The following is a 141,818-nucleotide window of genomic DNA, read 5'->3' on the forward strand; positions in this document are numbered from 1 at the left end:
TGGATATTTTACAGGCATTCATCCTAATAAAGATGCACAAATTTACCCATAAACAAGCTGTTATCCATGTTTCGGCTCAGATCTCTTTGTCTGCTCTGTGTGTGAAAAATGTACATAAACGAGTTAGTTTCTCTAGTTCAGTGATTTTCAACCACTGGCGGCACACTAGTGTCGAGATCGTCCTGTGTTCCGTGGGGAATTATCCGATTTTACTTAATTGGTCCAACAATTTTTTTTTATTGAGTTACTGCAAATAGTAACTCATTGCCATTGTTGCGCATCTGTGCCTGCAATGTGATGACTGGCAGATAAATTAAATACTGTTCTGTGTCAGTAGGTGGGAGTATAGCGCAATAATGACCTCGTTGATTTAAGACAATAGAATTACTGCCACCTGTGGCAGTGACAAGATGTAAGCAGTAGGGCCGAGATCATCGATGTAAGCCTGCAACAGTGATATGAAAAATGCAGATTCTGATCTTATTAGGCTACAATGTGTCATTTTGTAACATTTTTGGTTGGTGGTGTGCCGCAGGATTTTTTTTTATGTAAAAAATGTGCCGTGGCTCAAAAAAGGTTGAAAAACACTGCTCTAGTTGATGGATCAGATTGTACACCTGATGTTATGCAAGCACTTTGTCCTGAAAAGTGGTTGACCCCAGACCTTTGACCTGTTGCCTTGGTTGGATGGTCTTTGAGGGATGCTTCTTGTTCCATGAGTCTGCCAGGTACAATGAGAAGCCCACAATGACGGCTGATCTTTCTGTTGTTACCTGGGACACACAAAATAAGTAATTTACATGTCAATCAATTAAATGGGCCTTCAATATGCAAGTAGCCTACTCTGCACCATTTTTACAGTCACGTATTAACATTGCTCTGTATTCCCTGCTTTCCTAGTAGGCTACCCAACTGCTTCCTCCGCTGCTTCTACGGCACCCCAGCATTTCCGGTATAGCATAATAAAAGTCAAACCATAGACTGTATTAACCCAAAGATCCATCTATGACTATATCTATTTAAACCGTCTCTTATAGAGCTCAACAGTGACCGGCCACTTTTTTAACGGCTCTGGTTCCTGAAGTGTTTTTCCACATTCAATTGTTTCATTGACGCTTTGAAAATTGCTTATATATAGAGTTTTAAGTCTGGAACCAAGCCAACCAGCTCTGAGATGAATCCCAGGTAGCAAACAGACGTTGGGCCAAAGTTGGGCCACCGTCTGCTGTTGTGTTGGGCCAATGTTGGGTGCTGACGTTGGCCCAACGTAATTTGGTTGGGCCAACCATGTCATTAGACGGCCAGCAGACCTTCTGCCAACCTAAAAAAATACCTTACCAACTTAAAAACCAACTTAAAAACCACTAAAACGTTGGGTCAACCATTTCTTTCTATCTTCTAACAAATATAAAAATATAGCCTATTTTAACCATCTGCCAACTTCATAAATAGTAAACCAACCTTTTGCAAACTTAAACTTAAATAGGCTTTACCAACCTTATCCTCAAATTTTAAGATTATGACATGGCCTATTCATTGTTGAATTGCATTAAGAGACGGCACAACAGACAAACTGAATTGGTTATAAAAATGAACCTATTTATTGGTAACAAAATGAACTTTTTTACTGCAATTTAATGCAGTTAACAACGTGATGTGGTGCTGTTATTACTAACTAGAGCAGATAATAAATAAATAACACTCAGAAAACTTACTAAAGAAGTCCAACTGTAGGCGTTACTTACAGGGGGGAGGAGGGGTTGCAACCCCCCAAAAAACCCAGAACTCCAGCTAAACAGTCACGTCTTGACATGTATTTTGCACCGCCTGCCACAAGCTCTTTGTCTGCAACACGACAAGAGGCCATAACGGAGAAATTCATTTTGTTCATTTGTAAGGACATGAGACCAATCAGTGTCGTGGATGGGGCAGGCTTCAGGAAGTTCTGTCAAGCACTGGAACCGAGGTACCGTATCCCTATGCTACAACTGAATAGATATGCATGAATAAAGGTTGAATGCACTGCTTCCACTGGTTTGATTATTTACCGTTTCATGTCAAGGAAAAGCTCCATGTTTACCACAGCACAGCTCGCTCGGAGCGTTCAATGTCGGTTCTATATAGGCTACTGTGAAACTTCAATTAATGTTAATAATATTTGTTTCAATCACTGAATGAAGCCTGCTATATTTAGGACAATAGTCACGACCTTAAATTGCTTGCACAAAACTCTTGATCAGCACTCAAAATGTGTTTATTGTTGTTCATTTTAAACCGTTATGCGCACTGCCGCACATTGCACAGAGAGCGTGAGGGCGAGAGAAAGAAAGTGCTCGAGTGAGCAAGCGAACAAGCGTGAGGTCTGCGGTCTTGGCCATCATTTGATTTACTTGTTTTTGTGTAGGTAATACGTTGTCAAATATGTTTAAACTTAAATAGACTACCTATACAAGTAGTTATGTCTCTTTGTATTAATTTGTCCTGTTATTGACGTAATGCGCGTCATTGACAAAATGCACGTCATTGACAAAATGCGCATGCGCAACCAGATTCGAATAGTTCGAATATTATGTTTTTTTTTAGAGGGAATATTCGAACGTCATTTTTGAGCAATTTTGACAGCCCTAGTGTGTGGCTCTGATGATGAAGACGGAGCGGAGGAGGAGAAGCAGCAGCATATTCTCCTGTAAAAAAACAACAAACATAATGGAACTTTTTAGAACATTTAAGACGTGTCGTTATATTTAATTACACAACCCAAAACAGAAAAAGTTGGGGTGTTGTGTAAAATACAAAAACAGCAAACAGAAAAACAGAATGTGATCATTTGCGAAAAGGACATAGTCAACATATCAAATGTTGAGAATTACACATTTTACTATTTCATGGTACATTTTGATTTTGATGCCAGCAAGACATTTCAAAAAAAGTTGGGACATGTTGGGGTAGCAATTTTTTTATACATCTTCATGTAGTGAAGATAAGGCTGTAGGCATAGTGAAGATGAAATACACCTCTGTTTAATGGTGGGTTAGACAGAGGAAGAAAAAACAAGCATTGGAAGACACTTACATTCACTTTCACAGCTGCTGGAATCTGCAGGAGGGGGAGGCATCTGCTTTTCTGTGTTAAAGAAAACAATATAAGTAGTAATTATCAAAATGTAAATTAATTTAAACTACAAACACTTGCAAAGGTATTTAATCAGCCTTGAAAAACATCACCATTACTTGTTAAAGGCCTTGTGTACCTTTTTTTTCTTCCTTCATGTTGGTCTCTACTATACTTCAGCCAGGTTTTTATTTTTTCCTCGGCTTCCACCACTTTTGCTCCCTGTTTGTTGGCTGCATCTGTCAGCATGAAATTAAAGAAAATTAACCAGAGAAAGGGTTAGCCGACAGATCATCTGAGGTGTATTTTGTGGAGTTCTGTATCATTAGTCGATTAGCTGGCATTCTTCCATTGACTTGATTGTATTTCATTCAATGACACATTCTGTGAGACTGTAAGGGGTTGTTTCCCTTTGTTGCTATTTGTAAGTTATATCTAAGTTTTGAATGTTTTTAAAAACATATCACCTATGACAACTTTTGCCAGCAAGAGTGTAGAAAAGGGGCTCTTCTGTCCTCTCCCTTGCCAATTAAAATTGTTGGCCAACTCACTGGTTATTATTTCCCTCATGATTCTGTGGACAATGTCTTTGGCAGATGTTCCACCCAAGCTGGATCTTACCAGCTTAGACAAGATATCTTAATCTTGTCTATGAAAATAAATGATGTGTTAAGCAGCAGTAAATCAGGTCAAGGTCTCTACATATGTTGGTATTATTTTAAGTGAAGTTACAGAACATCATTAAAATTTACCAGAGAAGGTTGTGTGTCTGTGTTTGACAGCCTATCCTCCAGATTTTTTATGCCCGCCATGCTCCTTAATGGAAACTGAAACTCCTCATTTACAACTTCAGCTGCATTCTGTCTTCACATAATGGGCTGAAGGAGGAGCGTATTCTGCCTGACTTGACCCTTTATCTCTTCCAGCATCTGGTAGAGCCGGAGTTCTCTTTCTGAATCAGACAAACATAAGATGCAACATTTATGCATTATAACTACACAGAATTAAACGTATAAAGAGAGTGACTGCATCTCTTCTTTTGTTGTCTTTATCATAACATAACTTTTCCAGCCTTTTGTTGAATCCATCCCAGCTTTTTTTTTTGAGACGTGTCGCTGCCATTTAAATTAAATTAAAATTTTCAACATTTGATATGTTGTCTATGTCCTTTTTGCAGGTAAATATGGGTTTACAAGATTTGGAAATTATTATTTTCAATAAACTTTTACATTTTACATTTTTTTTTTTAATTGTAGTTGTAAATCAAAGCACATTAGATATTAAGGCTAATTGTTAAAAGCAGGGCTTAAAGGTTTATCATTTGAAAATAGTAATACTAAAAACTCCAAGTAAACTATTGTAAAAGGTTTGGAATAGTTCTACGTACCATCTTGTCTTGGTTCGGGGACTGTCACAGCAGGTGTTGATGGTGTGAATGGTGGTATGGCTGGCAAGGTCAGGCTTTTGGCGCCATTACTGCAGAATTTTTTTTTTTTTGGTCTTTCCATTGTCTCTGGAACATTGTCTCTGGAACAGTAAGAAACAGAATCAGTACAATGTACACAATACATTGCCAAACATCACAACATACTTCCATCCAGAGTTTCGCTGCAATCTTATACAACAGGAAAGTGACCATTGTTCAAAGTCCCTTCCAACATATCGTCCCCTTGGAATTATTATTCGATCTACATTCTGAGTAGTTCTGACATATTGAGCTTCGAAGTCTTAGAATTATAAGCGGAGCAAACCTCTTAAGATATAATGTCCAAAAATGCATACAACTACAAGAAACGCCTCACCTCAGCTTCTTAAGGTGTCACAGAATAAGAATATGTCAATAACTCAATGATGACAGAAATGTCAGATAGAACCTTATACTGTAATTCCCCAACTATTAGCTGCAGTTTATACATTGATTTTGCTAAATTTCTTCAGCTATGAGGTTAATACACGAGGTCAGTTAATATGGTATTAATATGTTTTTTTTTTAACTTGCATAAAACACTGTCCTGTGGCTTATACACAATGCGGCTAATACACAGGAAATTACTGTAATTCTAAGGGGACGATATTCCAAAGTCTTTCATTTGGATTTAAGGAATCTGTGGTTACCAAACATGTGGGGAAATGATTCCTCAAGGCTTAGTGGTGCAAGTTACATTGACCACTGTATGTTTTGGTCTGTACCTGCGTGGAGCCTGCTTGCCTGCACTGGAGGTCTTCCGGAGGCTGTATCAGATGTAAACCCATTTACATATTTTGACGATGGTCTGTTGGACACATTAAGTGTAATAAATTTTTAAAAGGGCAGTGAACACTAGTTGCAAATAAGCAGTAGTAATGTATACTATAGTCAGCATATAACATTTGATCGGGGCAAAATTACATTTTGAAAACGGCAAAAAAGGCAAAGGTACAAGACCGTGTACACAAGCTAACTTCAATCAATGGTAGAAGCTCGCTTCGCTCTAGCCATTCGCGGTTTCGTGTTCTCTTATACATGGATTTCTCGGCAACGTCATCACTGCTTGCGCACGCAACCGGGGGGCAGAAAGAAGACGTGTTTCGTGTAGCTAGTAGTAGTAGCAGCATAGCGTTAGTCAAAATGCCAAGGAGTTGTTGCCTGGTAAATTGTACAAACAGAGCCAGTGATGGGTGCCTGATGTTTAACATACCTAGGGGGAAGCATGGTTTTGGCAAAAACCGGCGGAGGTTATGGCTTCAAGCCATAAGAAGGGCAGATTGGGATCATAAGCAAGAGGCTCCCATTGTATCAATCAGAAAAGTTGCAGCTTGTTCAGTTGTTCAGCTAAGTGATATCTACCTGTCAGGGCTGTAGTACTCGAGTCCGGAGTTAAAGGTCCGTACTCGAGATAAGTTTAGACTGCTAGCTAAAGCTACGCCGATGTTTTGCTAACGTTAGCGCAACAGCGTTAGCCTAGCCTGCTAGCTAGGTAAATATTACGACTGCCTTCGTAGTTTCTTCTATCTGCGTCCACGTTGTCAACATAAGACCTGTGGCATTAGTGCTCCTTTTGTACCATAATGTTATTGAATAAAATATTAAGCTTCGCTCCTACGAGATGGGTGGGTTTTTATTACGTTACACACAAAGCTAACTGGCTATAGTTAGCCTATATGCTAGCGGACATTAGCTAACGTTGCCGAGACAGCTGCAGTAGAGTTTCGGCGAGCTAACCACGACAGTGTTGTCGCCCTCTCGCCCACAATCAACCTCTGCTGCTAAAAACAGTCAACCTGCAGTGATGTTTTGAAATGGAGACACATATCGTACCTTTTCCCGGAAATCCTGGCCATTATTTTAACGCATAAACAAACCATAGGGGTACACTCAGGGGTAACCCTGCTGCTAACATTGGCTATTACATTAGCCTAAAATGATAATTGTAGCCACACATATATATCACAGTAACACTGCAAAATTAAAGACAGACAAACAGATCCAACTAAAATCACGTTTTATTGAGTCAGCAGTTAGCTATATACAAACAATAAGGAAAGCTTAGGTTTGTTGCAGTAGTGGACCAGCTCACCAGTCTGGCTTTCTGCCCCTGGTATGCGCACGCACCCTGTAATGTTTGTAAACAGGAAACCAGTCTATACGTTTCTATGGTAACAGCGAGTTGGACCAATCAGAGACGTTGCTGTTACGCTTAGGATTGTGGATAATGTAGTTTTTCTCCATAAATCGCGGATTTTTCTTCTTTTCATGTTTCTTCAAGGTTGATTTCATACAGACTTCTAGCTTCTACAGGAGCAGAAACTTTCGTTTCACAACCACGTAGCTCGTGGTCAGTCTACCTCGGTTGTTTTGGACATTATGGCTGAAAATCTAAATCCTTATGGAGAAAATCAATGGGATTTTAGATGTGCAGTCTCCTGTGTGACCAGAAGGCGACAGCAGTCTTTCTGAGCGCTCCCCCGCTTTAAAAAAAAAAAAAAAAAAAAAAAAAAAACGTTCACCATACCGAGAGAAGAAGAACCGTTCACAACTGGGCCACGTTCAGCCCCGACAAAACGTTGCATCACGTTTTTTCTTAACTGAAACGGGGGCACTCTGCCTTTTTATTACTACGGGTTTACAGACACGTCTCTGCTGATTGGGTATCACCATAGACTGGTGTCACCTGTGACACAGCCGATAAACGAAAGACACACTCACCCAACTTGAGGAAACATACCTCAAAGCCGTTGCACACCGTAGCAAAACGATGCAAACCGTTTTGAGATTGAACGTGCCCCTAAAGTCACCTACCGAAATGTCTTCCGTGTCAGAACAGCATCCGAGCTGACATCGTTCTCTAAATAAGCTACATCCATGGCTGACATGGCCACTCTACACTATCTAAACGCTTTCATTTCTGAGCGGCTGACAGCGGCGGCTGTGGAGATTTTTGGGGCGGTGGAGAAAACGTTGACAGAGTACCAGGGAGAAATCAGCCGATCCAAGCAGGAGATAGATCACCTGAAAACACTGGTGCTCTGGCCTCAAGTCAAATTACATAGATCAGGTAGGTGGATTAAAAAAAGATGCAATGTCTTCATGTCACATTTTAGATTTCAATGTGAATTTAAAGTAAGTGTTGTTTATTTTTATCTCTAGTCTCGTCCCTACATGCACTCTCATGTCATTCAGCAGCTCATCAGGTCAGTGCTCTCTGCTGTGATAAGGAGGCTCCTCCTGAGTGCTGCCCCCCAGATGTGAGCCTGAGCACCCTGCATATTAAAGATGAGCAAGACAAGGGGGCTGATCAGCAAGGACTGCCCTGTAGGCAGCAGGGCGTTAACACTGTGTCTCCTCAGTTTGTGAAAAGAGAAGATCTCGAGGAGCCGCCCTCAGACTTCTGCAGAACATTGGCTGTTGAGCAGACAGCAGATATTAAAGCCGAGCCTGATGGCGACGAGTTAATAACATCTCCATCAACCAGTGAGGCTGAGATCCCCTGTGGGATAAATCCAGAGTCGTCTGGACTTCAGCTAGAAGCCTTGAAAGGTGAGGAGAGGACATCCAACACAGGCTAGGAAAATTAGAGCAAAAATGTATTATTTATGTATTATTATACACTAAAAATGCTCTATATTAAGACATTTTGATGGGGTTTGTCGGGTAAGTCGCACGTCCATTTGACAATGCAAAAAGTAAAACTGCATTACAATAAGAAATATTTTCATAATGAAATTATTATTTGATATTCATGTTATCTGTCAGTTGATGTTTACACTGCATGCCATCAACAGCAAGGTGAAAGAAATTCCCAAATGCAACACTGGATGTTCATCTTTACTTAGGTTTGAACATGCTGATAACACTTACAAAAGGTGAAAGGAGTTATATATGTAGGCATGTTTTTGTGTTCGACAAAAGGTATCTCGCAAAATTTAGTACATTTCAACACCTCTGTCCTTGTAGATCCGCTTGAGATCACTCATCATGGGCGGGATGGGCTTGATGGGCAGCAGTACGCTGAACAAGACTGGAGCCCCAATCAGGACCACAAGGACTCTGATCCCCCTCAGATAAAAGAGGAAAAGTTTCCATCAGATAGTCCTCAGGAAGTTACTGACCACTACTATGAACTCCCTCTTCAGTCAGAGAGCAGTTATGATGAGCCTAATTCTCCAAGCCCCAGCCACGGTCAGACTCGGAACAACAAAACATTTTACACAGCGGAGAAAAAGAGAAGAGCTGTTGAAGGAGAAGGCTGCAAACTGTCCGTACTGACAGTTCCTCAGCCCTCCTACTACTTCAATTTAGACAATACTTCTCAACGTGAATACGGAGAGAATACAGAAGGTGTGGTGAATGGAGAATGGATTAAGAACTTCACACCAACAGGAACGAGGCAAAAGAAAAAACACAACTCCAACTTGCGCAGTAGGAAAAGAGACAGTATTGGAGTGAAAGAAGACATGAATGATCTGACCAGGGAGAGAAGACATACTTGTCCCATCTGTGCCAAACGTTTTAAGGAATCGGGCCATTTGAGGGATCATGTGAGAATCCACACAGGAGAGAAGCCGTTCCAGTGTAAGGAATGTGGCATGAACTTTAGACAGAGTGGAACTTTGACTTTGCACATGAGAATCCACACGGGGGAACGGCCATACCAGTGCAGCGACTGTGGTCGGCGCTTCAATCGAAAAGGCGACATGAAGACTCACAGGATGACGCACACGGGGGAAAGACCCCATCTGTGCGTGTTGTGTGGGAAAAGCTTTAAAAGGAAGAGCAACTTAAACACACATCTAAAGATCCATTCAGAGGACAAAATGGATTACACTCAACCGTTGTGATAGTTTAAATACTGTTTGAATCATTCAGATAGTAACCATCAGGAAAACATGGATTGTCAGAGACTTTAATATAGACTGTATAATATAAGATCATTTTTATCATCCTAGCGGCAAAATTTTTTATATGTTACGTTGATGGGCCTCTACAAATTTAACATTAAATACATTTAAGACAATGTAAATATTAGTTTTGCACTTTCATTTTCTCACTTGGTCTAGACATGCTAATTATTGAAGCTAGGCTCTATTCATTAGGATGTGTTTTGTTTTTATTTCAAGTGAGGATGATGGTTGGCTTCATGTTATTGACAGGATGTATAAAACGGCTACAGGCCAAGTGATAAAACAAAAAAAACAAAAAAATTTAACCATCATTTATTCAGGGAAGGTTCACTGAGAGGCAGCTTCTCTTTTGCAGCAATGCCCTGATCACATTCACACAATTGCACACATTCATACCTGGAAGCTGCCCAGTACAACCACAGTCTGATCTATCTGCTGGCCACTGAGCAGCTCCAATGGAGCGGTTGGAGGTTAAGGGCCTTGCTCAAGGGCACCTCAGTGGTGGTAATGAGGAAGGGACAAGCGCTGCTCTTTCACTTTCCCCACCCAGATTTTATCCTGTCGGTCTGGGGATTGAACAGACGACCTCCCGGTCACAAGCGTGCGTCTTGCAACATTCAAGTTAGAATATAACAAGTATAATAAGTACAGTAAATGTCCAACAATCAATGAGGGGTTCTTGTTTATGTTAAAGCTTTAGTGCATAACTTTTTGATATTAATGAACGTCCATTACATTCAAGCCATTGCCAAATGAGTTGCTACAAAGCTAATTAAGACTATCAGCTCCACACAACTCTCTCTGTATTTCTCAGTATGGCTATGTTCAGAAGATTGTGTCGTCCGGCGACTTTCCTGCGCAGAAACTCGAGTGAAGATAATTACCTCTTCTGAAGAGTCCATCATGTGTTTTTTATCCTCCGTGGACAAACTACGCACTATAGCTTTAAGAGAAATCTTAAATCTGCACTTGAATATTTTTCTATTCACAATAAAAAAATATGGTACGTAATGTGAAAGTGTTGCTCGCTATCAACAAAACACAGACCAGTCTGGCTATGGAGTTTCCTTCAGGTCTCGGTGTATTTAATGGGGACGTGCTTTTTGTGATTTTTCTTCAACTTATACAGTGTTATGGTGTCAGACATGCATGTTAAACTTTGTCAAAGTTCCAAAGCTTGAGGGGAACGCTGAGAGAACCAGCTCCCAGACTGCTCTGTACGGTTTGTTTGGAATTTGTTCTTTACTTCAGAACATAAACTTCAAACTCTCCAGGATCAATTCTCACTTATTGAGTTTGGGCCAGTTAGCAATGTTGAGAATTGTCAGTTTTAGTTGCCTATTAAGTGGCACATGTGGGAGGGACCCCTCATTAGCTTATTGAAAATATTGAGTAGGCTGTGATAGTGTTTAACTTGCTGAAACGAGTCTGAGAAATTACCTTGATGTTTGGGATTATTATGGGCTCTTTATGATCATTTATGTTTCTTAATAGGCAGACTTAAACCCAATACTGTGATGATAATCTTAATTTGCCCAACAATCTTCTTTTCAACAAAGAATGTAGCTACAGAACAAGTGAAGTTAAATGTATTTATAGAACACATTTATAAACACCTGTGCTTTAAAATGCAACAAAATAATTTAAATTAAAAGTTGACTGTAGCAAACAAATGTTTATTTTAATAATTTTATCGTTAACACACCGGATATTAAAAATAATTTTGACAAGAAATAATATGTTTAATGCTGTCGTCATCCTCTTCTTTCACCAGCGAAATTCTGGAGAGGTATGTATTTTTATTTTCTTACCCATTTAATTTGTGTTAACTAGAATGGGTAAACCCAGCCCGATCTGCTGGTGGTTTGATTTCTCCCTGCAGCTCAGGCTGGAAACCTGTACGTTTATCTATCCTGCTTCTGTTACAATTTTGCGGGGACCAATCACAAACTGGCTTATCCACCTGGCACGCTATTGGCGGGTTTAACATGGTGACAATAGAGAAGCGACCAAGCAGCTTCTTGTTTACATTCAACATAGCGGCCACCAAAGCGCAGCAACCCGTTGATGCCGCTGTCGCTGCTACATCACCCGGATCGTTGGTCTGATTGGTTGAAGGACTATCCAATTGCGTACAGAGTCTTTTGAACTATGCCCGTTGATCACGCCTCTTGTGGAGTAGAAAATACAGAGCAGAGTCCCCAGACTAATGTTCAATCTTAAAAGATTGAGCTTGGTCTGGTGATAGCCAGACTACCATTTAACTCCACCTGCTGTTAAATAACAAACAAAAAGATCTGGTGGTTCATGCCGTCCTGTATGTCCCTTACCGGCTAACGTATTTCAAGATGGCGCATTAATATGGAGCGTCTACCCCAGTTCATGTGAATGCAAATGTAAAATTTCAAGCCAAAAGGAATACTTGGAATTGATGGTGGTGGTAAATATTCATGAAAAAGGACAAGTTTGTGACCGGGCAACACAGATTTTGATTTATAATAAACAACTAAACACGTTACACACTGGACCTTTAAGTCTTTTCCATTTTACAACAAACTATGTTACTTAACCATTATTTTGAACACTCAGGTGTGCTGATGGTGGTAGATGCCATATATCTGGGTCATACAGGTAGGTGAGGGTAGATTTTCTAGTTGAAAATGTGTGTAAGTCTTTGTGTTTTCTAAAGTTAGATGAGTGGAAAATGGTTTGTTCAAGAGTCTGTTATTTGTTTATGGTAGAAACTAGCAGTGAAATTATAAATGTCTAAATGGTAACATAATTGAGAGATAATTGAAGCAATTAAGAGTTGTTTGGTCTAGTGGGAGGGGCTTAGCATATATAAGCCTCTGGCCACTTGGGGCTCAGTCTGAGGGTGGCTACAAACCAGACAGGTGATGTGAAACTTTGAGAAGCTTTGCTAGTGAAAACCTTGTGTAAAAAGATGTTTTTTTTTGTTTCTTATGTTTTTGCTGTGGACGTCCTGCATTGTTAAACCACTTTTTTGTAAATAAAAGCACCTTCACGTTTTACAACTCAAGCCATCGTGTTATCAACTTTTTTGTTCAGATTCCCAACGCTTTCTTTAACACTATTGTGTATTGGTTAAACATTAATACATTAACCTATAGTATTTCTAAGGTAACATTAGATTAGTGGTAACCATATTTTGTTTGTTAGTTTTGTCTCGAATCATTTACAGTTTGTAGTGTATTTGTCACAGCCGTGTGTGTGTGTGTGTGTGTGTGTGTGTGTGTGTGTGTGTGTGTGTGTGTGTGTGTGTGTGTGTGTGTGTGTGTGTGTGTGTGTGTGAGCAGGGGCGTGGCTCTACAGTAATTACCAGGCAGACCTGACTTCCATTTACCATCAAGCTCAGGATAAGAAACCCGGCTCTCCACTCACTCATCGCCAGATTGTTTTCCGCTCTCCATGTGGTAACTCTTCAGGCTTAAGACGCCAGTGAAGAATCTGACTTTGACCCGTTGTTGCCTAACTTGTGAGTCTGCTGAAAATATCCTCACCTGTGTCTCGTCCGCCTCCAGCAACTGCCTAGGCTGAGCCTGCCGTCCTGCTGATCCTCTGCCATTGCCTGCCACAAACTCACCACCACCAGACACCATCTGCTTTCACCAGGATTGCCACTTCACCACCTTGTTTTACTCTCTTACTTAATAAAACCACTAACTCCAATCCATTGAGTCTGAATCTGCTTCTAGGGTCCAAACTAGGAGCAAATCGTAACAGTATTAGACCCATAATTTGTTTTTAGTATTTTTTTTTAAAGTAACAATTACAGTAGGGTTTGTTATCTATTTTATCTTTTTTTATTTTTTATTTTATTTTTTTTTTAAATGTCTAAAGCTGCACACAGCAAGAGAAACAAAAGCGACTCCGGAACACCGAGGTTGTGTGAGAAACGAAAGCCAGGAAAACGAAAGTTAAGTTTTGATTTCTCATTGATTCTGACTGCAGCCCGACTCCGGCACACCGAGGTTGTGTGACAGTGGCAGAAGTTGAATTGTCATTTAGCATTTTTTTATTTCCTTTTCACAGGAGACAAGAGTCATCATGAACACTCTGAACCAACAGTATGAGGAGAAGGTGCGTCCCTGCATCGACCTCATTGACTCTCTTCGCTCTCTGGGTGTAGAGAAGGACTTGGCGCTGCCAGCTATCGCCGTGATTGGAGATCAAAGCTCGGGGAAGAGCTCCGTGTTGGAGGCGCTGTCAGGGGTGGCTCTGCCAAGAGGAAGTGGTAAGTTAGTAAAAAAGTCTTTGCTTTTATCCTAATGGCTAAAACATACGACATTCCTCAACACTAGCGGTCCGTCCATTCACAAATGGGATGAAAAAAATATATATATATATATTTTTTTATATTTATATATATATATATATATATATATATATATATATATATATATATATACACACACACACACACACACACCCACACACCGTATATTGCTTGGATGCTCTGTAGTGTGAAATCATGAAAGGGTGGTCTGAGAACCCTGAAAACCCGACTACAACAACAAGGATGAAAAACATAAAGTATTGCCTGTAACTACAGTAGGCCTAATACATATTTATTCAAAGGCCCAATAATCTATTCATTAATAATTGAATTATTTTAATACTATAATAGGCTATACATATTTTAATAATTGTAATTATTAATTCATTCATTAAATTGTTCCTTTTGACACACCTGAGTCAAAACTTTATCTGTGCTAAGATATTTTTTAATCATTTGATTACAACTTGTAATTTTGTGCTATCTGAGACATCTTTCATCATTTCTCCAGTAGCCTACACTGGATTCAACTTGGACTCTTCCTCTCTTTTTCCACTCTTGTAATTCAGGCATTGTGACAAGATGTCCTCTCGAACTGAAGATGAAGAGAAAGAAAGAAGGAGAGGAGTGGTACGGAAAGATAAGCTACAAGGACTGTGAGGAAGAGATAGAAGACCCTGCAGATGTGGAGAAAAAGATTCGAGAAGGTACAGTATACAACATTCTCCAATGTCAAGATCAAAAGCCAACTATTGGAGGAGGTTAAAGGGAGTTGTATTTGCTTTTCAGTGATCAGCACTACCATCCTCTGTAATCATTTTACATCATGTCTTCTCTCTCCAGCTCAGGATGAAATGGCCGGGGCCGGGGCGGGGATCAGTGATGACCTCATCAGTCTGGAGATCGCCTCTCCTGATGTTCCAGACCTGACGCTCATTGACCTGCCCGGCATCGCCAGGGTGGCTGTAAAGGGACAACCAGAGAACATTGGAGAGCAGGTATGCCTAAGTAAAATATCTTGAGTATTGGACGCGTTGCGATGGAAACTGGTACAGTCATCGTCCTCAAAGGATGAATCGTAATGACTTTAGTGACCCCTTCAACCTTGAACAAGTAACCTGGTTACTGTCCACTTGTTCAACATGTCAGTTCATGCCCCAGGAACAGAAGACTTACTTCCCTTGAAATTTGCTGTGGATATTAATGCAACTTAAATGATTCTCATTCAAATAAAAAGTCATCATCCTCATCAGTTGATGACCCACATTGAAAACATGGAAATAAAGAAGCAAGAAAAAATGCAAGGTTATACATATTGTATTTCATTATCGCATAACCCTGTTTGACTGATTAGCTTACATACTTGTTTGTATTTTCCAGCATTGTTTTAACAGATGACTGATAACTGATAAAGTAGCATCTAAGACCGGCTTTGCTTTCACTCTGTGGAAAAATACTACACAGTGGATGTGTTGGTCATGAACAGGGCTTCTTCTTTTTTGTAAATGTAACCTGTAACTCTACAAAGTTGCCCTTGGAAGATATGCTGGGTTAGGTCACCACTGTGTAAGCTAATTAGTCGGATGTTGCTTAAATGGCACATTTGTGTATATATTTGTTTCCCCAGAGCATTGTGTTTTGTGCGATTTACTGTAGGTTACATGACTGGCCACCGTAGCTTGATGTGGGGTTGCGTCTCCCCAAAAGTTTATTTTGTTTAAACTTTTCGCCACAGGGCTGCTGTGTATTTTTCCGGTTTCCCCTGCGTTCCCCAAAGCCACAGCCTAAATGCCGTACCCACATCCAAATGAATGGGAGGACTGACATTTTTGCCACAACTCCTGATTTGGTTTGAATGCATTACATCAGAGCAGAGAAAAACATTTTTATTAATTTCTTACACTTTTAATATTGCATTTTTGGCATTCAGAAAGTCTAAATACAATAGAACCCACCCTTCATATATGCTATATTGCTCTTATTACAGCTCCATGCACACTACTTCAACACGTGGACAAATCCAAAGCTTGACAGGCCTAATACACCTAGGTTGTTTCTCTCCATTTTTCATCCATCCAACAATTTTGCGTGTCATGCTTATTTCAGCCTCGCTGGACAGTAGTGATTTTTAGTCTTGTTATAATGTATTTGTTCATTATTTGATTGTAACAATCCCAAACACTGTGGTTACTTTGCTAGTACAGATTGAAAGTTGATATTTATACGTCATGTTATATGAATAAATTCTTTCAGATAAAGAGACTGATCCAGAAGTTCATCAAAAGACAAGAAACCATCAGCTTGGTGGTTGTTCCATGCAACGTGGACATAGCAACCACAGAGGCTTTGAAGATGGCAAAGGAGGTGGATCCTGATGGGGAGAGGACTCTGGGTAAATAGAGCTGATTTTTAAGAAAAGTCACCTGGCTCTTTAGTAACACAAAACTTGAATGTACTTCTGTAGTTCTAAGTGGACTCTCTCTTTTCAGGTATCTTGACCAAGCCTGACCTGGTGGACAAAGGCACAGAAGAGACAGTAGTTGCAACTGTCCATAATGAGGTCATCCCCCTGAAGAAGGGCTACATGATCGTCCGGTGCAGGGGTCAGAAGGATATCACAGACAAGCTGTCCCTGACTGAAGCAATAGAAAGAGAGAAAGCCTTCTTTAAAAACCATGTGCAATTCCAGTAAGTTTTTATGTTAATTTTATACAAACAATGATTTGCAGTTTTAGCGGTTGTGCAGCATGTACTCTGTAACGTTTATTTGTGCTGTAGGATCCTCTACGATGAAGGCTGTGCCACTGTTCCTAAACTGGCAGAAAAGCTCACCCTTGAGCTGGTGCATCATATCCAGGTAAATACTTCTTAGTGCTTCCCACTATTGGTCCACCACAGATGACTTTGCCCACTTCAGTTGTTAAAGGTTTGACCCATGTGTGATTTGCAGAGATCGCTGCCTCAACTGGAAGAGCAGATAGAAAAGAAACTAACAAAGACTCAGGCACAGCTCAAAAAATATGGCAACGGACCCCCACCTGACGCAACTGAGAGACTCGGTTTCCTCATTGATGTGAGTTTACGAGCTGATACAGATCACAGCACCTCGATTTGAGCTTCTTTAAAAAAACTAATTTGCCCTCTTTTCTGAACCTGTTATATTTTAGAGAGTGACAGCATTTACACATGATGCTATCAGCCTCGCCGCAGGAGAGGAACTCAAATTTGGAGGCAGCCCTAATATATTTGCCATACTCAGAAAAGAGTTTGCAGTATGGAAAGATGTCATAGAGCGCTCTGGAACAACATGTAGGTGCATTAACAACTTGGTTATTACATCACTTGGAAACAGTTTTCATGCCAAAAAACTGTAATGTAAACTGAGTAAGATAGTACAATATTGTCAATATGTTTTGCTTTAGACTGCTGTATTGACTATTGTACTAACCAAGTGTCGACCTTCTTTATGTCGAATTCCCCACACACACACACACACACACACACAAATTCATCCCTATTGCAGTCAACTGGAATATTGAGAGAGAGGTGGTTCAGTATGAACGAAAGTACCGTGGAAGAGAGCTGCCGGGGTTCATCAACTACAAGACCTTTGAGGGCATGGTCAAGGAGCAGATTAAACAGCTGGAAGGGCCTGCTGTCCTGAAACTCAAGGAAGTGGCAGGCATGTCTTATCATGATGCTACAATGATTGCAGGCCATCTAAATATGCAAGACATTTGAGTTATTAGATCTTGTATTGTCTAATTTGTATTTTCTCTTTTAGAAATTGTGAAGAAAGAGTTGTTTGAGTTGGCACAGAGCAGCCTTGTTGGACTTCCTTACCTCATCAAAACAGCTCAGGTGTCATTTTCATTGCCCATTGCTACATACATTGTGTACATATGACTGAACATTGTTGAATATTTACTGACAACAGTTTGTCCTTTAGATGAAGATTGAAGCCATCAGAAAGGAGAGGGAGACTGCAGCAGAGTCCATGCTGAGGACTCAGTTTAAGATGGAGTTGATTGTTTACACTCAGGACAGCACATACAGCAAGAAGTTGGGGAAGCGGAAGAGGGAAGATGAACAGCTGTCTGTGACTGTCTTCAATGGTGTAACAGTGAAGCCGAGCACCAGCAGCACTGACAGTGGGGCCACCCTGAAGGAGATGATTAAACACCTGAAATCCTATTACCAAGTAAGTGAAATTTACATGTTGTGCATTTTATTTTTGTGTCTCACAGCATTTAATACATCACACACTTTTTAGATGCCATATAAAGGAAAGAAAGAAAACATTTATTTTAATCTTCCATTGCATAGACAATCTTCTGTATTCTTCTTTGAAGGTGGCATTCAACTATATTTCATTATCAGACTAAGTCAGCTACATGGTTGAAATTGTATTTAATTGGCAGCTAGATAACACGTATTCAGTATGCAAACAAATTTATATTTACCAGTATAGGCCAATATTTTAGCCATCATTTTATTTTCATTAAATTCATTTAACTTCCATGTTTGTGTCTAACATACATTCAACACAAACGGCTCTGTTGTACTTAAAATAGCAATAGTATGCTTTTTTTATTTTCTCATGTTGGCACAAGGTGGTGGTTACTGTATGCTTTTTATTTTTTTTAATCTGAGCTCATTTCACATTAAACAGCAACTTTGCGCACTAATTACTATTTATACCCTGACTTTATAGACAGTTGTAGCAAAAGTTGCCCTCCAAATATTTTTAAAATTCCCTACACCGACTGTATGTAATAGGAGTATAAATGGCAGTAGAAAACAATTGAATACAGAATAGTAAGCAGAGTAGATCATTTCTAACAACTTCCAGTATAAACCATGTCCAACTACTGTATAATCCAAACACAGATATTTTTTGTGACGAACAGATACAGATAGTAGCTTTGTGTTACAGCCCTTTCTCCTCTCCAAAACACAGATTGCTGGCCAGCGTCTGGCTGACCAGATCCCCCTGGTGATCCGCTACCAGATGTTGCAGGAGTCTGCCATCCAGCTGCAGAGGGAGATGCTGCAGATGCTTCAGGACAAGGAGAAAACCGAGACCCTGCTTCAAGAGGACTCTGGCATAAAAGCCAAGAGAATCCACCTTCAGAATCGCCTCAAGCGCCTGTCAAAGGCACGCATGCTGTTGACCGACTTCAGTATGAACATATACAACTTCAACACAACTCATTGCAGTCCTTGAAACCAGATTACTAATAGAAGAAGTTGCTGAATTATCGCATTCTTTAAAAAATTCCGTTGCAGATTTTTTTTCATGTTTTTGACATTAGTCATTTATTTTATTAAGTAGGGCTGTCAAACGATAATCTTTTTCTTAATCGCTGAATTTCTATAGTTAATCGCATGTTTTATCACATGATTTAAAATTCTATTATTTTGCATTTCAGAACTGTTTAAGTACATATTAACAATGGAAAGCAATTATTACCAGTGTATCTTGATTTGGAATCAAATGAATGCAAAGAAAGTGACTTTATGAAGTTGACTTTAAGATTTGTATTTGTTTATTTATTTACTGTAAACAAAAGAAAATGTGTGAATCTAGTCACACATTTGTTACTGCACAATATAGTGTGCATGTCTGTCTCTGGAAAGCATATCTTTATTTTCAAGGCAGAAACATGAATGGCAATTGGTGGTAAATGTAGCTTTATAGGCAAGTTGTCATAGAAAGAAATTCTGTATAGCTAGTCATTAACCTGTGTTTAATCATCAATGACAGGAATATGACACTTACATTTTGCTCATCTATGTATCAAATTGATTTTACTACAGTTGCAGGACCATAACAACTTATGAATGCACCATGAAAAAGCCCAGACTCGCAAGACTCGCATGCCCGATGTGAATCAGTTTTCGGTCACAGCCAAAGTCCCAAGTCAGTCGGAGATTTAGCACATCTTTGAACTCTGACAGTGACATGCACCAGTGACATTGACTTGACCAATGTACCTATCTGTTCCACTTCACACAAGCTTTTGTGATATCGTTTTAATAACATTCTGTAAGAGCCACATACAGCTATTAAATTGTTTTGTGGTTTTAACTTTGAAAAGTATTGTGGAGTTTTATGTAACATAAAACCTATGTCTTTTGAATCTTTGTACCTTTTTATAACAATCCAACAAGCACGCACACTTGACGCAGCAATTGGCAAGGTGTGTGGAAATAAGTATGCATGATATGAGTCTCTCTTTCAAGCTCTCCTTTGCAATTTCCTACTACTTCCTTACCTTTTTATTTCATTTTGTGTGATGCTGCTTTATGTTTCGCCATGTGTTCAAGTGTGACCATGGGGCAAGTGGTGTGATTATATTTGTTTCATTGATTTTGCCTTTATCAATCAACATTTGGAAGATGTAATAGTAATTCAGCTTTAAACCCAAACTATTAATGTTCAGTCCAAGTATAAAACTTTTTGCAATTTTGTTAACTTGATTTCTTCATTTCGTCATTCATTCACACGTAATTTAGGCATTGTGACAAGATGTCCTCTTGAACTGAAGATGACCCCATCACAGGTCATTCAAAAAGTAGGTAGTGAAATGATGGATTGTAGATATTTTGAATTTGAAGGCACCTGAAATGGAGTATTTCCAAATGTTATGCTTCCCTCCTTTTCAGAAGGTAATATTAGAAAAGTACGATTTAGTAAACGTTTTATTCCATTTTGCATATTGGATAACTGCACTTTGCAGATGAGAACTTGATACAGTTAGAATAATGTTAAAATGTCAGTATCCAACTATATCCACAAGCTACAATAATATATTCTGCAGACACATTAATGACTTAATGTGATACAAATAAATAGACCAAAAGCACATAGGCTCTCTGCTCACTGATGAGTCACCACCCCATTATTTTTATATGAAAGGGGATAGCATGAATTCCTGAATTAAGACATCTTATGTGTTTGTACAATTTTAAACACACAAATGCCAGGGAAACAAAACCTACCCTACGAGTCAGCTCTTAATTTTCTATCACCCGGATTCTGGGTTCAATGATTTGATTCTGGGAATATAGGCCATAAAAATTCTCTTTACAGTTTTTATTTTTACAAAAGTCTTCATGATGAACCCTCTAACAGTATGAGGAGAATGGGACTCATTGGCTCTCTGGATAAAACAGTGAGACATTTACAACTGTATATTTGATAGTGAGACATTATTTTTTGTTTAACTTTATTTATAGCCACACCCATCTGCTCTCTAATGCCTGTGTGTGTCTAAAAAATGTCTAAAGAGGGAGATGCTGCAGATGCTTCAGGATAAAGAGAATTTGGAGTTTTTGCTAAAGGAGGATTGTGACATCGGTAGCCAGAGGGCTGCTTTGCAGAGTTGCCTTAAACGCCTCATGAAGGCCCGCAGATACCTGGTGGAGTTCTAGAGGAGGCCTTCAAGGCCTAACAGCAGGATTTTTGTTTTTCAACTTGTCACATACATTTATGGTTGGAGAGTGGGTATATTATTTGTCACGTTGGGTGTTGAGTTTAGATTTATATTTACAAGTTCAGAGTATGATAAACATGGCATCATAACAGAACATGATCCTTAAACTTAAAGTTACTAATAGTTACTATAAAAATGTTTTTGTTTAAGCCCATAAACCTCATAATTCATCTTGACAAGGATGGGAATCAGAAACATAGCGCCAACATGGTGATGCTCAGTCTTAGATATGAAGCTCAGCGCAAACTCTTTCAGGAAGACTTATACTTACTGCAATCACCACTATCTCTCCCTAAATCTATTCAGCCATTAAGAGGTGTTCACTCTTCAGTAAACCAATCAGAAATGACCACGAAATTCATGATCCAATCACAGCATGACATCCTGCTTTAAATGTCTCTCTCCTTGCTATCAGCTGTCTTCTCAGGCAAACGTGCAACCCTCCTCCTCCCCTTCCACCTCCGGGCGTCGTCAACCACTGCAACCTGAGTCCCTTTCTGGCAGACAGCTCCTTCGTTCGGCCTCCAGGTTTCCTCTCCGCCATCACCAGTGTCTAGGCTCCATCGGGGGGGAATATGTCTGTTTCTCTACCCCTTTAAATATTTTTAATGATGGAGTCTTATCCCCAAAGACTCATATTATGCTTATTTACAATATATATTTGCATATCTGCAACGAAGTCTCTCCTGATTGAAATGGTGAGAACCAGAATTTAACAATTTCCGTATCGCTAATTCATGAGTTTTTCTTAATGTATGAACTACTGCATATAGTACAAGCACATACTGTACATGTACACTACCGGTCAAAAGTTTGGGGTCACTTAGAAATTTCCATTCCACTCCATTATAGACAGAATACCAGCTAAAATCAGTTGCATTGTTTTTTTAACAAGCAGCAGCAGTTTTCAGATTAAATTATGTGTTTACATAATTGCAAAAGGGTTCTCCAATGTTTTCTCAGTTAGCCTTTTAAAATGATATCAGATTAGTAAACAGAATGGGCCTTTGGAACATTGGATGAATGGTTGCTGATAATGGGCAATGTAGATATTGCATTAAAGATCAGCCACTTCTTTCTACAACAGTCGAGAACCATTTTGCAATTATGTAAACACATAATTTAATCTGAAAACTGCTGCTCTGGTTAAAAAAACAATGCAACTGATCTTAGCTGGTATTCTGTCTATAATGAAGTGGAATGGAAATTTCTAAGTGACCCCAAACTTTTGACCAGTAGTGTATATGAACTACTGCATATACATGTATGCATATACAGGCACCATTTCATGAAATGGCCTGAACCTGTATCTTAACATTTAGACAATCGGAGCATGGTGTCTAAGAGTGATTGCAATCATAATGATTGTTACATTATCTAGCGTTCTCTCTGTGTTTGTTTAAAAGACACCAAGAACAATAGACTTGCAAATAATATTTAAACAAGGTGTGCTTGTTATAAGAGCAACATTGGCTTGATGATGAAGTAAGGACATGTATGGTCCTGGTCCTTCCTTGTTTACTGCAAAAGAAAAAACAAAACAAAAAATTAATTAGGAAAACTATTATTCCTATTGTCAGCAATTAATATGTTAGTGTCATCACAGTCAGGATGAATTAAAATGAACATTGTGGTTTTCATTCAGTTTGATTCCTAAAGACCTATCTGGCCAGTATGTGTGGATTAACCGTACTTGTGGCCAGATTAGAGGCCATGTTTTGTGTTGCAGCTCTGTTGGGTTGCACCACATCACTTTAAAGCTAACCTGCTCGAGGCCAGGGCAGGAAGCAGCACTGGCAAGTAGAATAAAGCATAAAATGGAAGAACTCAAAAGTATAAGTAGCTCAAAATTGTAAGAACGTGAGTAAATGTACAGTTACTTTCAACCATTGATGCCAGGTCAAAAGAGCAATTGAAAACCCTTTAAAAATCATTATGTACATGTATAGTCCAAAACTACGATACTTGGCTTCCATGTATCGATACAGTATTGCAACGAAAAATATCGCAATCCTATGCTATATCGCTCTCCCCAGGTGGCACAGTGGTTAGCAATTGTCACACAGCAAGAAGGTGTGTGGACATCTCTGTCCGTCAGTGTTATAAGCATAATAACACAACAGCTCCATTCAGAACTAACCACTCATTTACATACTCAAATACCACCAAGTAGTAAGTCGGGTCTTGTTTATTGTTTTGAGTTTCAACAGCTGGTCCTGAGGTTCATCTGCAGAAGTTTTAGTGGCCCATTGTTATATTTGTGAAGCAACTTTCATCTTTTTTGAGGACTGTACTGTAAAAAGAAATTGTGGGAGTCCCCACAAGTCAGGGGTTGCTGCTGATGTGGACATGTGACAACCAGCAGCTTACACAGTTTTCACTGAAATGAGAGCAGCCATTGCTGCAGGGATGATTGTTTTATTGGCACATTTTTGGTTAGTTTCTGATAGATGAGCTCATAGACTTTCTTTTGCAATGATAGTTGCAAAGTTGCAAAATGATACTTGTTGATCAGCTGTGCTTGCCATTATGCCTCATTAAAAAGGTATTATCCAAGAATGTGATACATAATATGACCATCCTGCATCAGAGCTTAATATACACAGGTGGCACTAGGGGTGGAAATAACCTGAAGCCCCAAGGTATGATATTATCCCGATACTTCTGTCACAATACGATATTATTGTGATTTTAAACATATTGCGATATTCGGCGATATATTGCAATTTCTAACTTTAAATGTCCCCAAAGGAAAATGTTATACATCTCACTTCAATGAGTCCATCTATTGGACTGAAAAAGCAATTGATTTTATTATTCTTGTACCAAAAAGTTAAATGCTCATGTGTAATTTATTTAATAAAAAAGCAATACTTGGCATCCGTGTATCGATACAGTCTTGCCACGAAAAATATCACAATACTATTGATTTTTTTCCCCATCCCTAGGTGATACAATGGTTAGCACTTGTCACACAGCAAGAAGGTATGTGGAGTTTAGATATGTTCTCATGCATAAATGATGGAATGATTTTAAACAACATTTGTAGGGTGTGCAAACTGTGTTCTTGAGGCTGGAGTCAAGGGTTCATTGCCAACTGAGCAAAGGCCTGAAGGCTCCAGGTTTACCATGTGGTAATTAGTTTGTGGTAATTTAATGAATTTAAAATGTGTTTAATGCTGTATGCTGATTTTTTTTTTACCCCAGTCCAGCCCTGCCTACTGCTAATCAGCTTTCCTCCTCCCATTCATGTCGTAGCATAAAATCAAATAAAAGAGGTTATGTTGATATGTTTTTCCTCGGAAGATGACTGTATAGACTACGTTCGGTATCCGCTCCGTTAGTGTTTGTCCCTGTGTGACAGCAACAACAAAAAAGAAAGTCAGGAAACGAAATCTAACTTTTTAATTTCCTTTGAGGGTTGCATTGCTGAACCTATCCGCAGTTGGCATCTGTCACGTCACACTTTTGGCATCCGAGCATCTGTGGCTCTGCACAGGCAAAACTAATTTCAGTGAACAGGACTTTTTTTCTATCGGTTTTATTCCTTTTTTAAACACAGTTTCTTTCCAGATAACAGCATGAACACTCTGAATCAACAATATGACGAGAAGGTGCGTCCCTGCATCGACCTCATTGACTCTCTTCGCTCTCTGGGTGTAGAGAAGGACTTGGCGCTGCCAGCTATCGCCGTGATTGGAGATCAAAGCTCGGGGAAGAGCTCCGTGTTGGAGGCGCTGTCAGGGGTGGCTCTGCCTAGAGGAAGTGGTAAGTTACAGTCACTGAGACAAAAAAATCTATCCATCCATCCATAATTATGATAATGATCGTATCATTGACAAAATTAAAATATTATACGTGTGTTTCCTAATGTTACACAAGTAGGCCTAATGGGATAATTAAGGTTCATAAGTGCCATTGGTCGAATTATGAAAGTGAGACCACCACAGTATCAGATAATATTTAAAGCTGCAGTCTGATTTTTGGCCATGGAGCAGAAGAATCACAAGCTAAAAAACACGACTCCATTATCAACTGGGAGGCGGAAATCTCAAAACCTGCATGGCTGGTTTTACAGCAGTTGTGTAAAGGAGGGCAGCATGCCAACTTGTAGGCTACAACAAAAACTGTCCGTCAAAAAAGTTGACGTTGGTGTTTGACTTCTCTACCATATTTATTATGCCTGGTACATGTTTTGAAGATTAATAAGATTTATCCAACTTTATAAAGATGGTCTCAAGTGTTTTCTAAGAGCGCCAACTGCTTTTCATAATTTCAACAAGCACACTGGATTTCACTTTTTCCCCTCATCATAATTCACTCTTCATTAATTCAGGCATTGTGACAAGATGTCCTCTCGAACTGAAGATGACGAGAAAGAGAGACGAAAAGATGCGATATGGAAAGAAGTGGTACGGAAAGATAAGCTACCAGGACTGTGAGGAAGAGATAGAAGACCCTACAGATGTGGAGAAAAAGATCAGAGAAGGTACAGTATTCGACATTGTTAAATTTCACCATCAAAAGGCAAGTATTGGAGCTACTGATTTTTTTTTTTTTAGGTTTTAGTGATCAGCACTTCCATCCTGTAATCATTAAAAATCACGTCTTCTCTCTCCAGCTCAGAATAAAATGGCCGGGGTCGGGGTGGGGATCAGTGATGACCTCATCAGTCTGGAGATCTGCTCTCCTGATGTTCCAGACCTGACGCTCATTGACCTGCCCGGCATCGCCAGGGTGGCTGTAAAGGGACAACCAGAGAACATTGGAGACCAGGTATGCTTGTGTTTTTTTAAAGGCAGTGTTTATGAAATGGCCGCAGGTCGGGCTCGGACCCTGGGCCTCTGCTTCAAGGAATAAACCTGTAACTGGGCCCCCAGGTGTGCTTGTTCAGTTTTCTTATGGACATTGTCTTTGGAAGAAAGTTGTTCCAAGGAAAAATATTGACAGTGTGGATTATCCAGATATAACCAGTGTAGAAATCTACCGAAAAAAGGAAGGACCAGGGCCCTATTTCACCTACCCCTACACAACATCTCATTAATGACTTCCCATATTGACATTTCCACTAGCAAGACCCTCAGTCCAAATAGCAAAGCAAATTAGACTGCCATGAAATGGGGACCGCTAGCAAAGCTATAGACTTTTAGTTGTGTAATATTCCCTCATTATGTGATAAGAACTGACTTGGGCACAATAGTGATTTGGTAGTTGTACAGCTTATAACTTGATGTATGATATGAATAAATTCTTTCAGATAAAGAGACTGATCCAGAAGTTCATCAAAAGACCAGAAACCATCAGCTTGGTGGTTGTTCCATGCAACGTGGACATAGCAACCACAGAGGCTTTGAAGATGGCACAGGAGGTGGATCCTGATGGGGAGAGGACTCTGGGTAAATTGAGCTTGTAGAGGCTAAGCCCAAGCATTAAGCCCCTGAGGTGCTGTACCAATGGTAGAATAATTGACAGACTTTTTAAGTCGTATTTGCAGTTGAAATCATTGGTTTCATTTATTTCCATCAAATATTTGTGTGTGTGTGTGTGTGTGTGTGTGTGTGTGTGTGTGTGTGTGTGTGTGTGTGTGTGTGTGTGTGTGTGTGTGTGTGTGTGTGTGTGTGTGTGTGTGTTATTGGCTCTTACAGAGCTAATTTTGAGAAAGCACCACCCCCTTAGGTATCTCTCTCTCTCTTTTAGTTATCTTGACCAAGCCTGACCTGGTGGACAAAGGCACAGAAGAGACACTGGTTGATATTGTCCATAATGAGGTCATCCCCCTGAAGAAGGGCTACATGATCGTCCGGTGCAGGGGTCAGAAGGACATCACAGACAAGGTGTCTCTGACTGAAGCAATAGAAAGAGAGAAAGCCTTCTTCAACGATCATGTGCATTTCCAGTAAGTTTATTCTTTTTGAGTAATTATACAAATTATAGCGTTTGACAACTTGTGCAGCATGTACTCTGTCACTTTTTATTCTTGCTGTAGGACACTCTATGATGAAGGCCATGCCACTGTTCCTAAACTGGCAGAAAAACTCACACTTACGCTGGTGCATCACATTAAGGTGAATTTGTCTTATTGCTTCATCCTAAAAATTCACTGTATAAATTATGACTAGTCATCTTATGTATCTAGTCCATTCCTTCAACCGCCTCTCTTTTCCCCTATGCCCATGCGTTATCATTCTTCATCCAACTACCATATGCCTTCAGACTTTACCTCATCTGGCCTGCTGTAACCCCTTTCCCTCTAGAACCACTCAGCTGACCTTCCCACTCACTCACTCACTCACTCACACACTCACTCACTCACTCACTCACCTGTTTCCCATGTCCCCTAATCAGCCCAGTAGTACATATAGCAGTTATTTTTTATCAGGACCAGTTTGTCAAAGTTGCAATGTCGCTTTCTTGCTTTGTGTTATTGCTTTCAAGCTTCTGTTACCTGTAACCTGTATCTGTACCTGCCTACCTGCAGCTGCCTGTAAGCATAAATACCCTCGCTTTGACAATAAATCATTAATAAAATCACTTATTGATGGGCAGATCGACTATTGTCACAGAATCGGTTACTTCAAATTGATACCTGTAAATGTATTGAACCGTTTGAGATTTGATACTTTTTGCAAATATGGCGTCAGTTTCTCTTTGACGCAGTCCATTATAGTATGTCAGCCTCTACAACACAGCTGTTGGCCGTGTTCTGGAGTGTCACATCCCCCGCGAAATGACTCTTATCATTATCAGAATTTGATCAATTCGTTCCGATAACATTTGCAAAGTCTAGAAGAGCCGCGTGATTAAATCATGGGTGAGGCTATTTGCACCCCTGGTACAATAAGCAGTGTATGCTATTTGTACCCTGGTGCAATTAGAAATGAATGCTATTCGTACCCCGCCGGTGCACACAGCAATGTGTTCTATTAATAACCCGTTGGTACAAATATCAAAGTATGCTATTTGCACCCCTGTGCATTTACAGTACCTTGGCATATATTTGCACACAGTTATCCGTACTACTCGTGTATTACACCTTTTTGGAATATTATCGCCCTGACATTCTTACCCTAACCATAACCAATCCCACTCCTCTTGCCTAACCTAACCAACCCAACCAGAGCAGGCATATTCATGAGTCTTCCCCTACCACCCTGCAAAAAAATGTTCGCGTTCGCGGGCCCTGACTTGCGCAATTGCATGCAAATTATCCAATCCAAAATGAAGAAAACACGATCACTTCCCTGGGGAATCAAACTCCAGGGTCCCAGACCAAAGCTCAGTGTTCTAACCACTCACCTAGCAGTTCTTACAGAATGTTATACAACTGTTTACCACTTGGTGTCTTCAAGCCTCGGTTGCTAGGTAACCATACTGTATACAAAAAAATAGGTACTAGCTAATAAACTAACGGTTGTATGCTTTCACTGAAGACAGAAAGCGCAACTGTAGTATCAATTTTCCGCTAGAAATTCAATTGTTATAAACTTTAGAGACAAAACTTTCCTAATATGCCAGTTTCTGCAGTCATGGAAGATGAACGTCCGCCATGATTTCGGTGCACGCGAGCAACGTGTTTTTGTTGTTACGTCACAGGGTGTGAATAGCTCAGCTGTGTGGCCGAGGCTATTCGTACCTGGGGTGCAAATAGACACTACGTTAAATCATTTAATCCGCTTCAAGTTAGCAGAGTGCTAAACCGGAAGTAGCCGGCTCGGCCAGCGGTGGTCATCACATTTTTGGCTTCATATGAATGAACGGGGCTTTGTCTCGAATGCTGTATCCAGCTTTTTTCATACATCCATGGGTTTGACAGGACAGTACATATCAGATACTAAAAAGAGTCGTTCAAAAACATTTGTTCTTTCATTTTTGCCCATCATTAATACCACTCTGCATGCATTTTCTGCGTTTGGGTCCAATCCTGCATATGCTAGTCATGAAACTTTAGGTGTTAGGACAGAAACATGGTCTGCACAATTACGCGAATGCAGACACTATTAGAGCTATGCAAGACAAACATCGTGTTCTGGACTGTGTCACCTAAAAATCGTAACACAACACAAGTGCGAGCTGCACTTTGAGTGTGCATGCTAGACGCGCTATAGCATGAAATAGAGACAAGAGAAAGCCGCCCCCTTATGTTTGGGTACACTTCCGCTCAAAATGCCACGGCTGACCAGTTAGATGAAGCTCTATCTGAACATGTCTGTATGCAAAAGCATATTTATGACACTTCGTCACCTCTTTATTCAGACACACATCCCATCGTCTGTTTTCTTTTTTTTTTCTTCCATCCGTGCAGAAAGCACAGCAGGACACGTTCCTCCACAGACGACATGTTTGTTTACTACTGTGTAGGGCTGCACAATATGAGGAAAATGTCAAATTGCGATTATTTTGACTGATGTTGTGATTGCGATATCATTCACGATATTGGAGGGAATGTTCAATTTTTTGGATCATCATTACCAATTTTATTGAAACACAAATAAAAATGTACTATAGTCATGTAGTGTGATTTTTGCGACAATCTGTACCAAACAAAGATGTTTTCCTTTAGTCTGTAGGATAGGATTTGTAGGCCCGGGACGTCTCTGCAGCCCCACAATACTTCATTCAGAATGGTTAGACACATATTTAGCCTTTAACAAATTTTGCGCCCCCCCCCTCCTGCAATTTGGATATTGCACTAGTCCATATTGCGATTTCGATAAAATTGCGATAAATTGTGCAGCCCTACTACTGTGGTCATGGAAACGCGCTGATTAGCTCTATCTTAGCTCTATATTGCCCTCTTGAGGACTTACGTTTGTTACTTACACCGGTGCGTAAGAGCACACGTTCAGTATGTTCACCAGGGACCCGTGTCCGTACCAGAGAGGCCAAGTATTTGTGTACTTGCATTGACCATGTTTCTGCCCTTCAACGTTTGACCCATGTGTGATTTGCAGAGATCTCTGCCTCAATTGGAAGAGCAGATAGAGGAGAAGCTAGAACAGACTCAAGCAGAGCTGGAGAGATACGGCACTGGACCCCCAACGGATGACACTGAGAGACGTGCCCTCTTTATTTATGTGAGCTTCCTCACTCTACCTAACATTTACCATGTATGAATATCAATGTTTATATTAAATATATGTTGTGTGTGTGCTGCAGAAAGTGACAGCCTTCACTCAGGATGCCATCAGTCTGACTACAGGAGAGGAAATCAAGTGTGGAGACCAGCTCAGAAGAGAGTTTGGGAAGTGGAATGCCCACCTGGACCACTCAGGAAAAAACTGTGAGTGTATCATTTTGATCTGGTCTACAGATGTCCATCAGCAGGACTCTGAAAATATAGGTTTATGTGTTGCAGTGAACAAGAGGATTGAGAGAGAGGTGGAGGAATATGAAGAGAAGTACCGTGGAAGAGAACTGCCAGGCTTCATCAACTACAAGACCTTTGAGGTCATGGTGAAGGAGCGGATCAAACACCTGGAAGAACCCGCTGTCTTGAGACTTAAGGACATAGGAGGTATATGATTCAATATATGATACATTTAAATGTTTTTATTTATTAATCAAGTTTTATTTTCTTACCGTACAGCTGAAGTGCTTGGTGGAGATCAAGCTGCTGCATCCTTTTGTACTTCCATTTCCTCCAGATGTTGTTAGAAAGGTGTTCATACAGCTGGCCCACAGTAGCTTCATTGGATTTCCTAAACTCATTAACACAGCCGAGGTAGTACTCTTTAATGAGTTTGATATTGATTTTGTAATGATTTGATTGTCATCAGTATTTTTGGCTCTCACAATTTAATTTGCATTGTGTTTTGGCAGTGTTCAGACTGACCAGAATCTTATTTTCTAGGCAAGGATCAAATCCATAATGCAACAAAAAGAGTCCATTGCTCAATCCATGCTGAGAACCCAGTTCAAGATGGAGTTGCTCGTTTCCTCTCAGGACAGGACATACAGCAGCTGCAACAGTTTGAGTGACCGAATTAGAGAGGAGGAAGAGAAGGAAGACAAATGCAAAGGCACAAACTTTCATAAAGAAAGCAGTATTGTGCACAGCATGGATAATCATGCAACACTTCAGGAGCTGATGTTGCACATTAAATCATACTACAAAGTAAGTTTTAATGTAGAGGGATAATTCATGATCAAAAGTAATGACAGCAAGGTTTAGACAGAGGGTATGTGTTTTTAATAACTGGCCTCGTCAGTCCAACTCTTCTTTTTTTTTCCTTCTTCAGATTCTCAGCCAGCATCTGGCTCATCAGATCCCCCTGGTGATCCGCTACCACATCTTGCAGGAGTCTGCCATCCAGCTGCAGAGTGAGATGTTGCAGATGCTTCAGGATAAACCGAAATTGGAGTTGTTGCTGAGTGAGGATTATGACATTGGCAGGAAGAGGGAGGCTTTACAGAGTCGCCTCAAACACCTCATGAAGGCCCGCACATACCTGGTGGAGTTCTAGAGGAGGTCATGCCCAACAGCATGATTTTGTTTTTCAGCTTGTCACATACATTTATGGTTGGGCAGTAGGTATATTATTTGTCACATTGGGTATTAAGTGTAGAATCGTCATTTTCTATACAACTCGTCATATTAGAACATGCTCTGAAAACCAAAAGTTATTAATGCACCATTTCATGATTTGGCCTGAACACGTAACTTAACATTTAGACGATCAGAGCATGGTGTCTAAGAGTGAGTGCATTATGATTGTGTTAGATTTATCTAGCATTCTCTCTGTTGTTGTGATGCTTCAAATCGATTATGTTGACACCAAAAATTAAGAGAGAGTTGCAAATACTATTTAAACAAGCTGTGTCTTGATAAGAATAGAGTACCTTTATTTGATATAGCAACTTTCACAGACAGTCACATAGTGTTTCATATGATACGATTGTAAAATAACAATGATAAAATAACAACGGAATAAAAATTAAAAAGACTTATAAACAAGTTAGTCTTAAGCCGTTTTTTAAAAGCATCAACAGAGATCACAAACCGTAAAAGAATAGGAAGGGCATTCCACAGAGTCGGAGCCACCACTTTAATGGAACGATCACCTGGTAATCCCTGGTCAGAAGACCTGAGTGACCTATTGGTAATGTAAGAATGTAATGATGAAGAAATAGCAAAAGAAAACATGCAGTCATAATTCTTTATTATATACTTTTGTTCTCTTGCGAAAGAATTCAAAAACTTATTTCCTCCAATTATTTGTTGGTGTTATTACAGTTGACATCAATTAAAATGACCATTGGGATTAACCATACTGGTGCCCACATCAGAGACCATGGGGCCTTTCCCAATTCCAAAATTTGTACCAGAGATAATATATTTATAGTTATATCCCGGCCCATCCACAGAAAGATTTGGATTAAAAGGGGGTGGGTGGGGTGCCCGGATAGCTCAGTTGGTAGAGCGGGCGCCCATATATAGAGGTTTAGTCCTCGACGCAGCGGGCCCGGGTTCGACTCCGACCTGCGGCCCTTTGCTGCATGTCATTCCCTCTCTCTCCCCCCTTTCATTTCTTCAGCTGTCCTGTCAATAAAGGCCTAAAAATGCCCAAAAAAAAAAAAAAAAAAGCGGGTGGATGAAATAATACAATAATGAGGAAAATATTATTAACATTCTCTAATATGTGAACATAGCAGAGCTGCTGTCGGACAGACAGCTTCATTTTTAGGGGGGCCCCAGAGAGACGCTTGAGAAACAGCAGCTTCACTTTATGATTATTTCAGATGCTAAAGGTTTAGTTCTGTTTCCTCTGTCAATTGACAAACATCATTTTATAACTACAGTTAGTATTGCCGCTTAAATGTCACACTGGGTGTATGAAAACATTTATTTAGCCTACTGAAAGCAGCCTCTCTAATCATGAAAGTAAATGAAAACACTCTACAATATATTATTTAAAAAGCAATGTTGCCTACAGCAATTGGTACAGGGGCAGTTAAATGTTAATGTGTGTCTCTAAAACGGAGAAACAAAAAGTCAGAGGGCCTCTGGACACAGAGCTGGACTCTAACAAATACATGTTTATGTTCAGGAACAAAAGGTTCCAATTTCTAAAAAAGCCTACTTTGTAATTGCCCTTTTGCCTGATTAAAAAGATGATTATCCAGGAATGTGATGCATTATATGACCATGCATCAGAGCTTAATATACACAGGTGGCACAGTGGTTAGCACTTGTCACACAGCAAGAATATGTGTGAAGTTTAGATATGTTGCCATGCATAAATGATGGAATGATTTGAGAAAAAAAAAACATTTTATGGTGTGCAAACTGTGTTCCTAAGGCTGGAACTAAGGCATGATTACAAAATGATGGTCCCCGGGCTCTAGACCCTCAAAGGGGCCCAAAGTATTGTGGTATTTTAATAAATGCTAATTTTTATCATGTGCTTGGGTGATGCACATAAGCACATGGGACTGCAGATGAAAATAGCTTTAAGATAACTTAACAACAACAACACATGCAATTACGGCTGGGCAACATATCAATATTATATCGACATTGATATATGTCATAGATACTTAGTCATTATATCCACATTATTGGTGATTGCCTGAATGCTGATTTAGCAGCATTCACAGTATTTTTCAATTTTTATTTTACATTAAAGTCAATGGAGCAATCTGCAAATCCTCTTCAGACTTATTTCCTTTTGAAATGCTACTCCTCCTACATACTTTCACCTACAGACAACATTCAAACTTTAAACTGTTCACAAAACCTTTAGCTATTACAGTTTTTTTCAGATTCATGATATACAGTTTTTGTGGTATCACTGTTTAAGCATTACTTAGAGTGGGTAATGACATCACTAGAGTGGGAAGCCTTGAAAAATAGTCTTAAAACCTCTATAACTTGCTCTCACGCCTACAACATTTACTTGTCATAGATACTTTATACATCAAAATGTAGCTATTATTGTCCTTTTTCAGCCAATGCGCTCATTTAAGCAATAAAAAAAAACTAAAAAACTTTTTTAAAACTGATATGTAATTTTTAACTGTATCTACACAAATAACATGTCTACAGCTTTAACAAAGTCTTAGGAAGTTTCAGGAATACAGTTTTTACGGTTGACTGGGAAGCACGAAAACCAGCAGTGTGCTGCCAATCATTCTGAGATTCTGAGAGCTGAAATGTGCTATATAAATGAAGTTACCTTAAAGGTGTAGTAAGTGATGTTAATCCAATAAACATTGTCAAAATATCTCCTCACGGTCCCCTAGCTCTGTTTTCTGTGTGCGTTAAAAAAAAAACAAAAAAAAAACGGTGTTAATACACAGCCCTGGCTGTGTAAATGGAAAACAAACAAACAAAGGAGTGCAAGAGCCACAAAACATTGTTCCAGCCAATCTGCAATAAGCAGCAACATTTGATGGTAGGGGGGAGGCAGCATTGAATGTGCCAGCCAGTAGTTATCTGTCCGTGAATCTGGGGGCGGAGCTTCTGAAGGGTGGGGTCGTATTGAGCTCAACAGTCCCACCCCTCTTCTGAGAGACCTTGGGTTCCAGAAGTAAATTTCCCATTCATTTCTCCCATTGACGTCTGGAAAAATCTGTATATAAAGAGTTTTAGACCATGCCTTAGGCTAACCAGATGGTACATGACTCATAAGCATACAACGTATCATTTCGAGTAAAAAAACTAACAGAAAATCCCAAAAAACTCAAAGGTACAAGACTGTATACATATCGTCATCTCAGAGCGAAGGAACTACTCATCCCATAAACCACCGCGCACCACTGAACAAAGGAAGCTAACGTTAGTTTAGCTAACAGCTAATTTGGCTAACCGCTAGCTGAGACAGCATGTAATAACTTTAAAAGACCCTCAAAATAAAACCTGAAAATAACCGTTAACATATAACGGCTGTTACGTCAGCTGTAGATGACTTTACCCAGTGTTAAGTTTGAGTTAACGTTATTTTAGACTGAATCAAGCTGTCAGCTAGCAGTTAGCCGAATTAGCTGTTAGCTAAACTAACGTTAGCTTCCCGGCAGAGGCTAACGTCAGAAGCGTGACACACAGATCGTGATTCGTGCAGTGTCGTAAATCCTCGTGACGGATCGTGCAGGCAGCACAGTTCTACTAGTACTTATCCAAGACATCGTGAATAAAAGACATTTATCTCAAAACAAGGGTAGTGCCCCATGATTTGTGGTGTCTACATGACCATTCGCTGAGTCATGTCGGCATGCTGGTTTTAAGTCTACCATCGATGGTTACAATTTTATGGCTTATACTCCAATTTGTCAATGGAGAAATTGAATTGTATTTTTACTTCCGGAACCCGCTGTGGGCAGGACTGTTGAGCTCTATTTGTTTGGCAGTTGAGTTCAAATAACAGTGTTAAAGGTGTAGTAAGTGATTCTGATTGTGTTAGATTGATGTAGCATTCTTGAGAACAGGAAACATTGGCAAGTGTGGCAAGGGCGGTGGCTCTGGAGTAACCGCCACCAGACTAACTATCCTACAATGCCACCTGGGAACTTTCACCACAAGATATGCCTTATCTCTACCTTGACTAACACCATTATACAAAGTCTACACAAGTTCGTAGACTGAAGCAAGACAGAGACATGTTTCCAAAAAGAAATCAAATTTAGGTAGAAAATATAGAAATCCAGGTCCAGGTGGAAGTTTATCGGAGCCGACCCACACTGGCCAGTACCTAATGTTTGACTCTCACCACCCTCTAGAGCACATGTGTCAAACTCAAGGTCCGCGGGCCAAATCCGGCCCCTTGCAGATTTAGATTTAGATCCGGCCCGTATATAAATTTGGGTTCACAATAAATTTTGGCCCACCTAGTTGCGCGCCAAACCAAAAACACAGGAACGTGCTTTTTAAACTGCAATTACCTGACATTCAAAACAGAATATGGCAGATTTGCCGACTCTGAGACTCAGTAATTCCCCCAGAAGCAAAGAGTTTTCATATTCAGGCTGTGAAACAGGTTGTTGTCGGAAAAATAAACTGGACAAAGTTACAGTTCTACCATGAGTTCTACAAAAATAATTAAGAACTGTGAGTGCCTTGGAAAATACTTCTTTTCTTAATTTATATATGACATTCTGGGGCTTTTTTAAATTATATAATACTTGTTTTTGTAAAAAATAAATGAGAGAGAGAGAGAGAGAGAGAGAGAGAGAGAGAGAGATCCGGGGCTATTCGGGGCTGTTAGTAGCCCGGGACACCCAGGCCTAACGACGCCTCTGGGACCACCAGTATCAGATAATATTTAAAGCAGCAGTCACTGATTTTTGGCCATGGGGCAGAAGAACCACAAGCTGAAAAACATACCACTCTGATACATTATGTCTTATAAAGTTGTTTTGGCTAACATGTTATCCACTGCCAGACATTCAGCAGACATGAAGCAACATTAGCATTCAGTTGTGTTTTTGCCCACTCGACAAAATGCTGTTTTCCTTTCCTTTTCGCTCTGTTTTGGTCTCCACCAATCTTAGTAAATGGTTTATAATGCTAGATGGTCCAGTGTTCACCAGCTTAATTTTGATGCTGTCAACAGCTTTCATAGAGACTATATATTTCTTTGGTACAAATCAGTTCCCGTAAAAACTGTAACTGGGACATTTTTTTCTGAAAAGAGAAAAGAGAGATTTTTTCATCACTGTAAACACATCTCCATTATAAACTGGGAGGCGGAAATCTTAAAACCTGCATGGCTGGTTTTACAGCAGCTGTGTAAAAGAGGGCAGCATGCCAACTTGTAGGCTACAACATATACTGCCAGGTAACAAGAGAGGCCCAACAAAAAAATCACAGCCGTACAAAGATATCCATGAAATTTCTGTTTGTGTGTATGCAATCGGCTTATCTGCTCAGTGAGGTAATAATACCTTAGAACAGTCAGAAATTATTTCTACATTATTGCCATCTGTTATATTATGTTGTTTTCACTTTTACCTTTGTTGCATCTTTCTCTCCCTTCCTGTCATCTTACTGGCGCTATTTAATAAAGGCACAAGATGCCCAAATAATATTTCAAACTAGAGAGGCAGTGTTCAGTTAAGGGTTCAGTATGCTTGAAAATAAAATAATAACTTTGATAAGTCTCCTCAAGTAATCAACGGCTGGTCTGGAGGTTCATCTGTAGAGGTTTCAGTGGCCCATTGTTATATTTGTGAAGCAGCTTTCATCTTTGTTGAGGAATCTACTGTACAAAGAATCCCCAAAGAATCCCCATTGGGGATCAATAAAGAATTAAATTAAATTAAACTGTGGGATTCCCTACAAGTGATGCACTAAAGCACATGATACTGAAGATAAAAAATTAGCTTTAAGATAACTCTCAAAAACTCAGCACATTGTGATTTCATGTGAATGTGGCAGTGAGATGGACAAGAGACTTCAGGAAACTGACCAGCAACATCAGAATGTGACAAGGGGACACTGTAGGAGACTGAGGGTAATAGCCTAATAGGATATGTACAACTGTAATACCAATAATAACCTCTATTACCATACTGGTATTGGTATCGGCTGATCTCTAGATTTTATTTGAGGAGATTAAAACAGAAAGCGAATATGGCTGCTGAGAAAGAAAAGCATTATGAAAGGTTAAATGAAATACAGAAATTTTATTTTCTTAAAAGATTTTTACAGTAAAAAAATAGTTTCTTTATAAATTAAGAACACCTTTAGGCGTTCAACAAACTAAGATAGATAGATAGATAGAGATAGATAGAGGTACTTTATTAATCCCGAAGGAAATTAAGGTGTCCAAAAGCTTATAGACATACACACACATAGGCACACAGACATATGACATCCACGCACACATACATACTACAAAAATACAAAGGAAGATCTCAATAGTGTGCCCTTACAGTAAAATTAGATTGTAGCAAAAAAATGCAGAAAGGTGCAATGGCAACGTAGTGTAAGAGAGTTTCAGTGCAAGTACATTGTCAGTGCAAATTCTCTATCTACTCAAGTACAACAGGCTACACATATATCAAAAATAGAATAATTACTTAACTATACATAGACACTAATGAAAGACTTGACGAAAATTTTACGTTAAAGTTGAAAAATGTCCATACAGGCAAAAAGAACAGAGCAGACTTAAACACTTCAGACAATCACACTCCTCCCCTTCTGTGTAGCATTGAAGAGCTTAATGGCCATAGGGACAAATGACCTACACAGCCTGTCTGTTTTGCAAGACAGAGACAGGAGCCTACCACTGAACATGCTCTTCTGCTTGGAGAAAGTGGTGTGCAGGGGGTGGCAGTCATTGTCCATTATAGAGAGCAGTCTGTTCAGGGTCCTCTTATCTGCAACTGATGTCAGTGACTCCAGTTCCATGCCCACCACAGAGCCAGCTTTTCTCACCAGCCTGTCCAGTCATCCAGCATCCCTCTTCCTAGTGCTGCTTCCCCAACATACCACAGCATAGAAAAGGACACTGGCCATGACAGACTGGTAGAACATAAGCAGGAGTTTTCTGCAGACATTAAAGGACCCCAGCTTCCTAAGGAAATAGAGCCTGCCCTGCTCTTCCTAAGGAAATAGAGCCTGCTCTGCCCCTGCAAGTGGGCTGAGGCTAGAAAATGGCCAGGCAGACTACTAAGGAGGTTATTTTATTTTTTAATCAAATATAAATCGTAGAATATTTTGCTCAAACAATAACTCATAACATTTTTAGTAAGGATTGGTATTACAGTTCATCTGCCTACATTAGTAGTGCTGACTAACTTATGAAAGTCAAGGAAAAAAGTAAGAAAGAAAGCCAAGGAAACGAAACCTAAGTTAACTTTCATTTCCTTTTACCGCTGCATCCCTGAACCTGTCCGCAGTTGGCATCCGTCACGGCACTTACGTTTCGGCATTCGAGCATCTGTAGCTCTGCTCGGTTTCAGTGAACGGGACTTTTTTGCGGTTGTATTCCTATTTTAAACACAATTTCTTTCCAGATAACAAGAAGTCATCAGTATGAACACTCTGAACCAACAGTATGAGGAGAAGGTGCGTCCCTGCATCGACCTCATTGACTCTCTTCGCTCTCTGGGTGTAGAGAAGGACTTGGCGCTGCCAGCTATCGCCGTGATTGGAGACCAAAGCTCGGGGAAGAGCTCCGTGTTGGAGGCGCTGTCAGGGGTGGCTCTGCCAAGAGGAAGTGGTAAGTTACAGTCACTGAGACAAACAAAATATTTCCATAGGAATGGATAGGCCTACTTAAGGTTAATTATTCTCCTGTCGACTTTTCTAATTATGTATGAGTCAGCACACATGTAGCCAATGGGCATCATTTACTCTTCCCCCCTCTTTTGCATCTTTTGTTGAGGACGAAACCTCCTTAAATGTGCATATGACAATTAATCACCTCAATGATACATGCATTCATTTTAATGAATTAATAAACCCCTGGACTGTCATATTTCAGATGTGTTTGAGCATGATTTCTGCTCATGTTTAAAACTTTGTTCACATTCAAAATAGAACTCATCCCATCGGCTTTCTCTGAGATTTGGAGAGAGAGAGAGAGTCGTGATATTTTGAGAAAAATAGAGTTATAATAGGCTATTACAAGAATAAAGTCACTATATTTCAGAAAATAATCTACCTGCACCATAGTTTGCTGTGCATTACGTGATTGCTCTGCTGATATGGTAGATGTCAGAGCCCCGTTTGAGACTCTGGTCTCTGAATGAGACAAAGTTTAAGGAAGTGGCTGTACGCTGCTCTACATCGGAGGTGGAATACCGGAACTACGGCAGAAATACACGGAGCACAAACGCGATACATCTGACGCAGCATCTCCACAGCAGAGCGCGTCCATTATAAACCTGAAGCTGCATGGACCACGGAAGGCGCGCCGCTGCTCATCTCCTTTTTTACAGCGAGAGTGGAGAGAGTGTCTCATGTGACCTTGTTATTTGTACATGCTGTTGTCATGACCTGGCTCAGGTGGTCATAACAAAGAGGGAGACAACACCACGTTGAATGTTTAGACAATACTTTATTAAACCAAATGGAACCAAATTAGACCAAATTAACAATATACAGAATAAGATGTAGACGTCAGTGGAAGCAGTGGTGTATGGGTGTGCATGAGTGAGTGTGTGTTGGTGTTGTAAAGTGTAAAATCAGCAAAAGGCAAACTTAGGATAACATAAACTAACCAAGCCAAACCTTAGTGTGCCTGTGGAGACAGAGGATACTGCAGCTTAAGAGGCCTCAGCACACCAGACCCAGGTGAGCTGAGTTACTGCAATTAGTAACCTGCAAACAGGAGACACAAGTCAAAACACACTTCCTCAATGTAGACAGCAAAAACACTCAAATGACACAAAGGGCATCACACTGTGACTATACAAATCACAACATGTAAATAGGAAAATGTTGGCGTTATTTTGTCGCTTAGGAGCGGTAGGCTAGATGGAGCCGGTTACCTCCAGGATCTGTGGTAAGCTAGGCTAGCGGTGGGTGCGTCAGACAGAGTTACGACACACACGGAGATGAGAAGGGTATGTATGGACTTATCTAATAATAATAATAAAAAGTCCAAATAAGTTGGCGTGTTCCTTTAACTGAGAAGGATGGATCAGGGACCCTCTACTACATACAGTATATGGTATAAAATGAAGTTGCATATTAAACTGGACCTACAATAACGTCTGAGCGGCCTAAATACATACCTTTTTAGTGTATAGAATACTTAGCTATCAAAATAATAATTGTTGGCATGATTTTATAAATCTTTAATTTAATGTTAAACATACATGTGGCACAGTGAATCCTTAGGATTAACTGTATCTGTGGATGGCTACCTTAGTTACCAACAGTTAAGGTTTTTGATTTTATATTTGCTAATAAAATGTTGGATTCGTGTAAAGACATTACTTTTTTTCAAAAAGTTAACAATAATTTGGTGGACTACCTGCAGACACTGTGAGGACCCCCTAGGGGTCAGGGACCCCATGTTGAAGATCTCTGCATTCGAGCATGCACTGGGTTTCATTCCAACCTGCTGCCATTTGCTGTGGGTCATCCCCTCTCTCCCCCCATTCCTGTCTGTTCTCCAGTCTACGTGTAGGTGCTTTGCTAATGTCAGCGTGCTAACATGCTCACAATGGCTCATACTATTTAGCAGATAGAGTGTTCACCATGTGTACATAAAGCCACTCTACAGAAATGTCCCTGTTTACATTTGAGTCATGGATTTTGCCAAGACAATTATGACATTGGTGTTAGACTTCTCTACCATATTTATTATGTCTGGAACATGTTTTGAAGATGAAGAAGATTGACCCAACTTTATAAAGATGATATCAAGTGTTTTCTAAGAGCGCCAACTGCTTTTCACAAGCACACTGGATTTCACTTTCTCCCCTCATCATAATTCACTCTTCATTAATTCAGGCATTGTGACAAGATGTCCTCTCGAACTGAAGATGAAGCGAAGGCGTGAAGGAGAGGAGTGGTACGGAAAGATAAGCTACCAGGACTGTGAGAAAGATATAGAAGACCCTGCAGATGTGGAGAAAAAGATTAGAGAAGGTACAGTATTACATTTCACCATCAAAAGCCAAGTATTGATGGAGCTACTGATTTTTTTTTTTTTAGGCTTTAGTGATCAGCACTTTGTACCTTTTGTACTCATTTTACATCATGTCTTCTCTCTCCAGCTCAGGATGAAATGGCCGGGGTCGGGGTGGGGATCAGTGATGACCTCATCAGTCTGGAGATCTGCTCTCCTGATGTTCCAGACCTGACGCTCATTGACCTGCCCGGCATCGCCAGGGTGGCTGTAAAGGGACAACCAGAGAACATTGGAGACCAGGTATGCTAGTTCAGTCCCCCAAGCCCACTGTCAGCATTTTTTATCAGGGCAATGTCTTGGGTAGAAAGTTGTTCCAAAGATAAAAAATAAATAAATAAAATTGACAGTGAGGTTTATGGATTATAGCAAGGCTGTACACTTTGGTCCTGTAATTTTTTATTCATTATTCACTTAAGTACAATAGTGATTTGGTAGTGATTTGGGGTGGCAGTAGCTCAGTCAGTAGAGAGTTGGGTGGGGAACCAGAGTGTTGCTGGTTCAAGTCCCCATACGAACCAAAGTATGGTGGTGGACTGGTAGCTGGAGAGGTGCCAGTTCACCTCCTGGGCACTGCCAAGGTGCTCTTGAGCAAGGCACTGAACCCCCATCTGCTCGGGGCGCCTTTCCATGGGCAGCTCCCTCACTCTGACATCTCTCCATCTCTTCTTTCAGATAAAGAGACTGATCCAGAAGTTCATCAAAAGACAAGAAACCATCAGCTTGGTAGTTGTTCCATGCAACGTGGACATAGCAACCACAGAGGCTTTGAAGATGGCACAGGAGGTGGATCCTGATGGGGAGAGGACTCTGGGTAAATAGGGCTGATTTTAGAAAAGGACCACTTGGACAAATGACTTAACTATTAGATAGTTCACTGTCTGTTTGTCTTTCTCTCTCTCAGGTATCTTGACCAAGCCTGACCTGGTGGACAAAGGCACAGAAGAGACAGTGGTTGATATTGTCCATAATGAGGTCATCCACCTGAAGAAGGGCTACATGATCGTCCGGTGCAGGGGTCAGAAGGATATCACAGACAAGGTGTCTCTGACTGAAGCAATAGAAAGAGAGAAAGCCTTCTTCAATGATCATGTGCATTTTCAGTAAGTTTATTCTTTTTCAGGTAATTGTAATAAACATTTTCACGGTACATTATTAATGCTGTGATTTTCTATATGACATGACATGTACTCAGTAGCCTTTAATTCTTCCTGTAGCCCTCTCTACAATGACGGCCACGCTACTGTTCCTAAACTGGCTGAGAAACTCACACTTGAGCTGGTGCATCACATTGAGGTGAATTCTTACTCCCTCAAATTAAGAGTTTACCATACATTGCTTTGCTTACTTTAGTTGTTAAACGTTTCTACCCATGTGTAATTCACAGAGATCTCTGCCTCGACTGGAAGAGCAGATAGAGGAGAAACTAGCACAGACTCAAGCAGAGCTGGAGAGATACGGCACTGGACCCCCAACGGATGCAGCTGAGAGACTCTTCTTCCTCATTGATGTGAGCTTCCTCATGCTACATAACATTTACCTGGCTATAAAGACAAAATGCTCACCATGTATGCATTTAAAAAAGTATTACATAAACATAAAACCCCTGTAAACAATTGGTTCTGCTGTCATGTGTGTGCTGCAGAAAGTGACAGCATTCACTCAGGATGCCATCAGTGTTACTACAGGAGAGGAACTCAAGTGTGGAGACCGGCTCAATGTCTTTTCTACACTCAGAAGAGAGTTTGGGAAGTGGAATGCCCACCTGGACCGCTCCGGAGAAAAGTGTGAGTGTATCATTTTGATCTGGTCTACAGATGTCCATCAGCAGGACTCTGAAATATATATGTTTGTGTGTTGCAGTTAGCAAGAGGATTGAGAGAGAGGTGGAGGAATATGAAGAAAAGTACCGTGGAAGAGAACTGCCGGGCTTCATCAACTACAAGACCTTTGAGATCATGGTGAAGGACCAAATCAGAGAGCTGGAAGAACCCGCTGTCAAGAAACTCAAGGATATAGGAGGTATATGCCTTACTTTATTACTCAAATTTTCTTTTCTTACAATACAGCTACCATTGAAGTGCACGGTGGAGATCAAGCTGCTTCATCTTCTTGTATTTCCATTTCTTCCAGATGCTGTTCGGAAGGTGTTCATACAGCTGGCCATAAGTAGCTTCACTGGATTTCCTAACCTCATTAAAATAGCCAAAGTAGCAATCTTTAATGAGTCTATCAAAATTCAAAATGCATAATATAGTGTTCACACTGACCAGAATCTTATTTTCTAGACAAAGATCGAAGCCATCAAGCAACAAAAAGAGTCCACTGCTGAATCCATGCTGAGAACCCAGTTCAAGATGGAGCTGATCGTTTACTCTCAGGACAGGACATACAGCAGCAGTTTGAGTGACAGGAAAAGAGAGGAGGATGAGGAGGAGGAGGAAGGCAAACGGAATCTCATGTTAAAACATCATAAAGAAAGTAGTATTGTGTACAGCATGGATAATCATGCAACGCTCCAGGAGCTGATGTTGCACCTTAAATCATACTACAAAGTAAGTTTCAATGGAGAGGGATGATTCATAAACAAAAACAATTACAGCAAGGTTTAGACTCTCATTCTGCCCTTGTTTGTCAAACTTTACTTTATTTTTCCTTCTTCAGATTGCCGGCCAGCGTCTGGCTGACCAGATCCCGCTGGTGATCCGCTACCAGATGTTGCAGGAGTCTGCCGTCCAGCTGCAGAGGGAGATGCTGCAGATGCTTCAGGATAGAGAGAATTTGGAGTTCTTGCTAAAGGAGGATCTTGACATTGGTAGCAAGAGGGCTGCTTTGCAGAGTCGCCTTAACCGCCTCATGAAGGCCCGCAGATACCTGGTGGAGTTCTAGAGGAGGCCTTCGAGGCCTAACAGCACGAGTTCACTGTACCTTGTTCATTTAGCAAACACAGTACAATTGTGGTTGCAGGATTGCTATATTAAATGTTTTTTAACGTGTCGATTGTTAAATGGACACATTTGCTTTAGATGTAACAGCTAAGTCAAAACAGGTTATTTTGTGGGGGATCGTTTTAATTGTACTGTAATATTTATTCCGATTAAAGAAGTTATGCCTGTTATTTCACACGGCAAAAGCAGATCATAGGAGCACACTATATAGAGCACACTATATAGGTCACACCCTAGTTCAATTCCTTCCAGGGAACTTATAGAACTGATCAGTGCAATACAAAACAACTGTCAACAAGACAACAACAAACAGCTGACAACACAGCTCCAAACAAATGTTTTATTATATATTATTATAACGTATCATCCCCAGAAAAGATTATTGACATTGTGCCAATATTTTGATGCTTTGTCATTGTTTCCTACTGATGGCTGGACCCCTTTAAACAAGCACATAGTTTGTGTTTCTTAATGTATAATTACAGAATTAAACATTATTCAAATGCATCTTTTTTTATATATTCGTTCAAATGTATTTGTTTAAATAAAGTAACGGTTCGACTTGCATTTGTCTAATGTGGTTATTCCAACTTGCTTTTACAGACAAGACTACTCAATCTGACAATCTTTTCTCTTAAAATAAAGTTTTTGTTTTTTACTTAAGAGTTACATATTCTCAACATGAACAATTACCGGCTTTAAAGGAAATGATGGATACTCTACGACTACTACTACTAACATTGATCAAAAGGACAATTACTACAATCCTGATCTGTCTTCCAGAATAGTATAGCAGTAGAGGATGTGCAGCAGCTTCATATTACACTACAAATAAGAACAGTAATAACCAATTCTTTCCAATTCCTAAAAATCCATTAAACCACTCTTATTTTAGCTGCCTAGGACTGTCTTCTATCCGTTTGATTCTTGATGGATGTGGTAAACCGTACATCGAGCTTGCTCATGACTACTCAAATAGTATCAGTATAAACATAAGTACTTTAGCTCCCCCTTGTGGTTTTACAGATAAAATATACATATAAGATAGTCCAACCAAGCATCTTCCATGATAGAATCCATTTTTTTCTTGATAACCATTAATGAATGCTTTTCTCTTCAACTTTTATTCCTGTATTATTTAATATCTGTCTGATGTATCTCTCTTGCATAGTCCTTTTACATCATGAAATCCTTGCAAACAGAATTATAAGTTATATGAGAAATTGTCAAAAACATTTGAACAAGACGTGCACAAGTCAAATTTATTCAAAAATACATACAAAAAGTATTTTTAAGCAAAAACAAAAATCATTTAAAAGCGGTTCACTTCACATCTTCAAATTCATTCCCCATTCTCTGCAGGGCTCTCTTGATTGATGTCGTCATTGTCTGATTTCTCGTCATCTAGGAAAGATAAAAATGATTAGGAAGGCATAGGTACCTTTACTTTTACAGAACTTCACAGCTAAATGGATCAAAGGATTTTTTTTTAAACAATGTACAGATCAACAGCTATTGAGAATAAAGAACAGAGGGAGTGAAAGGGAAATCAAAAAGCACAAACAATGGCAAGTATGGCACCCAAAATGTCCTTGTTTACTCACTCTCAAGAGTCTGCTGTAGTTCCTGTATGGTGCTGAGTAGCACATGGAACTGCTTCTTTCTTAATTCCAACTGTGTGGGACAATAGGAAGATAACAATTTGAAATACAAGATTGCTAATGATTGAAGACTTTAGAGTTCCGAATAGAAGAGATGATGAATGTACTTGGCTTTACCTTTGCATCTACGTTCTCCTTGGTGCGAGACAGTAACTGGAGTTCTTTGTCAAGCGCCTCCAACTGCCTGTAAGTGACCAAACCAACATTAAGCACATCATCGGATTATCCAAAGCAAAACTGCTCGAACACGTGAAGTAGAACAACTCAATATCTGGGTGAAACAAATGAGAAGCTGACTCACTTTAGCGTTTCATGGCGGTCTGGGTGCTGCTGGATAACCTTAGCTAAAGCATCGTACTCTGAAAGGAAAAAAGAGAGAAAATGTGAGCCAAGCAAAAAAAAATCAAACTAGCCAACTAACCACAAATATGTATATACATTATTTTGACAACCTATATTAGCACCAATTTTTCTAAAATGAATGATGACTTCAGTGCAAAAGAAAAAAAATGCGGATACATTTATCTTTTTTCAACCTTTTGTCAAATCAGAAATCTATTGCATTCCATTTAAATTTGTCATTTCCATTTTGAAATGCATTCTCCATCCATCTGTTATTACTGCTAAAAACTCATTGGATGTCTGAAGGCTGCTGGTAAAATAATGTGTCTACTGTTTGATTTATAAAATTACACAAATCACCCTTATGATTCATCATTTGTTTAAACTCAATCCGTGAGCGTCCGTTTCATGAATTTGAGTTTGCGGTTGTAATAATAAAATGTAATAACCTGCTAGACAAACACTGCTGAGCTCCTCAGAGAAATATAGTTTCCCCTGTGAACAATTTAGGTTTTTCAGTACTGATTAATCTGACGATTTTACAGTAAAAAATAAAATGTCAGAAAGTAACAAAAAATGCCAATCACAAGTCAAAAGGATTGCTTCTTTAGTCTGACCAACAGTCCAAAACCTAAAGATATATTTAGTTTACAATAATATATATATATATATAAAAAAAAAGAAAATTAACAAATCCTCACATTGGAGAAGCTACTAAATGACAGAATAGAATAATCCATTGTCAGAATAGTTAGCATTATTGTTTTGCTAATTTGATCTACTAACAGTTTCAGCACTATGTTACTATGTAACTGTTCAATGTATTGGTTTTACTTGAACATGGTTAGACTACAACTCCATCGTTGCCTTAGGTATGTCTCAGTCTATGTAAAACACCACAAGTATTACATCTTTTTTTGTAAATAATTGCCTAAATCGATCTGGAGCTGAAAATATTCTTACCTTGTCGATTCTTCCGTATTCTCTTTGCTCGCTGAATTTCTTTTTTGCATTCTGCTATCTTCTCGTGTGCAGACGTGATGCTTTGTTCTGCAACGTAGACAAGGTGGTGATAATGGTAACACCTTTATAACACAAACACAGACATTGTTTTGTGGTGACCCTGGTGGCCCAGTTCTGCTAGTTACCACCTAGAAAGTATGAGTATTTCTGTTATATACAGTGGCTTGCATAAGTTTACACACCCATGCTAAAGTTGACTAAAAGAGGAATAAAAAAACATATTTTGGAAATTGATCTTAATGCCTTAATTAAAAAACACCAATTTTCTTTGTGAATGAATAATGTATAGTAAATAAATAAATGTAAAAAATCTTAAAAAACAGGGGGCATAAGTATACACCCCCTATGTTAAATTCCCATAGAGGCATGCAGATTTTAAAGGCCAGTTATTTCATAGATCCAGGATACTATGCATCCTGATAAAGTTCCCTTGGCCTTTGGAATTAAAATAGCCCCACATCATCACATCCCCTTCACCATACCTAGAGATTGGCATGGTTTTATTTCAGTTAACCTAATAGCTGGTTTGATTTGCACTGAGAGATGATTTTATGGAAAGTACCCCATGCCAATCTCTAGGTACGGTGAAGGGTATGTGATGATGTGGGGCTATTTTAATTCCAAAGGCCAAGGGAACTTTATCAGGATGCATAGTATCCTGGATCCATGAAATAACTGGCCTTTAAAAATAAAAATCTGCCTGCCTCTACGGGAATTTAACATAGGGGGTGTATACTTATGCCCCCTGTATTTTAAGGAAGAACATTTATTTTTTTACGCTACATTATTCATTCACAAAGAAAATTGGTGTCCTTAAAGGTTGGATTTTTCCTAATTTTTTTTAATTAAGGCATTAAGATCAATATCCAAAATATGTTTTGTATTCCTCTTTTTAGTCAACTTTAGCATGGGTGTGTAAACTTATGCAAGCCACTATAAAAGAATATACAGATGACAGGTTGTCAACACTTTGTGTGCGTTATTAAATAAAAGGGGGTCTGGGTTATAAATAGTCAGAGCCAGTGTCAGCAAAATCCCTATACCCTACCTATGTTAGTGTAGATTTTCTCATAATTCTCCATTTCTCGCAGATTCATGTCATAAACCATCAACGTCTTCCCCATGGAGAATTCACACTGGGCCAGTGTGCCCATCATCCTTTGATACTGTGTGAACCTGGACAGAATTACAAAACGGTTAATGACTCAAAGCAAGTTCTTCACCACACTTTTATAGAAATTCTTGGTGACAAAGTCCAAGGCTGGGGTCTGTTGGGCTCACGTACCCTTCCTCTGGGGTCCCAGTCGAGTTGCACCATTTGGTGACACTCTTAAGCAGCACGTTGATTCGGCGGTCATCTCCAGCTCCGTCCCCGTCAATAAGAAGACGTTTCCGAATAACTTCATCTGGAATAGGGGCGAAAGCGGGAATCAAACAACCTTTCAGATACTGCTTAAAAAAATCCAAGAGCTGTTGAGCTATCTGTGAGCTAACGTTAGCTAACATGACTACTGTATATTAGCCGCTTTGAAAGCAAGCTGCTTCTACGTGTAACATTGGTTCGTTTTTGACAGTATATCTGGGTACATATGGATACTTTAAGAGCTTCGGCACACATTTCTACTTGTGCCTTTTATCCAGACAGATGAAATAAATGAATTGAAACGTTAAAGTTACTTACCATCTGTAACAGCTCCCATGTCTGTGTCGAGCTAGATAACCTTTATTGAACAGCAGGAAGTGAACAAAGCAGACGGCGATGATTGGCCACAGAGGAGAGCACAGTGTGAGTTGAAAGGTTTTTTTTAAAAGCTTTATTCAAAAATAAATCCTTATACCTTGTTATTAACAAGTAATTTATTAAATGGACTAAATACTATAATTTAATTAATTTCTCCCGTTCAAAAGCAGGGATAGCTTCTATTTCAAAGTATAACTACAGACTGAAAAAATAACCCAGAGCTGCATAACAAAAGGACATGAGTAAAAAAAAAGATCTGCATCTGCATTGGCACTAAAATGCTAAAATGTAGCCTACACTGGAGGGTCAAAGTGAGGCCTTTAGTTAAACAAATTCAGCAAAAGGGGCTGCATTTGTGATAATCCTAAAGTGAATCTATACTCTTTCACTGTATATGTAGAAAGGGAAAGCTTTAAGCACTGCTTTACCTCGCCTTATGATTAGCACTCGACCTTTAGCTACCACTAAAGCCATGATGAGAGCATTTACTAGTACTATTATTAGTTATATTTTGTTTTCTGAAGGGAGCACTTTTACTTTTACTTGCTTTTAATTTTTCCAGTTGTGAGCTGCTCCTCCATTATAAAACAAAACATGAAGGTTCAGTTATATCACAACTTGGTGTCCTTGTCAAACATTTTAAGTTCAGGAATAAATACACTGAGAAAATGCTTTCTTTTTTGTTTTAAGTCCACAAAAATCACACCTGTAATCCACAGCAATTCGAACAGTTATATTGTACATATTTGTTATGGTGTCTTTTACATATTTCTATTTTAATATTTCTATTCCATATGTATGTTCTTAATTGTTGCAGTACTTTGATCTATTGTTTATTGTCTATTCCATTTTCATATGTTTATTGTATGCACCAAACCCACCAAGGCAAATTCCATTCCTAAGTGAAATCTTACTTTGTGATTGGGATTCTGATTAAACATTTTCAAGTACACCTTTCACAGAATTAATTCTATGTAGTAACTTATATGACACCTCATTGGCCCTGTTTTTTAACACCGCGCTCATTACAAATGTCCCAAGTTTTATGCCATTGTTTTTCATTTAAGATAACGGACCAAAAACACTGATGGAGAAGCTGCTTTAACCATTGTGGCTTATCAGAGTGAGCGTACGTGCGGGCGCAGTGACGTCTCTGTCCCAGAATGCAGTCTGGTAAACAGACATGGAAGCACCAGGTGAAGACCTCCACAGAGGCTGAGCACTGCACTCGCTCTTTCCCACCGTCTTCTGTCTCTTTCGCCCAGTGCATCCAGTTGATATATATCTGCTTGGTGTCACGTTTACGCCTACAGCCTCCAGAGGCTTGGTAAGAGTGAATTTGTTGTCGATCCGTGACGACTGCTAATGACTTCTGCTGTCTGGTCAAGCTCCTGCCAGCTTCCTCGCTAACGCTAGTCATGGCTGGCTACAGGCTTCAACTAGCAGGCTAATGTAGCCACCACTGCTCTCTAGTAACGTTTGCACCAGTCACAGACCCACACTAAATGGAGCCTGTTTTCATGACATAACTCCTGATAGACATTGTGTCTTTTTTCACATGTCGTATTTACGATTAACGTTTACTTTGTCTTTTCCATTAAAAAAAGTGAATACGTGTGTAGTAGAGGGGGAAGCAACGCTAGCCAGTAAAAGTGCTTGCTCTTGTTGGTCTCTGCTAGCTAATGTCAGCTAGCTAACAGAGTTGTTCTGTCAAGTTGTGCACCTAACCTACTTGTCAAGTACTTAGTTTCTAAATAAATTACATAATTATATCTTGGCCTTTGATATACTGTCTTTGTAGAGCCCAAACCACGATTGGATTCATACTGACATGTTTATATTGTAATATAGAAGACTGTTTGGAAAAACAATGTTACAGTGTTGATACATTCACTCTGATGTCAGTAATAGGTAGTGCATGTAGAAATGTGTAACTGGCTGGGTGACTTTTCAGTAAGATCTTGTGTTGACTCTCAGTGGAATTGTATCTGGATAATATGATCATATGTTATGGTTGTGCAAAATCAGTTCATTTATCCATTTTGTTTCTATGATTTTACTAATACACTTTGTTTAAACTGAGCACTATCATACAAAGGAATTTCTAGTCCTTGTAGCATATTTCAAAATTATTAACCATTAATTCACACTGATTATGGAAAAATGTGTGTTCACAAGTAAAACTATTCACTAAGTTAAGAAATGAAGCCGAGTTTGAAATTATAAGTTGATTTGGTCCTGCGCTTTAATATGCTACAGCAAAAATATTTAATAGGCAGCAGCGAAACCTTTGACAAACAACCTTTGAGGTATTATGCAAATTTAAACAAATCTAAAGTAAGTGGTTGTAATGTATAGGCTACACAACCGTTGAAATTGTATGGTTTTGTGTTTGTTATGGTTTTGCATTTGAATATTTTACAATGTGTCTTGCATCAGTTAAGACAACTAAAACAATCAGAAAATGATACAATCTCAGTGTTTAAATGGGGCTGGAGAGGGTGGTTAGGGATGGCGTAACATGGATTGGATTAGAGCATATTGAAGAAGTCCACAACAAGGCCCAGTGTTATCTTTCCTATAATTTCATATCAAGAAACAGCAGAACAAAGAACCTGATACTGACTCGTCTTCTCTGCATTCTTGTCTGTGTGTGTGTCTCCAGACTTCCTCTCCAGTGTGTGTGGCGGCCAACAATCACCAAAACTGATGAGGATCGTCTGATTGAGTTAAAATAACTTCCTTTTTTCTTATTTTGCCAAGGTAAGATCTCACAGGTACTCATTATTCTACATTCTATTGACAATAACTGTTTTCTATAGCTGGACAATAATCACAAGTAGTTGTATAGCTTACAGATGTCTACAATAGTCGCTTACTTAAAACATATTGGAGTTCAGTATAGTATATATTTTCCAGAGGGCCCACTTACTTTTTATTTTCTTCAGGCTAATTTAAACATACACAACGTTTGTTTCTGGATATCAGAAACCAAAAGTTACATTTTAGCTGCTCCGCAGTGATGGTCGGGGCCGAGCATTTTGAGCAGGAAAAGAAAAAGGCGGTAGATAGAGAAGAGGAGAAAAATGGCAAATAAACTAAGATTCTGTCAGCAGAAGTGCCAAACAGAGACATTCCTGCTTATCTGTTGAGTAGGCCCAAGAAACAGGCCTAATGTTTAAGTGTGGGTTGGTGAGTGGTGCGTAGGGGATTTGAACTTGTGACCTCTTGCTCTGAAAACCAGTATCAACCTTGTTGAGCTACAGCTCCTGTAAGAAACCATGTGTCCCCAAACCCAATCCCCAAAGCATAATGCCAGAGTACACAGTGGCATGTTAAGCTATGAGACGAATTAATGAGCTGATCATTTCAGACAGGTGTGTTGATGCTGATAAACATCTAAAACACACTGGGAAGGTGTCCAAAGTACAATGGCTGATTATGTATAAGATGTAATACTGGGACTCACAACCTTTCGGTCTGAAGGCAAGAGCTGATGCAGGACTCAGAAATTCATTAATCATAAAAATTCTGAGAATTTGTGTAGGTCTGTAATTTATTTTATTAAGTCAATCTGGGTCAGTGAAGTTGCAATGCAAATGCAGGATTTTAAAATACTGTAAAAAAATCAATGAATCACTAGTAAATTCTTAGAATGTGTGTTCTTTGTCTAGACAACCTATAGATGCCTGTCATTTATATTATATATTATAAGAATTGTATGATCATCTTGCAACACCAAGGGCTCGAACTCAGACCCTTTGGCAGGTGCTGATCTCAGCGAGCTATTATCTGGGTGATGACACGTGGCCTCACAACATCTAGTAGACAAGGGGCAGGATTGCATTAAAATGCAGAATTTTAAACTACTGTCAACAATTCCTTTCTCACTAGAAAACTCTGAGAATTTGTGTACTTGGTGTGGACAACATAGCGATGAATGTAATTTATTTTCACATATGGTAACATATTCATTATATTCTGTTTTTGTTGCGGCTACAGCAACAGTGCGTTGCTTATTGAGGCTACATTTTCTGATGGTGCTGTATTGGGTTGCATATATTGAAGGTGAGGTACAGTGTTTGTTTATTCAACCTGTTTTTTAGACTATAAATATTACAGATACCTTTTTAAATATATGTAACCCAATACAACAAAGACATAATGTAATTACAGACTTTTGTATTGGACTGCCTAATATTTGACAGGGGTCTTTATTTTGTTATTAATAGTATATTATCAGAAGATCTCACAAAAATGCCTTGTGTGAGATTACAGTGCATGTCTAAAAGGGGCTATTGAGGAAATACTGTCATTTGAACAGTTTGCGATGGTTAAAAAAAAAAAAAAACTGCTACTAATAAAAATTGACTAGTATTAAGGCATCAATATGTTTTTGTTTTTTTAGGATTCTTTTTTGGGCTCTTTTTGCCTTTAATTGTAACCCGGCCGCTGCAGCGTTGGCCTTGGCACATGGGGCGCACGCTCAACCAGGTGAGCTACCTGGGCGCCCCAAGGCATCAGTAATCTTAAATGTTTTGCTAGGTGTAGGCAATTAATGGACTGGTAATTAGGGCTAGGGGTAATTAAATGAAATAGTTCCTATATAAATGTTTCAAATGCATTTATTCCTGTAGTAGTCTATGCTTTATAGCATGTATAGGCTAGTCGAAATGTGTATCTTTATTCCAGTGTTGTCATTAAGAGGCCGAGTTTGTAGGAATATTGATCTGCATCAGAGCATGTGAGGGGAGCACGAGGATCCCACGAAGTGAAAAATGACCAGTGACCTCAGCCCCGCCGGCATCCGGCTAACTTTTTGCCAGCGGCTGAATGAGGAGCTCCAGGCACTGGCAGCATGGAGGGAGGGCAGGCATGTTCATCTGATAAATACAACGCAGCGGGGGAAATCTACTTGTTGATATGTACAGTATTATGTGCTGACACACTGTTTGCTGAACGTAACGCAAATTTTATCTGTATAGTATTTTTCAAAAGAACAAGGCACTAAAAGTTGAAATCTATTTTCACGTGGTGTCACCCTCAAACTACAGCAACAGCATCTACTGTAGCATCAGACTTGCCTGCTCACCCAGTTGTTGTAGGTATCCATATAAATTTTAAAGAAGTACAGTGAAATTGTATTGATCAACCGGTAACCTTAATGTAATATACTGTATTCTACTCAGGTTTAACCCTGTGTGCCAGTTTTAGATTTGTTGGCCCTTCCAGAAACCTATGAATAATGTCAAAAGTCAGATGTCAGATGCTAAGTCCATGTTTTTCTACAGTTTGACCATTTCAACAGTTCTTAAAGTAGCCAGTTTACATTAGAAAGGTTGCATTCTGAAATGCAACAACTTCATAAGTGGACTCTGGAGTGTTCATATCTTTTGGAACACTTTGATACAATGGATCAATTTGTGACTGAGGCGTATGCATGTGCAATAAATAAAGACTAAAGTAAATAAAACCTGTAAGACACTGTCAGCAGCTTCAGGACAAACTTATTAATTTGTATTTCTGTATATTTAGTGTTTGTCTTAAGACTAAGCCAAGTTTTGAACTATACACTTGAAATTAGCAACAGACGACCAAGGTCATTTTTGCTTAAGGCTCTTCAGGTACGCCACATGGGAATACATTCATCTTTTCTGCCATTTAGTAGGAGGATTTTTTTTTCATTTAATATCAGAAAAAAACAGGGTAGAAGGCTGTTTGAACTGGCCTTGTTTTTATGTCAAACTTACACATGGCTCTATATTAAGATTTTTTTGATTTGAGATAGAAAAGATAAATGGTTACATAATCAACCACTACATCATTCATATAAAATAGGTGGACGTAAGATGAAGACTAGACATGTTTGTGCCTTTTTTAAGTTAAGTTAGTGAGTGTATTACTTTGTCTTCACAAGAATCAACAGTCTCTATACTAAATGTTGTCTGTGGCAAGACATCTTAAAGAGCCTCCATTTCTTGTTTTCTTGCTTGGCAGCTTTTGTCAGTTGAATAGCTGCATCATTGGGGTACATCACAAACATTTCATTTTGAAAGTGAAAGTAAAGACAACTTGGCTGTGGATAAGTCTGTCTTTACACTTCTGAAAAGTCTGTTATGGATCTAATTTAGTGTTTATATAACTTGTATAAAACTACTACATATTGCTGTGTAACCAGAGTGAACCAGAGCATATGCATGTGTATGTCATATTTAAAGTGCTCATATTATGCTTTTTGGCTTTTTCCCTTTATTGTGTTATTTATATATATATATATATATATATTTTTTTTTTTTGTGCACGTTATAGGTTTATAAAGTGAAAAAGCCCAAAGTCCACCCCAAAGTGACTTACCATCTCCAACAGAAAACACTGTTCACCAACTGCTCCAAACAGCTCTATTGTAGTCCAGCCTTTACTTCCGTGACGAACGCGTCACTTTGTAACACACGTTATAATGCTCGCCTAGCTGCTAGCATGGCACGCCCTCATACTCTGCTTCTGACTGGCTAGTAGTCCTTACCTAGCTACTGCGCATGTGCGACTCCCAACAAAGATGGAACAGAAGTGAGATGCCTCACTCTGTAGCTAAAACAGAGAGCTCAACACACAGGGTGAAAAGAGGAGCTGCAGCAATGAGCAGTACAACAAAAATATGGTGTTTTTTTGAAAATGAAACGTAAACCTTTTCTGATATAACCTCTAAATACAAGTATGAACCTGAAAATGAGCATAATATGAGCACTTAAATAGTCAAGGTTTAACATTAACCACGAAGCCAAGTTGTTGAGCATGGAATGTAGCCTATAAAAAATATATATATATATATATATATTTTTTTTTTATATATATTTTTTTTTTTTTATTTTATTTTATTTTATTTTATTTTTTTTTTATTAGTTTATTTGTCAGGGACCATGCACAGTTCAAGCCAGGGAACTAACTAGCCAGGGGACCCATAACCCCTCAGATGAACTGCCAGACAATTCAGTATATTTTGTATAAGCTTTGTACTTGTTGCTTGTCAAAGTGACCACACACAGAGGTTCTTCTTTTTTTTTTGAGGGGCGGGTGCAGTGAAACAACACGCGTTTGCCCGTGTCAATCAGTGAAAAAAATCCTCCTATCCCGAACACGACCAATGCTGACTCTCGTGTTGTTACATTGTAGCGGAAAGAATGTCGGAAAGGGCCGAGGATGACGTCAGGGGGGAGCAGCGCCGAGCGGCCAGGCAGCAGCTGAAGCAGCAGCAGATCCAGCGGAGAGAAGGCTCCACAGCAATGGCGACTGTTGCGGAGCGGAGATCCTTGCCTAGTCCAGAAATAATGCTGGGACAGCCTTGGAGCAACTGGGTCGACGCCGCCAAACTCCACGGCAACGACGGTGAGTTCCCCAGCGTCCCGAATGTGCGCGAGGGAGCGAGGTAGAGCGCGACAGTTGCCAGTCCTGTCCGTTTTTTGGCCGATTGCATGCAGTTTTTGGTGGAATATGAAGAAACGCTACTGGTAGCAACAGCACGAGCAGGCAAGCAAGTGCAACTATTTATTTGTCTATGTGTCGGATCGCCTCATTTTCAGGTGCTGAATCGGAGGAAAGTTTAAAAGACTTCGGGAAAAATCGAGAAGCCATGCGTTTGTGCAGAGAAGGTGAGTGTTTTTTTTCTTCTCTTGGGCCAAAGGTGTATTTTGGTTCTGGAGGTTTGCACACATACACACACACACATAACACATTGATTCAAACACTTTACACGCGTCGTTGGGCCAACATGTAAACCTACTGTATATCATGCCCTTCATGGATTGACTGGACAACCAACCGGATACAATAAGTGAAACATGTCTGTTATTCCACTGGCAGTTGACATTTACATCTGTCCCTAAAATAACTTAACTGTTAACAACTTAGACTCGCTGTACTTGGGTATAGGCCCAAACATAGTAAAAACAATGCCATTTTCTGTTTGGGGAATGCACTTAATGGACTTAATTGTTCATTATCCATATTTCTGCCATTTTACATATGCAACCATCCACCATATTTCACGTGTCTCTTTAAACAACAAGGTTTGTTGCTTTAAGAATTTTAAGGTTTTGAACATTTAGAAAGTTAATTAGTAGAAACGTGTATGGTTTTTCAATACAAGAACCCCAGATGGAAATGTCACTGTTGAAAGCCCTCTCTTAGTCATAGTTTTATTTAAATGGTATGCAGTTACGATATGGCTTGCTCCTATTTCACCAGCTACTTCAACACAAAATAACCAACAGTAATGTTTTTGTCACCACATATTTTGACAAATATTGTGATCAAATGGAAATAAATGCTAAATTTAGGATAACTTTTTAATGTATTTTGAAGCACGTGCTCACTAACCAGCATGTCATGTAAATTATTCAGGCCTGATAAATGTAAACTTTATAAGTCTGCCATCACCATTAATAACAAAAATAGGATCCTGATTATGATCCTGCTAGTAACTGTGATCTCAGGCTATGGCAGGATTTCTCTCTGAAGCTGAAACATATTGTAGGTTTGTCTAATTTAACGGGCAATAACGGGGTAGATTCAGTCATTGGTGGCAGAATAAAGAGAAAGGACATCATTTGACATAGGCTAGGTAATAAAACCCACAATGTCAGAAACGCGCATCATCTGGCTTCTGAGCCACAGAGTGATGTTTCAGGGCAGTTTGAGCTAAACAAACACCTTGTTTAGCATTAACTTATTTGCTCTGCTGGCATGCCTGGATTTAGAATGAACCTCACTAAAAAGGTAAATTGGTATAACAATAAACTGGCATCTTGTTTACTTATAAATCATCAATCATGCACCATTTCCAGTAAGAAAATCACTAAGACATCATAATAAGCAAGTTGACAGGATGAGTTGAAAACCTGTTCATTTAACTCAGAATTTAATGAAATAATGATGAGCAAATTTGTGTGATACAGTGATTGTAGTTTTAAGCTCCCCCATAATGAAGTAATGACAACAGTTCTGTCAGTGCATCCGCATGACACAAGCCTTCCGTGATGGCGCTTCACCCCCACCCCTCCTCCACACAGTTGCTAGTAGCCAAGGAGGACACGGAGGATTAAAGAAAACCATGATGGACTCTTCGGAAGAGGTCATTATCTTCACTCGAGTTTCTGCACATGAAAGTCACAGGACGACGACACCAATTTCTAAACACAACCATGCTGAGAAATACAGAGAGAGTTGTGTGGAGCTGATAGTCTTAATTAGCTTTGTATCAACTCATTTGGCAATGGCTTGAATGTAACTGACTTTCATTATTACAAAAAAGTTACGCACTAAAGCTTTAATGAAGTTTAATGACAGGTATGGGATGGTCATCGCAACTACTAGGACACCAACATTTACATTTGTCCTTTTCTTTGAACTAAGTGTAGAGTGAAAATAAATGTCCTCTGTTTTCTGTTCTGAAAATGTATTTGTGTATATAATAGCCGCTTTCCGACTGGAGGGATTTTTGCAGTTCCTAGACCATAAAATTCCTAGAACCCTTTTTTTCTTGTGTTACGACTGGACCAATTTGGGGATTATTAAGTTCCTCTGGCCACAGTTCCTGTAACTCTTTCAGCTCCTACTTCAGGGCAGGGTCTTTTCTTTTTCCCTTTCCCGCATGTGGTGGTTAGATGGCTGTGTTACAATAACAAAAGGTCAGTTCCTATGTCCACTTGGCCAGTGCGAATGCAAATGGCAAAACAGGTTTTGGGGGAGAGTAGTTAGTAGAACTGTTTAGAAGTGGACTGTTCCTATAACTACGTTCCTGTAACTACTTGGTTGGAAAGAGGCTAATTTGGCAGAGAACCATGGCGCTATTTAAGCAAAAACCTCAAGGATCATCTTCTGACACTCAATTTAATTCTACAGCCAACAGCAAAGCGATCATTAATTGTGAATTATTGTCACTGAATTTGACAGTTTTCAGGCTTTGGTGATTTGTAATATAGAACACATTTTGGAGGCACACGTGTGTTGGAATGTTTCTATTTCTGTCAAGTTATACAGTGAGGAAAATAAGTATTTAAACACCCTGCTATTTTGCAAGTTCTCCCACTTAGAAATCATGGAGGGGTCTGAAATTGTCATCGTAGGTGCATGTCCACTGTGAGAGACATAATCTAAAAAAAAAAAAATCCAGAAATCACAATGTTTGATTTTTTTTAACTATTTATTTGTATGATACAGCTGCAAATAAGTATTTGAACACCTGAGAAAATCAATGTTAATATTTGGTACGGTAGCCTTTGTTCGCAATTACAGAGGTCAAACGTTTCCTGTAGTTTTTCACCAGGTTTGCACACACTGCAGGAGGGATTTTGGCCCACTCCTCCACACAGATCTTCTCTAGATCAGTCAGGTTTCTGGGCTGTCGCTGAGAAACACGGAGTTTGAGCTCCCTCCAAAGATTCTCTATTGGGTTTAGGTCTGGAGACTGGCTAGGCCACGCCAGAACCTTGATATGCTTCTTACAGAGCCACTCCTTGGTTATCCTGGCTGTGTGCTTCGGGTCATTGTCATGTTGGAAGACCCAGCCTCGACCCATCTTCAATGCTCTAACTGAGGGAAGGAGGTTGTTCCCCAAAATCTCGCAATACATGGCCCCGGTCATCCTCTCCTTAATACAGTGCAGTCGCCCTGTCCCATGTGCAGAAAAACACCCCCAAAGCATGATGCTACCACCCCCATGCTTCACAGTAGGGATGGTGTTCTTGGGATGGTACTCATCATTCTTCTTCCTCCAAACACGGTTAGTGGAATTATGACCAAAAAGTTCTATTTTGGTCTCATCTGACCACATGACTTTCTCCCATGACTCCTCTGGATCATCCAAATGGTCATTGGCAAACGGGCCAAAGACGGGCCTTGACATGTGCTGGTTTAAGCAGGGGAACCTTCCGTGCCATGCATGATTTCAAACCATGACGTCTTAGTGTATTACCAACAGTAACCTTGGAAACGGTGGTCCCAGCTCTTTTCAGGTCATTGACCAGCTCCTCCCGTGTAGTTCTGGGCTGATTTCTCACCTTTCTTAGGATCATTGAGACCCCACGAGGTGAGATCTTGCATGGAGCCCCAGTCTGAGGGAGAATGACAGTCATGTTTAGCTTCTTCCATTTTCTAATGATTGCTCCAACAGTGGACCTTTTTTCACCAAGCTGCTTGGCAATTTCCCCGTAGCCCTTTCCAGCCTTGTGGAGGTGTACAATTTTGTCTCTAGTGTCTTTGGACAGCTCTTTGGTCTTGGCCATGTTAGTAGTTGGATTCTTACTGATTGTATGGGGTGGACAGGTGTCTTTATGCAGCAAACGATCTCAAATAGGTGCATCTAATTTAGGATAATAAATGGAGTGGAGGTGGACATTTTAAAGGCAGACTCACAGGTCTTTGAGGGTCAGAATTCTAGCTGATAGACAGGTGTTCAAATACTTATTTGCAGCTGTATCATACAAATAAATAGTTAAATAATCATACATTGTGATTTCTGGATTTTTTTTTTTTAGATTATGTCTCTCACAGTGGACATGCACCTACGATGACAATTTCAGACCCCTCCATGATTTCTAAGTGGGAGAACTTGCAAAATAGCAGGGTGTTCAAATACTTATTTTCCTCACTGTATGTCAATGAGGAATGACCATCAGAAAAGATGGCACATTTCCCTTTGGTCGCATGATTTTGGCCCACACTTATGACGTCATCAGTGTGTCCTGATTTAGTCTTTTTATTTTATTTTGTTAACGTGTTGCTGAAAAGGAAAGTCAATTGCAGGCTACTTGACAGGGCACTTATCTAATGTTGCATTTGCATTGGTCAACAATGTGGTCTGTGTGCATACCCTAAGAACATTGCACAATGTCAACAGCATGTCAGAGAGGTTCCCAATAACAATAGAAATAGAGCTTTCATATTTCATACATAATATTTAAAATAGACACTGAGATGGTGGCTCACCTAAAGAGATGTTGTCTGCTTTGTGCTAAAGACACGCTGCTTATAAGTGGATAAGATGTTTATATCTCCAGGTCAGAAAAAGCATTTTCACAGGAAGGCAGAGAGACTGAATGGTTTGGCCACTTGATCATGCAGCAGCGTCTGTTAGTGTTGGTTGTTTGTGTCATGGGGCTGATCAACACATGCTGCTCGCAGCAGACGTATGTGTTCATAGAATGTTATTTTGTGTGTGTGTGTGTGTGTGTCTAGTAGGGGTATTACAAGTGCATGACTACCTCTCCGCCATGACTCACCACCAGATTCCTCCTGTGGTGTAACCGACATTCTAACGCACATTCTAATACACACAGGTGATTAGCACATTGTAAAAATGTATGGCAAATAATGATAAATCCACTCATCGTCTGCCTTGCCTTTTGTACATTTGTCAGTGGCACTGTCACAGTCAGGGAAGCTGGGAAATGTAGTGCCAGTGTCAGCCACAGGTCAGATTCAGCCAGCTTGTGTTCTGCTCAGCGGCAGCCAGAGCTGCTACTGTTCCACCTAGATCATTCATCACTGCCATGGATGAGGATGCTGAGATTAACTGGACTCTTCATTCTCTTACTCTGTCTCGTGCTCACAGGCTCCCTTTCTCCCCCTGCAGCGCAGGTCCTCTGCTCACTCTTTCTTTGTCTTGCTGACGCCTCGGCCTGATTCTCTGCTCTCTTTTTCTCTGTGTTTTTTTTCCCTCCACGCTCCTTTCTTGGCTTCGCTTGGTCATTCTGTCTCCTCTTTCTCCTCCACGGTGACTTCCTTTCTCTCTCTATCCTTTTTCGTCTCCTCCTTGCACAAGAAGAAAATGGAGATTGAGAATTGGTTAGACACAGTGGTGTTGGACCACTTTTCAAGTCGGGCCATTTCAGCGGTACAGTTCAGTCGGTGCCAGTGCGTTGAATGCAGAGTGAGGAGGCGATCTAGCCAGGCTCCTTTTTTATAGTTGAGCAATCGGTTTTGAAAAACGCTCCAAGTGAACAACAGCAGCAGTTTGGGAATGAGTTTTCGTTTGACCTCGCTATTGATCCAGCAAGGAAATGCGGTTGGCCTGTTGGACTCCACAGCTCTTGGCCTGTTTCAGTAAAGGATCTGAGAGAAGGTGGAGTTTTAATGGAGAATACTGCAAATGGGAAGTTATTGATTTAGCAAATATGTGTGCTCTGTTATTACAACTTTAATTTGCTAGTAGTATAGGAGAATAACTCATAGAGTTGAGTGAAAACTGAAAAGTTACCCAGAACTCAGCCAGCTTCTAACTACTGCTGTAATGGCTTACGCGTGCACAGTGGGTGACAAGTGTGTGAGTATTGCCCTCCACATCACATTTCTGCACTGCATAGTATTCAGACACGTCAGCGGTGTGCTTCCCTACTAAAGTTTTATATAATTTACATGCCTTTGTCCATTAAGTGAAGACATTTGCCTTTCTTTCCTTGGCAGACGCCAGCCGCTGTGAAAATAAGTCTTTCACTGTTAAAGGAGACACTTAGCAGAGTGGCTTCAGACAATTGACACACATTATATAGCATCAGGCTTGTCAATTCATCCACACAAGACTGCTGCTGATCTCCCTGAGAGGGAATCTCGCCAGGTAGGCCTTTTACATAGTCTTTGCTTAATGGCCCTCATCCCTTTCAGAATCGTCCAAAGATGTTTCGAGAGCCCTTGACTGCCCTGGTGGAGTACATATTGAAGAGGGGCTCCACTTCTCTCCTCTTGTCTTGTCTTCTGCTCATCTCATCATAACGCCCCAGGCAGTCTCTTAATTAGCCTCCTTAATTAGATGGTTTTTGGTTCTGTGCGCCAGGGTAAATTTTGATCACATTCTGGTGAGGAGCGGCACTTCCCTCTGATTTGCCTTAGAGTGTCTTGTGAAGCGTGAGACTTGGTTCATACAATTTGGTGGATAGAGATGCTGGAGCTGCAGCCATGCCATTCGTGTACCTTGGAAATTATGGTTCTTGGGCTTTTTTATGACCGTGCTTGAAAGTTGCACTGCCTTAGTGGTACTACAGGAAAATTCCCATCTTTACATCCTGATGAAATCAGCCATTTCTTCCATTTTCTCTTCATTTTAGGGGTCCATGACCCTGTGTGTGTGTGTGTGTGTGTGTGTGTGTGTGTGTGTGTGTGTGTGTGTGTGTGTGTGTCCACATTTTAATTGTTACCTTATAATGTCTTGTGTTAAGCATGAGCTGGCTTTAGGGGAGGAGGTTTCAGATGAGTCCTGACTGATTAGGAACGTGACCTCATGACTGAATTGGAATATTATAATGTTATGGATTTTAAACATGTCTTTACATCTCACTGTGACATGCATCTTTTATAACTTGACAGATGAAACCCAACATCTCTGTTTTGATTGTAGCAACTTCGGTTAAACAATCAGTTAAACATTGGTTAGTCTGTAAAATGTCCGAAAAAAAAGTTGATTCAAATTGGAGTTCAAATTGTTTGTTATTCAGTTTACTATCACATGAAACGGAATCACTCCAACAATTAATTTATTATCAAAAGTTGCCAATTATTATTCTATTCACCAATAATCGACAGTGTTGCAGCTCTATATATATATATATATATATATATTTTTTTATTATTCTTTTGTATCATTTAAATGCAGTGTGCACACATTTTAGACAAATTGTAAGACATTCATTGTATGTCATTCTTTGACAGTGTGTAACCTTTGGATTGCTGTCTCGGCCCTTTTCCTGCTTCTTTCATTAGGACGTTCTCTATGATGAGGGAAGACTCGTACTTGGGAGTGAGATGCATTTGCTTGTGCAAACTTTGCTCATGTGTCAGTTTGCTTTAAGTGAGCTCTTCAGGTTTTTATAGTCTTAACTTGGTTAACTTAGGGTGTGTGTGTGTGTGTGTGTGTGTGTGTGTGCTTGTTTTACTATATTTATGGGGTCCAAAAACCGGGGAATACAGTATACTTGTGGGGTCTGCACAGCCTTGTGGGGCCCAAAATGCTGGACCCCACAAGGTTAAAGGTCTGTTTGAGGGTTAAGACTTGGTTTTAGGGTTAGAATTAGGTTATGGTGAGGGTAAGGGTTAAGGTTAGGCATTTAGTTGTGATTGTTAAGGTTAGGGTAAGGGGCTAGGGAATGGATTATGTCAATGACGGGTTCCCACAAAGATAGTGAAACAAACGAGTGTGTGTGTGTGTAACCCAAATCTTAGCCAGAATGTGACCAATTTTCCTTCTTGATTTTAAGCAACAAAGATTGTGATCAAACTGGAGTTACCCTATCATGAGCTATTACAGTGTTATGACAACAAATGATGGCTGTTTCAATGTAGAGTCAGAGTCTGCTGCCAACTGGAGCACCAGGTGAACATAGGTCTATTTTGTTTGCCTCTCCTTGACTTGTGCCCTGTCTGGTTGATTCCTCCCCTGTGAACAGACATGCCCATATTTGGCCAGTGTCCTGCACAGGACGACTTCTACCTGGTGATGTGCAGCCACTGCGGCCAGGTAGTCAAGCCCCAAGCCTTCCAAGCACACTACGGTAAGTGTCATGCACATGCACACACACACACATGAATATGCATATATTCAGAGTCATCTCTGATGTCAACACCATGCAGAGTTAGCTTTTAGGAGTTTCTGAATTTTATAGATAACCCCACACAAGAAGGGGGAGTGAACGTAGACAGTAGAGGCAGTAGATCATTGAAGAAGGAAGTAACCAGATACCACCTCAAGGCTGGTAGTGATATTTCACACTTTCACACATTAACACACTCTTGTTGCATCACTTCTCCCTCTGCCCTTTTGTATTCTCCCACCACTTTTCCTTCTCCACACAGTAACCCAAGATGGGACACCACAGACTTTGATTTATTTATTTATTTAACTCACTCACTGTCTCACTTGTGTGTGTTTACAATTCCCCTGTTAATATTTGATGTGGCTCTCTCGGGTCTTCCCAGCAATGTACTTTTTTTTTCCTTTTAACACTTGCATCTCAGATCAGATTTCTGGTTCTGTTAACACTTCAGGGATGTGTGTGAGCATTTCAGTGGGTGGACTGTCACTGCTTAATAGTTAAGCTGGGTCTTTGACTGCAGTGCTTAAGTAAATGGATGAATTATAGATCTGTGAATAGAGTGACTGCATCACTGTGGATGTCTTTAAACTTGGCAGAGTGCACGGCAGGCCCACAGTCACTAAAATAAATAAGCTGTTCACTTCAAACTCCTTTGCTTGAAATTATAAGGAAGGCTGTTTGTTAGAGTGACACCTACCATGCCCTGTGATGTAGGGCTGGTTGTTTGAAGTAATAATGCATAATAGTCTTTGTCAAGTCAATATAAGAGGACAGGCATTGTTAAAGTCTGCTCATGTGAGAAATCTTCAATCGTTATTAGCACCAGTTTTTGTCCCATCACTACACTCTCCCTCGCAGCATCTGAATCACGCATTTGATAGTGTTCTCTTCCTTTAATTTGGGTATTTTTTTTTTTTGTCCTGAATGTGTATGTCAATGGTGTGCCTTCCCCATGAAGTGTCAGCAATTACAGTTGTCAAGGTCAGCCACAAGAGGGAGATGGGCACATCCTAGAGGAACTTGCCTTGCTACTGCGTCAACAATATTCAAAGAGAGGGCTCCTCCCACACTGCTAAACAGTATAGACTGATACAAACATGTCTAGGCCAGACTATTATTTAGGATTATCACAGATGAGTTGAATGATAAGTAGACAAACATCAGAGGGCATTACACTGCCAAGGAAGTAAAACAGGGCTGACAACATCACAGCAGGTGGCCGCCGTACATCTTTTAACAAGGTGGTATTGTGAATGCAGACTGTGCATAATGTGATCTAAAATCTGATAGACTGATGCAGCTCTAATAATCTAAAAGTATTAATCACCTGTATGCTACCGAATCATTGTGTAAATCAAATAATACCAATAGCTGCATGAGCAGTCAATGGTGCCTCCCTAGATTTCCATTCAAGTAGGAGTTGCAAGCACCGCAATAGAGCTGCATCTAATAATAATTTGCATTATTGATTAATCGGATGGTTATCTTTTCGATGAATCCTTAGTCCAGACAATGTGAGGAAATGTGAGGTCAGCAGATGTCTCGTTTTTTTTTTTTCTGTCCAGAGAACAAAGATTTCCCATGTACAACAATATAAAACAGAGAAAAGTACCAATCCTGTTGAGAAAATGTTTGGCATTATTTTTTGTTTGATAGATTACTCAAACGATTATTAGAATAGTTGGTGATTCATTTTCTGTCGATTGACTAATCCTTTCAGCTCCACACAGGAACAGTCTAAATCTAAGTGAAATTCTGTGGCTCTGCTTCTATACGTGGTCATTCAGAGTGGGAGTGGGAGTGCTGTGAGTTTCCTCCTGTCTTGTTCCCTCTGGTGTCGTTATTGGAAGACCCCACATGGCGTTAACATGGGGCAAGGGCACTGATCTCAGCACCATTGAGATGGTCTCAATATGATTTTAGCACACAGTTTTGGATCATGCACCTTGAACTTGGATAGCAAGAAAACTAATCATAGTGTATTTGTTATTTTGACTAGATGAACAGTGCTATTATTGTAATACAAATAGTTTACAGAGGCCAGGCCATGCAGCGGCTTGCTTGTGGAGATGGTAGTAAGGCCATTATATGTGGTCATTTTAGGCCTTTAAAGGCAACCTGTAGGGGGACCAAAGAGGGAAAAGTTACATAGTATGCCTTTAATTTCACAGCACATATGAAGACCTGAAAGAAGGGAATGACATGCAGCAAAGGGCCACAGGTCGGAGTCGAACCCGCGGCCGCTGCATCGAGGAGTAAACCTCTATGTATGTGCGCCTGCTCTACGAACTGAGCTAACCCGGCCACAAGGCCATTACACTTGTACTTTAAGGTTTTTCTCTCATTTCCACAGTCAGGGATTCCCCTTAGCACTGAGCCAACTGTTTGACAGTGTAAAAGAGGATATCAAGGCTCCTCCTATATCTTGTGTCTGCTGTCCCCACCCCACACACATTTTTCTTGACTGCTCTTTTATTCTGCCGCTGGTGTTGGCTCTCTTTTCTCAATGTTAGTGCTTTGTGGACAGAGCACTGAGTGTCACGCTGAGGTTTCCTGGTGTGAGTTTGTGTGCAGTGTGTGCTGTTGACTGTGACCGGGACAAGACAAGACAGCAGGGGAAGGAGGGAGGGCAGGAGGAATCGAAACAAAGGCTGCTAAGTAGAGTGAGAGAAGATACACGGAGTGTGTTGTGAGTGGGTGTATAGAGAGAGGCCCCTTAAGTGAGAAGAAGGCACTCTTAAAAACATGTTTTCCCCTTTTGAAAAAAGGAAATTGGAAGAAGGCTAAACAGTTTGAAGGTGTGTGTTTCTGTGTGTGTTGGGGACTGAGCGAAATAGGGAGTGGCAGCTCTGTGCGTGCATGTGTGTTAGCATCCCATCTATTGTTTTTGCAGCAACAAGCTTGTTTGCAGATCACCTGCTGAGACTTAGCTTTGGCCTACGGCCCGGTGCCCTGCTAGACCAAGGAGTTAGCCCAGTAAAAGGTTAGCTAACCAGGCCCACAGCTCACCACGTTAGCTAACTGCCGACAGACTCTTTCTGTGAAAACCTGTACGCGCTCCTGAAGCTGTATTCTCTTACATTCATACATACACTGCCGTATGTTTGCTGTTAGGTTGTTTTTTTTTTTTTCTTCATTGTTTGCAGTTTTGCTCATGTGTCAGTGTTGACAAGAAGAGGGTAAAGTTAACCTTCAGTCGCCTGTTTCTTCTGAGCTCATCAGCGAACATCTCTCTCTCTCTCTCTCTCTCTCTCTCTCTCTCTCTCTCTCTCTCTCTCTCTCTCTCTCTCTCTCTCTCTCTCCCCACATATGGTCAGAGTAGCAGTAGTGTCTGTCTGTATGACCCCAGGGGGCCCAGTATATATGTTAGGGAGCCGTTGCCTTGCCAACATTTAAGACTTTGGTGCAAGTTGCAGTATCTTCTAAATAAATTTAAAAAAAAAAGCCTTCATGAGGTTGCTGCCTTTTTCTTAGGTAGTTTTTGCCGTGGCAGTTAGTAGACTCTAGACTCTACAAAATGTGTCTCTGTTGTGGAACTTTATCCGTAATGTCAATGAAATTATTTTGAGAGTGCTATTTCATTGTTGTATGCTGTTACTAAAAATAGCAAGAGCTTCCTTTGAAAACCAAAACCCATCTATGATGATTGTGGGTGCACATGCAAGAGACCAACATTTGAATTTCTTTTCAGAGGAAAAGATATTTAGTTTTGGATGCAAGCACAATTTTTTCTTTTCTTCTATTTCTGTCTTTCTATTTACATCTCCATATCATCCTAACCTTTTCTGCTGTCATACTGCCTTTTATCAGTTTGCACAGTAGCTGTTCTTAGACCTGTTGGCTGCTTCTATTTCAGGCTAAGTTGGCATGAATCACAAATGCTGCTTATTTATTGTCGAGGTAACCTGCTCACTACTGTCAGATTTCTATGTCCCCATGTGTATTTCCTTTTCTCCTGACTTACAGCCTAATTATTGCCACATTTACCCATATACATTAGTCTGTTAAAGGGCCCATTTCCACCTGGTATTAAAATCCATCCGTGAGCCATTCACAAGTGGACATCTCTAAGTACAGGTGTGAATGCACCCAGGGCTCGTTGAGATCCAATCACTCAGACCATATTTGAATGTGGTCTGGGCCACTTCTTATAGCAGTGTGTATGGGAATGTGTCCTGGGCCACATTAAGGGCCGCCTACCTAACTGTAAGCTGAACAACATACTCATTCTAAGTATTTATGATTATCATAGAAACCACTGAGAGTGAATCGCGTGTTGATGATGTTATTATCATATTGTCGGGGATGTGTCTGTGTTTTTGTTCCGGGGTTGCCTGCTCTTATATCCCCGGCTGTCAGAAGCTCTCTGCCCCACCTTGTATACAATTACCCTATTTTTTGTTTCATAAAATGCCCCCCAATTCACAAATATGCAGGATATTACTACAGACATTCCTGTTCTTGTGTCATAAGGTCTGCTGTTGCTATTTAGAAGCCGGGGAGCCTGACTGTACGTACACACCGCCGCCGACTTGAGCTGCAAAGAAGCTCTGGCCGCCCAGTCAAGGACGCTTGTCCAAAAGTACGGGGAAGCTGTTTGACGCTTTGGCCGCTCTGACGTAGCAGCATTCTCTGTTCGATCATGGAAAAAGCACAAGCAGCCACTGCACGGCCAATACACTGACACTAGAAACCTTTTATAAATTACATATATAATGACAGAATTTGTATTGTTTGTTGGTTGCAGCGGTGTCTGTTAGAAGTTAGCTCACTCGTTAGCTGCTGAACCGCAGCAGCATGCAGGCAGAGCGAGCAGCCACCAGCTGTTGATCCGTGCAGGACTTCACTGTGAGCGGACTGTTTAGAGACGATGTGACCGGCAGGTAACGTTAACTGGTCCCTATACGCAAACAACGTCATATCATAAATGATAGGGAACCCAGCAACGGCGATGATGAACTCTTCCTCCATTTTCTCGGAACTAATGTTTTTGTAGGAACGAAAGTTTACATCGTATGTTTCTCCGGAATCAGCCAGCGCGAAGGACGTCTATATTCCTATTGGTTGCTGGCGTTTGACGCTGAACCGCGTCATAGCTCATTACCATAAAGTTGACCTACTTTCAACTTTCTGATTGACGCTCTGGTCGCTCAAAACGCGACGCCGACAGATTTGTCGCTCCTTGCAGCTGAGAGAAGCCAGCTTCCATTGAAAATAAAGGACTTCCGGTATGTTAAGAAGCTCAAGTCGGCGGCGGTGTGTATGTACAGTTAGTGGTCAAAGCAGCGGCTATAAAATATTGGAATGGTTACATTTCCAATATTTCCACAATAAAAGTTATTTGTTATTTGAAAGCTTTTATTATGAAGCGGCAAACTCAGGAAATATTGGGCCTTCGTCAGCAGTAACTTAACACGACTCCTAAAAGCAAACGTGAAACATAAAATAAAGCAGAAATTAAACTTAAAACTACAGATTCAGTTAGAAGCTACCTTTGGTAGACATTCTTATTTTAAGGTTAATAAAATGTAGACATAACACCATGGCACAGAAAAGTTCCGTCCTTGAGTACAAAGACAGACTGTGGCCAGCGCTTTTTCACTAGTCATCGCAGGTTTCTTCGCTCGCACACATCCAGCCCATATGCAAATATAAAACGAGTGCGTGTTTTTTGCATTTAGAGTGGGGAAGTGAGATCTGATCACAAGTGGTCACTCATTTGGAGACACATTCTACTACTAGGTGTGAACACGCTTACTTAGAGCTGTCCACTTGTGATTAGATCATTTTAATACCAGGTGGAAATGGGCCCATAGTGCAGCTTTGTGATGCATCATCTCATCATCTTATTGAGTTAACTATTATGTTTTAATGCCAGCCTGGTTTATATTGTCGCTCCAGAGAGAAGACACAGTGCGGCCAACAAGCCAGCCTCCACCTCGCCCTTCCCTGTGTCGGGCAGGAATCGGAGCAGCGGACTTGGACCTGGGCTGGGCTCGGGCTCTGTAGCTGGAATGGCGAGTGGGGGCATTCTTAGCCGACCCTCCACCACTGGATCCAGCTTATCCACCTCTTCAGCGTCCTCCTCCTCTAATCCTAAACTCCTCAAAACAGCCAAAGAGAAGCCAGGCATTCAGCGAAGAACCCCCTTTGCACCCTTCAGGACGCCCCAGCTGGACAAGATGTAAGTTTCACTGTGTAACATTTGCAGTATAGTGTGTTTTCAGGGTTGTGCAATTTGTTGATATACACCAGGATTAGTGCTCAACAATTAATCATTTTTATATCAAAATAGCGATTTAAAGTTTTAAGCCAGATATGTTGATTTCACTGGCTGTAATACAACTGCTGCCTCCAAATGTACTCGGCTGTAGTTAATTGACGTTAATTTGTTGTTTTGGCCAGGTAACAAAAAAGAAATTTTGGCTGTTGCCTGGTTAATATGCTCTCTGCTGTCTGTACATTTAAATGCGGCCAAAGATAGCTTTGTGGAGAAAGAAATACCACTCTATCATTTTTATAGTTTAAATAAGGAAGGGGACTATACCATTTTATTGTTATAAAAGACCAACTCAATGGCAGATCTTCAGTACAAAAATGATCTAAGTAGGGATGTCCAAGTCCCAAGTTCTTTTGTCCCCTATTCAAGTCCTCAAAACTATTGGTAAACTTGAATTATTGTGTCTTTTAACTGTAGATTGACATGATGTGATCAGCTCATTCAAGAAGTATCTGTTAGGGTTGTGGGAGCTCTATTAGGAAGGGATCTTTTAATGGCCAGTATATGAACAGGAGGAGCAATTACAGCAAGCAAAAACAGCTTCAGTGTACTAGGGCTGTTGGAACGAATTCTGAAAGTTGAATATAATTTGAGTAGTAAAAAAATCAATACTATTCGAATGCTGAAATTACTATTTGAATGTGATTTTATTTAAATTTTTTATAAATAGGTTGACTAACGTTAGCTAATCTCCCTCTTCTCATGTCTGATGAACAATAAGTTATGGGAGTGAAAAACACAAGGCATTGTGAGCTAATGCTACGTACAGAGTAACCTTAGTACAGGGGGGAGTGACAGGCTGCGGCTGGAAATCGGAAGAAGTGTGGGAAATAGTTTTAACATGACTTTAAAATCGACATCCACTGAGCCAAAATGCTTATATTATCAATAGTTTGCTCATTCTGGTTTCCTAACTGCGTCCCGAGTTATAGGAGCTTAGCTGGGAGCTTCATGGAGACAGCTGTTAATGTTAGCTGCCCTACTGTCAAGAGTTAGCTTTGACTTCATATATTACCTTCTAACAGCTGTATTCTCAGTAATGTGACAATCTGCAAGAAACAGGTTGCTTCACTAAATCACTAAAATAGTAGTAACAGCACCGTTTGGCTTAGTTATCAATGCCGTTAGCATCGGGGCTAACACTAGTGTTACTTAGTTTATAACAAATCGTTTCGGCTGTGCTTTCTAACATGATGTCATTGTGCTAACCGAGCAACGTTAGCTTTTACAACAGAGCCGCTTCACTACACTTGTTAGATAATGTTTCATTACAGAGTTCTCTGTTGATTTGTGTTTGTCGTTGTGTGCGTGGTGGAAAATAATGTAAACAGAGAGCGGCGTGCCAGAAATGCTGGAAAATGTTGGAAGTCCCTCTAGTGAGCATTTGATATTCGAATATTATTTGAATATTAAAAAAAATAACAAATGAAATTTGAATGGTATTAATAGAGGAAGACTGACAGCTCTATAATGTACATATAGGCACCCGGCTCATATTTTTAGACAGACCTGAAAAATTGTGAACCTATCCTTTTAATGTTGGCTCAAGCAGCTACAGTGTAGTATCATCAGGGGTCATCAGTCTGATTGCAAAAACATTGTCAGATGTGACTATCCAACAGTTACAGTAAATGCACAACTTTGCAGCAGCTGTTATCAATACATATAACACTGCTTTGAAATGTTATAATTACATTTGAATATTATTGAATAATGTCAAATATACCACTAATGTCATATCTTAACAAATGTGAGCTAAATTTGTCATTTTTTTCAATAATCTAGGCCAGTTTACTGATCTATACCCGCATGTTATATTGCATTTGGTAATCAGTAATTAATCAATCGGGTAGTAAACAAAATGGTATAATCATGACAATCATTTTTATATACAGTACACATATGAAATTAAACACATATATGCACATGCATTGCCATATTTAATTCTGAACTCCCCCAACTCTTAAAGCTCGTGTTCACATCACCTCGTACAGTTTTATTCAGATTTATTCTCTTTTCAGTGATCATATTTTCTCAACGCTGGCTAGCCTTTGATGAGTCAACTTGTGTTTGAAATGTTTCTGCTCATTGACAGGCTGCAATCTAACTGAAAAAGAGTTGTAAGTGCAGTATGGTGTCATTGAGGAATGGGCCGGTATACTATTCTGACGGTATGATAACCTTCAGCAAAAATCTCACGGTTTCACGGTATTGCAATTACAACTTTAAAATGTTTTTTTTTTTTTTTTTAATTATTTTTTTCCCCCTCCATTGAACACAATGTATTGTATTTTTTAAACACACTGCACGCTGGCAGGGAGACGGATTACTAAACTGCAGTTTCTGTCCTTGACCGCTCATAAAAAAGCATCTTATACCTTAGGAACGGTATGACAGAATTTTAGTGGTTTTTAAACCTTGACTTTTTCAAACCGTGGTATACCTTGAAACCGGTAACCGGCCCATGCCTAGTGTCATTATTATCAAAATCTCTATTTCGACCAGGATCTGTGTTCAGGATCTGCCAGAGAAAAATATATTTTACCTATTTTATACCTGTTTTTATTTTTTATTTTTAGTTCGCTGATGAGTCTGATAAATGATGGATCATAGATTTATGTTTTGTCCTCCCAGCCCCCTCCATACGTGCACATCTGTCTCTTACCATGCGTTTCTCACTGGCTCCGTGTTTCTAACTCTCAGCTTCCTCCTTGTCCTCCTCTTCATCTCTGTAACCTTCTCTTCCAGCCTCACCCCGGCTGTCAAGGTGGAGAAGATGCATCTCAGGGTGGACTCGTCAGTTAAGCTGGTGCAGGCCCCATCTGCCCCTGCCACCACCTCACCCTCCTCTACATCCTCCTCTAGCATCACTGTGAGCTCCAACACTACCACCATCACCACCTCCTCATCATCAGCCCTTAAACCAGGCCTTAACTGTCCCTCCATACCAAAGCCTCCATTACTGGCCCCGGGTCAGATTCCCAACGGCAAGGGCCACCTCTCAGTCCTGTCAGACAAGAAGCAGGACAGCAGCAGCAGTGCCAGTAGCAGACGCCACATTAACAAGAAAGTGACAGGTCAGTTGGAGGGGAACTGTAGGGAAACTACTGTTCCAGTTTTGTGCTGTCAATATGTTGTACTGTCAGGTCTGATTCATGAATTCAGTTCAGACTATGATGTACAGTATTTTGATACTGTCTCATACAACATATTTCTGTGTATCATATATATATATATATATATAAAGTATAGGGCACAATTTACCCAAAAGATATCAGTATGTACACCACAGGTATAAAAGTTTGCTGGTAATCAACAACTCTTCACACTGTCACATACATCAGTGTAAAAGGCTAAGGCTCATCTACGGCGAATAAGTTACATGACACAACTCACAGTTAAGCAAGTTACCAGAGCAGGTGATCTGTCACAATGTATGTAAGTAACAATTTTCTTCTCCCTCACCTCACTCCTCTCTTGTGCCTTCAAGAGCGTGAGTTCAATGCAGATATCCACTGTGGTGTTGTGGATATAACGGCTCGGAAACCATGCACAAGATCCCTAACTTGCAAGGTAACCAGTCTTTATGCTTTGTGCTGTGCAGTCAGGCTAAATTGTATATCATTTAAAACAAATCACACGTGTGCCATATCATCTGAAGCTTTTCAGAGCTGTATACGTCATGTAGAAATCGGAGTTAAAAAAAAAAGCCCCATCATTAGACTGAAACCCAAGCAGACCCACCTCCCAAACAATAATTCTGACCTTTTGACCTTTCTAATGTCCCGCCAGACACATTCCTTAAGCCAGCGGAGGGCGGTGCCAGGGCGGAGGAAGCGCTTTGACACATTGCTGGCGGAGCACAAGAACAAAGCAAGGGAGCGGGACAAGGACAGAGATCTCCACCAACCCCATTCCCAGCAAAACCCCTCTCTCAGGGACCCACACCCCTCCTCCCACCTTGCCACTGGCCATGACGCCCACCAGGTCGCTCATGGCAACGGCCCCGCCCCAGACGCCACTAAGCCTTTGCCTCTCAGCAAGCCCAAATTTCACAGCCCTGGTCTTCCACGGTACGACTTGCTCCAAGTCTGTTATTGTATTTCGTTTTATCTTGTATGTATGTATGTGTATGTGTGTTGTGACACCTGACAAACTAGCCTTTATCTTGAGAGGAGAGGTGAAAAAATGTTGTATGGTTCTCTGAAAACAGTTTTTATGATTAAGGTATAAATTATCAGCCATACTATCTGTCCATCAGACTAAACAGCGGTCACGGAGGTGGTACCCCCGGAGACCCCGCAGTAGTCCACGAGTCACCACACCATGCCCAAACTACCCCCGATGGGTTTTCTCGACCCTCCAGTGACGAGGGAGAGAACGAGGAGCGGGAGGACAGCGCTGACAAACTGGATTGTCACTATTCAGGTTATCACCCTCGACCGGCAGCTGTAAGTGCACCCCTACCATCACTGGTCTCTGATTAGCCACAGACTGCTGTTCCTTTTTGTTACAGTAGTTAAACTACAAAAGGATTTTAGCTTTTCAAAAGATAATCCCTTATTTGTTTCAGATTTCACAGAAATGTTAAGTACTATTTAGTATACTGATTTACTGAAAATTGATACCCCCTCTTTGTTCCCAGTTCTGTACATTCGGAAGTCGACTGTTTGGGAGAGGCTGTTACTCCTTTGATCGGCGATGGGACAGAGTGCGATGTGCCCTCACCACAATGATGGACAAGCATGTCAACTCTCAGATGTGGAAGTAAGTCTGTCCAGCTCAGATTTCATTATGGCCAAAGGACATAATAAATAGGACATAATAATTAGCCTCCTTGTCTTTCATGGCCACCATTCTTGACTTATTAAAAGTCAAAGCTAAAGAATGATATCATTCCTTGTTGCAGGAAAATCCCCTTGGCCTTAGAGAACTCCTCCTCCGTTGCACCTACTCATAGGACAAGCACAAATTCTCACGGTAGCACTCCCTCTTCAGGCTTCCTGGGCCCCCCTTCCACCTTGCCCCAGACTCCTTATAGCCAATCCTACGAGGGCAAGTCAGTGCTCTCCTATGGGACCACCTTAAATGCCCGCAGCTCCCCACAGGGCGGGGCTGAGCACCCGGCCTACGGCATTACGCAGGCCCGACAAGTGTCTTCGTCGCCGCAGATGCCTTCAGCCCACTCATCCTCATCTTCTTCAGCTCCTTCCCTAGCCTCAGGCCGGGCGCTTAAGTCCCGTTCTTCCAGCAGCAGCACTACCAAGTCGTCGTCATCATCCTTCAGGCCCAAGGAGCTCTCCTCTGGCTCCTCCACACCCGTCATCCCAAACTCCATTGGTGGGAGCAGCAGTGGAGCCAACAGTAACAGTAGCAACACTAGCTTCAGCTCGGGGAAGAAGAGAAAGAACAGCTCAATTCTATCTTCGTCCCATGGCCCCTCTGAATCCTCTTCTAATGCCAACTACTCTTCCTCCTCCTCCTCTTTCAAGAAGAACTGTGCAAATGTCGGCAGCTCAGGGAGCACCTACCACCACGGGTCATTAGGTCCTTCATCCTCATCGTCATTATCTTCCTCCCACAGCGGAGTTCACAGTGTGGGTCTTAACTGTGGCCCCACTGTGCGGACCAACTCACTCAGCCTCAAGGTGGAGCCTTCTGGAGGTTCAGCAGGCGGCTCCTCAGGGCCGCCTGGACGAGGTCCTCCCTCGGGCAGCCCTGCAGAATCCATCAAGCGCATGAGTGTGGTGATGAACAGCAGTGACTCTACCCTCTCCCTGGGACCCTTTGTCCACCACCAGTCCTCTTTCGCATCTGACCACCATACAAACTTCAGCCACCACTCTGCAGATGGGCGCCTGGAGGGCAAGAAGCGCAAAAACTCTCCTGCCTCCAGCGGCATTAATAGTGGAGGAGGAGGCGGAGGGGGACCTGGACCAGGTAGACCCAAAGTGGCCAAGTCACCTGCCATTAACAACATCCATGGGAAGCATGGGCGGAGCATTCCAGGGACGCCAGGGCTACCCAACAACTCCCATTTACATCAGGTGGGTTTTGTACTTTACCAATCGGGATGCTTATTTATTTCAAAAGTAGAGTGTATGAGTGTATTGTATGCAGGTAGGGAGTTGAGAAAAACTGCTAATTGGCATGTAACCTAAAGACACAACTTTGCAGCTGTGTTTTGCTGGGACAACTGTTAACTTAGCTGCCCAGTGTATTTCCCCTTTGAATCCCCACATCATGAATAAGGGGATACGGAGAGCCAAAGTTATGAAGTCCCATCCTGTAGCTCAACGCAATCTCTCATTCAGCATTTCTTTCATCGGTCTCTGAAAAACCAAGATTGTTTCCGTATTCTAAGGCTACATCCACACTAATACATTTTTGTTAAAAAACGCATATCTTTTGCTACGTTTATGCCTCACGTCCACACTACTCCCGCATTTCCGAGCCCCTAAAACTGAGACATTTGGAAGCACTGCTGACCCCGTTTAAGTTTGAAACAGGGTTGTATTGTAGTCTGGACGGGCAGAAACTGAGACCTTTGGAAACGATGTTGCACATCGGTCAGTCGTATCAGTTAGGTAGGCGTATATACCTTTCAGTAACTCTTCCACTTTGTAAAAATAAAAACATAGCAGTGTGGAGGTAGCCTAAGACAAATTGGCATCCACAACAGCACTTGCTATGAGACATTTGAAACCTTTGTAATTTTAACTAAAATAAATGTTGTACTCTTTCTACACCTTTGTTTAATGAGGTTAAGGTTTGTATACCAGCATAACTTTTCAGAACATATATCCACTATTCTAACCATTTGTAATTCCCTGGAATGTGTTACTTTAAAGCAGTTAAAGAGCTCATATTATGCTTTTTGGCTTTTCCCCTTTACTTTATTGTGTTATATATATTTTTGTGCACGTTATAGGTTTATAAAGTGAAAAAGCCCAAAGTCCACCCCAAAGGGACTTACCATCTCCAACAGAAAACACTGTTCACCAACTGCTCCAAACAGCTCTGTTGTAGTCCAGCCTTTACTTCCGTGACGAATGTGCGTCACTTTGTAACACACGTTATAATGCTCGCCTAGCTGCTAGCATGGCACGCCCTCATACTCTGCTTCTGACTGGCTAGTAGTCCTTACCTAGGTACTGCGCATGTGCGACTCCCAACAAAGATGGGATAGAAGTGTGATGCTTCACTCTGTAGCTAAAACAGAGAGCTCAACACACAGGGTGAAAAGAGGAGCTGCAGCAATGTGCAGTACAACATAAAATATGGTGTTTTTTGAAAATTAAACCATGTGAACCTATTCTGATATAACCTCTAAATACAATTATGAACCTGAAAATGAGCAAAAATATGAGCACTTTAATATTTTAGCAGAGAACTAGTATACGGACCGATTACTTAACCATTCTTCTCCCTCTTTTTTTTTTCCCCCCAGCCAAAGGCTCGTCCCTGACAGCGGTGTCCGGCCTCTGTGTATGGAACCGGCATGCGGATGGGGAAGTAGTCCGGAGCAGTCCGCACACTGCTCTGGACTGCACGAGGCCTTCTAAAATCAAACCCACTTTACTCTTAGCTTCCCACAATCCTCAGGGTGGAGATGATCTGGACTGCCCAGTGAAGTCAATGTGGTCCTTACTATTTCTCCCAAAGCCATGTGTGTGTGTTGGGGCGAAGGGTGGTGCAATGGCATTGTATGTATAGCGTGGAGTGCCAGTTCGTCTTAGGAGCGAGCCAAGGACCCCCTACACAAGTGTCGTCCCAGTATTCTGAGAGGTCTTCCTGTCTTGAAGTAGTAGGAACAATAGCAACAGCCATGGGTCTCTTGAGCTGTGGTTCAAAGCTCATTGGGTTCAGGTTAAGGGCTGCCGCAACAAGCCGACATGACGCTGAGCAACTGGGGAGACAACAAGCCGATCTCTTCTGTTTGTTAAAGAACGAGTGTGTGAATGTGAGTGCGTGTACGAGTATTTTTCTCATGTCAGATTCTGCTGGACTACTGGAATTTCCAACTTAATTACACCCCCAGCGCCTGATCTCAGAAGCCTTGGAAGGAGAGCAGGAGAAGCAGCTAACTGTTAACTTGCAACACCTTAAACAACACACAATCACCTTGTTGTTTCACTTTGGTTAGTCTGACTCTCTGGCGACACGTTTGTGTAACCTCTGGTTACTCACAGTAGCCTGAGAGGAGCCCATAGGGACGATCTGGTCAATTCTTTTATTACCCAGAATAATTATGCAAGTGTTACCTTTTTATGATTTCTTATGAGCTTTTTACATTGAACTACCAAGAGTCTTTGTAGACACGGTGAAGACAGTTGTGCTTTCAAATGTGAAAAGATCGCCTGATGTGCCCGTTCGATTGAATCCTTTGTCAGAGAGATAACTTGGTCTTGAGGACACCTGTCAATTTTCTAAATCTGTTCATTGTGCAAAATGATCGCCACAGTAGACCTACCCCCCAACTGTGAACAGCACTAAATAACTACTTTCTCCACAGGCACCGCTTAGCAGTCCACAGAGCTAGCCAAAAGCTGCTATCAGCTTTGCCAACTACTTCTCTTTTCTTTTTTTAAAACAAACACCTTTCAGTCATGCTCATGAAGCGGTGATGGTGTATTTCCTGTGTGGATATAAAGAAAATCTGTGCAAACTGTATTGTTATTGCCACACTTTACCTACTTTTTACCCAGCTGTGGGAGATCCACAGCTGTTGTGGGCAGATGTGAATTGAAATGTTTATTTTTCCTACCTAGGGAATCAGGTATGGTACGTCTTAACTGGAGCAAACTTTATGCACGTCACCTGTCTTCTGTGGGTTTGATTGTCCCTCCTTGTGTAACCACTACCCAAACTCTGGATGTTACGGTTTCAATTCCCCACCGGAACACTATGTTGGTCCGTGTTGAGAAGAGATTTATCACAGTAGAATGGATAATCAGGCATTATACTCTATTCCTTTGTCAAAATGGAGTCTTAAATCCGGCAATACTTGCCCATCTCGTCAGGATGTTTGCCTGTTTAGAGTGGGTTTCATGGTGCGAGATTCATGGCGATGGCTTCACGGGACATATTTAAACTTTTGGAAACACCTGTTGATTTATTGAACCTCCACTGATGTCAGTGTGGAAAAGTAGAGGAGACCATTTCCTTTTTTTTAAGAATCTTAATTGAGCTTTCTTTTCTTGTAGCCTATGTATCAAACAAGTATTGAAGTATCCCTATTTGAGAATACATATTTTGTTAAATTGTACATAGTTAAATATGTATTTTTGCACAGGCTTTTTTTGTACACGCTGAATTTTTGGTACAATAAAAAATAAAAGAAAAGTCATTATTTATTTAGTAAAGATGAAGTCAGAGAACTTGATTATTTGAAGTGGTTCACTGCCAGGTCTATATAATGCAATACGCCTATATGTACAAGCTGAAGCATCTCATGAATCGTGTACTGAGATCCTTTTAAGAAACAAAGGTGAAGTGTTGCCACTGTAGCGTGTGTCTGTATGACAGAGGATATCTTTATTCACTTTTCAAGGTCTCAATCACATGTGCTTTTACAAGACATTTTACGTTGCCTATGAATCAACACAACAAAACGGTTACTCTACGACCCAATTAGCCTGTGATTTTGAAACTGTCCCGCAGGCTTGAAGCTGTGCCCGTCGTCGATCCAGTTTCCATGGACTCTTCAGTCATACACTTTGTAGACCTTAAAACACATTTCATGATCGAAACACTTGCGTTCTTTTATAAAAGGCTGAAGGGACTTAAGCAATCACTGCAAGGAAGAGGAACACATCAAACAGTCCAACTGCTTGCATCATCGTTGCCAAACAAGTAATTTGATTCAGCTTTTAAAAGAAATTAAATTTAAAAAAGTGCCTGAATTTGTTTCACCCTCACTGTTTGAGGACAGTATTCTTTGCGTTGATTTACCTTACTTGAATGTTCAAAGTGTTTAGGAGTTTGCTTTTAAGTCTTGCCTATGAACCCTAAATATGGTGAAACCTGAGCTTGTCAGCTGCGCAGTATGAAACACTTTCTTTTTTGGGGAGGCGGCGGAGTTTATCCAAGTTTTCCAGACAAGACATCGATATTTCGTTATCCTCAGTGTGTGGCTTAAGCCCCCTTCTGGTTTACTGGGATTTTTATGTAAAAACCTTCAATCGAGTGTTTTGTTTACCCTCAAACTCCACTGACATCTTTACATTGTTTCCAGTAGACGGAAACATTGCGAAGATTTTTTTTTTATTAGCACCATAGACTTGGAATGTGAAAGTGAGAGAGAATACAGTTCATGTTTGGGAGGACAAATAAATCCACCATTCATAATATGTAAAAGCGTGTAGATTTTTTTGTTTTTTGTATACATTATCAAAATCATTTTCAGCTGGACTTATGTATTTGGCTGCTATGTAATTCATGAACAAAACATAGGTTAGAATTAATATTTAAAGAAAAAAGATTGTATAGTATATTTGTTTTGTAACAAGTTTCTGTAAATAAAATAATTTATACTGCTATTTATATGAAATGATGTCTCTGCCTCTTTCCTTAAATAAAGAAAACAGCCTAGAGAAATGCCAACAGTTAAACAAATTTTATTATATACACAATATAAGAGTCACTTTGTCAGACAAACTACTGGTTCCGGTATATCAAGACTAATGCAAGTCGTCCTTGCATAAAAATATGGCCACCATGGTTACATGTTGATAACTCTCGACAACTTCTGGACTCTGTTCAGCAGCAAGTCGCCCTTCTTGATGGTTTCTTGGTACTGCCAGTTTTTGCTATCGGGTCTGGAGAGAAGAACAGGACGAGATTTAGAGTTCTGCCTTTGGTTACCGAGTTGTTTCTGGATGTACTGAGGTTTGAAGAATAGTAACATTACCTGTTGGTTTCCACAATCTCATTCACTTTATCAATTTTACAGTGGAGACGTCCAGCAGCTATGAATCGGGACAGTTCCCTGAGAAAAGGAGAGAAGATTTAGTTCAGTTAGCCAGATCAAAAATCAGTGATACATGATGCTTCCTTAAAATATAAAGCTGAACCCATGGTATGAAAAACCTACAATTAAAAAGGAATAGTTCAATATTTTGGGAAATGCACTTATTCACGTTTTTGCCAAGACTTAGATGAGAAGATCGATACTACTCATGTCTGTACGGTATATATGGAGCTACGGTACAGTCAGTTAGCTTAGCATTACGACTGGAAATGTCCCAAATGAAATATTCCTTAAGTGTTCCCAGGAAGCCTTTATAAAAACACTAATGCATGGGGAATCAATGCACAAATAAAGCCTACTGGGAACAGGTCATTGGTTCCCATTTATTGAGCATCTGTGTTGTTTTGACTCAAGTCCCTCCATAGAATTTGGCCAATAACTCCAAACAACTCCAAATCCAAGTTTGCACCCTAATGCTTGGAAATGCTGATCCATCTGAAAATGTGTCTCTTGTGCTTATCTGGCAGTATGTACATGCGCTCCAACACCATCCTGCTCTAAAATCGTCAACTACAGCTAGGATATCTGCAGTGCCATTGAGACTCAACCGGTGTATAAGAAGCTTTTTTATTTTTTTATTTTTATTTTTAGAATGTCTCCAGAGGATGTGGCGTATGGATATAGTGTACAGGCACTTACTGGTCGATGAACTCTGTGCTGACACCAAAGGCCTCAGCCATGTAGCCCAGGGTGAGGGAGCGGTAGGACTCTAGCAGCTGGCTGTAGGCCTGGATCCTCATCTCCCTCACATAGTAGCGGTAGTGTGGCGCAAAAAGCCAGTCCTTCTTCATCTCCTGCTCCACCGTGGCTGTAGCGCAAAGAACACAAGTTTCACGAGGTGCGGAGCAGTAGAAATACAATGTATAATGCCAGTGACGAAAAATCCTAACTTATACTTATATTTAACAACAAACTGGAAAGAGCTTTACGAGGTTTGTAGTGACCCGACAAAGTGTTTGTTTTCCAGGCCAGTAAAAGAAAAGGCTTCCTCACCCAGCGACTGGAAGAAGACCGAGTAACGGCACTCGTAGAGGGAGAAAAGATACTGGCGAATTGGAGGGAGACTGTGCAGCACCTCCAAGATCTCAGCTCCCTTTATTACCTGAAGAGGAACACATTTCATTGCAATCATACTGTCAACTTATACGCGTCGGAGAATGTGTAGTGCTAGCACTGTAACCTGCTGGAAGGTGTTTCACAAAGCCAGCATACATACTGTATGAAGCAATTTGTCAAATTCACCACCTTTTTCACTACTTGCACTAAGAAAATTCACAAACACAAAGACGCACACTAACTTCCTCAATAGTCCCTTTGTGAGTACACACTCGCAGTCTCCTACCTTTTCACGGAGGTCAGGCCTTTTGAGGGCAATCATGCACACGTAGACCGTGTAGGTGACGAAGGTCTTGTAGTCCATGAGCTCGTAAGAGGTAAAGGTGGAGACTGTGTCGAGGAAGAGTTCGGCGGCTTGCTTGAAGTCCCTGATGGCCACACAGTACAGGCCCTGGTAGACCTTCAGACGATTCCTCCTGTCCCAGTCTCCCCCCTCCTCAATGAGGCTGCGGAGACAAGAGGCGCATCGAGAGATGAGTACTGGAAAGGATACAGAGACGTTTGTTGGAGATGTTTGAGAACAAAGATATATCGGAGCCGTTACCTCTTGGCTTTCTCGGAGTTGCGTGTGATGAGGTCGCTATCCATGTAGAAGAGTCCGATCCTCAGCAGGTAGAAGACGATATCTAGTCTGTGACCCAGAGCCACTGTCTTGTCATAGGTCTTCCTGAAGGCTGTTAGGGCGCCCTCCTGTGGACGCACAAGACAAAAGGCAGACATTGCCAATGAATCTGCTACTATTCAAATGTGTGTACATAAAACAACTAACTGTGAGCATGTCATGTAAGGGGCCTCTAACACGCGAAAGATTTTTTTTTTTTTTTTTTAAATAAAATAAAGACTCCGAATACCTGTAGTTACGGCTCTAATATTTCAGAGGGAAACTGCCAACCACTTTGCTCTAGTAATGTTGGGTCAGGCAACTTGCATAGGTAATGAGAAACTGACCAAACGTCAACGACAGGCAAACATACTGAAGAGTGCTTTGGTAGTAATTAGGATTTTGGCTCTGATACAAAGCAGTGTTGTATAGAAAAAACCTCAGTGAGTGATTATGTCCCTTGAAAAATATACATATACTTAGCATGATTGTTTGTGATATTAACTGACACAAATACCAACATTAAACAAGTATGCACTCTGGAGAGTGTATGAAATCGACCTCCATTGGGTACCGGTAATGTTTAGTGTTGCGAATTCTGTCCTGTGCTGAATGATGCATCTTTTCAGCACTATCACTACAATGTACCTGTCTGCAATAGACACAATGGAAAAAGGTTGTAATCTACTACAAACTGTAATGACAGTCAAACTCTTACTGATGAGAAGAAAATGAAAGGAAGCTAAATCATTTTGAAAGAAAAAGGAAAACAGCATAGACCTCAGATAAATAACATACTTTAGTCGGACTTTATGACTTCTTGGTTACGGGCCTGGCATGCACACACACACACACACACACACACACACACACACACACACACACTGCATGCACAGCGAATGACCATTCATAATTATTCTTAGTATTTATTTATTTAGGATCCCCATTACCGAAGTAAGAACTATTATGGTGGTATGGTGCTGAGGATTTCCGATACAACAGATATAAAGAAATGACACCATATAGAATGAGCACTGTGTATTACTCCTATCAATATGTATGTATACATTTAAACCCTGAGGGGAAAATCGCATGTCACAGCAGCAGTACACGTACGAAAAACAGTGCAGGGAATGAAATGAAATATCAAAATCACAATCAAATGTCAAAAAGCACAAGTGCTAATATAATATAAGAGGACATGCCAAAAAAAGAAAAAACATACTGATAAAAGTTCCATGTGCTGACTGATGAGGTTAAGGTCAACTTTATTAAGGAGTTACCTTGTCTCCAATTCTGATGAGGTATTCAGCTTTGGCCATCATGGCGTCTCGTATCTCGCTCTCTCCCAGGCTCTTCTCTGCATCCTCCAGGACATCATCCAGGCGCTTCAGCTCCTCCTCGTTGGCCTTCTTCATTTTACTCAGCAGGTCACCGTCCAGCTGCCACTTCAGATCCTTACACAGACCCTCATAATACGGGGCCATATCTGAAGCAGAGAGATAGTTTACCCCGTGGACTATGACAGCCCTCAGTTGAAAAACCAACACTTTGTGCGTCTCATAAACTAACCACTGAGGTTTTTAAGTGAGTTTTCTACAACAGATTTAATTAAAATATTAACGTTACGCAGCCTCTTTTATTTCGGTCCCTGTTAAGTTCCAATGAAAGGCCATATACATTGTTGTTTATTTAACAGTTTTATTTCAATTTTCTCATTTGACGTTTTTATTGTCTTTTTTTTAAACAATTTTACTCTTGTGAAACACTTTGTGAATTTGTTCTGTAAAAGGTGCTAGCTATCTTAAATGAAGTTATTATTGTTATTAATAATAAATAATGCAGAACTTGAAAAATATAAATGAAACACAGTACAGTACTGCAATGTTACGCAGAGTTCAACAAAACCATTCGTCAAGATTGCTTGTTGGCTAACGTTAGCTGACGTTTGCTAATAGCGTTAGCTAGCGTGCTAATTTCGTTGGGATGATCGTTGTTTAATTGGAATACTTTTTTTTTTTTTTAATTATCAACAATTACGAGACATTTGTTCACCCAATACTAAACGTATGTGTGTACATTAATGTCAGCACCCTGTTTATAATGACCAGGCTATAGTGCAGTGATATGCTAACTCACTGTTAGCTTTGATCGCGTCCATGAGCTCAGTCTTCACTTCAGCATCCTGTCGGTGACCGTCCATTGTGAGCAGGAACTTGAGCTGTGCTATCCTCAGATCAGGGTTCTTGGGCAGACCCTCTTCCTCCAGGTTTTCTAACGGCATTTTTAGTTCAAAAAAATAATCACAAGCAAAATCACAAACTGAAGGCTTTCTTTGTGCAGACAGAGTTCACTAACTGTTACTCGCCGTTACCAGCTAGCGTTAGTCAACGATGACTACGGAAAACACTGGACTGTGTTGTTTCCGCCGGAGCGTCAGTCAGCGAGAGGAGGAAAGAGCGGAGAACAGCCTGACATTTAACAAGCAAGTTATCATTCACTGCCCTCTGCCGGACATGAGCGGGAACAACACCCGTGTCCAGATTTAATACCGCACACTAATTGTATACAGTATGTAACGTAATGTAGCGTTATGTAATGTATGTATGTATGTACTGTATGTATGTATGTATGTATGTATGTATGTATGTACTGTATGTATGTATGTGTGTATGTACTGTATGTATGTATGTATGTATGTACTGTCTGCACTGTATGTATGTATATGTATGTATGTATGTATGTATGTATGTATGTATGTATGTATGTATGCATGTATGTATGTATGTATGTATGTATGTATGTATGTACTGTATGCACTGTATGTATGTATGTATGTATGTATGTATGTATGTATGTATGTATGTATGTACGTATGTATGTATGTATGTTTATGTATGTATATGCATGTATGTATGTATGTGTGTATGTATGTATATGTATGTATGTATGTATGTATGTATGTATGTATGTGTGCATGTATGTATGCATGTATGTATGTATGTATATGTATGCATGTATATATGTATGTATGTATGTATGTATAGCCTACTTAACATATTACACTAACAGGACATGATAGAATACATGCTCTGAAGGATGTCAGTCAAAATGTAACTTTGAAATGCCACTGCCAATAAACTTCCCAAAGATTTACTCAGGCCTATTGTTACTTATTAAAGAATATATATTTTTCCTTTGATCTTTCTGGAGTCGTCTCACTGTTTTGCAACATCTCTAGTATGAAATTGGGACACAGTCATAGTTTTTAAAATTACAATTACAAATTGTGTATACCTATGTAATATGTTTACCTTATAATTTCCCTATATATATATGTATCATTTTTTTGCATATTGTTTCTTTTCTGGTGTTGGCGTTTCAACATGCAATGCTAATCATAATCAATGGGACCTCGTGCTGTCATATGGTTTAGGTGTGGCCATTAGTGAAATATGCGACACATCATGTATTTCAGATCATCTGCCCGTCTTATTTACTGTGGTTGTCCCCTGCTCAGACGTTTCTACTGTTGCTCCCGCACGCTGTGTGCTTGCAATTAACCCTTAACTGCCTCACAGTTTTCTGCTGCTTTTAAAGTCTCAGTGTTGTACAACGTTGAAGATTGTAATCTTAATGTTGAGGAACTCACCAACCTCTTTGCCTGTACTTGTAATGAGATATTGGAACCTGTTGCTCCACTGAGAAACACTGTATGCACTCAATGCATTAAAGCATTTTCAGAACCGTGGCTGAATGATACTACTGCTCTCTCAGATGTGCCTGCAGAAAAGCTGAGAGAAAGTGGAAAAGGATAAACTCCAAGTGCCGTTTGAAATTTTACATGACACATTACATAAATACCAGGGAGCAGTTAAATCTGCTAAAACACATTTTTATCTCACCTGGTTGCTAGTAACATCCAGAGGCCTCAGGTTCTTTTTAAAGTGTTTAACTCTATTATCAACCCTTGTGAAACTGACCATGCTGTGCCATCCACATTGTTGTGTGAAAATTTCCTGAATCACTTCATTGACAAAATTGCTGGTCTGAGTTTTTCACCCCTCTGTTCCTCCTTCATGCCCAGCTGTCTTCCAGCAGTTTGAGCCAATTTCATTCCACCTTCTCTCTGACATAGACTGCCTACTACAGTATCCCTGCATGCTTACTCAAAGAGGTTTTTAACACTGTTGGGTCAAGTATTTTATCCTTGGTTAATACATCTCTCAGCTCAGGGTGTGTTCCAGCTGCTTTTAAACATGCTGTTGTGCAACCACTTTTAAAAAAGAAGAATCTGGATCCTTCAGTTCTCTCATTTTAGACCTATTTCTAAACTTCCCTTTCTATCAAAAGTCTTGGAGAGCGTTGTTTTTAATCAACTTCAATAATTTTTAGATGATTTTAGTATTTATGAAAAGTTTCAGACTAGTTTAAACCCTGCCATAGTACTGAAACTGCCCTTCTAAGAGTTTTTAACGATCTTCTATTAGCGGTTGACTTAGGAAACTCTGCTGTTTTAGTGCTTTTAGATTTGACTGCTGCCTGTCAACCACTCAATCCTTTTATCCCGACTCAAACAAAGTGTTGGCATTACGGGCATAGCCCTCAAATGATTTGAATCTTACTTGACAGATAGGAGTTTTGCTGTCCACCTTGGTAATTGCTCTTCATCTTCTGACCCTCTTTCTTATGGGGTCCCCCAAGGTTCCATTTTGGGACCCATGCTCTTTTCTCTGTACATGTTGCCCTTGGGGTCCATTTTAAAAAAACATAACATTCCATTGTTTTGCAGACAATGTACAAATCTATTTGCCTGTAAAAAACAATGATAAGGACACACTTCAGTCTTTGCTTAACTGCTTAAGAGATCTCAAAATATGGTTGAATCAGAATTGTCTTTGTCTCAATGACAATAAGACTGACATTGTTGTGTTTGGTCGTGCTGAACATTTTAGTGCCTGTGTAGATGCTCTTGGTACTTTAAGTTCCCATATTCGTCCTTTTACCAAGAATCTGGGTGTGATTTTTGACAGTCTTTTAAATTTGACAAACAGATTAGTTATGTTGTTAAAACCAGTTTCTTCCAGCTGAGACTTTTAGCTAAGGTCAAGCCCTACCTGCTATGCAAAGACTTCCAAAGAGTCATACATGCATTTATTACGTCTCAGTTAGACCACTGTAACTCTTTATATGTTGGATTGGATCAGTCATCCCTTCGTCGGTTACAGTTAGTCCAGAACGCAGCAGCTCGACTTTTAACCGGGACTAAAAAGCGTGACCACATTACACCAGTTCTGGCCACGCTCCACTGGCTTCCTGTCTGTTTCAGGATTGATTTTAAAGAACTATTTTTTGGGGCTTTTCCCTTTATTAAGTGACAGTGGATAGACATGAAAGGGGGAGAGAGATGGGGGAAGACACGCAGCAAAGGGCCGCAGGTCAGATTCGAACCCAGGTCGCTGCAGGACTCAGCAAACATGAGGCGAACGCTCTAACTGGGTGAGCTAGAGGCCGTCCCCAGGATTGATTTTAAAATTGTATTGCTTGTTTTTAAGATTTTAAATGCGTTGTTGCCTTCTTATTTATCTGAGCTTTTACATGTCCACACACCTGTCAAAGCACTGAGGTCTTTGTTTTTTCCTAGTGTTGGTTAGTTTGTATTGTGTATTGTGTATTGTTTGTGTATATTATCATTTTTTTTTTTTTTTTAGCTTGTTAAGCACTTTGGTCAACTATGGTTGATTTTAAACGTGCTATATAAATAAAATTGAACGGAACTGAACTGAATGGTTAGCACTGTTTGAGTTTGTTCCTTTTCCCCTTTATGCATGCTTACACAGTGCAAATACATACAGGCCAGGTCTAACTAAACTCTAAATTATACATTTCTGATAACTCTGTTTCTTGACCAGTGTATGCTGGGATAGGCTTCAGCACTCCAAGTGACCCTTAATGAGAAGAACAGGTAGTCCTGTAGAAGAACAGACAGAATTAAATGGTTGCAGGAAAAACACATTTAAAAACTTTTGTGTGCTATGGAAAATGGGCCGCAGTAGTGTTGTACAGTTTGCCATAAAGGGTCTGAAATATGCCAAAGCACTGGTATGATCCTTTGTCATTTTACATCATACAAACCTACAAATTCTAATGATGAAATCTATGAAATCCTTCACTTACGTCATATGATTATGAATTAACACTATTAAGATTGATTTCAGTTTTTGACAGACTGAGTTTACATGGTTTGCACCCCTGCATTAACTCAATATACAGTAGTAGTCTGTAACCAAGGCAAAGGCAGATCAGATCAATTGTCCTGCACAGTAACATCTGTCCACTCCACAGGGCAGATGAGTGACTCACACAGAGGAAGTCACTGTCAGGGTTGCGTGGTGGATTGCTGGTTACTTTATTTCTAGTCAGAAAAGTTAATGATAACCAGCCTGAAATACTAACAAAGTCCATGTAGTCTGGACATACTGTATGTACTTCAAGGTCCCTGCCAGTGAGGACAGAATGGAAACTTTGCTACAACAACTGGTAGGCTTTTACTGAATTCTACTGAATTTGTGTATCATTTTATATAGGCCACGTATAAACAAATGTTCACAGGACAGTTTAAGCAGTGAGAAAATATGTTTGTGCTAAACTCTTTCATAAACGTTATCTTATATTAACGGGGAAATGGAAGAAAGCAGGTTGTGTTTTACAGTTTTAGCTGACTTTGTCAATTTTCTGAATTATTCTTTAAACTCGTCATTCAATACAAAAATATAGAAATGGGGTAAGACAATTTGAATATGGGAACACTTACCCCTTAAAGAGTGACAGTTTAAAGGTCCTATGACATGCTGCTTTTTGGATTCTGGGGCCTTAGTGGTCCCCTAATACTGTATCTGAAGTCTCTTTCCCGAAATTCAGTCTTGGTGCAGAATTACAGCCACTAGAGCCAGTCCCACAATGAGCTTTACTTAGGATGTGCCATTTCTGTGTCTGTAGCTTTAAATGCTATTGAGGAGGAGAGAGGGGGGGGGCAAGGTGGAGGGTGGGGGTGTGGCCTTGACCAACTGCCACTTTGCTTGTTTGAAAGCCATGATGTCTCTCTCTCTCTCATTGGCGGGCCAAATTCTCTGGGCGGGCAAAGCAGAGAAAGGGGAGGTAACCTTCCTCCTGATGACCTCATAAGGAGCAAGATTCCAGATCGGCCCATCTGAGCTTTCATTTTCTCAAAGGCAGAGCAGGATACCCAGGGTTCGGTTTACACCTATCGCCATTTCTAGCCACTGGGGGACCATAGGCAGGCTGGGGGAACGCATATTAATGTTAAAAAAACCTCATAAAGTGAAATTTTCATTCCATGGGACCTTTACGTTTCAGCAAGTGTGGGAAAAATGGGCCATTTTGACTTTAAATGTAGCCTACAATGATATAGGTTAGGCTTTATGAAATTTACTAATTATATAAAATGACCAACTGAAACCAATTGTTTCTAAATATCCAATCCCTTTTGTTTGTTTTTAATTGAGATCATGTAAGCAGTTGTTATTTGAAATTGTTGATGATCAGATTGGTCATGGAGTTACATTCTCTATGCTTTTCAGATTGCATTTCTACATATAAGACCAAGGCACTGTTTGGGGGTGAAATATGGTGGGAGGGAGTAGGAAATATCTTATAATACCTTATGTTTTTAATTTGCAGAGAAAGAAATGGTCTATACTTCCACTCCACTACATCTCAGAGGCAAATTATTCCACCACATTTGTCTGGCGGCTTTAGTTAGCACTTACTTCTCAGATTACAATTTTTCATATCCTTTCTGTCCAGTGAAAAGAAACAAAAAAATGTTTTTAATGTATCTGATAAACCAGAGGATTAATTGTATGTAGGTGTAATTGTATTTAAAAATCCTCTTGAATCAGCTGGAAAATGCATCGTCACAAAGCTGAAAACAGGGCTGTTTTTCTGAGCTATATAAATAGCACAACTTTAAAAATCCACAGCAGTAAAATGCCAATGGCAATAATAGTAATCCAAAAACATCATATATAATAGCTTGATTACAGGATTTGTACTTGTAGTGGAGTATTTTCACAGTGTGGTATTGGTACTTTTACTTATAAGTAAAGTACCGTATGTACAAGAATACTTCTTCCACCACTGCCTTTTGCACAACTTGAAATAAGTCTACTCTCTGAAGTTACACGAAAAGAAGACCATACAGTTACAGTATACGAATCAAAGAGGTTAAAATGACTTCTGTCAGACCTGTGTCTAATCACTACTGATTCCCTCTACTTTGTAGACCCGTGGTAATGCTCTGTTCCTCATCATTATTTTGGGAATTGGAGGAACCTTTCAAACTGGCTATCACAGTACTGGATTGAGTTCTCCCTCACCGGTGAGATACATCCCTTGCAGCATTTCTTTTCATCCTGTTGTTTGTTGCTTCATTCACTCTCTCTCTCTTCAAACCCCCACACCAAATTTTCACCTCCAGTTACTGCCGGATGCTGAGAGAGTATGTGTTTAAATGTGAAAAGTGAAAGGAGCTTTTTTTTTCTTTTCAATTTCTCATTGAGTTCAAGCTCCAAAATGGAGCATAGCGTAAGTTCTGGCAGGTCACGGAGTCAAGCTTGGCTATTATCTCAGCTCATAGCTGACAGTCCCTAAGCCAGCACACCAGCTCATGGCTCAGCTGATTCCTTCCTAAAGCATATGATTGGATTTCCCAAATAGAGCGCTCTATTTAAACTGCTTTTCCCAGCCTACCTCGCTGCATCTCTGCTAGCGCTTGCAACCCACCTCCACCCCAGCTCCTCCTTTTAAATTTATAGTCATGTTGTCAATGTCATGGCTGTTGTCATTGATGCTGCTCTGTTCTGTACCCTAAGGGGACCCTGCCACTGCTGCTCTCCCTGCTTAAGGCTTTCCATGTATTTATTGACAAAGTGGTCCTGACTGAAATGTCCTTTTTCGTTCCTAACTTTCACTGCAGTACATTCGGCGCTTCATCAACAGCAGCTGGTACGACAGATATGAAGAGACTCCACCTCCTCAGACGATCACGATGATCTGGTCCCTTATTGTTTCCATGTATGCTGCCGGGGGACTCTTTGGTGCTGTCAGTGTCAAATTGATCTCCGGCATGCTAGGAAGGTGAGTATAAGACAGACCTAATGCAGCATTCAGTCCTGTAGCCTAAAAATACTTTAAGTGATGTGTTCCTTTATCAGAAAAAAGGTGATGATCTGCAACAGCTGTATTGCCATTGTTGCAGCAGGGATCATGCTGACAAGTAAAGGTGCCAAATCATATGAAATGATTATCGTGGCAAGGATCCTGTATGGCTACTCGGCAGGTAAGCCACCAGGACACATTCTACACAACACATCATGTTTGTACCTGCCTGATTAACATCCTCTCGTGACCTGCAGGTTTGGGAGGCAGCATCCATTTAATGTACCTGGGAGAGATTTCACCCAGAAAGATAAGAGGGACTGTGACTCTGACCTCAGCAACCTTTGTGTCACTTGGTAAACTGTTTGGACAGATTTTTGGACTGAGGTATGCACTTATTGTCAATACGTATGGTAGGGCAACCGTAGTTTCGATTGTTTTAGAGGATAAGAGACCTCAATGGACACTGAATGTACAACATATTAGTGACACCTAATGAGGAGAATCCATGCAAAAACCATAGTCTCCTATTCATTTTTTATATAAAAAAAGAAGAGATTTAGATAAAGAGAGACAGAGAAGTTAGAGAAGCTTTTTCACGCTTTGACCATTGTGCAAAAAGAGCTTCAACACAATATTAGGAAGTGTAAATAAAGATGCAATTGTCTACAAAAAAAACCATTTAAACTAAGCTGGAACACGACACTTCCTTTTGTTCTTTCAGTGAGATACTTGGTCGCGAAGAGCTGTGGAACATCGTACTCTGTGTCCCTGCATTTTTTTCAGTGGTTCAGGTTATAGTGTTGCCTTTTCTCCCTGAGGCTCCCAGATACTTATTCATAGAGAAAGGTGATGCTAAGGCTTGCAAAAAAGGTTGGTATATTTCCCCATATTCATGCAGTACCTGACTGTAACAACCTTTGACAGTTTGAGTATTAAACACACAATAAAACAACTGCTATTCCCCAAGAATTATCTGAAGATGAGCTAATTGGCCACAAAAACACATTTACAGCGGGGAAATTAAGTATTGAACGCGTCAAAATTTTTCCCAGTAAATATATTTCCGATGGGGCTGTTGGAATGAAATTTTTATCAGATGTCAGTAACAACCCAAGTAATCCACACATACAAAGTCAAAATGTCAATAAAAAAAAATCAAAACATGTATGTCCATGAAAAAAGTTATGTGTAATAAAGTAGAATGGTAATGGGAATAAATATTGAACACATGAAGAAAAAGGGGTGTAAAAAGGCATGGGAAGCCAATAAACCAGCTAAAATCTGTCAGTATTTAGGAAGCGATCCTGCCCCCTATTAGTGCAAATTAATATCAGCTGGATTAGTCCTAATTGATGGCCTATAAAAAGGTTTCTCATTACCAAGGTGTCACTCAAGAAGCATTTCATGATGGGTAAAAGCAAAGAGCTGGCCCAAGACCTTTGCAAGCTTATTGTAGAAAAACATACGGATGACATTGGTTACAGACGAATATCTAAACTTCTGAAAGTTCCAGTATGCACCGTTGGGGCCATTATCCGGAAGTGGAAAGAACATAATTTCACCATTAACCGGCCACGACCAGGTGCTCCTCGCAAGATTTCTGACAGAGGAGTCCATAGAATACTTAGAAGAGTTGTCGAAGAACCAAGGACCACTCGTGGAGATCTTCAGAAAGACCTGGAAGAAGCAGGTACAGTTGTTTCAAAGAAAACAATTAGTAATGCACTCAACCACCATGGCCTCTATGCACACACACCACACAACACACCACTGCTCAAGAAAAGGCACGTGGAAGCTCGCTTAAAGTTTGCTGCACAACATCTGGACAAGCCAATGACATACTGGGAGAATATAATCTGGTCAGATGAGACCAAAATTGAACTCTTTGGCTGTCATAGCATACACCATGTTTGGAGGGGAAATGGCACTGCACATCACCCTAATAACACCATACCAACAGTGAAGTTTGAAGGTAGGAGCATCATGATGTGGGCCTGTTTTTCAGCATCTGGCACAGGCAGACTTCATGTAATTGAAGGAAGGATGAATGGAGAAATGTACTGTGATATTCTTGATAAGAATCTGCTGCCATCCACCAGGATGCTGAAGATGAAATGAGGGTGGACATTTTAGCAAGACAATGATCCCAAACACACAGCCAAGGAAACTCTCAATTGGTTTCAGAGAAAGCTGATAGCTGTTAGAATGGCCCAGTCAATCACCCGACTTGAATACAATTGAAAATCTCTGGAAAAAACTGAAGATCAGAGTTCATAGAAGATGCCCCCGGAACCTTCAAGATTTGAAGACAGTTTGTGTGGAAGAATGGGCAAAAATCACAGCTGAGCAATGTGTGCGACTAGTTACATACAGGAGGCGTCTTGAAGCTGTCAAAGGCTTTTCTACTAAGTATGAAATACATTTCAGCAAGTGTGTTCAATACTTTTTCCCTGTGTCATTTCACTTTATTACACACAACTTAATTTATAGACTTATTTGTTTTGATATCTTGTATGTGTGGATTAATTGGGTTGTTACTGACATCTGGTGAAAATTTCATGCCGATAGCCACATCAGAAATATCTTTACTGAGAAAAATGTTGACGCGTTCAATACTTATATTCCCCGCTGTAATTAAGTAAGAGCTTGGTTGTTTTTGAAAGACAATGACATTGATATCAAGTTTTCAATCATGTGTGGCACACATGTGACAATGTACTGTAGGTTGTGGTTTACCAACACATTTTAGATCATAGAGCTGTTGGCTGTTTTCTTCTCGAATACATTAATATTTGATATCTTTCTGCATTACAAACACCTATACAAACACATAATATATGTATTGTGTATTGTCTTGAATGTGAGCATATCAGCACATTTCTCAGTTGTTTGTGTTTGCATCTCTGGTCTTTCTTATCCCAGCTCTCCAGAGTCTTTGGGGCCAAGGTGACTACAAACAGGAGATGGACGAGATGTTGGCTGAGCAGGCGGCCATTGAGGCAGCCCCGCCAAAAAGCCCTCTGCAGCTGCTGAGGGACAGGACTGTCCGATGGCAGCTTCTCACCATGTCCATCATCTACTGCTGCAACCATCTGTCGGGCATAACTGCGGTGAGGATGGAACTTAAATACCGTATTTCATGCTAATTTAAGCGTCAAACAATGAAGACTATAGCCTTTCAAAATCTAGTAAACTGTTCTCTCTTTCCCAGATCAGTACCTTCTCTTTTGACATCTTCCTGGAGGCAGGTGTACCGAGAGACAAGATTCGCTATGTTACTCTTGGTCTTGGAATATCTGAAATCATCACCTACATCTCCTGTGTGAGTAACTCCCTCAGTTACCTGAGCTCTTTCTTTCCACTTCTCTTTGCACACTCTTGATTTCGCACAGAAATGTTACTTTTTTTCTACTTTACTTCCTGAGCTGTCATTGAGAATCTGTGTGAAACTGTTTGGAAACTGTTTGGTTGTTGAGTTCAGCCACTGCTAGCACTGGTTTGAACGGCCACTGCCACTACTACCGGGTTCATGTATGTCTTACTCTTCCCACCAGAAACACACTGAGGTATGGTAAAAAATTTAAATAATTAGTCTTGACCATTTGGCAAATGCAGCATAGCCTGATTCTTTAATTTGATTTAGTAAATATTTTAATCTGGAAAGCACTTCGCAAGAAAAGTGCTATATAAATAATATTATTTTTAGTATTATTTTCTCAGGGAGAGAGACGAGGTCAGAGTGTAAATGGCAAACATCAACATAATCATTGCAAATATTCATCATTCACAAAATTATCCATTCTATGTGACATGGCTGACTGAACTGTATTTAAATGATTGACATACAGGATGTTTACAAATCATTGGTCTTGGCTTTAAGAGCAAAGTGTAAACAGACAAACATTTAGCTCAGCACATGTGCATGCAGTAGTATGCCATTTTAATTCATATACTGTATTTATTTACTGTAACACTTGTAATATTACCAGTGTATATGAGAAAAATCTGTGTCTGTAGGAAACACTAGACATGCCTTTATGGGATGCTTCACACGACCTTTACATAAAACTAATGCCATAAAGAAAACTGTACTTGAAACATATTACCACTGCATTTAACACAGATTACAAGTGAGATCAGTTTTAAAAAGGGAGTAAAATTAGCAATTAGTCAAAAAGAAATCATCTTAAAGTGCTCATATTATGCTTTTTCCCTTTCCTTTATTGTATTATATCTTTTTTGTGCATGTAATAAATTAACAAAGTTAAAAGGCCCAAAGTCCACCCCAAAAGGAGTTACCATCTCCCACAGAAAACACTGTTCATGAACTGCTCCAAACAGCTCTATTGTGGTCTAGCCTTTACTTCCGTGACAAACGCGCGTCATTTTGCGTCACCTTGTAAAACATGTTATAACGCTGGCCTAGCTGCTAGTGTGGCATGCCCTCAAACCATGCTAGTTAGAGTGGAGGCCCGAAGAGTTCAGATAGTTGTATCGCCATGTCCAGGAAACAGTGCAGAATTAAAATGTTACGTCTGAAAGACTAATTTGTTAACATTTAAATACCTTACCACTCTGAAATGTCTTGCTCCATTCTAGGTTGCGAAGCTTGTTGGGTTCTGCCTGTGTTTCGTGCTCAGACTCATGTACGGTTGAGCCGAAGCCATGGGTTAACGGCTGAAGCAAGTTTTGTTTTAGATCACACTACAGCTTGCTTGTCAGGGCCCGTCCTACTCTGCTTCTGACTGGCTAGTAGTCCTTACCTAGCTATTGCGCATTTGCGACTCCCAACAAAGATGGAATAGAAGTGAGATGCCTCACTCTGTAGCTAAAACAGAGAGCTCAACACACAGGGTGAAAAGAGGAGCTGCAGCAATGTGCAGTACAACAAAAATATGGTGTTTTTTGAAAATTAAACCATGTAAACCTATTCTAATATAACCTCTAAATACAATTATTAACTTGAAAAGGAGCATAATATGAGCTTTGTGAATGTGTGGATTAATGTTCTGTTTACCTAAGTATGGACACTGGTGCAACGTATCCATTAGTTACTCGTGTCAAACGTTTGTTAAAAAAGAAATTTGAAGGCATCAGTAGAACTAAATTGTATTGATAATGTGGAATTATTAATTATATTGTATTTACTTATTGTATTTATATGTATAAAAGTATTCATGTAAACGTTGATTGTTTTTATCTTTTGTGTGCGACCCCAGGAAGAATAGTTGTTACTACGGTAACAACTAATGGGGATCCTAAATAAATTTAATTAAATTAAAAATAGCTCTGTTGGGGAGTGTTAGCATGGAGCAGCAGAGCAAATGCTCTAAGGCACATCAATGATTTGGGGGGTCAGCTGGGATAACTAACAATTGTGCAAACACCCAAAAATGTTGTTGTTGTATCTTTTGACAGATAGGGGCATTTTCCCAAGATAACAATTATTGACATGTTTCTATTATTTTGTTTTACCTTTCCCTCTCTCAGGGGCTGCTGATTGAGCACACAGGGAGGAGGCCGTTGATCTGGGGGGGTTATGGTTTCATGTCTGCTTGCTGGGTGTTGGTCACTGTCACGCTCAACCTGAAGGTACAGCTGTTAACCTTTGAATACTGAAACAGTATTAGTTAGAAGCTTTGCAACGTACTTTAAAGGGTCATTTTACCCAAATTACAACATGTTCTTACCCTAAGTAGTGTCAAGACATGCAGATTTGCAGGTTTTGAGATGTCTGACTCTGAGATTTATCTACCAATAAAATGGAAGTGAATGGAAATGTGTGTGTGTTGCTCACATTTAAAAGCATTGAAAAATACATTTAATAAATTAAACAGCAAAAGGTCTCCCAGCATCTATGTCCTGGTTCTAAATAATAGACGCAGGACACTACAGACTTTACTGTGTTTTCACTGGAACTACTTTCTACCAAACAAATAGTCTCTATAATTACTACAAATTAATTTCCAGTTTACCTCTATTTTATTATTTTCAATCTCAGATGCCTCAAAAGTTCTGTACGTAAAATTATTTACATGCCTTAACCCCACAAAGGGTAAGTGGAAAATGTTTTTATTTTTAAATTCCATCTAAGTAAAAGTGAAAATATACTGCAAACTAAATTGAAACAGACCCTTTTCCATACAAAATGTTTTTATGAAATGCGAGCTGTGAAAAAATAATTAACTACGTGCATTAGCTTTGATTGCTGCTGTGTGCAAAGAGCAATTAAATACTGCTCTAAATTGCTCTTTTTCTGTAGCAGAATGTATTAATATTCACATTATACAACATTGTTTTCATGCAGGATTCCAGCTACTGGGTTCCATACATTTCGGCTAGTTTGATCATCCTCTCCACCATCTTCTTTAGCGGAGGACCTGGTTTGTGTCTTAACAGCAATTTGGCTCACATTAAAAAATATGTTTGCATGCACAGATAATTAACTGAATCACCTGTATTGGCTCTCTGGTTCACCCAGGGGGAGCCACACAAACTGTCTACAGTGAGATCTTCATCCAGTCCAATCGACTGGCAGCGTTTGTCCTCATTGGGACCCAGCGCTGGTTGTTTTACACTCTGGTGGGCCTAGTCTTTCCATTCCTTATTGTGAGTACAACAAACATGAACATTAGCAACACAGAATAGCTTACACTGTAAAAGCAAATGCATATCTTAGCTTTTAAAGGTAAACAGGATTTATTCATTGGCAATATGGATTATATGTTGTGATATATTTTGACATTTTGTTGTACAACACTTTTCATTTATTCTAATTAAGATCAGTGACAGAATATATTTTAGTGTGTAGTAGAATTGAAAACTTATGTCATATTATACCGAAAGACAAAAAACATCTCAGCACATTAAAACATGAAGCTCATTCTGTGGCCAGGTTAGCTCAGTTGGTAGAGCAGGCGCACATATATAGAGGTGTATACCTCGACGCAGATTTTCCTACATGTCTTCCCCCTCTCTCTCCCCTTTCATATCTGGCTGTCCTTTCCATTAAAGGCTGACATGCCCCAAAAAAATATTTAAAAAAACAAACATGAAGCTCATTCTGATGCTTTACACTGTGTTTGTTCTCTCTTCCAGAATGCCTCATACTGCTTTGTGCTGTTCGCCTGTATGTGCCTGCTGGCTAGTCTTTACACCTTCTTCCTCCTGCCTGAGACTAAAGGGAAAACCCTGCTAGAGATCTCAGAGGAGTTTAAAGCCATCACTGTCTGTGGGAAATCCTTCTTAGAGGAAAAGAGAGTGGAGACCAAGTTATGATGCAGTCCAGATATAGACTGTTGTTTCAAACCCTGTGTGACATTAAGGACAATATATGCTTTGTGAAGTATCAATTGCAAAAACATCTGTAAATAAACACTGTATATTATACAGGGGAAAACCGGTACAATGGAAGAACACTGTAGCTAAATTACAGAGACAAACATGTAAGCAATAATGAACCATGATGTTTTATTCCCTGTCATTGTCCATTTTGACAGTTTGGGTATACTCACTGTCTGTGGCTCATCATACAATTGTAACAGTACTGATGAAAAAGTAAATCTTTTTAAATATTTCTACTTTTCTGCACACCTCAAGCTGAGTTAAAGCTAAGTGTTTTTACTCAATCGTATTGATATTTCTGTAATTCTTATTTAAAGGGAAAAAAGAGAGAAACCAGCTCTAGATCACTGCAACTATGCTGTTGCATAGAGCACCCACACCTGATAAAACTGCACCTGCAGCTGCAATATGTTTGTCACTAAGAGGTCAGCAGTTGTCTTCCTTCCTGCTCTCCAGTAATAAATCATTCACTGTTCCCTTTGGTCCTTTGGGGCTCTACTGTCTGTTCTTTGACCACTGCAGGGAATGAAATTAATGGAAACTCTCCCAGAAAGTCCCCACAACATTGTAAAACATCATTCTTTTCTGATTGAGCGCTAAGAAATCAGGTTGGCGACCGTGATATAAATCACCATCACAATCCCACTGAACTGGTTTCTTTTACTCTCATACCGTATTCATACACCGTATTCTTAAAGTGAGACGATGCAACTTTTGGTCAACAGGGGCTACTGCGGCTACACGTGACAGTTATAGGATAATGCTAAACTACTAGGCTTACTGTTTAGCATTTGTATTGTAACAGCAGCACAAGTGGAGGTATACAGTAATTAAGCTAAGCTAAGCATAAGAAGTGGTCATACCACTGTATTAAAGGTGCAGTAGGTAAGCCTTATAAAACTAACTTTCTGTCATATTTGCTGAAACTGACCCTATGTTCGAGTAGAACTACATGAAGCAGGTCATTTAAAAAAAATCCAGCTCCTCTGACACCACCTACAGCCTGTGGTGCGATTTGCAAAAATCCACAGCTCCCTGTTCAGATGCACCAATCAGGGCCAGGGGGTGTGTCTAACTGCGTGTCAATCACTGCTCATGCACACACATTCATTCTCCCTTGTGGGGGGAGGTGCTTAGGAGACAGTTTTGGGCTTAAGCGGTAAGGGGGGAGGGACTGAGAAGTTGTCGATGTTCATATTTTTTGGCTAAATCCTGGATCTTCGCAATCCTACCTACGGCACCTTTAAATTAGGAAACTGTACATTTTATTGGTCATGAATTCAACTTTTCATTTGTAAGAGGAAGAATGTGATATTTATCCTTGCAAGAGTTTAGGTCTTACTTTAAAGTAGACAGTGTCTGTTTGGCACTACCTAACTGTTAAATTGACTAATCTGACTTGGACGGACTGAAGTATTTTACATGTTGTTGCTCTTTTTCCTCTTTTAAGGACATCAGGTATTGTTGCTTGCTTAGGTATACATTATGTGAATGCACCACACTGTGTCAGCATTTTCTACAGAACACTAGAAGCAGAATTGCCTACTGGACAGTTTCTTCCTCTGGACATTTTTCTATCCAGTCATTAGTCTTTCTTCTTTTTCTGTGAATTCTCCTGTCCACACACACACACACACACACACACACACACACACACACACACACACACACACACACACACACACACACACACACATATGCTAGCAGCCACAAGGGCTTCATTAGCTGCCAAACACCCTGTCCACAGTTCAGCACTTTGAGGATGGGAGCTGTGATTGACAGTGTCTTGGCTTGGCTGATCATCCTGTACTGATGTCCTGCTGTGCCTTGTTAACACTGGAGGAGGATTAACTGGAGGATTAATTGGAGAAACCCTTGTGAGCAGTTTACTCTTTCAGACCTGGCTAGTCCCTGTATCCAATTTGTGTTTTTATTGGTTGCAAAATACAAAAATGATGGCAAAATGATAAGCAGAGAATTAAAAATGGACGTTGGTCCAATTTAAAGCATGTCCAAGACAATCACATGGATGTGTAATTAACATTTTTGAGAAACACACTGAATAACAATTCAGCAAAGTATAGTGTTACCATGTGTGTCTGAGTCTCAGTGGCTTTAGTTTACACCTGTTATTGCTCCGTTACATCAACAGATGGCAATGTTAATCTTCTGCTGAGATGAAGCCTTCACATGCACATCCACACTAACACAAAACAATAACTGTAACCCATAGCAACCAGGCCAAATTCAATGAACCTCACAAATGTCTTAGTTGCTTTTATGTTATTTATAGCCGGTGGTGAACGAAGCTCACATAAGTCCAAGTAAATAATTCCACTAACTGTTAGTCCTTTCATTTTGTAGCCTACTTCAGTTACAGAATATTAACTTTGCTGTCTTTCCATCACATTGTGACAGAATCCATCTAGTGATTTTAAATTTTATATCCTCCTTTATGTATTTATTATTATTAATTAAGCAATCTGATTCAACTCTGACATTTCCTCTTTTAGCCATTATATATGGGAATTGTGCTTTTGCACACATATGATTTAGCAGAGTTCAAGAGCAGTAACTTTGAGTCCATGTTTGCAAAAGACACTCAACACCTCTTTATATTAACTTTATATTATTTTAAATGTTGTATCTAATGAGGAAAAAGGCTAACATCAGAAGACTCTGCTCTGAGTCATACTTTAAAGCACCATTCTTAGACCTAAAGCCTAATGGTATCTTTGGCTCTTTTATATCTTTCACTGAGACTCCGAAAGAAAAACATAGCCTCCTCCAGTGTTGAACGCATGCATAGCAAAGAAAAGGTGAAATGAGGGCCATTATTCTTCTGTCTCTCCACCTAGCAACACTGATCTCACTAGCAGCGCTGCAAATCAGAGAAGAGTGAACACATTTTGGGTGTATTACAGATTCAATGAGTCACTGTTTCACAAGTCTCAAGTTTGTACATCGGTCTACTTGGATGATTTCTGGACATGCAATAACTGTGCTGATTTCTCCAGTGAATAGGCCTACACATGCTGCTCTGTGTAAGCCATGTGAATATGATTATTAAAGGAAACAATGCCAGTTCCTGCACAGTATGCCCAAAAAATCCACCTGATTAAATTGTCCATTGTGTCTGAAGAGTATCTACTTTGTGGAAGAGGATGAGTAGCACATGTCAGGGGAATTAGCAGGTCACAGTGATGCAAGTCAGTAAAGGACGATATCAGTTTGTGTCCCTGCCAATGACAACTTTCTTGATATGTGTAAAAAGCATTTCATAGAGCTGTTAACGTATTTGTTGTGTTTAGACTATAGACATGGCTACAGTGGAGTCATGGCAATTTTGTGGGGGGATCCTCATAATAAAACATTAACAATACCCATAGTTTACACATGAGGTTGCCTGATATTCAGCCTAAATGACCATTTAGTTAATTTTTAATTTGTATTTAGATAAAGCCCAGTGTTTCAAATTCCATGTCTGAAAGGGGCTTTTCTCTCTACATTGGCCTCCACTATTTGTTTGGGTTTGGTTACATTTGGTTGTTGTTCACTACCCTATTGTTCACATTGGTTTAATTTGGTTCTCTCTTTTCTCTTCTGAGTTAGTTAAAAATAAACATCCTGGGTGGTCTCTTTATCTTGTTCTTCAAATAGTTGAATTGTGACTATTCTCGCATTGCCAGACCTTCCTCCACACGCTGCGGAGGAGGGTCTGGCTAGTCCACACAGCATTCCGGGATAGGAGAAAAACATGCTCTGGTTTATTTGCATTTCTTTAAACCAATCACAATCGTCATGGGCGGCGCTAAGCTCCGCACGGAGCCGCTGCAAAATAGCCTTGGGAAGGAACTTGTTTTGGTGGAACGTGTACGTTCAAAAGTTGTTTTCGTCATGCGAGGGAAAACTCAGATTGGACAGATAGTCTAACTAGCTGTCTCAATTTACCATGCAGAGATCTGAGGAGCAGTTAACCATAGTCCTCATAAATCCACTGGAGTTTAAAAATCCAACACAAAGTAAGCGGAAGGAAATGGACATCGGCGAAAATACATGCATCTTGCTGAATTTCCTGTGGCACCGGAACAATCCCGGAAGTGGAACATCGAGGATATAGACTAAATTGTGACAAATACCCAACCACAATCTGTTTAAAGGTGACCCCTATACTCTGAAAACTACTATATAGGGCAGAAGGCAAATATCTTTAATGACTATTGCTGAGACAATTAGAGGTGCAAAATGCAACAAATGGGGTTTAACATAATAAAAGTCTTGAAGTTTTAAACTTTAACACCTTTTTTTAAAGCCACTGAGGATGTGATCATCCTAAAATATTTAATAAACTTTCACAAAATAACCATTACACCTGCTGGAGATGCTGACAGATACTTGTAATCTATTACAGCTACAACTGCAAATGTTATTTGACAAAAAGGTCCATTTGCCTTTAAATAGCTCACAGTGTAATTTGTAGGTCTTGGATAGTCTTGGAAAAATGTGTCACTGTGAAGTCAACATCACAGACCTTCTCTGCCTCATTTACAGCTGAAGGACTAATCGGTCCATCCATCATCTCTGCAAAACAGACGGACAGAGAGAGAGGGGGGTGGGGGGAGGATGGGGGGGATAGACATATGGGAATAGACATTTAGGTGAAATGCGCGGGGGAAACATTGGAACAAATGTGAATGGTGTCCTGCATTAAATGTTGCTATCGGTGGTGATTTGGTACAGGTGGCACACAGATGGGGCCCCTCCTGGGACCTGAGCTTGTTAATAAAATTAAGTCACAGAGAGGAGGGGTGAAGCGGGCTGATATCATGAACGAGACAGATCCCTCTGGCAGCGCAAAATCGAGGTACCCAGCATGCCATTCTTCATTATGGCAAGGTTCCCTTTGGGCCGTTGGTGCTGCGGATTAACCCAAACCTGGCAGCCTTTCACCGTGCCACGTGTCAAACTGAGCAAACACTGGAAATGAATTGTTATTTTCTCTCAGTGTGGCTGAAAGATAACAATCAGGCCCAATGAGGGCCCCCATCGAGACTTATTATAAGCTCTAATTAATGGTACTGAGTGTGTTTCGTGATTCTTGTATGTATACAGTATTTAAAACGTTAAAGTCAAGTCTATTTTTATCAGGGATTAGTTTGAGAATTGAAGCTGAGTGGTATACAAAGTGTTGACTGGTCACAGTTGAAGGGCAAAGGTCATGCTTAAGTGGGTGAGAATGCATTTCGAGATTAGCGGGTTTAGTTAAGGTCTACAAGTGTAATACTGTGCTTTACTACTTAACTGTTATTCCCTATCCTTTTTTTTGCAGACAATTGGTGGCTGGTTGAATGTACAAAGCAGGAAATCTTTCAGAGAGGATTACATTTTAGGTTTAAATGCAGGTGTTTTATAATTTTATAATTTCTTGTACTTGAATTGTGCATTGCCTGGGAGTGTGTGATGCAACATTTATAATTGTTTGTTTAAAAATAATATTTCTTAAATTTTGCAGTAAGAAAGTAGGAAGTTAAGGAGTGGAGGAGTGAGCCTCCCGGACGTATTCTGAAATATTGTTGCTATATGGGGATTTCTCACCCTAGGGAAGAGAAAAGGCCTCCTAAACACTGATAATGAATTTGAAAATTCAAATAACCTTGAAAAAAGGATTTTTGTCCCAGTCTGGCTCATGTATTTAAATGTCAGATTTTACTATGCTTGCGATATCGGTTTGTGTATCTGTTGACATTGTTCTGGTGCATTCTTCCCACAGTAATTGAACACACATGATGAGGCTGAAGGAGGGGATACTGCTGGTAAGGCCTTAGTCAGTCCTGTCACGCGTGTCCTTTTTACCAGCCTAGTGTGTGTGTGTGTGTGTGTGTGTGTGTGCAATAACACACCATTGGCATTCTTCATTTGTAAATAATTGAATCAGGCTATTTTAGTTTGCTCAGAGCACAGCTGTAATTTGCATCCGATCTGCTCTTAAAGACCGGTAATTATGGCTTTTAGAGTATCCCAAAAACAACTCAAATGGCTTCAACTCATGACAGCTGTGCATCTGGGCCTTTAAATACACACATACAGGCACCTAATGTGTGGCTGTTAATTGAACTGGTATGTTCCAACTGAAGTGAATTTTAATACACGGGTATGACACACGAGTAGCCCACTTAGTATGTTTATGAATTAATGCAGGGTTTTTTTGTCCTATTAATAATAATGATTATTTATTTTTTTACTATTAGACCTTAATACACAATCTATATGATACAGGCCACACAACTTCAAAAATAGCAAGAATGTGCTTTTTATTTTTTTCATGTCTTCAGTGAAATTGTGTCTCATTTTTTGGAAATGTCCGATTTGTCTGAATCTTAAGGAGGACCTTTTCACTTCATCACCGGATTTGGTTGTTGTGTATCCAGTGCAGACGCATACCTCAGAGTTAAGGCCTGACAGAGTAGACATTGTCTGGAGAACACAGCAATCCTTTCATTAATAAACCAGAGTGCAGTCAATGTGAATTAATGGATGATTAGTGCGAGAGGAGAAAACTAGACAATAACAAGCTTCCTCAGCAGTATGGCCACATGAGAACTTTGTTATCATACAAGTTATGAGACTGCAGCCAATTTGCACCTTAAACACTAATGAGAATCACCTTAGTTTTACTTGACAGGATCCTGAATTATTGTTTCAGCCTGAACAGACATCTGCTTTTCCAACTGAAAATAAAAATAATCAAAAACCAAATTAAAATGAACCTGCAGTAAATAACACTGAACTGTGTTTCCATGCAACACTTTATTCTCCTCAAAACGCTGCATTCATTCTCTGATTAGGAAGAGCTCCTGCTGTTAAGCTCCAGTGGTAATCTCAGTAGTTACTTTATGTGTAATAAACACCTGTGATTTGAATGCACAGGTTTAGAAATTTAGACAGCCCCCCTTATGTTTAATAAAAAAGTTTATATTAACCTTTTATTATGCAATTGTCCACTGTAAATAGGTTGTGACTGGAATGTTGTAAAAAGAAGAATTAAGAGTGGAGAAAGCAATAGCAGGAATAAGGCTGATATTTGAACTCATTCCACAATATGTAGTCCAAGACGTTAAATATCCTGAGTGCTATGCCATTTTCTAAACATGATCATTGTACTTGATGATAAATATAAAACAGGCTCTGGAAAATGTTGTTCAGGTAAAGGACTTCAAACTGATAATATTGATAGCGTTTTACAATTTCATTGAGTCAGACTAGGTGTCACACTTATCAAATGGTCGATTATGTCACGTTGGAGAGAACCACATATCTTATTCCTTTGGGATTGGACAGAAAAACAGCATTGTATCATTGACGGCCACACGATCAGAAAACAATAAAACCTTCTCTTCCTGAAGACAACTTCAACAATATCACCAGACTGGAAATTCTTTGTGCATTGAATTAATCCTGAAGACGCCTAACCACTCATGGATCTAATTTACTGGCAGTCACAGCATGGTTGACAATATGACTATCACAACTGGAAGCATCCAAGCAACTCAAGGATTATCTCCCCACCATCCGCTACCTTGAATATGGCATGGCCCGGGAAGCATATGGCTGCAATCTGTGGCACCCCTCACCGTACGGCCTTCATTTGCTTTTAATTAAACACATGGAGACACCCCACGCTTGGGTAAAGGCCTGGCAAGGGAGTAATGAAGAAACAGACTAATAGGGGCTAAGATAATGACGATGTAAGGAAAGCTTGTGTCAAGGACAATAATATCCATAATACTAAAGACAGAAGTTTGCGTGTGTTTTATTGTATACACTTAGAGACACTGATTGCTGCAATACTCATCCAAACTCGCAGCTGATGTGAGTAACAGTCTGCAGCTGTAGTTTGAAGACTTGCTAAAAGCAGGGGAAACTCCACATTTACAGACCAGGCCATCAGCAGACATAATGTATCTCACATGTTTGTGCAGCTGGTTAAGTCGTATCATGGCTGACCAAATGAGGACTCTTTTCCTCCCCGTCTGGGAGTTATCCGATTGTCCCAGAGTAAACATGAAAACTGGAGCACACGCCCTGGAAGCTGAGGTTAGGTGAAGTAAACGCATTAATGTGCCAATCATGTCAACAGCATTAGTGCTTGAATACCTCTAATCATGAGGTTAGCGTTCACGCACCTTTTTCCAAACATATATATGTGTGTGTGTGTGGATTATGGGGGCTAGCGGCAGTAATCCCTGGACCACATGGACGTCAGAGGCAATCCAATTTACGGTATGACACTGCTTAACTCATACAGATACAACCTGCTATACTGTATATGTCAATATTTAAACAGGAGAGGTTGGCTTGTTAAGGATTTGACTTGTTTCTTACAAGTAGACAAGACTATGAGGCTGCAGCCTCGCTAGTTAATAACTGAGGCTGTAATTGGGAACAGCGGTGACTTGAGCAAACTGTTAATGCCAGCACTGCATGCTTAACCCTTATACGTGATCCGCCGATTCTCGCATGATCTTGTAATATCGCAAGAATCCAGCTGCCGTGCAAGGTAATGGCATGCTCACAATTGCAATGCTAACATGCTGATGATTAGCAGGTATAACGTTTACAATGTTCAGCATTTCATTTTAGCATGTTAGCATGCGCCAGGTAACACTAAAAAGTCAATCTGAGGCACATGGGAATATTATTAGTTTTGAAGGGATTTGATCATTACCCAAAAGTATTGGACAAATAAAAAATTTGACACGATGATGACGCTACATTAAAAAGGAAGAGGATCACCAAAGTTATTACAATTCATCCTGTGGGAATCATGAATGTCCATCCAATAGTTGAGATTTTTCAGCTTGGACCCACAGACCGGCACTGCCATCCCTCAAGCCACGCTGCTAGCATGCCTTACATACTTGCACAAAGCATCACCAGGTTTCAATAACTAATTCCCTAGACCTTTGTCAGCAGTTTCCAACTTGTATAGGCTGATGCAATAAACCAGAACTTCAGGGGGATCTGTTTCTAGGACAATGGAGCTCTGTGTATTCAAATGTGACGGCCCATTACCGTGGAAGTATAACAACCTAGTGGAGGGTGACTCTCCTAATCAACCACCACACCACATTGTCATTCATTTATGCATTAACAGATGGGGAAGGTGACTGTTATGCACTCTTGTGAACACCAGACACAAGTGTTGTCATTCTCTGGGGAGAAACACCAGCTGCCAATCAAAACACTCAGTGAAGTTCTCCTTTATTCCAAATGCAGGACCAGGTCAGCCACATAAAACATGCATAAGTTGTGTTTGTCATTTTCTATCTCTACATTATAGATATTTAATACATAAATGATTCTATCCATACAAAATATAAAAATATGTGAGGCCTCATTTACAACCATATTTACATGGACTTCCTTAATTTAAGTGAAATTATTAATTCATTTATCTATGTACATACTATGAACTAAAATACAATAGTACAGTATATTCTATATCTAAATCACATTGCATGAAAAAGCTAAACTGTACCAAACCGACTACCTCGCACACTTGTTTGCTGCGTGGAAATGAAGTTATGATAAAATAAAAAATAAAAAAGAAACTGCACATCAGCTTTTAAAAATGTTGTGACTTGATAGAACTGCACATATAACTGTTAGCCTTAATACTCAGGAGATATTCTGAAACATTAACATGAACAAACATGCAAGCACTGCTGCTTTTCACTGTTTACCGACTGTAATTCATCACTGACGTTCAATTACATCATATTCAACACTCAACAACACTGAATAAATGGACTGTGAGTTTTATTTATTTTTACGTTCCATATGGAAGATGTTAGTGTACACAAACTGGAAAAAGAGTCATTTCCTTTACCAGATGACAGGATGTTAGGAGATAATGCAGTTCTTGCTTTTTCTGCGTTTGCGGGTGTGTAACTGCCCACTGCGGTTGGGTCCTCCGATCCCTGTGTTGTTGTACTTATGGACGAGCTCCTGGTTGCTGAGGTAGCGCAGCTGGATGGGTCTGGGGATTGGCTCACCCAAGAAGTAACCTTCATCCTCTGATTCGGAGGATGAAGAGCAGGTGGAGCACCAGCCATCGTCATCGTAATCATCCCAAGAGTATTGGTTCAAGCCAGTGCGCCGGCTGGCCCCAGGGTTCTGAAGAGTCAGGTCTGAAGTGGTTCTGGGACATGGCCTGAAGGGTTGGGGCTGGTATCTTCCCCCTCCTCCTCCTCCTACTCTGAACTGGTCCCTGGCGCTCCTTGGTGGTGGGAAACGGTCGTAATCCTCACAGACACGCAGCTGGGATCTTTCTTGAGGTCTGACTCTTCGCTCTGCTACCAAGTTGAGAGCATTTTCTGAACGAGACCGGCGGGATCTACGGGAGCGGTGGTGGTGGTGCCGGCGCCTCTGAGGAGTCTCCTCCGGAGCATCTATCCGGATACTGGCTCCCCTTCCACCTCCGCCTCCACCCACCCTGCGCTCACTAATGGGTGGCAGGCGGGCAGCGTTGGCGCTGCTCACCAAACTTACCCTATCCTCTTCTTGGAATGTGAAGCCAGGCGGTAAATGAGTCATACCCATACCCATACCCATGCCAGGGGGGTCGCAGTACTGCACCTGGTACTGGGAGGACCTGTGAGGATCCATTTCCATGTAGGGCTGACTGGCGGTGAGGCTGTGAATAGACTCTGAGCTACGAAACTGCACTGAGGAGTTGAGGGTGCCCATGTTACTTTTCTCTGACACGTTCATTCCAGAGTCTTTGCTCAGGTCCGGCATCGAGAAACGAGAAAGGTGCTCCTGACGCTTTCCTCCTCCATCTGCTGAGTTGCCTGTAGGGAAAAAGAGTTGAATTTGTCATTTGTGTCATCTTTGCGGTTTATTCAATGTCATCCCATTAAATTGAAGCAGTACTTTTGTCAAGCTGAATTTCACTCTACGTAAAGTAAAGCAAAGTAAACACAAGTTGTGATGTATACTTCTAACAATACAAGCACTATTGTATAACAAAAACACACAACTTCCCTTGGTCATGCTAACATGGTGCCAAACCAGCAACACTACCATATTCACCTGTTGCATTGGACAGGGCCAGGGACTCCATGGATCCTCTTGGTGTCTGCTCCAGAGGAGTCAGTTGCTCTGTGAAGTTAAGTGCATTGATGGGGTTCCTGCTTCTTGCCACCTGGGTTGCTGCTGGAGGCCCCGCCTCTCTGTCCCTGTCCCTCTGAAAGCCGTGCAAACTGATGGAGCGCTTGTCAGAGGAGAAGCCGTTGTGGTACTGAGAACAATGGGACACCTCTGTGAAGCTCTTTTGGGTCCGCAGTTTGGGTGGATAGTACTCTTCTGGAGCTGGTTGTTGGGACCACATCTCATTCAGAGAGTGGCCCTTCATGGCTGAGATGGGTGGTCTCTTTAAACCTCCGTTCTCCTTGATCCTGTGATCTTGCTGTTGATTATTCTGTCCAGAGCAGGTGGGGTTATAGGCCGTCCTGACATTGCACTGGCTAAGAAGCTGGAGAGGGGTGGGGTTGGCAGTTGGATCTGATTGGGATTCATAATTATAGCCATCACCTGCTTGCTCTTGGCTCTGCCAGGTAGGTGGCTCGCGTGTCAAACTGGGTGTTTGGCTGGATAGACTCAGAAGATCCATTTGTAAAGAAAGTGGGTCCACCTCCCCTGAAAATCTTTCAGTCTGAACTCCACCCCCTCCTCCTCCACTCTTCCCTGCCTTGGAGCTGCGTCTGGACTCTCTGGTGGAGCGAGCGCTTTGGAAGGCCGAATCAGAGGAGTCAGAGCCATTGGGCTCCTCACCCAGGCTGCAGGAGCGTGAGCAGAAGATTTGGCCCTGCTTGGGCAGGAAAGGCCGACCCAGCAGAGAGCGTTTACAGCGGGCACAGCAAAAGCAGCCCTCTGTGGCGTGCCAGTGCTGCCCATCATACGTCATCTGGCCTTGGTCTATGCCTGCAGAAAAGATACACATGGTTTTATATAAAAATAAGATTATGGATGCACAATTAAATACAAAGCACCATGTCTTTATCAAAGAGCCGAAATGAAAAATCGTTTATTTAAAATGCTGTTTTATGTGAAAATAGCGGCATATTACAAGTTGCTTGTTGAGTGAGAAAATAAAACTGGAGGCTGTAATGTAACTGCGCCTGGGGCAAACTCATTATTGGTGCTTTCCCAGCATTGTATAAACACATAGTTTTTGAGTAGGATTGCAGTTGTTGCAGGGGGAAAGAAAACCAGCTATTTGCTAATGGCTGCCATCTGGTTCAAGCTTGTTTTCTGGTGGTTTCAATTTATAATCAGTCGTGCTTTTTAGCCAAATACTTTTCTATATCCTGTCTAACAAATAATTACAGAGCAGATTTGTTGAGAGGTATGTGCCAAAATCACACCTGGGCATCCTGTCTGGACCCACACACCCCCACAGAGTTTTAACAGGAGGTGGCATGGGGCCAAGACGTACTAATATAAAGGTTTCCCGCTGAAAAATACCCCAGTTTCTCCTCTCAGTGGGTTTGCCTCTAACACCACAGGTTGCGAGATGTTTAAATTTGTATTTAACTGACGCTTGGTGCATGTGTCTGTGATAAAAACAGATCCTGAGGGTGAAAAGTCATTTGACAGTCATGCCTTTGCCCCAGGTTGGTTTCATGCTGCATAATGATATATACATGTTTCTCTGTGTTCCTCTGTTATGTGCCCATGCCTGACCATGACATCATTCAATGACTAACTGCTAAAAACCAGGCCACATCTTCCTACTGTAGCTCTTTTCCCCTCTGTGTTACTCTATGCAAAAAAATTAGGTCTGTCTTTCATCCTCCTTAAAGAAAAACTGCAACCCAATAACCTTTCACTTTTTTTCCATGTATCCATGTATTTAGCATTATATTTTTGTTTCTGTAAGTGTCCCTTTTGACCTATTGGAGATTAATGCAGTTTCATATTAAAAGTGATAGATGCCAGCAGCATACCAATGTGTTCCCCGCAGGAGTCGCAGTACTCTGCGTAGAGGGACTCGAAGCAGGAGCAGCAGTAGGGCCGCCCCTCCTTCATGATGTAGCGCTGGCCCCCCAGCACAGTATCGCACTCGAAACAGCAGAAGTGCTTCATGTGCCAGTGACGCCCCTCTGCCTCAGTGCACTCATCCGCAAGGATGATCTAAGAAAGGACAGATAAGAAACAGTATCGTTTATCACAGGTCCTCAGAGGTAGAACCTCAGTTGGGTTATTACTGCCCGCTGAATGACAGGACAAAGGCTCGGCTCGCCCTTTCTGCCCCTCCATACGCACCGTTTACTCCTCTGCAGCTTAGTAATCTTAGATCCTCCTCTTTGTCACTGACTTGTGTAGGAGGCTAATGTGTGTGGGGACTTGGTGAAATCTAGATGGTGCATTTACTTTTAATTACGCTGCTGTTAAAACACCGGGGTGCTTTGTAAGTACTCGTCCCCATTTGCAGAGAGTGTAACTCAGTGCTAATGGTTGGGAGATCAGGATATTGAGAGCCGAGCCCATTAGACCAGAAAAACCCTTGCATGTGTTAAACTGTGACAGTGTGTATGGAAGCCTGTGAGCATCATATGACAGCAGTTTGACGTTATAGTCATGCATTTTTGAACAATTTGTGCCTGTAAACATTTAATAAAAAGCTCTACCGACACCGTCCCACATTACAGACACAGTATGTTCAAGTAAGTGATATGTGTGTCTGTGAACACGTGATCGTCCATGTGCAGGCACGTCTGCGTGTTTGCATGTAAATGGTGTCTACCTCATCGCAGGCGGTGCAGCGCGGCTTCAGCCTCTCGGCGTGGTGCCGGCCGCAGTAGATCTTCCCGTCCTGGTAAAAGTAGATGAGGTCCACCAGAAGCTCGTTGCACATGCTGCACACAAAGCAGGCTGGATGCCAACACACGCTGTGACCTGCCCGTGATGCAAATACAGCAATGTCTCCGCCATTTATCTGGCCTCCGCACTAAAAAGAGGTGGAGGAAGAGGAAGAAGAGAGTTTTTGAGTAAATGGTTGCAGCCAAGCAGCTTTTGTTGGTACTCGTCTACTTAGATCCGCTTTTTTTCTCCAGTACCAATTCCGTAACCTAAACTCAATGTAGTGGCTAGCGTATTGCTATGTTGAGGCAGCGGGAAGTGACCATTGTCCAACAAAATTGTTTTGTCTAAAGTCAATAACGCAGCATTGTTATTTTAACATTTATTAATACATTTATTATTTTAGTAAAATGCGCCTAGGCTAATGCACAGCGCACACACACTATGCTTGTTACACACACACACACACACACACACACAAAAGATTAAAAATAAAAATATTACGGTGCAAATCCGCCATCATAATAGCAATGGGCCAAGGTACAAACGCGCCTGGCTTTTAAAGGGAATGGAAGATGACACTGACTGGTTTATTGTTAGGCCCAAAACACACCTTTAATGAAGACACTAAGTACAAACCTTTTGAACCATGCACCTGGCGCACTGACCCTTTTTTCCACCGTCAAACTAGCAAAAGTGGATTTGGACACGCTCTAAATGCACCTGCGCCATGCGCTTCACGTCGTGCGCTTAGATCGTTAAAATAGGGCCCTAAATGTTAAAAAAAAAAGCCCAAAACACCAATATTCTTTAAAAAGGCTTGTGGAATTTCTATTCTTTCTTTGTTATTAACATTTCCTTATGACAGTGACTGAGAACCTAAGTCAGTCCCTCCAGGATTTCGCGGCCTTTTTTTGAGATTGTTGCGGCCCAAAATGCCTGATTTTGCGGGAGCTTTTGTAAAAAAAATTGCAATAAAAGTTGCGATGTCTTTTGTATTTTTGTTGCAATGAAGCTGGGAGACAGTGAAAGTTGCAAAAAAAAGTTGCAATTTTTTTTTTGTATAGTTCTTTAAAAATAAAAAGGAAACTTGTTTTGGGGAGAATAAAACTACTCTGGGCTGAGTTTTCCTAGTAACCTTACCAAAAAAATATGAAAATGGCTGGTGTATTTAAGACAAAAAAATAATAATTTATTGAATGAATCAAATTTGAACATATGTGTCAGTGGCTTGTTGATCTTTACATTGTTAGTTAATTTCCTATCCTGGCCTGGGACACACATTCATACGGTTTGATAAAAGTACTTATTGGACTTTAACTTATCATTGCACTTACAATAACGAGCATAACTGTCCTCAATTTAGGTCATCCTGTACGTCTCATCTCCGGTTTTTCCTGCATCCATCGTATGCATCGTGAAACAGCAGCAGCTTTCAGCGACTTGAGTGAGAAATCGTTACAGCATACATTGACGTTAAAATGTATACAGGTTGGCAGGGCGGTCTGAAATGTTTTGCACGGTCTTTCGCTGTACGTTTTGTTGGTAAATGTGAGATGTTCAAGTAAAACACGTCTCGTCTTCATATCAGAAAAAAGGAAATGAATTTGGCGTCAACCCGTTTTCATTCCCGCTTGGTCAGTGACTCTCAGAGTCACATACTGATACAAAGTCTGGCACATGGGACTGCTGTGATTGGTTGAAGTCACGGGAAACTCCGGTTATTGGTCAAAATTGCGAGTCACACCAAATTCACGGTGATTGGTTGAATTCGCGTGAATTGTTGCGATCGCGATATCGCAAATTCCTGGAGGGACTACTAAGTAATCTACGGTAATGGACACTTGTCCAGAGTGACTTTTCTCCCTTGTACAATCATTGTAAAAGAAAAAGGTTGTAAAACGATTCATAAATATTTGAGTTACAAACCCAAAATTATTTATTAATATATTATATTTATTAATATATATATATTTGTTATATATTTATTTATAAGTCTTGAAGATCAGTATCAATAAATTATTTTCTTCCCTATCACGTGAGCGAGGGGCCAGCATGAAGTCAGCCAACTCGTCCAGAGATGATGGGCTCAACATGGTAAATGTCTAAGGAACCCCTAAAAACACAATTTCCTAAAGCCTGAGGTCATGTCTTCATATTGCTTCTTTTATCCATCAGTCCAAACCCCCAAAGATATTCCATTCACTATCACATACAAGACAAAAAAAGCAGCACATCTTTACAAATGAAAAGCTGGAACATGGGAATGTTTAAATGACAAATGGATCAATTAATGGTTTCAGCACTACAGCAGATCCCCACTGAAGATGTCCAGTTTTCCCAAGAAGTTCAAGAGCCCATTTCATGGGGTCTTTAATAAGGTCAGTATTGGTGCTGATACAGATCGGTTGCATCTTGGTCTTTAACACAATTTGGCATGAAAACTTGAGAGCACGATGGTGTGTTTACATGTGTGACCGGAGAGGACAAGCACACAGACAAAGAGAGGAAGTTAAAATGCTGCTGGAAGACATTGGTGTGGTAATAGGGGAGAAATACAAATTGAGGGATATATGGGAGGATAAAAAGGAGAGCAAGATTGGCGTGGAGGTGTAAAGGTAAAGAAGCCGGAAAGATAAACGAGAGGGAGTGCGCAGGGTAAGGTCGGGTAGGCAAAGTAGATTTAGAGGGGTTGGAAGATGGAGACGGAGCAAGAGTTACAATCAGGTTATCTAACTGGCACATAGGCTACTGCTGCAAGGAGGCCAAAGGGGGGCGGGGAATTCAATCAATACACACTCTCCCAACAATCTGCTCCCTCATGTATGTGTGTGTGTGTGTGTGTGTGTGTGTGTGTGTGTGTGTCTGCTGAGTGAATGAGAAACACAAGCTTTAAAGCAGCTATACACCCGAGGCACCAACACAACAGAGAGTAGCTCCGTTTTGCTTGAGTCTGTTGTTCACACAGTAACAAATGGCTAGCGGATGCTGAAGTGTGCTGTTTGTTGTTAACAGAACACTCCATTGCACTCTGTAGCCCACTGCAGGCCACTGGAAGAATACATGTAGACAATACATTAAATATTTGGGACACTGGGTAATACTATGAAATGTTTTCAGAGGGATTTAGAGCAGTTTTAACTGTAACTTAGTTCTCTGAGGTATTATGTGAAGCTACATTTTAAGACAAACAAAAACTGTAATTGGTAGAGAGCTGCTACGGCAGCGGGGAGAATGAGACACAACACACACATGCAACACTTTAAGATCTTCTTAAGAACAACACTTTGAGGTGAGACTGACAAGGCCACAACGTTGTGATAAAAGCGGGCGACTGTACGTCTCTGCCCTTTATATGTCAACATCAAGCACCTCTCGTACATCATTACAAAGACCTGAAATGCCAGCGGGCTGTTCAATATGTCTGTCACACTATTTAATGCTTTCATTCCATCGGCCTCATGACGCACCTTTGACCTCATTGCGCTTAATTCGTTCTTGTCACGCAACGCAGAAATGAAATTTAGATCATCTCGTCATATCTCTTGACTGCTGGGGAAACGACACAAAAATGTAGGTTTTGGATATTTCTGTACGATACCTGTTCGCAGATTGCCCCCGTCATCGTCACGGGGAACGGCCGGACGTTGCCGCGTCCCAGGTTCTCCCGTTTTCGCTGGTTACTGAAAAGCTTTAGTTCTCTCTTCTCCTCGTCGTCCAAACCGTTACAGTAACGTACCTAGACACACACATCACATCAACATACATTTGTAAAGTGGGATATGTTACGCAGACGCATAGAGTTGGTATGTGGTTGCCTCTGTTTCTTTAAATTAATATAGCACCGTTAAACTAGTCAAACTTTGGTACTATACCAAATTGTTGGTTTATTAATGTAAAAAAAAGAAAAAGAAAAAAGGAAGGTACACACAGAAACCTCACTTTTTAATTCCTGCCCATTAAGACAGACTCAATTATTTCCTGTTTCCTGTCTTCTCCCTCTTATCTCTGTATTGCCCTGAAGGAGGGGATGGAGGGAGGGAAAGATATATGGATGGATGGAGGGGGTGGGGGAGGGGGTCAGTTTGGACTCTCACCTCATTGTCGTGGGGCGGGAGCTGCTGGAGCAGCTGTTTGATTCTGTATTTCTCTCCTGGGCTGTTCACATAGGGCACCTTGTCCTCAGGCAGGGAGCTGTAGTACTGGTGAACCTGAGCACGAGACAGAGACAGAAAGAGGATGTGTGTGATGATAAAGAACAACAACCTATCTGTAACATGTAAAGTAGCTGACAAACCCAAAATACACTGATCATTTTCATTATCAAATTAACTAACCCTAACCCTCAATTACTATTTCTGGTTAATTGATTTCATATTTTGTCTATGAAAGGTCACAAAATAAGGAAAAATCCAAGAGCTCCCATACTCTCACTTTTCCAATTGCTTACTTTGTCTGTACAATAGTAAAAACAGCTAAACGGTCAGGTACAGTTTATAGTAAGACAAAGAAAAGCTACAAATCTTCCTTTAGAGAAGCTGGAACCTACACATTTTTACATGACAAATTACACAAAACGGTTAAATTATTATTAAGATGTCTATTTATCATTTCAGCACTAAAAAGGTAAAACTGTGAGGAGACAAAATTAACAGGATCTACAACCGGGAGTGACCACCACACACAGAAAATCACTTTGATTTATGGCCCACCCGCGGAGACTTAATGGAACCGCACCTCTCCATCTTTGCACATTGACAAGGGAATGTATCGCTGACCTGTCAAATGTGCACACACACACACACACACTCACGTACACACGTGATTAACACAAATGCATGTAGCAGTGTGTGTGTGCATAACAATGTGTGCGACAGCGGGATTAATGCTTATCTGGCCATTCCAAATTGCTTTGGACAATCTTTACATTACAGCTGCAGACAATGAGTGTCATCTCTGTGTTATTTAGTGCAGTCTTTTTTATGACACTGTAACAGGGGGCCTAGGGGATAACAGAGGTCAGGGCAGTCATATATGAATGTGATTGGAGGGGGGTGCAAACCACGAAAGCCACAGGGTTTTAAAGGGAGATTCGAGGACAGAGGTTCAAGAAAGAGGAGTAGGAGAGGTGTGGAGAGGAAAATAAAGACATGATGAAAATTACAGATAGATGAAGAGAGTGAAAGTAGAAGAAGAATCAAGATAATGTTTGATTGAATGTAAGAAACAAAAACAATACAGAAGAACACACAATGAAGACTTGGAATGTAAAGAGAAACAACATGATCGATACCTGCTGACTAGGTCACGCCAATCTTAATGCCTTATCCGTCTTCCCAATGGATCTACTGCCTAGAAGCCATTAGCTTCGTCCTTGGCAATAACACAGTCACTCAAAACACTAAACAGATTAACTTGAATAACGCAGACACACATCAGTACGTAGAGACCAAAATTAAAATATATTGCTTTTAAAAACTCTCATATTTTTAAGTTTTCTTGTCCTGATGCTGTAGTGCCACAGTCTAAATGCATGTTTGTTGTTGGGATGAATTTACAGCAGGAACCTCTTGTTGTAAGTGTAACCTATTTCCTTCTGCTCTGCTTTTGTTGGCTTCCAACGGTGTTGGCGAGGGACGCCGGATCCGTGTCGAGCAACATGGATCTGGACACCAGGCGGATCTCAGGATGGTCCATGAAAGACTGACTGTGGTCAAGCACTGATAAAACACAGAAAGCACCTATGCTTCCAGATGCACACACACACATACTGCTAATGATAAGTTATGAAACATGCTTCCAACAACAACAGGGTTACAATCTAGAGGTGAAAGGATTGTTGCCTCGAGGAAAAGATCTAAAGACAGATACGCACACACGCACACTTAGATACACATAATGGACACAGTTGGAGGAGCAGCTTGTGATAATAACTATAATCGAAAGCAGACAGAACTAAAGACAGGGCAGAATTTCGAACTGTACTGAAAGGAGTGTTTTAAAAAACTAAAGCAAATGGTAGGACTTCACATCTGATTGACAAGAGCGCACGCTTCACACAGCTGGTTTCTATTGCTGTTAATGGCCAGGCAGCTAGAGGAAAAGACACCACCAGGCACCAGTCCTGACATTTTCTTAACAAGCCACTTCACAGTGGTTAGTGGACACATAAGATATTATATTGTTGAGAAAACACTGGTAGTTACAGCCAAACATGGTGGGAAAGATGGTGCTTTCATAGTGAAGTGAGCAGATTTAATGACTGTTTTCATTCGCTGTCCTTCTCTTCTAATGTCTTTGCTGAAATGTGCAAGTGCCCACAAATCAACACTGTAGTCAGCAGCACAGTTGTGGGAGCAAATTTAATGAGTTTGAAAGTTAAAAAGGCCTGAGATGGGTTAATTAAGCATGAAATATAAGCTATACTCAATATACTAAGAGTCTACAGCCATGCTAGCAGCTCTGTGAGGGTGTATAGGGACAGTGGTGCTCACAGTTACATGATAGTGTTTAGCAGGTACAATGTTTACCACTGTCACCATCTTGTGCTATGTTCCAAATCACATACTTTTTCTATTTAATTTTAGTACGTACTGCATCTGCCCTTACAAGGTACAGTGTGCATACAATTGGGACATACTACTTTGTCATAAGACTGTGCCTTTGACCCTCTTGCTCATAACCGTCAATAAGCAGTCATCAGGCTGTCATCTGTCTGTGCTCTCTCTGCGGCTCAGTCAATGTGACATATCTTACGCTGTGCAGAGGATTGTGGGTCAGAATAGCCAGAAAAGCATGCTGGCTTGCATACTGCAAAATACGACCGAATGCAGTTGGACATCCTGGAATTTTGGGCATACTGCATTTGACATACTATGTATTGGGACATACTAAAATCTGTAAAGTTTCTGGCATACTAAATAGTATGGTAGTATGGGTATTGGAACGCACCCTCGAGGGTAAAAAACAAAACACAAGCACTTTTGTAATAGTCAGCTGTTACACGTTTGTTCATGATAGTGCGGTCTGAAATGATGAGATCTATAAACGATCTGACGGAAAACAATAATTATGAAAATAAAGTCTACAGGTGCTACATTAGGGGGTTAAAAAAAACACAACAGGACGTCACACAAATGGGCCATTTACAGCCAGTGACACTCCCACCGCCGCACAACCCTGTGGCGTATCGCCAGATAGCTTTTCTGGTCTGAATGGGCCCTTAGTTTGGAGTATTAGCATGGTAACATTTGCTAATTAGCAATAAACAACCTCATTGTGGCACTAGAGGATAGGTCAGTGGATCACCTAAGTCAGAGGCCTTCATCCTCTGGGGACCATGAATATCTATTTGTGGTGTAATGGACCATAGTTGATCCGTGGTCCGTACGGATCAACAGTCACGGTTCGGAATGCATGTGAACCGCGGATCAATTGCAAAGTTTAACCATAATAATAGTGTGAGTGAAATGCATATTTAATAAATCATTTAAATTCCCCCTTTTTTGTGCTGATCTGAAAATGTATCCAATCCGTGACTCAAAACCATGATCTGATCCGAACAGGGAGTTTTGTGTATATCATTTATCTCCCATTCGCAGCTGCTGGCTGTAATCAGGTAATGGGCTGACATTTGGCATGGTCCTTTAACCCGGATGGGAATCAGTCAGGTCCATTGGGAACAGGTCAAACTAGCCTCAGGTACCTTTCAGATGGGCTCGTTGTTGTCTGAAAGTTAATCCACATCAGAACCTGGATTGCATGAAAAACCTTGAGCTGAATTTCTATTCAAATAACCCACATGGGAGCAGTCTGAAAAAGCAGACTTCATGTTTGAATGCAAATTAAAATCAGATCCTGGTACATGCTGAATAGCGTTTGCACATTAGAGTGCAGCTCTTGCTACATTATTGTAAAACAAAAAAAAACACCAGAGACAGGCCAATGCTAAGCAACATTCTTGGCCTTGGCAAACTGTAACTTGGCAACAGTCAAGAATTTTATTTGAGAAGGATGGAGAGAGGACAGCAAAAGAAGACAGTGGGAGAGAGAATGTTGGCAGGCCCTCCTTAACACTGCAGCTCAATAACATCTCGAACACACTCAGTAATGACTGCGTTTGGTGATAAAAGGTCTGTTTTCCAGCGATTGTTGAAAAAAATGCAAACACACACAGGAGAGTTTAACAGTCCTAACTAGGTGCTGAGTTATCCCTCATAATCCTCAGATATAGCTGACTGAATGCTGCTGTCCTGGTCTGAAATCTCTCGTTACAGAGTGGTGACTTTACACCACTGCTGGCTGAATAGCAGACTTATCACAGCCCCGGCTCCCTACGGGGAAACCTAAACCCACCGTTTAGATCCTGGAGATTAGCTTTGTGTTTACCATCACCTTCTATTCTCACTCTGTCTTTACCTATTGCAGAGGAAGGCCGGGTGTTGAAAAGCCCCACATCAGGCATACTTCTGCTCCTCTGTAGGAGGTCACACAACGAGTTTCCGCAGCTTGAATGCCTTGGAAAAGGTTGGGAAAATTTAATTGCTATGGCTAAGGACACTCTTCTTCTTGGCTGTTAGAAGTGCTCTTAATTGTCACAATATTTTGCACAAAATACAAAAATAGCTAGTTAATGTCAAGATTGTTTATTGCGTTGTGCTGATGCAATACTGCACAGTCCAGTTTCCATTATGGCCTGACTGTTCCTGAGGTCATACCGCCACTAGACATGAACCTAATTGACTTCGCGGTTAGACGCGTGACCCTTGAGGGGGATGAAAAATAGCTGCGCTCAGTCCTCGGTGGTGAAAACTAGGGGCCATAACAACATTGTATTGGCCTGTTCATTGCTTCCAGCTCATCAACAACATGAAACCAGCTTCCACAAATGCTTCTATTGTCCTATAAAACTGGAAAGCCTCCCACACGTGCACACCTATGGTTCAATTGAGCACTTTAAAATAGGATTTTCTTCAACATGCATGGGACCTTTAATGAGTTTGTGAATTACTCAGGCTTAGCTTTGTTGCCGTGAGAGCGATGAAACCTACTGTCAACATGTTTGCAGGCAAAATGAATTGGAGATTAATTTGACTGACTGCTGGCGCCACATAATCCTTGTTATCCACTAGCCTGCAGAAGGAGCAGTCAGCATAATTGGTGAGCTATCATATGGTGAGGTGGGGCTCTAACTGAATAATTACAAAATATTGGCATGAGGTGCAACACAAACTTTCATTAGGTTTACACTACTGGTATGTAAATGTATAAACGTGTAATCTTTCTGTGCATATTACTGAAATCCTTCCCCCCCCTCTGTGTCACTCTGTCATTTTAGTCACACTCAAATGTTTGATACACCAAACATGTCTCATGTATACATTTGAACTCATACTGTAATGTGTACATATAATGAAATCAGAGCTTTTTGATGAGTAATTGTAATGTGATCCCAGGACTGTCATTGTCTTTTCATCCATTTCTGACATGCCAGTCTGTTGTTAACACCAGCTGCTGGACAACAAACAATCTTTAGAAAACAGGACAACTGCGCAATTAGACCTCAGTGGTGCCGTCCAGTGTGAATTTAATGTGGCTCAGATGAGTGTAAGATGTTCTTAATACCTGCTCAGGTTTGAGTCCTGGTGGGACCCAGGCGTACTCCTCCAGGGCACAGCCCGAGTCGTCGTCAGAGGTGGAGTTCCTCTGGAAGTCGTACATCAGCTTGGTGACCGTCTTCTCCATCTCTACAGGCATGGCTGTTACAGCATGCTCCTCACGGCGACACTTACAGTGCACACAGATCTTCCTAAAAGACGGACAAAAACAGACAAAGAGCATCTGTTATGCCAATGTCGTATGAAGACTAAAGACTTTGGTTCAACAATAATGAAAGATTTAATGGAATAAATGAAGGCAAACGTTATTTGGCCTCCTAAATTACGCTGTTGAAAAGTGTGATTTGTGCTTTGCAAATAACTTTTGTACACTTTAACTCTTTATACCCCAGAATACACCACCAGTAGGGTAAAAACAACCCCTCAGTTTAATAAATCACAGTGTAAACAGAAATACATTTGGGGAGGTAGAGTTTCAACAGAAACAAGACGTCATACTGCAGTTGCTGTTTGGGCCTCTGAAGCCTGCCATCAATCACCAAAAAATAAAAATAACCTAAATTGCTTTTTTCAAAAGGTAACCTCAGACGACTACCTGTTAAAAAAAAAAAAAAGGGAAATCTGTCACCCAACCTACTCGTCTGTAGCCATAGTAAAGCCCCCTCAAAAATTCTGTGAATCGCTCGATTTTTGTTCATAACCACATGGCGTCTGTTTGCAGACCCTCTACTCGTAAAGGAAGTGAACACCACACAGTTTAAAAGGTCAAGGCTTCCCACTGCAACTCTCACAGTAAAATGTGGGTACCACAAATACAACGCTCAACAATCCTCTCGGGTGCCAAGAACAAGGATATAATCACTAACAGACTATGGATATTAGCAGAATACAGCCAATGACAGTGATGGAAAGCAGCACTGTACGTGCGCACGCACGCATGCACACACACACACACACCCACGCACAGACTACTATTCTGAAGTGTTGTCTTACAAAATATTGGGATTAAGAGACAGAAATGATTCGAAAACTTGAAAAGGACACCGAGCATGGAAGACATCTCCCAAAAAGCAGAAGAGAATGTGGGTTAAATACCTGAGAGCATGGATTAAAAATAAAAATATAGGCCACCTTCACCAAGTCTGTACTTGGATCCAAAGGGAGAAGACACTGCATAAGTACTGATTCCTGTGTCCTTGACAGCTCTAAGCCTCTGAATGGAGATGTAAACTCTGGGTGGCCAGAAGGTTGCATCCCACTAAACCTTTCTCCCCCTTAGGTGGCCAAACCAGGGAGACAATCCCATTACTTTCCCAGATGGACGCCTGCCTGCCTGTCTGACTGACTGACAGACCTACGGAAGAGCTTAAGGACAATCAGGACACCGTTTGACAGACTGACAGCTTGGTCGGCTGAGGATGTGGTAGTATAAAGTGCTTGGAGTGCAGACAGCACCATGTGGAGAGCTGGCCAAGTCTCACCTTGTCGGTCATTCAAAAGGGGCACTTCTTGTCCAAGGGTTGAGTCTTGGTTAACAAAGCACTTCAAGTCTACTTGGCTTAGCACTGATGGATTTTGTTGATAGAATGGACACTGGAAAGACTTGTAGCTCTCCAAGTAAAACATCCCATTGACATGCCACAACATATGACATGTAATCCTTAGAAAGAAAACATACAAATATACAGGTCTAACGTTTGAAGAATTCTCCATCACCACTTGAGATTCATCGCCATCTGTGAGGAGCCTAACAGCCTATAACTGTCAGCTCCAGCTTTCAACACCGCCCTAAGCAGATAGGCAGACCCCTGCAATTTCTGCAGTGAGCAAATCACAAGCTTTACAAACTAACTCCATAAATATTACACATGAAGTGGCCAGATATAATCGGCATTAATATTAATGTTATGATAAACAGAGCAGCGATGCAGCTCAGGCAGACAAAGTCATCAAGCAGCTGTCAAGCAGGCCGACTCTTTAGAAAATCCACGTCCCAGCGGCATGAAGCTATAGCCAGGGGCGACGCAGCGTGCCTCATTACAGCCCAGCACCTTCACCATCATTACTAATTTAAGGCGGGTTAACTGGCTGACACACAGAAATGTGTGCATCTCCAAGAACACACACTCACAGCGAGGATGATGAGTGTAAGTGAAAGACAAAGACACCATTAGGGAAGACAAAAAGCATTAAGCACGTATGGACACCCTTTCCAGTCTTATGACACGCTGCCAGGTGGTTAGCAGTTATTTCTGCCTTGGGGTGAGGAGGGACTCTTGGCGATAAGAGTATACAAATAGCCAGAGCTGAAGGAAAGCATTTCACACTGCATTCCTTCCGAGAGGACAAATTACAACTTCCCTGCCCCACGCTCCGCCTATGGTCTCTGTGGAGTTCAATTTGGAGGCAGAGAAGCTTGTGACTGTTTGAGAAACACACCTATCCGACCCCAATCTCTCACTCCAGATGTGTGAGGATGGCCTTCCTCAAGTGATTCAACTCGAAAATATCTGATCTGCCCACATCAGCGCTGGCAGAGATACTGTAGGCCTACAGGGGCCTGTTGCTCCTTCCATCCCCTTCTATCCTCATGATTTACAACACGCTTCATGCACATGCCTGGGATTTCCCCTCCACTGAAACCTAATCCCTGAGCTTCCCCTTTGTAATCTACATGATTTCAATTAGGAGAGATTTGGGGTCTTTGGTAATACAAGTCAAGTGCATCGTTGTCGCCTCATAAATGACTGAGAGGTAAAGAGAAGGGAAGTTAAAAGGCTTGTTCTTTATTCAAACATGACTGGGCTTTCATCCCCTGGGAGATGTAAACGCTGATGTATCATTGGTCAGGTGGAGTGTGAGGTTTATTCAAGACCCGGGGGGGTATTGTTTTTGGACAATAATCCCCGTGACCATGATGTCAGTAGAGAATGATTCACCGTTTTGGGTTAATTATCATTGTCTTGCTCCTCTACATTAGCCCTGTAACCCAGGGAACGGGTGGTTTTAATACGTAACTAGTCTGCCTGGAGTCTGATAGGCACCTCTAAAAGTTACATAAGACTTGGCTCAATTGCGTTAGATCACTGCTGCAAGATCTTCATCAAGCATGGTCTCAAGTTTGGTCCAAAGAAGCCATGTTGTTGTTTCTGGGATAAAAATCTACCATCTTAGTAAATGTGCTTCAAAGCAAAGCCAAAGTTGACTCAAAATGATCTTTGCAAGGCAAAAAAATAGGGCTAGGGTTGTAACTATAATTCCTTAGGAGACGCTTTTCAACCCAAGCTTAGAAAACCATCTGATTCAACTGTATCCAAGAGCCAGGGGAGGGAGTAGCCTTGGAGGATTTGCAGCTGAAGTCTCATTCCACTCTCATTCCTGAGCAGCTCCCAAAACCGCTGCAGCTTTTCCATGGCATCACTCTAGATGGCCAGATTAAAATCCCATCTTTAAATGGCAGCTCTGCGCAAAAACTGAGGTTAGATGACAAGAGAGGAGAGCTCAGGGGAGAGAACAGCTGGGGGCACACAGCAGCCAAGCATGGTCTTCTTTTTTCCTGCCTCTGCTTTTGTTTTCTCTGAAAGTGGGGGGGGGGGAGAGGACGACAGACTATTTTCTCTTTAACTGCCTTTTGTTTGGTGAATACAAATTTCTGTTGTCCAGTGTTTTGAAATTTTCAGGATTCAACAATTAGCCCCGCTTGGTCAAATTACCAATATACAAACAAGGTCTTTTTACATACACTGGGCTGCATGTTGACATCAGAGCCATTCGGAGCCAATCACAGTTGAACATGACTGGAGGTGTTGCTGACAAGAATCAGGCTCAACAAAGACCTTTTCCATTAGTGGCTAATTAGTAGGATCCAGATGCAGCGTGTTGCCAAGGACAGAGATTAGGCCTGCATCCACCTGTCATAACAAATTATAAAGAGCCAAAGTCATGCTCTCTTTTCAACTAGCCTTTAGACCACTAGCCTCAACCTGATGATGAGTTATGACAGCAACATAGGCATCTTTGCATTTTGTATCTAAACACGACTATTTCATTAGCATTCAACAATCAACGCTCCCATGAGACACTCCACCAATTGTGCACATTACTAGAATTGGGCCAGAAACTCACATTTTTCAACAGAAAGCCCATGTTACAAACTAGAGGTGTGGGGTTCAAGAAAAGTGGGCATTTACGAGGCAGTGGAGGGTCTAATCATAGATACTATTGAGTATTATGGGAAATGTAGGAGCCAGTGTTTTTGGACCTTGGCCCACACTAGAGACTTAAAAAGTTGGGATATATTGACCTCTGCTGCTTCAATTTCAATCAATGGACCCCCCAACTTTATGAAAGCACAGTACAAAAACCGCTGGAGCACCCCTGTAATAGTGAACCCAAGACTCGTGCTAAATAATGACTGTCTCATCTTGGTTGAAATTATTTGTGTTGTCCAGTAAGGTAAATAGCTATTTAACATGTTTAATATCAATGTTTCAGGTTTTCAGAAAGAGTTATGAAGAAATATTTGAATGCCAAAATTCTTGAGAGCCAAAAGCTAGTGGAACACAACCTAATGATGAATTTGGGTGAGCCTTTCAACTGTATAATGTAACCTATAGTAACTGGAGATATGTAATACACACAAAACACATGCACTACGAGGACGACAACATCAGGGCTCAACGGTCACAGTATTTTTTAAATTGTAGATCTGTAATAGACTGGGCTTTTTCTTCTATATTCACTCACTCAGCTTTAAGAAGTGAATGGTACAGAAGTACTATACTTGAGACTGGACCACATAACTTATTCATTCACTGTTGACTTGTTCCATAAAGTGACTCTACTTTGGATGGTAACGGAGGGAGTCATGGAAGGGCCAGGCTTCCAAGACAATCTCAGTACAGACTTCAGACCATACTCAAACACTGGTAACACATTGCCAGGAAATCTGCCATCGTCCTAGGAATTTATTGGGATATTATGTTGACTTTTCTTTCTTGTCAGTGGGGAAAAGAGCACCAACCAATGCGGTGATCCCCCCCCCCCCAAAAAAAAAAAAAAAAAAAAAAAGCAGTTGCGAATGTCAGAAATAATGTTGATCTGGCGTTTAGGCTCCTGTCAGTTCAGTTAATGTTTGGGCTGCTCTCAGACCCGAGGAGCCCAATGATACTGCAGCCAGCTGCTGAAGCCACATTATTCATTATCTCCCCGTCAGTCTATTCATGTGCTAATCCAGTGACCCTTTACACGGCCAAAAAGTAGCCATCTAAATGGCTCAATTAGCCTGCAGTCTTGTAATGTGTTAAAAACGATTATGCAACTTGTTTCCGGTGCAGTTTGCAGCAAACTCCAGGAAATGATTAGAGCATTTTAACTATGATACTCAATGACAAAATAATAAGACTTGACTGGAGAAACATCATGAAGCAAGTTGATCTGGAGGGGGGAATTAAATATTTTACAGAGGCCTGTTTATTTATCAGTTAATTTACTAAGCAATATATAATCCATATGGCACAGAGTCTGACTCTGCACAACAAAGACTTTCTGGCTGGAAAGCGCACAGTAGCTTGACCATTGCGCCACAGGGGGTGGGGTGGGGGATATTTAAACGGTGAAAGCTACAGTGCGAGTCCGACAACTCTGCATCCAAATAACCCGGCGTTAAGCAAAGTGACAAAGGCTTATTTTTTAACTTATTTTCAAAGCCCTTTTTTTCTTTTAGTGCTTTGACTACTTTACGCACACATTTCAAAGAGAGAGTAAAAAGCTTAGTCAGAAACAAATTCGATTTCATACATTTAAACACATGTGACTCAATTATCTTTTCCATTATGCTTTCAAAACCCCCAACAAGTCGTCCGTCGCGCTATTAAACGGCTCCAAACACAACATAAACACGATCAATAATCAGCTGCTCACCTTCTTACAAACTGCGACGGATGTCAGCCATAGCCCTGACGTCGGTGCTGGTTGTGGTGGTGCGGGTTTTAAAATGCGTCTTTCTCATTGCAGAATTTGTCATACAACTCCAACGCCACAGCTTTGCCACGCAAACACCCCACTCTCACCCGCTGTGTGGTGTCTGCACCCCTCTGCTACATGTACCCCCTCCGTTTAAAAGCCTTTTGTCAACCCCCTGCTCTCCGCAAACACATTCAGGAGTTCAGCAAATGAGGAGAAAAGCGCAGACGGAGAGCCAACTTAAAGTGCGTAAAATCAGATCTCCATTTACAGATCCAAACGAGAGCGCAGATTCCGACGAAATATTTGAAAATCCAAATGAATAAGACAAAAATCTCTCTTGGAAGCAGGGTTACTGCTGACGGCTCTAAATGAAGATCCGTGCGGAGTTTCGCCGCGTTAAAAGCACTGAGCGCTGGAGCTGCTCCACTCGCTGCTGACAGACCCACTGAATAGCAGCGCTTTAATCTTTAACCGGCGTCAAGATCGTTTTTATTACACGATCGCTTCCGGTTTGCACTTTCAAAATAAAAGCACCGTTGTCAAAAGTTTTGGGACATATTTTGGTTTATAATTTAATCTAATACATTTACCCTTTATGATTTAGATTGTTCTATCCCCGTACATGTATAGGCAACACATAGGTACATATGTAGGCAATTCATGTTGTATGTATGTTATGTAACTTCAATCATATATAATATTTGGTAAAAAGTCGGGTTTTTCTTTTACCAAATTAAAAGACAGAATGCAAAAGGAGTGTGTTACAAAGGGAAATAGCTCAGTGATAACTAAGCAGTCTTCTAAAATTAAGATGGAGATTAAATGCTCTGGAAAAAGCTAGGTAGACCTTAAGTTAAGATTTTACTTATGTAGGCCTATAAACTAGGGATGCACCGAATCCAGATTTTTGGGGTTCGGCCGAATACCGAATCCACTGGTTAAGATTCTGCCAAATCCGAAACTGAATACCGAATCCTACTGCCATCCTCAGTCCATTAACACAGTAAACACATTAATGAAGTAAACACTGCAAATTGAACATGTAGCGTGACTTGAATGGCCTTCTTTTGACTGAAAGTACTGCCATACGACACTTTTTCTGCACACGAGTTCCATTTTCACTTTCTCACAGCCTAATGCATTGAACGGTCCACCTACGTAAACACCTTCCCGTAATCAACGGCGGCGTCATCATGTCGACCAGCGTAGCGCGCGTAGTGCAAGCGTAGTGTTCGGCGTAAAAAAATTTCTCGGCAGAAACCGAACCCCGTCAAAAAGCCCAATATTCGGCCAAATTCGAAGCCGAATCCTGGATTCAGTGCACCCCTAACTTTTACACGTAAGCCAAATTATTGAGAAATCCACAGGTAGTAATAAGCTTTTATTTTTTTTATCAAATTACTTCTTTATTGAATATCCTACTTAATCATGAAAGCCTAGAAACATTCTTTATAAGCCTAGGCTACATGAAGATGGGATTTTCTGACCTTCCAGACAATGGTCGGCTTCTATTCATTTCTGTCCTGAGTGAAAATCAAGTCAATTTAAACCCCTTATATTAAGTTTTTGTTTCAAGGCAACGTCGCTTACTTCCTGTCTTATGGTACCCCTCTGGGGTAACTTGACACACACACACACACACACACACACACACACACACACACACACTCCTCCTCCCTGCATGCTAATATCCCGGTGTGATGTCAGCAAGTCAGCGTCTCAACACTGGTGTAATTAGCAGCGTGAATGACTGGTGTTCTGGTGGGATTTGCATGTGAATTAAACCACTTCCCTGAATCAACTGGCCCGGGACAAGAAGAGAGAGAAAGAGAGGAAGAGAGAGCGAGGGAGGGAGGGGAGAGAGGAGCTGCAGGGTGCTGACCTGCATGGGGAAATGGGGAGGTGAGCCCCTGTAAACAACACAGTGCTGTTTAACATAAGAAGCGGACATTAGCTGGATGAAGGACAAAAGGCCTACAGACCAATGAAAAACCTTTGAATCAAAAAAAATGTAAAGACAATTTAGCAGGATCATGAAAGTAGCCTAACTTTTCCCTTTTTTTTTTTACCAAAGATTCATTAACAGAGTAAAAAGGATACTCTAACGACCATCTATACATATTTGGTATTTTATGTTATTACAAGTAGAAAATGCTATAGTCTCTAGTGTTACGTATAAATCATTTTGTAACTTCTGATTTGAAAAGTGCTTTATAAATAAAGTTTGCTTCCCACATTGATATTTTTCAAAATACAACTGACCAAAATACAAAAGGAAAAGGAAATTAAATCAGGGACTGATTTATATGAGCATGTGGAGTCAGTTAGCTCCGCTATTAGCAACAACATAAACAGCACAATAGTTCCTCAGCAGATTGCCACCATCTCAGCTATTTTGGTTCCTTAATCTCTCAAACACTCATGTGACAATCTCTGCTATTTCTCTTCTCTTGTTCCTACGATGTGTGTTAAACCACGTCCCACTGCTGCTCCTCATTTGCATATTTGTGTAAGACAAAATGTGTCAAGAACAAGGAAAAATGGCCAAAAGTTTTCTGGCAATCAAAGCTGAACAGATTTGTGGAAGATTTCAGAAGGCATCTTGGAAGATGGATGGAAATGGGTTAGAGAGTAATTAAATCAAGATTTGTGTATATTTTTCCCAAAGTGCCCCACTGCTGCCTGTTGGCCAAACACAAGTAAAAACAAAATGTGTCAAGGAATATAAAAAGCTTACTTTGAAATAATGTATGCAAAGCTGCACAAGGAAGAATTTTGCTGTAGCTGCTGAAAACAGCCAGCAGATCTGAACAACCTCCTCAGTTTTTAAGGACAGTGCTGCAGTCTCTTTTCTCCTTTCAGGAACTGTTCCCCTGGCTTCCCTGGAGTCAGACTAAAGCGCTGCTTTTCTTTTTTAGTGAAAGCCGTCTTTCTGCCCTGGATTCTCCTCTCACACGTGGCGCGACGGCTCCCGCCTTGACTAGGTCTCATATATAAGAACATATAATCGCGGCCCCTTTACAAACACAAGAATATCAATTACAGCTCAGGCTGTACTTATAGCTTATCCACAATATTTTATGAGGAGCTCTAAGTGACAGTGTCCTCTGCTCGGAGCGACCACAGAATGGGTCAACTGGTTTGGGGCCAGCCATTTACCCCAATAAGTCATTCCCTTTTCCCCAATAAAGTGTTCCTTGACCTGCAGTGAGCTGTTTTAAATGCCATGAGAGGACTGAATAAAAGCAGTAGAGGCCAGCTTGGGGGACATACCACAGATAGCATTGCATGCATGGACCCCTGGCATGCACCGAGAGTCTCTACTTGGTAATTTTAGACACAGAGCCAGGTTTACTCCCTTCCTAAGCATGCATAAGCATATTGAGGTTTTTGTCTCTATCAAAGCACAGGATAAGAGATATTATAAATACATGTTCGCCTGGAAGCCAGGAGCCCTATCTGAAGTATGCAAGAAAGTTGTACTGCCACAAAGGATCTTATCCTACAAGAACATTATTCTTACGAGGGAAGGAACTGATTTATATACTGCATGATATGGTCAGAAAAACACTCCTGATAAATCAATGCCTTTATCTCGATTTGAAATGTTGCCAACATCCCAACATAGCGTCCTAATCTTTATTTCTCATCTGCTTTTTTAGGAACACCAGTCTCCTCTCCTTTCATGTAGCAAATGCTGATGGCTATCACTCGAGAGTCAACACACGAGGCAGCTGGGACTCACCCCAACAGCTGATAGCTCAGACATGTTGGGAGGGAGGGACAGAACCAGCTTTCTCTCCCATATAGCTTTTCTATCCCACTGCTGCAGGTTTCTTAAGCTAATTTCTAACTACTCTAAGTATTTACACTTCCCAGAATCTGATCCCCAACTGGCCACTGAACTGTGTTGCAGCCCCTTAAACCAACTGATCTAGAACTGAGGCAAACATGATTTTGAGGGCAGGGTAATATTATCACTTCATAGTATTCCTTAGCAACCAGACCTGATCTGCAATGAGAAGTATAGGGAGCAGCAAGGGGATTTTGGAGGTTTGACCGGAGAAAAAGTGACCGAAATTAATTGTAAAACTGCAATTAGAGTTCAGGGATCTCAATGAAATCAAAACTATATTGTAAAGTAAAATGTGTACAGATGGGTCAAGATAAGGTCTCCAGAACCGCAAATTATAGTGTTAATAAGTTGAAGAATAACTTCTATAAAGACAACAGGGAGTATTAAGGTGCCAGCATGCCTAAAAGTCAGTTGCTTGTCGAAACGTCACCAGGCGTTAACGAAAGTCCTGCTGTAGATACCACTGAGCCTACTCATGTAGCCGCCATGCAGCTACATTGTAAACCCTTTACCCAAACCCAATTTACATCTATAAATATGCCTTAACAGCGCCTGAACCCATCTCTCGTACACCTTTTCGGCTTTGGAATCAGGTGGCTGTATAGAACAGTTTCTGTAACTTCCTTTACTGAAAGCTCGCCCATTTCAAAAAGCGATTGGTCGGTAGTGTATAGAGGTGAGAAAGAAAGCATGAACTTTTCTCTCAGGCTCTCTTTTTTCATTCTTCACACAACTATTTCTGTCATATAATAGGAATGGTTAGGTCTCGCCTGTCTCCATGACGGCAGGATTTTTAACCCGCCATTGAGAGTGGCCGTTCGGAACGGCTATGGACACTTTGGCCTTTAGATGTGGTCTTTGTTTAAGCCAACATGTTTCAAGCATAACCAAAGAAAACCTGGAGCAGAATGGGTTAATCTTTAATTGCTGGATTCTGTGCTAGGACAAAGACCAACAAATCAAGCAACCGGGGTGTTAAACTCAGTGCATGGCACATTGGAGATGATGTGGAAGTTGGTGACAACCAGTGCTGATAATCCTGGTGAGTATGTTTGCTTACCTGCTGTTGGATAAAGGTCCTTCCGCTACATTAAGGGTGTATTGACTCATGTGAACACTCGCATCCAGTCACAAAGAAGAGGAAATGGCTTTAGTATAAAGGTTCACTGGTTTTCCTAACCCATTCCGTGAGAGCAGTGTCATTCTGAAGCCACACTGACCTCCCCTCTACCATGAACTAGCAGTACTGCGGCCCAACTACTCTGCCCAGAAAGCAGATTTAGTGTGACACAAAACTGGGGTCTCACTATGGGTCCTACACCCAAGAGCCTCTCTGTACCCATGTTCCCAGCAGATAAGTGGCCATTATTCACCCCATGTTGAACATTAACTGGATTAATTCTGCGCGGGTTGAGGGGTGAAATTGTATTTGTCCAAAGGGAGGGAAATGGCAAGGAAATGAGGAGAGTAGCCAGCTTGGCTGAAATTCTAATTAGCTTGGGGATTCGTTAGCACACAAACTCAGCTCTTGCTGCAGAGATCTTGCTCATGCAGAGGCCTGGGTAAGCCATTAAGCCACAGAGGGGAAAATAGAGAGAGACAACGAGAAAGAAAAAGAGAGAGAAAGAGGAAAGAAAGAGTATGGACAAGTTTCACGCTTGAAGGCCCAGGGCAAGGAGGTGACTTTGTGGAGTGACTCCTCCTGGGGACTGAAGCTATTTTTTTGCCCCTCCTGGCCCACTTACACTTCAGCACAGAGGAAAAACACACTCCAAGCCCTCCACCTTCGTCTATCCATTAGACCATCCATCTCCACAGTAGACAGTACTCTCCAGGGCGACGCAGTTCAATTTCCAGCGCGCTGTGCCCAACAACGGCAGTTTGTCAATGAGCTTTTCTCAGCCCGACTGTACATGTGGATTCTGATTCAAAATATAACTAGGTCATGCGCTGGTTTGAAAAAAAAGAAAAAGAGGGAGGAACAGTTGTAGGAAGTAAAGAAATACTGTAGTGGACGCAGTGGGATATGAGGAATGGCAAACAAGAGAAAGTGAAAAATAAGTTTGGACTAGGCATGGGCCAGTTACCGGTTTCAAGATATACCGTGGTTTGAAAAAGTCAAGGTTTCAAAACCACAAAAAATTTCTGTCATACCATTCCTAAGGTATACATTTTTTTATGAGCGGTCAAGGACAGAAAATGCAGTAATCCGTCTCCCTGACAGTGTGCAGTGTGTTTAAAAATAAAATACATTGTGTTTAATGGAAAAAAAGCTTTTTTTTACCCAGATATTTAAAATAAATACATTTTTAAGCTGTAATTGCAATACCGTGATATTTTTGCTGAAGGTTATCATACCGTCAGAATCGTATACCGGCCCATGCCTAGTTGGGACATTATTATTGTTCATGTTTTCGTGCCACTTGGGAGAGGAGCTGATCGCCTTTAAAAGAAAATTGTGAAGTAATGCACAAAAATCTCTCATTTCTCTCACAGCAACACATTAAGTGCTAGCTCTGATGCAGAATGATCTTGTGGCTCCATGAATGAACCACCCACCTCCGAACCTCCCACATTCAGCACCCTGCAGCACATTTCTCTGACTCAACTCTCTCATTCAGCCTCCACTGATATTCCACTTCTCCACCTTGTCATCATGACCCAGATGAGTGGTGTGGGAGTTGATACTGATTTTCTGACACTCTCTATCTCTCTCTCTCACACACACACACACACTCTTTCTCTCTCTCTCTCTCTCTCTCAGTGTGGGCTTTTGTTTCATTCACTACATCGCTCCATCAACTAAACCTCTTCTGACTTTTATTTCTGGTGCTCTCTCTGTAACAAATCATCTTGCAGCCCTCACCCGTGGCCACAAGCTGACCTACCAGATGTTCCATCATTAATAATGAAAATTTGCATACTCATTAGCTGGACCACAATTGTGGGGTGGCAGCCACAGTCTTGATATATGATCTCACTGCTTATTTTCAGAAGGCAAGCCAACACAAAAGCCATTATTTGGAGTTTGAGAGTTTGTACACACTGTTCTTTGTAAAGAAGCCAGGTAAAACCCATATATCCAGTTAGGGTGAGAAAGTGCAACAAAAGAAACACATGTTGAATGTGTATTTGGCTGGTCAGCCTCTGGAGCAGGCCATATGCTCAGTAGGTTTATGGTACTACTATAAAATTCAAATCTAGCGATAACATTTGATAAAAGGAAAAGCAGAGAAACATGGGATTGAATAGTGAAATAGAAGGTGAGGAATAATGAAAAGTGTTTGGCCTAGCGATGTAAACGTCTGCATCTGCAAAAAATATTCTATGCCAAGGGGGGATGTTTGAACTTTCTCCAGAGCTCTCCTGTAATGGTTTAAACTCAAACTTTTAGTTAAATAAACCCCAACAGTCAGCTATGTCACGTTTAAATATTTAGCTTTGGAGGACTTGTGGGTAGAGCAGCGACAGACAGGATCAGTCCATCAAACAGAGTTTGGACAGTGGGCTTTCGATCCACTCTGGAACTACAAAAATGTATATGAGCAGGGCGCTGTGCTTATGTAAAACTACACCATACGTTTGGTTTGCAATTTGCTATCAACACAATTCAACTGGATGGAAAAAAGACTCTTTCAACAACACGAACTGGACGTCTGAGTTTCCCATCATGAAACCAGTCTGTGTAGCTTTGGGTAAAACAATTAATAGCAACATAAATAGTTGAACATGAGTAATGATGATAATGAATGAAGTCAATTATGAGGATACCCAAAGGTTCAATCATTGAATTAGCAACTAAAAAATAAATCGATTTTGCTTCATATTACCACACACACACACACACACACACACACACACACACACACACACACGCTGATCTAGGGCCACAGGCACAGGCATACCCAGGGTACACAGGAAACAGGGCCTGTAAAGACATTGGAAAATATAAAAATGTAATATACAGTCACGTGAAAAAATTAGCACACCCATGCTAAAGTTGACTAAAAAGAGGAATAAAAAAATCCTTAATTAAAAAAATGAGGAAAAATCCAATCTTTAAGGACACTACTTTTCTTTGTGAATGAATAATGTATCGTAAATAAATAAATGTTCTTCCTTAAAATACAGGGGGCATAAGTAAGTACACCCCTATGTTAAATTCCCATAGAGGAAGGCAGATTTTTATTTTTAAAGGCCAGTTATTTCATAGATCCAGGATACTATGCATCCTGATTAAGTTACCTTGGCCTTTGGAATTAAAATAGCCCCACATCATCACATCCCCTTCACCATACCTAGAGATTGGCATGGGGTACGTTCCAGAAAATCATCTCTCAATGCAAATCAAACCAGCTATTAGGCTAACTGAAATAAAACCATGCCAATCTCTAGGTATGGTGAAGGGTATGTGATGATGTGGGGCTATTTTAATTCCAAAGGCCAACGGAACTTTATCAGGATGCATAGTATCCTGGATCTATGAAATAACTGGCCTTTAAAAATAAAAATCTGCCTGCCTCTATGGGAATTTAACATAGGGGTGTACTTACTTATGCCCCCTGTATTTTAAGAAAGAACATTTATTTATTTACGATACATACGAAAATTGGTGTCCTTAAAGATTGGACTTTTCCTCATTTTTTTTAAATAAGGCATTAAGATCAATTTCCTAAAGAGAATTTGTTCACATAACTGTATGCATTTTGTTTAAACACCTGCTATGTTGTGATGGTTAAAAAAAAATCTGATCACACTTAAAGTCATTGGGCGAAGTTTTGCCGGCAGGTGAACAAGGAGCTACTGACGCTGGCAGCATGGAGGGGCGCTGTTTATCTGAATGTAGGCTACTGCCTGCGCTGCAGTGAAACAAAGCCGGTGTCAGAGCACGGACTTGAAGACGGTAGCAGAGCCTAAATATTTTTGGAACTTAATGAGCAGGAAAGAAACAAAACAAAGTGACATGTTCTGTTACAGTTACCGCACACACAACAGCGCCGAACCTACGCTTGCACCCCCTGGCACACACACAACAAACAGCGCTAAAAATACTGATTTGGCAACGATTACCATGGCAACGGTCGAAGCTTCAAAGCATTTGGGTCAGCCCTAACTCTAGAACATTAAATATTCAATATTCATTAAATAAGCAACAATCACAGTTCAAGTTTGAAATGTTGTTCTGACAAGAAAGTACGTGACATCACGTTTTCCCATCTGAGCCCCGACCAATTCAAATCAGTGAGAAGAGCACAGAAAGAAAAAAAAAACACAGAAATCTCTCGTGGAAAAAACGACAACATTTTGTTAAACTTTTACATTCTGTTCATGTAGATTCATGTTCATGTACGTTGCTTTCAGTAATAAGCTGATTGAGAAAGTAGGTTTTCGGGGCCTTTCTTTATTTTTTCATTAAAATGCAGCTTTGCTGTAGCTTTTGTGCCCTCACAGGTGGCATCACAGCAGAAAGTTCCACTTCCATAGACAGAAACACCCAAATATACTCAATGGGAAGGTGGGAGGGAGCAGCCTTTCCTCCCTCTAGTTCAATTTGCCCCTTCTCACCCCAATAATCCAGCTCGGAGCGGTTCAATAGCTATGCATCTCATGGGGCGATTGTGTTCATATACAGTAGGCCATTGGAGAAACGATGTAAAAGATTTGTACGAGAAAGAAAGAGAATCTCTAGATGAGGTCACGTGGTAGTCTAGATAATAAACAGATGAATCTGACAGAAGGAATTAGGAGACTAAACTCAAATCGGATTCAGACTAAGCAAAAAACCTGAGTCACTTAAGCTAATAGACTAGTAAAACCACAGAGAACATACTGTATATTGAAAGCCCACAGAGTTTCTTCAAAAGGTATCATTTGATGAAGTAGCAGTGTTTAATTTTGAAATGTGTCCTCTCAGTCAGCTTTACGCAATTTAATTTCCCCCTTATTTCATCTTGTTACACTGTTTACCCTAACAAGGAGGGGATGGATGATGAGCAGATCACACACACAGACACCTCTCCCTACAGGATTTTGAAGGCCTGCGGAGATTATGGATTGCCATTTCCAGGACGTGACAGACTGGAGGTGTGTTTCATCACAGGCCGATAGAGACAGTCAACCCGGGTCTTTATTGACTGATCGCTGCCGAGAGGGGACACAGTAGGCAGCAAACACACATGCACACAAGGACAGACAAGGCTGTAGAGAAGGCACGCAAGGAGGAATGAGTCACATTGAGCGATCCACACACACACACACACACACACACACACACACACACAGACAAATCCCATTAAACAACTTTTATCAGATCGAGGTCAAACTTTCAGAGTTAGCACATTTCCAAGCAAAGACAGGCTTTCAAACAATCACTTCTCGCACCTTTTAAAATGTACTGTAGGCTGTAGTGACTGTAGCTGTTTCTTCACCCACTTTATTTCCCACTTACTGCTGCCCCCCTACGTTCCCCATTTAAAGCATGGCCCATTAAGAAGCAGTGAGAGAGAGCAGTGCCCTGAGAGAAGCTAAATCACCCCGGCCCGCTGTTGTTTACCCCAAACCCAGCCCCGCTGCTTGAGCCACTGTTTATTTGAACTGTGAACCTCCATGTGAGGTGTGTGTGAAAGGAAAAGTGTAAGCGTGTGTGGGTGACAGAGAAAGAAAGAGAGAGCATGTGTACGGCGCAGGCGAGGGGGAGGGAACTGTTCCACACAAAACCCAGTGTCTCGCCCTCGGATTTCTTTCACACCTCTCTTAACACGCTTTTCACAGCGTATTTATTCGCCCCGCGGGCTCCTGGCTCTCCTCAGGTTCTTCAGGCCACAGACGGGCCTCTGTGCTAAACCAATTGGACACAAGGAGGCCAAAAACAGACCTCTTACACCCCCGTGGAGCTCCAGACACAATAATGTCCTTCTGCTGACCCACATATGACATCACAGCCTGGTTCTCACACATTCACATATGCTCAAACACACAATCATACAGAAAACATACGTCTGCCACGTAGCATGCACACACATATGTGAGCAAGAATGCATGCAATTGTGTGCTTATTTTGTATGTATGTAAGGTGACACACACACACACACACACACACACACACACACACACACACACACACACACACACACACACACACACACACACACACAAAAACTGGAGAACAGTAAGGTGAGTGTGGGATCGGTTAAAACTGTCCAAGGCAAGAGCAAAGGATAAGAAGACCGGAGCATCAATGAAGCCACTGTTTAAAAGACGCAGACTAACTGGAGGAGCGACGAGGAAAATGAAAGGCTGCCAAGTATTCAGACACGAGAACATTGACACACAGTAAGGAAACACATACATATACACATGAAATAAGAACACATTAAAATATACACAAACATGTGTACACAGAGAGCTAGGCTTATCTAAATCCATTTGAATGTATTGAAAGACTTATCTACCTTTCTGCTATTCTTTTAAAAAAAGACTAGCAGTTGCTCTTTCAGCTCCATTTATGTGTGGGTGGCTCTGAATTAGCAGCACACTGGCAATAAACACGCCATTCACTCTCATGATTAAACTATCAAACTGACAATAAAGATGATATAACATCACTTATTTTCATCAGATTCCAACATGTGTGAGGCATGTAGAAGACCACAGGAGAAGTAGCAGCCAAAGTCTGGTTTGAGTTGAAAGGATGACAAATAAGTGATCATCAGCATTAGTTCCCTAAAGAATATTCACACATGCTCACTGACTTGAAGATATTTTATGGATAAAAAGAAGAAAAAAACTTG

At 40.8% G+C, this 141,818-nt stretch overlaps 10 protein-coding genes and 2 long non-coding RNA genes across 19 annotated transcripts in view; 7 read left to right on the forward strand and 5 right to left on the reverse strand.

The window, feature by feature from the left end:
* The window catches only part of LOC116034993 (synaptoporin), a 21,907-nt gene extending 21,854 nt beyond the window's left edge, over positions 1-53 (forward strand). For both annotated transcript variants that reach the window (XM_031277853.2, XM_036001916.1), the window contains one exon: positions 1-53. This exon is cut by the window's left edge and continues 1,569 nt beyond it. The gene's annotated coding sequence lies outside the window, so the exon portion shown is untranslated.
* LOC116035000 overlaps positions 1-7,165 on the reverse strand; it is a 7,335-nt gene extending 170 nt beyond the window's left edge. The window contains exons 1-3 of the long non-coding RNA XR_004101255.2: positions 7,104-7,165; positions 672-773; positions 1-95 (exon numbers count right to left, since the gene is read on the reverse strand). The exon at positions 1-95 is cut by the window's left edge and continues 170 nt beyond it. This is a non-coding gene — a long non-coding RNA (uncharacterized LOC116035000). The remainder of the gene's footprint in view (positions 96-671; positions 774-7,103) is intronic.
* Positions 7,166-7,287: 122 nt separating this feature from the next.
* On the forward strand, positions 7,288-9,795 carry LOC116035006 (zinc finger and SCAN domain-containing protein 12-like). Of its 3 annotated transcripts, none has more exons than XM_031277883.2 (3): positions 7,288-7,646; positions 7,772-8,128; positions 8,546-9,795. In XM_031277883.2, exons 1-3 carry the CDS (start codon positions 7,454-7,456, stop codon positions 9,427-9,429), a joined length of 1,434 nt encoding a protein of 477 aa, XP_031133743.1. In that variant the 5' UTR covers positions 7,288-7,453; the 3' UTR covers positions 9,430-9,795. The 3 variants fall into 3 exon arrangements, with proteins under 3 accessions (XP_031133743.1, XP_031133752.1, XP_031133733.1); XM_031277892.2 differs by having other exon boundaries at positions 7,775-8,128; XM_031277873.2 differs by having other exon boundaries at positions 7,307-7,646; positions 7,739-8,128; positions 8,546-9,793.
* Positions 9,796-13,345: 3,550 nt separating this feature from the next.
* Positions 13,346-21,245, forward strand: LOC116035018 (interferon-induced GTP-binding protein Mx). Of its 3 annotated transcripts, none has more exons than XM_031277905.2 (13): positions 13,346-13,430; positions 13,546-13,747; positions 14,359-14,496; positions 14,633-14,787; positions 16,043-16,181; positions 16,279-16,477; positions 16,568-16,646; positions 16,740-16,862; positions 16,957-17,098; positions 17,313-17,471; positions 17,574-17,650; positions 17,739-17,990; positions 18,750-19,060. In XM_031277905.2, exons 2-13 carry the CDS (start codon positions 13,561-13,563, stop codon positions 19,014-19,016), a joined length of 1,917 nt encoding a protein of 638 aa, XP_031133765.2. In that variant the 5' UTR covers positions 13,346-13,430; positions 13,546-13,560; the 3' UTR covers positions 19,017-19,060. The 3 variants fall into 3 exon arrangements, with proteins under 3 accessions (XP_031133765.2, XP_035857801.1, XP_035857800.1); XM_036001908.1 differs by lacking the exon at positions 13,346-13,430 and adding an exon at positions 21,089-21,245 and having other exon boundaries at positions 13,437-13,747; positions 18,750-18,836; XM_036001907.1 differs by lacking the exon at positions 13,346-13,430 and having other exon boundaries at positions 13,437-13,747; positions 17,739-17,880; positions 17,917-17,990.
* LOC118495234 lies at positions 21,008-32,552 on the reverse strand. Its single transcript, XR_004897552.1, has 3 exons — positions 32,344-32,552; positions 29,348-29,358; positions 21,008-21,019 (listed from the first exon to the last, which is right to left on the reverse strand). It is a non-coding gene; the product is annotated as an uncharacterized LOC118495234 (long non-coding RNA).
* Positions 24,591-32,345, forward strand: LOC116065388 (interferon-induced GTP-binding protein Mx). 2 transcript variants are annotated; one of them, XM_031320875.2, is made up of 12 exons: positions 24,591-25,056; positions 25,625-25,777; positions 25,910-26,064; positions 26,546-26,684; positions 26,986-27,184; positions 27,275-27,353; positions 30,240-30,362; positions 30,445-30,568; positions 30,644-30,802; positions 30,933-31,009; positions 31,139-31,402; positions 31,527-32,345. In XM_031320875.2, exons 1-12 carry the CDS (start codon positions 24,870-24,872, stop codon positions 31,749-31,751), a joined length of 1,884 nt encoding a protein of 627 aa, XP_031176735.2. In that variant the 5' UTR covers positions 24,591-24,869; the 3' UTR covers positions 31,752-32,345. The 2 variants fall into 2 exon arrangements, with proteins under 2 accessions (XP_031176735.2, XP_035857799.1); XM_036001906.1 differs by lacking the exon at positions 30,240-30,362 and having other exon boundaries at positions 24,592-25,056.
* A 6,566-nt stretch (positions 32,553-39,118) lies between the features above and the next one.
* LOC118495227 (interferon-induced GTP-binding protein Mx) lies at positions 39,119-44,919 on the forward strand. The gene is made up of 12 exons (XM_036001905.1): positions 39,119-39,452; positions 41,696-41,833; positions 41,962-42,116; positions 42,549-42,687; positions 42,778-42,976; positions 43,091-43,169; positions 43,261-43,383; positions 43,519-43,660; positions 43,737-43,895; positions 44,007-44,083; positions 44,162-44,428; positions 44,538-44,919. Exons 1-12 carry the CDS (start codon positions 39,266-39,268, stop codon positions 44,760-44,762), a joined length of 1,890 nt encoding a protein of 629 aa, XP_035857798.1. The 5' UTR covers positions 39,119-39,265; the 3' UTR covers positions 44,763-44,919.
* Positions 44,920-46,068: 1,149 nt separating this feature from the next.
* On the reverse strand, positions 46,069-49,648 carry thoc7 (THO complex 7). Its single transcript, XM_031277918.2, has 8 exons — positions 49,529-49,648; positions 49,133-49,253; positions 48,896-49,023; positions 47,788-47,874; positions 46,784-46,841; positions 46,600-46,666; positions 46,426-46,495; positions 46,069-46,225 (listed from the first exon to the last, which is right to left on the reverse strand). Exons 1-8 carry the CDS (start codon positions 49,545-49,547, stop codon positions 46,164-46,166), a joined length of 612 nt encoding a protein of 203 aa, XP_031133778.1. The 5' UTR covers positions 49,548-49,648; the 3' UTR covers positions 46,069-46,163.
* A 1,097-nt stretch (positions 49,649-50,745) lies between these two features.
* LOC116035031 (ataxin-7) lies at positions 50,746-81,774 on the forward strand. Of its 2 annotated transcripts, XM_031277930.2 has the most exons (13): positions 50,746-50,915; positions 52,254-52,351; positions 56,759-56,971; positions 57,166-57,234; positions 65,020-65,124; positions 71,068-71,350; positions 74,195-74,523; positions 74,937-75,019; positions 75,239-75,519; positions 75,708-75,897; positions 76,092-76,213; positions 76,356-77,493; positions 78,897-81,774. In XM_031277930.2, the coding sequence occupies exons 3-13, from the start codon at positions 56,767-56,769 to the stop codon at positions 78,912-78,914; spliced, it is 2,823 nt and encodes a 940-aa protein (XP_031133790.1). In that variant the 5' UTR covers positions 50,746-50,915; positions 52,254-52,351; positions 56,759-56,766; the 3' UTR covers positions 78,915-81,774. The 2 variants fall into 2 exon arrangements, with proteins under 2 accessions (XP_031133790.1, XP_035857792.1); XM_036001899.1 differs by lacking the exon at positions 52,254-52,351.
* A 274-nt stretch (positions 81,775-82,048) lies between these two features.
* Positions 82,049-86,638, reverse strand: psmd6 (proteasome 26S subunit, non-ATPase 6). Its single transcript, XM_031277943.2, has 8 exons — positions 86,335-86,638; positions 85,479-85,684; positions 84,139-84,284; positions 83,821-84,040; positions 83,472-83,580; positions 83,118-83,286; positions 82,359-82,436; positions 82,049-82,266 (listed from the first exon to the last, which is right to left on the reverse strand). Exons 1-8 carry the CDS (start codon positions 86,477-86,479, stop codon positions 82,170-82,172), a joined length of 1,170 nt encoding a protein of 389 aa, XP_031133803.1. The 5' UTR covers positions 86,480-86,638; the 3' UTR covers positions 82,049-82,169.
* A 4,040-nt stretch (positions 86,639-90,678) lies between these two features.
* On the forward strand, positions 90,679-100,887 carry slc2a9l1 (solute carrier family 2 member 9, like 1). Its single transcript, XM_031277955.1, has 12 exons — positions 90,679-90,735; positions 92,501-92,596; positions 93,194-93,354; positions 93,432-93,556; positions 93,633-93,762; positions 94,100-94,248; positions 96,301-96,488; positions 96,590-96,700; positions 98,869-98,970; positions 99,686-99,761; positions 99,860-99,987; positions 100,477-100,887. Exons 1-12 carry the CDS (start codon positions 90,679-90,681, stop codon positions 100,654-100,656), a joined length of 1,503 nt encoding a protein of 500 aa, XP_031133815.1. The 3' UTR covers positions 100,657-100,887.
* A 9,079-nt stretch (positions 100,888-109,966) lies between these two features.
* prickle2b (prickle homolog 2b) lies at positions 109,967-130,632 on the reverse strand. Its single transcript, XM_031277989.2, has 8 exons — positions 130,128-130,632; positions 124,213-124,396; positions 118,686-118,799; positions 118,190-118,327; positions 114,533-114,736; positions 113,733-113,919; positions 111,817-112,707; positions 109,967-111,575 (listed from the first exon to the last, which is right to left on the reverse strand). The coding sequence occupies exons 2-8, from the start codon at positions 124,342-124,344 to the stop codon at positions 110,626-110,628; spliced, it is 2,616 nt and encodes an 871-aa protein (XP_031133849.1). The 5' UTR covers positions 124,345-124,396; positions 130,128-130,632; the 3' UTR covers positions 109,967-110,625.
* Between the last annotated feature and the right edge of the window lie 11,186 nt (positions 130,633-141,818).

This window comes from Sander lucioperca, chromosome 6 (genome assembly GCF_008315115.2).
Source record: "Sander lucioperca isolate FBNREF2018 chromosome 6, SLUC_FBN_1.2, whole genome shotgun sequence".
Taxonomy (NCBI): Eukaryota; Metazoa; Chordata; class Actinopteri; order Perciformes; family Percidae; genus Sander; species Sander lucioperca.

What these genes read in the sequence shown, in the direction of transcription:
- LOC116035006 (XM_031277873.2), top strand. Translation starts at nt 7,454, where the DNA reads ATGGCTGACATGGCCACTCTACACTATCTAAACGCTTTCATTTCTGAG. An exon ending in AGTCAAATTACATAGATCAG is followed by an intron (nt 7,647 to 7,738) that starts GTAGGTGGATTA and finishes TTTTATCTCTAG; the next exon opens with TCTCGTCCCTACATGCACTC. An exon ending in TCAGCTAGAAGCCTTGAAAG is followed by an intron (nt 8,129 to 8,545) that starts GTGAGGAGAGGA and finishes CTGTCCTTGTAG; the next exon opens with ATCCGCTTGAGATCACTCAT.
- LOC116035018 (XM_031277905.2), top strand. Translation starts at nt 13,561, where the DNA reads ATGAACACTCTGAACCAACAGTATGAGGAGAAGGTGCGTCCCTGCATC. An exon ending in GGCTCTGCCAAGAGGAAGTG is followed by an intron (nt 13,748 to 14,358) that starts GTAAGTTAGTAA and finishes CTTGTAATTCAG; the next exon opens with GCATTGTGACAAGATGTCCT. An exon ending in AAAAACCATGTGCAATTCCA is followed by an intron (nt 16,478 to 16,567) that starts GTAAGTTTTTAT and finishes TTTGTGCTGTAG; the next exon opens with GATCCTCTACGATGAAGGCT.
- LOC116065388 (XM_031320875.2), top strand. Translation starts at nt 24,870, where the DNA reads ATGAACACTCTGAATCAACAATATGACGAGAAGGTGCGTCCCTGCATC. An exon ending in GGCTCTGCCTAGAGGAAGTG is followed by an intron (nt 25,057 to 25,624) that starts GTAAGTTACAGT and finishes TCATTAATTCAG; the next exon opens with GCATTGTGACAAGATGTCCT. An exon ending in AACTCATTAACACAGCCGAG is followed by an intron (nt 31,010 to 31,138) that starts GTAGTACTCTTT and finishes CTTATTTTCTAG; the next exon opens with GCAAGGATCAAATCCATAAT.
- LOC118495227 (XM_036001905.1), top strand. Translation starts at nt 39,266, where the DNA reads ATGAACACTCTGAACCAACAGTATGAGGAGAAGGTGCGTCCCTGCATC. An exon ending in AATGATCATGTGCATTTTCA is followed by an intron (nt 42,977 to 43,090) that starts GTAAGTTTATTC and finishes TTCTTCCTGTAG; the next exon opens with CCCTCTCTACAATGACGGCC. An exon ending in AGCTGGTGCATCACATTGAG is followed by an intron (nt 43,170 to 43,260) that starts GTGAATTCTTAC and finishes TGTAATTCACAG; the next exon opens with AGATCTCTGCCTCGACTGGA.
- thoc7 (XM_031277918.2), bottom strand. An exon ending in GAAAATCTACACTAACATAG is followed by an intron (nt 47,875 to 48,895) that starts GTAGGGTATAGG and finishes TCTACGTTGCAG; the next exon opens with AACAAAGCATCACGTCTGCA. An exon ending in ACTACAGCAGACTCTTGAGA is followed by an intron (nt 46,226 to 46,425) that starts GTGAGTAAACAA and finishes TATCTTTCCTAG; the next exon opens with ATGACGAGAAATCAGACAAT.
- LOC116035031 (XM_031277930.2), top strand. Translation starts at nt 56,767, where the DNA reads ATGTCGGAAAGGGCCGAGGATGACGTCAGGGGGGAGCAGCGCCGAGCG. An exon ending in AGCCTTCCAAGCACACTACG is followed by an intron (nt 65,125 to 71,067) that starts GTAAGTGTCATG and finishes TTGTCGCTCCAG; the next exon opens with AGAGAAGACACAGTGCGGCC. An exon ending in CATTAACAAGAAAGTGACAG is followed by an intron (nt 74,524 to 74,936) that starts GTCAGTTGGAGG and finishes TGTGCCTTCAAG; the next exon opens with AGCGTGAGTTCAATGCAGAT.
- psmd6 (XM_031277943.2), bottom strand. Translation starts at nt 86,479, where the DNA reads ATGCCGTTAGAAAACCTGGAGGAAGAGGGTCTGCCCAAGAACCCTGAT. An exon ending in GGACGCGATCAAAGCTAACA is followed by an intron (nt 85,685 to 86,334) that starts GTGAGTTAGCAT and finishes TCTCTGCTTCAG; the next exon opens with ATATGGCCCCGTATTATGAG. An exon ending in AACTCCGAGAAAGCCAAGAG is followed by an intron (nt 84,041 to 84,138) that starts GTAACGGCTCCG and finishes TTGTCTCCGCAG; the next exon opens with CCTCATTGAGGAGGGGGGAG.
- slc2a9l1 (XM_031277955.1), top strand. Translation starts at nt 90,679, where the DNA reads ATGTACTTCAAGGTCCCTGCCAGTGAGGACAGAATGGAAACTTTGCTA. An exon ending in AAACTTTGCTACAACAACTG is followed by an intron (nt 90,736 to 92,500) that starts GTAGGCTTTTAC and finishes TCTACTTTGTAG; the next exon opens with ACCCGTGGTAATGCTCTGTT. An exon ending in CCTGTATGGCTACTCGGCAG is followed by an intron (nt 93,557 to 93,632) that starts GTAAGCCACCAG and finishes CGTGACCTGCAG; the next exon opens with GTTTGGGAGGCAGCATCCAT.
- prickle2b (XM_031277989.2), bottom strand. Translation starts at nt 124,344, where the DNA reads ATGCCTGTAGAGATGGAGAAGACGGTCACCAAGCTGATGTACGACTTC. An exon ending in TCCCGCCCCACGACAATGAG is followed by an intron (nt 118,328 to 118,685) that starts GTGAGAGTCCAA and finishes GTGTGTGTCTAG; the next exon opens with GTACGTTACTGTAACGGTTT. An exon ending in CTCCTGCGGGGAACACATTG is followed by an intron (nt 112,708 to 113,732) that starts GTATGCTGCTGG and finishes TCTTTTCTGCAG; the next exon opens with GCATAGACCAAGGCCAGATG.